General features: G+C 36.0%; 1 protein-coding gene across 4 annotated transcripts; it reads right to left on the bottom strand.

Annotated features, from left to right (window-relative positions):
* Positions 1-26,451: 26,451 nt before the first annotated feature.
* Positions 26,452-100,786, bottom strand: LOC149805846 (forkhead box protein K2-like). 4 transcript variants are annotated; one of them, XR_016419803.1, is made up of 10 exons: positions 100,366-100,784; positions 93,383-93,580; positions 87,980-88,301; positions 81,325-81,518; positions 72,614-72,843; positions 69,970-70,032; positions 58,892-59,107; positions 50,217-50,617; positions 29,286-42,309; positions 26,452-29,207 (listed from the first exon to the last, which is right to left on the bottom strand). XR_016419803.1 is itself a non-coding variant. In XM_089950566.1 (9 exons), the coding sequence occupies exons 1-9, from the start codon at positions 100,719-100,721 to the stop codon at positions 42,175-42,177; spliced, it is 2,115 nt and encodes a 704-aa protein (XP_089806692.1). In that variant the 5' UTR covers positions 100,722-100,784; the 3' UTR covers positions 26,452-42,174. The 4 variants fall into 4 exon arrangements, 3 of the variants coding, with proteins under 3 accessions (XP_089806692.1, XP_089806694.1, XP_089806695.1); XM_089950566.1 differs by having other exon boundaries at positions 26,452-42,309; XM_089950569.1 differs by lacking the exons at positions 26,452-29,207; positions 29,286-42,309 and adding an exon at positions 46,400-47,450 and having other exon boundaries at positions 100,366-100,786.
* Between the last annotated feature and the right edge of the window lie 302 nt (positions 100,787-101,088).

The raw sequence follows: 101,088 nt of genomic DNA, 5'->3' as shown, positions 1-101,088 counted from the left end.
TCTGCTAGTAGTTGTCTGCAAATGAGGACAGGCGTATGTGTGCAGTTATATATGCTATTACTCATGAGCATTTTCTAAATAGGCGACTGGTGAGGTCAGGCGGATTTATCCTCTTGCTACAGCACGGTTCTAATACGACCGTAGGTTGCCTTGCGCATAGGATGCGATTTCGACATAGTTTTGATCTCTTTATACTGTCAGCTTGACGGCCTGGTGGCCATCTCCATATCTGTTACATATGCGATAGACAGCAAGAGTGCTTGCTCTCCACTTTCAGCAGGTCAGGAGTCAGATCCTCTCTCTGTGTCTCTAAGCATTAACAACACAACAGGAAGTTGCACGGCCTAAGGGCATAAAAGCTCGTACCTTTGCTTCTTTGTGGCCCATGATTTTAGATGGTATATTAAAGTAGCCTGCATCTTTAGTTAGTTTGTGTTGTTCATCAATTATTGCATGATGTGACTGTTCATTGTAATCCTTCCTTGCGGCTATTGCGTCCACTAAAACCATTACTCCAATGAAACATTTCGGTCCAGTATAAGTAAAGTATTCCATATCTTTGGGAATACACCCTACAACAACTATTGATGTGGATTATGATGATATTTATCCCATTCATACTATAAAGCAGCAACTATCGGCACTGGTCGTCCGGCAACAAGCAATAATAGAACTTGATTAATATTCCACCAATACTCGCCTAATACCATTACGGTTTCCCGGAGACACCTCGCGTCTCTAATTGCAGGAAGCAAAGTCATAGGAGATGTCAGTCGACTTGGGTATTTTCTGACGTCGTTCAGACATCCCTGTCACGACGTTGTGATCTGGTCAGCAGCTGAAAAGGAAATAATCCTTGTGGACCTTACTGTGCCGTGGGAAGAGGGGATAGAAGCGTTTCATGAAAGAATGAAAACCAAGTACCAAGAGTTGATAGGGTCTTGCAGGGGCAGAGGATGGAAAACATGGTTGTCTGCTGTGGAAGTTGACTTTAGAGATTTTTCGGCTCAGGCAGTCTTGGGGATGCTCAGTGTATTGGGAATTAATGGAAGGGCGCGAACTCAACATAGATGCACAATCACTGGGAAGAGCCGCAGAGAGAGAGAGAGAGAGAGAGAGAGAGAGAGAGCATCTAATTGGCCCTGGCTCAGACGTGAAGACAAAATATGGCAGCCATCACTACCTGATCACTACTCCTGCCCGCAATCTGGTGGGCGTTTCGAGATAAGGGGCGAAACATCCGTGGAAAGATGGGCAATAGGAAGATGACGTTTGTGAAAAGCAGTTAAACCAATCTGCACTCTTTTATTTGGAATTATCAGTGACTTCCAGGAAAGGAAGGATGACAACCACTGAAAACTGGTGACTCCTGGAGAGTCTGGTGACTCCTAGGATAGAATAGTATCTGGTGATAGATGTGGTGACTTATCGTCGTACAGTCTTTGGAAAAGGATAACTAAAGCATGCTACAAGTGATAACAGACGGAAATACCCCTAGGGATTTTCGAGAGGACGGATACAACGACGACGAAACGATTAGTCCAAACGACATTGAGTGGTTTTACGGACGAAACAAATTGCTATTGCGGAAAAGTATGTAAGAATGATAGAGTGGTGAGAACCCATCAGTCCAAGACAGGATTAAAACTACGTGGCAGGCAGCAGCAACGCACAGATTTATTTATTGTTTTGGTGGCATCCAGTCAGGTTTCCATCCACAGTGCTGGGAGCCTCTTAGCTTCTGCTTCATCAGTGACAGCCAGCACAGATGTGATTGTAGAAAATCACACTGAAGATGTGTTCTTGGAAAGTAAGAATGGTGGCGTCAACATTTTTCCCCAGATGATCGACGATCAGCCTCTATTACGCAAGACATAAACATACAAGAATTTCCGACCAACCAGGATGGAGTCAACAAGCTCTGATGATATTTTGACATTCCCAGAAGCACGGGCGACCCAGGAGGACCTTTCAGAACAAGGTTTGGAAAGAGAGGCCTAAGTTCTGATTGAAGAACCCTAACAAGCATCTATTAGCGAGAGAAAGATGAAAACAGAATGGCCGAATACGACAGAAAGCACTTGTTAGCAATTTGACCACGATCTGGACCAAAATCTTGGAACAACTATACAGGATAGTATTGAAGGAAAACATTTGTTTATGCAGTTGGAAAAGGAAGATTTGGGCTCGAGAGACAGAAAAACAGAAATGAGTGCGCCAAGCCAAACCAAAGGCAGCGAGAGATTACAAGTATACAAAGGGAGCTAGATCTGCCTTGGAAACAGTTCACAAGAGCAAATGAAACGGAAAAGGAGGTTTCGATGCAGCAGAGATGGTCTTAGATCAAGACTGAAGACATTCAGGGTAGAGAAAAGTATCAAGAGGAAGAGGAAAGAAAAGAAAGAAGAGAAGAAAAAAAACAAGAAACGAACAGCCATTATCTTCAATCCGTACAGATTTAGTCCAACCTTCCTAAGGGGGAAATGTCTGGTGAGAACAGCAGAAGAGAGTTAGAAGAGTTTTTGAAAGCTAATCACTCTGATAATCAGCGAGAAGAACCTTTTGGCTGAAAAAGAGAGTCCCTAAGAAGACAGGTAATCTGTTTAACAAGTTTATTCAAGCGGGACAACATCAAAAGACCGCAGCGGTGGAAAATGCAAGACTGTTTTAGGAACAAAAGTCATGGGAGATGTCAGTCGACTTGGACAGTAAACTGCTATTTTCCGACGTCGCTCAGACATCCTTGCGCCCTGACGTTGTCATCTGGTCACCAGCTGCAAAGAAAATGATCCGGATGAAACTAACTGTACCATGGGAAGAGAGGATAGAAGAGATTCACGAGAGAAAGAGAACCAAGTACAAAGAGTTGGTAGAGTCTTGCAGGGGAAGAGGATGGAAAATATGGTTGTTACATGTTGAAGTTGGTTGTTGAGGGTTTTCCGGCCCAGGCAGTCTTGAGGATGCTCAGTGCATTGGGAATAAAAGGGAAGGACGCGCGAGACAAATGCGCATGCACTGGGCCGGGTCGCAAAGAGAGCGTCTTGTTGGCTCTGGCTCAGACGTGAAGACAAAATATGGTATCCATCACAAACGGGCAATGCCTGATCACTACTCCCGCTCAGCCATCTGAAGGGCATTCCGAGATAAGGGGTGAAACATCCATAGAGATGGGCACTCGGCTGATGACGGCTGTGGAAAGCAGTTAAACTAACTTTATCTACACTGGTGTGTTGGTTATTATCACCCACCCGATGCTATGCTACCATGACCGCCAAGGCCTGCCTGGACCCACCCTCTAACTACTCCCGGGATGTACGAAAAACGTTGCTGCTAGGTGACTTTTTAACACAATCCAGTATCTGGGGACTCAAATCTGCTCATTATTAATACTGCCTGAGTACATGCATTGATGACAAGTTAGAGGCAGTCATGTGCGCTATTCATGCTAGTATAACCCAATTTGCAACTAGTTCAAGAAATGCTGCGTGCAGGTTCAAAACCAGACACTCTGCCATATGTAATAGTCGCGTGTGTCAGGTAAGGCGCAAAGACACGTTATAATTTCACTTTTTATTTCAAGAAACACACAAATTGATTTCAAATATGTATGGAACAAAAGCTTTATTGTTTCAAAGTGTTAACTCGGCTTTAGATAAATGTAACTTAACAATTTCAGATTTGTTTGTCGTAAAATATTTTTTTTATAGTGAAAGAAAGACGCTCGAGTTATGTTAAAAACAGATTAAAAATGTGGAAGGAGGAACACTAATAATATGCTTAGTTCTTTAATGTATATGTCTATATGTTGTACAATAAAATGCACAAACTCTTCAGGAACTCATCTTAGCAGAAATTAGTGTTCGAAAAATACGATTTTCTTTTAGATTTATTTGTTACTTTTTTCGGAGTGCGAAACCAAGAGATCAGTATCCTGTGATATTCATTCATTATACTCATAAAATTGTCTTCGTGTTCTGAGATGAAGACAAAGAAAGCACCGTTATCAGCATAATGAGAGGGGGACGGAGAGGGGTGGTTTTAGACATGAATCCAATATTTATTTATTTTTTTTTTTTTACAGAGATGGAGAAATATGAGCCGAATGTTGCTTTCGGAAGCGAAATTCCTGCAAACAATTTTGGATAATGTCAACAATACAGAAAAAGAAAGAATGAACGACGAAATATAGACAATCGAAGAAAGCTGGAAAGATAAATTGTTATACATAGATGGGCAAAGAGGTAAGGATATAGACGAAGGGATAAAATAATTTTTAAGCCAGTTATTTAACCGAATTTCTCAGGAATTTAAGTAGTTTAAATGCTAATGGTAAATAAATAGGAAGTATTTCATGAGAAAACTATATCGGTTGTTTTTGCTATTGTTTCGATTTTGAAGCAGTAAATATTAGTTTTAAAAACATTTTTGTTACATGTCACTGAATATAAGAAATGCAATAAAATAACGAACTCACAGGTGATACTATTAAAACAAATCTTTAAAAAGACAATGTCATTTTAAGGTTTTAAATTGCGTTGGTTAATTTGTGTTCAGCAATAATTTATTGGTGTGCATTATAAACAGACATTTTGAACTGGTTATATATATATATATATATATATATATATATATATATATATATATATATATATATATATATATATATATATATATATATATATATATATATATATATATAGGACACAAAAGGCACCATTACGGTCAATTTGGAATATGTTTTTGAATAGCTATTTGGAGTAATTAATTCTATGAGGTTCTTCTGTTTGTATATTTTCTAAATCTCAAGTTTTATTGTGTTTCAGGATTCCGGGACATATACACACCTCCCTTCAGGTTTTTCGTCAAATACATATAACACCGCTCCGGTGGCTACAGCATCCGTCTCAGGTGTGGGGTCGCGGGTTCGAACCTGTGCAGAGTCATACCAAAGACTTATAAAAATGGTACTAACTACTACCTCGTTGGGCGCTCAGCATTAATAAGTTAATGATAGGACTGGTCGGCCTGGTCTCAGGATAATGTGACTGGGTGGGACATGATGCTACATGGCGGCTTGATGCCTCAGTGCTAGTCATCACTAGAAACTGCCACTGCAGACATCGAAGCAAGATGATTAAAGTTGTTGAAGCTAAGTTAAATTTCTAAAACACAAACACACACACACACACACAGCTCTGATCACTGTTAGGGGAAAAAATGTAGTCGAAGAAAACATGAAAATTACTGCTTCTCTGTACTGGGGAAATGTGCCTGAAATAGCACCAACTTTAATTTCACATGTTCTTCAAATACAGAAATGATCTTTCACAAGCTATGCATTACTAATTTGTGAAAAAGCAATTAGGAAACTGTGTAAAATGCAAAACAAGAGTCTGTAGAACTAATTCTCTACTGCAGTGCTGTCCAACCTTATTGACACCATGGGCCACCGAAAAATGTTTTTCTTGAAACCGAGGGCCGCAGCAGAAAATTGAAAAGCAACGACTACATAGCTGCTCGTACTCTGGCGGGCCATTTAAAACTAACCGGCGGGCCGCGGGTTGGACAGCACTGCTCTACTGGCTAGAAAGAATTTCCAGGAATTTAAGATTTTATATTGTTTTCTTTTAACTGCAGAGTGTTTAAACCATCTCTGATATTCCTCAGTGATAAGATTTTAAAATTACCCACCGTGTCAGCCATACTGGATGTAAGATTGGTACCAATTTCATGTAGGAGAAACTAGGCACCATTGGAATACTTTTTGATGAAACTCTAATGTTGATATGATCATCAATTAAGGGGAATTAATGAAAACAATTTCAGTATGTTCCATGTGGAAGTCATAATCAAGGTCTTATCGTCAACATTTTCATTCAGGGCCAAACATATATCATAATTAGTCTTCTGGTGAAAACCCCACGTAAAAAAAGTCTTTCCATTTTGGTTATCAGCATTTACAAGATTTTCAAGATGGCTGCCACTGTGACCACACTGGATGTCACATCAGTACCGATGTTATTCTGTACCAATTAGACATAAAAAAGTCATTTAGTGAAAACCTAATGTTGGATATGGCTTTCCATCTAAGCAGCGACAAGATTTTCAAAATGGTCAATGTGGTGGTCATACTGGATATCAGAGCTGCAAAATACATATCTAAACCCAACTAGACACTGTAATAAATACTCATCTGGTCAAAACCCCATGCTGATATGATTTTGGTTGAGGCGGCATAGCAATGACATTTTCATGATGGCTGCTACGGTGGCCATACTGGATATTAGATCCGCAGAGTTTTCATTTAAAACCAATTAGACAGCAATATTAAGTCCTTTAGTGAAAACCCCTTGTCATTAAGACTTTCTGTTCAGGGCGAGTAATATTAAGTAGTCTGAGTGTACTTTCATCACACTATCATTATATTCTATTTATAGCGGCGGACTACCTCAAGCGGGTAGCAGATGTTTCCCGATTCCAAAATTGCAGAAAAATATATATGTGCAAGAACAAAATCATTTAATACAGAAAGAACCATGCATTCATTTTATGCACAAGATTCTGTCAAACCAGTTGTCAGATTTGCTAATAAGGAGCAGCAGAGAGGGTGAACAGACCATAGAATTCCGACAAAACAAATAAAACAAACAAATAAAATCATCTCGTAGAAAGGTCAAGATTTTTACAAATAAACTTTTCCTTGAGATGTTTTATTTCTGCAATGACCGATTGTACTAATAAAACCTCAGTTCGAAATAGTAGCTGAAAAAATAAAGTACTCTACGTGTTTATTTATTTCTTGTTTATTTTTTTGACGACCAACGTTGGTAGGTACCCTCTCTGCTGCTCCTCTTCTGCTGATATTAATTAAATTATTATGTTATAATAAAATGATACATCCAGAATCTCATACTGCAAGAACAGATCGAGAACGATTAGAAGCAATTAAAAAATTTCTTCCTGTCAAAGACTCATTTAGAAAAAATCTGCAAGCGTAGCAAGAAGCAAAAGTTGAGTATGAAGAAGAAACTAAAAAACTATTTAAACCCGTCACTGCAGCTACTGAGAAAGTTACAACTGTCATCAAAGAAGATCTTCTTCCGGTATCAGAAAAAATAGCAAGAAGAACTAAACAGGCAAAGAAGATTTTACGAGACCTTCCAACTGACATAGCTGCAGCTCAACCTCCACCTGTTGGTGAGGAAATACTTGAAGGTATTGGAGAACTTCGTACTGAAGTCGCCGATGTGAGAGAAAAACTTGCATCTAAATCCAAATCAGGAGGAGAGAGCTTAAAATTAATTGCAAGATTTAACGAAGGAGTTGTTGAGGAAATTAGAAAAACTGAAAGAGAGAAATTACCTAAAATGATATTAGATAATATATCTAATAAATCTAATTTTTTAAAACCCTTTTATGGAAAAACAAATGATGATGATTTCATTAAATGGATATATCGCGTATATTACAATAAAAAACAGGCTAGAGGTCAAGAATTTAAAAGATTTAATGAAGATGTAAATAGACTTAGAGGGAGACGGGAACAACTAGGACAAGGAGAGTCCTCCCAGTATCAGCTTCCTCCACCTCTGCAACAAATAGAACAACAGCAATCTTCTTCGCCGCAGCAAAGGTTGAAGTCGGAAATTAAAAGGACTAAAGAGTCACTTAAATCACCCTCCTTGAAGAAAATTTCTTCACCTTTACGTAAAATTTCTGCACCGGATATAACATTTACACCGATAGATTCACCACATGGATTTCGAGAAGGTGACTCACCCCCGGCCACCACTGAAGTACTTACTCCGGTAATGCAACCACCAGTATTTAAAACACCTCAAGATGAACCTAAAACAGGATCTGGTTTATGTCCTGATAATATCATCAATGACGTGTCACGGTTAGAAGTTCTCATAGGAGGAAAACGTGCCGGAAATAATTCACCAGAAATAACCAATGAAGCAGCTGATATTTGTCGGCGACTATTTCAAGGTGGTATCATGGATATTGGCGTTTACCGAGAACTTATTGATGAGCTCGTTGATGATTAGTCACCGCGATTAGATAAATGGTAAATAAAATAAGATGATTGTGCATGATAATCATCGTAAACCCACACAGGTTAGAGCGGTAAACTCACGATTACCAATCTATAGTGTTATTTACGGAAATGGACTTGGTGATGTCATTCAGGGATTATTTACAAGGATAGCTCCAAAAGTAGCACCTGTTGCAAAACAATTATCGATGAAGGCTATTGATATTGTTCGTGATAAAGCTCCTGGTGCAATTGTCAATGTTGCTGGTAAGGCGTTCTCGGCGATCAAGGAAAGACTAGCACGATTATTGCGACGAAAACAACAACCACCGGTGAAACTGGCAAGTACTGAGGTGATGCCCGCAGACGTAAGTAAAATAATAAATCAAGCTGCAAATCAAAAACTAGCGGCGTTAGCAGATCAAGGACTCGGTGAATCTGGAAATAATATCTCAAGTTTGATATCCGGAAGTGGAACTTTCCGAGGTGGAATTTCCCGAAAGCAGTAATCAACGTGTTAGACGAAAAATAATTATAATAAAATGTTCAAGCGTGTATCCGACTCAGCATTTGACATGGAAGCACCCGTCCTTAAGGATGAATCGGTACGTGATTATCAATTTTATTCCTATGACGCAAAACAACCAGATCAACGTGGAAGAATTGAACTACAAGTTCATGACACAAGTAGATACTTTTTACCCGCTGATGCCTTTCTTGAGGTAGAAGGTACAATTATAAAAACGGATGATACTAATTACTTAGATCCAGTAAAAATTGGTTTTGTCAACAACGGGATCATAGCATTATTTAGTGGCGCCACATATATGATTGATGGAAAAAATATTGAATCAATTCAGAATGATGTCGACGTTGCTACAACAATAATAGGATTAGCAAGATATTCTGATGATTATACAAGATCAGCAGGTCCCACAATGATGTTTGTGAAAGATAACTCCAATAACCCTGAAAGCGATCTGTATAATATAAGACGACCAAGAAATTTTGCCGATAACAATGATGCTGATGTGTGGCCGGTGGTTCATGGTTCTAGCGAAGATTTCAACTTGGGATTTGCAGCACGTAGAAATATGTTGCTAGGAGGCAATAGAGGTTTTTCATGTACAATTCCACTATCGCATATTTTTGGATTTTGCAGGAATGTTAAAAAGGTTATTTTTGGAGCTAGACACACGGTTGTTCTTGTAAGAAAGAACGATGATAATGATGCTCTGTGGAGACCCGCTGGTGATGCTGGTAAAGTAATATTATCGAAACTTTCACTGTGGATGCCGGTAATGACTCCAATGATCGCAGAAGAACAAAAACTGATTTCTTTCATGGATGCAGGTGGTAAATCCTTGTTGTCATGGTTAACAACAAGCACGGATAGCATGCAAACTAACGTTAACGGTCAGTTTACATGGCATATAGCATCACAACAGGGTGTTTCTGCACCACGACATATTTTTATTGCTTTTCAGAGAACTAATCGTTTAAACTCACAAACTCACTCTCATATGATATTTGACCAACTACGTCTCACAGATATTTCTTTACGGATAAACGGACAACAGGAGCCAACAGAAAATGTACAACTAAATTATGCACAAAATCATATAGGACGTGCATATCATCGTTTGATGTCATTTATGGGACGTGATCAAAATGTTGATACTGGGTTGCAAATATCACAACTAGATTTTAAAAACTTGTACCCGATTTATTATTTTTCATTAGAACATCTTGATCTATCAAAACAATCTGTCGTTGATATACATCTCAAAGCAACATTAAATACCGGTGGTGTTGATTACAGAGCGATCGCGGTCATACTTAGCGACAAAGCCATGTTACTTGAAGGTGGTAGTGGTCGAATGAGAGTTGTTGATGCACCGGTGGAAAATATTTAATTGTGTTATTTAGAAAAATATATTTTATATAAAAATGTCGTATAGTCATGTTAATGTTATTCTGACCCCGGGTCAGGTAAAAAAGCTTCAATCAAAAACCGCCAACAAATGCGGAACTAAAATATCACTAAAACGATATCAGATTAGTGGTGGTCCAAACAAATTATCGTTGACAAATAATCAGATTAAACATTTCAATAAAGCTCTGGAATCAAAAACTGGAGTTCAATTCCATCTCTCCCCGAGCTCCATCAAAGACATGGTTAAAACCGGTGGTATATTCCCACTTCTCGCGGCCATTCCGGCATTAATAGCTGCAGCTGCTCAAGCCGTAGCAAAAGCGGCCGCGTTAGGTGCTGCTGGAGCGGCGGGTAAAAAATTTTTTGATAAAATTACTGGTGGACGATATAGCAAAAAAAAGGGACGCGGGTTAAGATTGCCAGGATCTCGTTGGGGGAGAGGCCTAAGGCTTCCAGGGTCACTTCGTTAGACGTTCCAGCATCAAATTTTGATTTACTTAATGCTGCTAAACGATTAAAAATAAAAAACTTCAGAGGTGTTTTTATGCGAGATCAGTTACCGAAACAACCAAACAAACTAGAAACAGGTATTATTAATCTTGACGAACGTTCCGGACCCGGTACTCATTGGGTATCATACGCGGTTGATCCACGTGGAATTGTTTATTTTGATTCGTACGGGTTAGCTCCACCTGTTGAATTTATCAAGTATGTCGCACCACTCCACGCAACAACCAGAGGTTCCAAAGTTTGGTATTCAACGCTACCCACACAAACAATGACAGATCCGCCAATATGCGGCCGTGAAGTAATTAATGTACTCGACGCTATATCAAAATCATCCAGGCCGCCACATAAAGTCGTGCACGATTATACAAGCAACCGATTTGTTGCGCGTAAGGCGTTTTAAACAACGGATCTTATTAAAATGGTTGATATTTACGGAAGATCTTCTACTAGTAAGAAAATAAAATCCGACGTTGATCTGTCAAAGTATGCGACCAAGGATGACCTTGCTGATATCATGAACCTGGCTGGAGTTGACCCAGATGAAGTTGTTATTTTTCAAGATCGATATGGTAAACTAAAAACCAGCAATATCAAATGGAATGATATAGTCCGGCGAGTACTCGGTGCAGTTACAGATAATATTCCTGTGTTTACTGACGGTGGTAGAATCAGAGATTCAAGTATATCACTTAAAACCATCAGAGATGAAATTGCAAAAAGTGTTGCTAATCGCGTGAGAAACACCAGTGACACAATGACAGGTGAACTTAGCATGAACGGGAACAAAATAGTAGCTGTAACAGCTCCAAAATCTGACAACGACGTCGCAAACAAACTATACGTCGACGACGTGGATGGAAAACTATCCACGCTGCGGGCCGAGTATGACGTTCACACGGGCGCGTTTACAAGGCTTCGAAGAAATTTTTAGAAAACCGATGATGCCATAAATAAGTTCTTTGGAACTCCTTCCGTCATCGATATAAAACTTTCTGATATCAAAAGTAACCTAGACACGATCAAACGAACACAGCTAGACATCGTAGCGGGAATTCCTGAGATTATCAATAAAACCAGTCTGATTAAAATTTCAGCTGAAATAACTCCCGGGCATATCACAAACATCGTATGCACGGTATCATCGGGATTTGCAACATGGTCAAAACAAAATAATACTATCAAATATACCGCAACAGTCACTGGCGTGTACAGGCTGTCTGTGTTTAGTGCTGCAAAATTTGAAATATTTACAACGTTTCCATGGCGTCATTCCGCCGACAGGTTTTCCGGGGTTGTATCTGTTATATTAAATATCGGAACCGAAGAAATATTTATTCTGGAAGCAGCTGATAAGACATTAACCGCAACATCTTACTGGTGGTGTTTGGAATTTGTAGCTGAAGCACATCAATTGGTTACTGCATAAAAATATATATGGACGGTGCACAATACAGGTACAATCAAGCGCGTGAATGGCAGGCGGCGCTAAAAGATCAAGTTGATCAATATACAGTAAAAGTAAAAAAATATCGACGACGATTGGTTATCGTTGATGTGATTGTTTATTCAGTATCCGCTGTTGTTGCTGGAACCGGTGTCATATTATCAGCGTTGACAACGATGGCACCAGTAGCTGTAACTATTTGTATTTTAGCAGCAACAACTATTGCAGGTGTGCTTAATATCATCACAAAAAAAATATGCACTTGCACGAACGAAAAATTATCTGATTACAAAATAAAATTACATACAGCGACGGTAGCATACTCGAAATTATCCTCGTTGTTATCAGCAAGTCTCAGTGATGGAATTATATCTGATTTCGAATTTTCAATGATAACCAAAATATACGACGAAGGTATCGGTATTAAAGATACAGGTATCAATAATGACAGAATTACTCCAGCAGATCGTGACCAACACAACTCCGCCAAAGATAACGATGATCTCGGTAAGTTCAATTAATCCTGAATTTAGTGTTAATTTTCCCACTGCAATTCCAGTAAAAGAAATAGCACTAGCACAATTACGAGTATATTACAGCTGGCCAAATATCAGATCAAAATCATTTAATGGTACACCAGCAAATAATTCGCTCGTATTTGCTAACAAGAACAAACCCGATGTAACACCTGACTGGGTTGTTGTTGGAATACCAACTGGCAGTTATGAGATTGAAGAGATCAGTGAGGAATTTGCGCGTAGAATAAAATCAATAACGGGAAAAGAAGCAAAAATATCAATTAATGTTCATGAACCCACCCTGTCCTCGACGATTGAAATAAACTCGCCTGATTATGCCGTTGATATTTATAAATCTTCAATCAGATCCGTGCTAGGATGGCCTGAAATTCCCCCGGTGTATGAAGGACCACCAGAACCAACGAGGGGTGATTTTACGTCAAAGACCAGTCTTCGTCATGATATTAAAATGAATTCAGAATGGTTAGATTACATAGAAGTAAAACCAGGATGGAGGGGGAGGGCACCTGTATATGATACTAGAGCTCTTTTTTATAATCTTAATGAACGTGTTATTGCTTTGAATATTGATTCTATATTTGCTTCAATAAACTTAGACCATGAAATACAAGTAAATAATTTACGTGATAGTTTTCAAGAGTATTTATTTGATTCAACATCTGCGCGCGATAATATTATTAGGTACATAGAAGTTTTAAATTATATAGTTAATTCTTCTGAAGTTATCTATAATAGAATTAGAGATATGGTTCTTAAGTCATCAGGCGATTATAAAAAATCCTTCGCAGCCAAGTACAAAATACCCGAAGCTGACATTGTAACGTTTAAGTTTCCTGATTATAATCCGGATAAATTAAGAAAATCTGTCAATGATGTCATTGATGAGTTTTTTCCTAAAATACATGATGCATGGAGAAAACTAGCACCATATCCAACCGTTCTCAGATATGATAATGATCCACATGGCGGCGGAAGACACGTATCTCCGGGAATCGTTAATATAACACCGACGGTCGCGGTCAATCTGGTTTGTGACGTAATCGATGGCAGCTATCAAATAGATCTCGGAAGATCAAATCAAGCTCAACAAGGATACATCCTGTACACGTTCACACCACAAGTTCCCCCTGGAAGTTTAATCGTGCAAGAACCAACTAATCCTGTGTATTTACGGTGTCACAATAATATGTTAACACGAATCAATTTTAAACTCACAGACCACCTTAATCGCTTAATTGACATACGTGAAGAAGAACTTGTAATAAATCTGTATGTAAAGTCGTAAGACTTTTATCGTAGATCTTTATGTAATGGAGGGTTTTTTACACACGAGGATTTCTTATTAACACAAGAACAGTTAGATGAACTCCGGCGCACTCCTGCATCAAAGTCGAATAAATATATCTGATGAGGTAATTCATCTTTTTAAAATGTTTTATTTTTTTCTGAAAATTTGATCATTTTCACATAAATAAGAATCTTCGATTCTAAGTACCAACTCACCCATCAAAACTGCAAATTGCATAAATAAGAATCTTCGATTCTAAGTACCAACTCACCCATCAGAGTTATAAATTGCATAAAAAAGAATCTTCGATTCTAAGTACCAACTCACCCATCAGAGTTATAAATAAATAATAATTCAGAAATAAAATAATAATTCAGAAATAAATAATTTGTAAAATTAAGAAATTTGTACAATTTTATGTTTTTGATGGGGTAAATGGTAGTAAAAATTAAGAAATTTGTACAATTTTGTAAATTTGATGGGGTAAATGGTACTCAAATTAAGAAATTTGTACAATTTTATGTTTTTGATGGGGTAAATGGTAGTCAAAATTAAGAAATTTGTACAATTTTGTTAAATTTCAGTAAAAAAAAAACAAATTAATTCAGTAAATAAATAAATTAATTCAGAAATAAATAATAAATAAGAATCTTCGATTCTAAGTACCAAGTAGCCCATCAAAATTGCAAATTGCATGAATCTAAGTACCAACTAACCCATCAAATTCAGAATAATATTTCTGATCAAAGATCTCAGTCATCTTCAAAATTACTACTTTGGACGGGGTTACTTTCTGACATAATTTTTCTTAATTGTCTTATACGAGTACTAATCGTTTTCTTTGCCTCATACTCGTGGGATAATAACGATTTAATTCTTTCTACGGCGGCAGAGAGAGGAACGAACTCCTTCACATGATCATCTTCTACGGTAGCTAGCGACTGAAACATTGCCGCCTGAATCCGTTTCATGAGCTTGTATTCAGATGATAGTGTGTGTGTTCCCTGGGTTTTACGTTCTTGTAAAATCTCAAAGTCAGAAACTATTTTTTCAGGATTAAGTTCATCAGATATATTAATTCCATCTTTTTTCAATTTTTTAATAGCAACAATTACATCATTGATATTTTCATGGTTCATTATATAATATATAAATCTTTAAAATAAAAAAAAATATCCCTAGAACCCCTATCGAGTGTTTAGCGAGTTCGTCGGGATGTTTCAAGGACAGCACAACATATACAATGAATGAAGAGCCCCTATCGAGTGTATTAGCGAGCTCAGATTATGAATGAAGAGCCCCTATCGAGTGTATTAGCGAGCTCAGATTATGCATTGGACGGCACAAACATATAACTTAACTAAGGAAATGGATATATACAATGAAATGGTTATATACAATGAATGAAGAGCCCCTATCGAGTGTATTAGCGAGCTCAGATTATGCATTGGACGGCACAAACATATAACTTAACTAAGGAAATGGATATATACAATGAAATGGATATATACAATGAAATGGTTATATACAATGAATGAAGAGCCCCTATCGAGTGTATTAGCGAGCTCAGATTATGAATGAAGAGCCCCTATCGAGTGTATTAGCGAGCTCAGATTATGCATTGGACGGCACAAACATATAACTTAACTAAGGACAGTACAAACATATACGCTCAGCAAAATCCCACCCACAATAATTAATCCAGTGGGTGATACGAAAATATGTATCAACCACAAGTCAATATTGTGGTTGAATTTTGCTGAGCGGGGGGGTTTTGCGGTTCCCCCACTATTATAAAAATCGCAATTATGCGCGCACCACCGACAAATTGTCAGCCATGGGGGTTCGATCCTGGACCGCGAGCGTCACAGTCCAATACCATACTGATTGAGCTATCAAACCTTGTTACGAACATATGTTTCGGAAGTTAATATATAGTTAAGCTATATAGCTAAGGAACCAATATTTACACTAAAACAGCGGTTTCTGAATAATAACAGTTTCTGAATAATAACAGTTTCTGAATAATAACAGTTTCTGAATATAAAACAGCGGTTTCTGAATAATAACAGTTTCTGAAGATAAAACAGCGTTTTTCCTAAGCAGACTGTGAATCAATAATAACAGTGGCATGAACACACCTGCAGATCGATTACCATGACAACGGTTTCTGTTCTGTACCTACACAGCTTCCTTGCGGATCAATAACATTATCATGATTTCTCGTAATGTTGTATGATGGGAAATATTTAAAAACCATAAATAATACTTCTACGAGTAATTAATTACGATGTAATTAGTTAAACTGACTAATTACGATCATAAAAAATCAAAAATCTACGAAGAAAACTATATATTACAAAGTAATCTCCCCCTTATATAATCAAAAATTCAGTAGTGTATGGAGGACATACTGTGACATAAATTAAAAAAATTAATTCAATGTGGTGATGATAGTTATTGATACTGAAAGGTAATTTTCTGTTTATATTTTTTCGAGAAAGCGGTTTTATATATATTTTCTGCCACTTTTTGCACTGAAGACGGATTAATATCAAAATATTTAGCAGCTGAATACATTGAACGCAATATTATTTCTTCACCAGTTTCTATGTTTGTGGAAATTACCGCCCTCTTTCCGATTGTCTTACATCTTCCTGTATTACCACATGCAGAGTTCACGCTTTGTGTGACAACACGAAGGTTGGATAAATTATTGTTTTGAGGATCCCCGTCAATATGATCGACCACTAGACCGTCATTGATCATCCCATTATGACACTCATGCACAAATCTATGACAGAAATAATGTTTTTTCCCAACTGTAAATCTAAGATAACCATGATTATTAATATGACCAACTGATCTCTTCAACTTGCAGTGTCTGATGATACCATTAATATTTGATTCATAGTTTGTTATGACAGGATGTGGGACAAATATATTTTGCTCCATTATAATAATATTATTTGTTTAAATCATTGTTTGTCTGAAATCTTGATATATAATCCCCCACGGATTTTATAGCGTTTTCACCGCTATTATTTTTTTTGTCATAATATCTTTTAAGTTCTCTGAACCGTTTTCCGCCGCACTTTCCACATAATTCTGTTTTTCTTCGCACTCCAATACCACACCGCAGACATGGTATTGGTCCTAGACTTCCTCGTCGTATGTTTTGTGAGTGTATCCAACAAAATTCCTTTCTGCAGGATTTGTTGCATCGATTTACTGAGCCGATCATCAACCATCTGCATTGAGACATTGTATATATATATATATATATATATATATATATATATATATATATATATATATATATATATATATATATATATATATATATATATATATATATATATATATATATATATATATATAATATTTTTTATTTTAAATATTTGTTTTAATTATATGAACGAGTTTGAGAGATTATCCCAAACTAGGCCTGTTAAATATAAATTCAACCTTGACAGATTATCTTCTGACTTGCCAGTGCGAGATTTGGTTGATCCGAAAAATAAAAGTTTGATCTCGAAAATTCACGACGCCAAGAAAGAATTTTACACGGATGGTGCATCTCATACATGGTCAACGTTCAAGATCATACGCCTTCACAAAGTCAGTGTCGACAAAGTCACGGACGCCACAATGAACGACAAGCGAGCGGCAACTATCATCAACTACATCGCTGAATACGAGGGCAATCAAAAATATTTCTTCAGAGTAAAATTTATTGTATTAACAGAAACAGGTAGTTGGATTATCCGTGACAAATATGATCCTGTCCTTGGCAATAATAAAACTGTCATATTAAGTAAAAATTCCAGACCGGGTCTACTGACAAACCGTATTATGAGCGAGCATATCCTGTAACAGCGGTTATTTATGGAATCTATGAGATAAATAAAAAACCCAACGTTGATAAACTAGCGCCGATGAAATTTTCAAGGTTAAATTGTGTAGCCGAACGAGTAATAGAACACTTTACAAACGCGATGCGTGGAAATGGATTAACTGATTTAAGGCGTGAAAAAATAAACTCGTGGGCTGATTCAGTTAAGGATACCGGTGCTACAATAAAAGATGTTGCTGAGTTAGGAAAAATATTAAAATTTCCAATAACTGTGGCGACAATAACGGGAGAAGTACTGTACCAATCGAAATATAAATCGAAGGGAGCTCCAATAAATATTATCGATCATAACGCGCACGCATGGACTAACGCAGTAACAATATTTCCACGTGATCGAACTGTTAGATTTTACCCCACAGATATGTTTGATTTTATTAAAGAAATAAGTAAAAACGATCCTGTATCGGTATGGTTATTTAAAAGTAATGAAGAAGGTGAATTTGATCAGTTTGTCAAACCAAACGGTGAAATATATCGAACAGAATCCCTCCATGACGAGATGAAAAATCTTGCGACGTTTTTACAGTGCAAGCACGCGGAAAATACAGACAAATTACTAACTAATTGTTTTACCGTTCCATCTGTTGCGGCTCATTTCGCCAGAGAACGAAATTCATGGAAACCAACACGATTTGATTTACTCGAGGACGTACGCGCAAGTTGCGTCGAATATGGACATGGCGGATTATGGAATACCAAATATAATTACAACGGTGTTATTTCGGTTGATATGGTTGCATGTTATCCAGGAAGTTTTCTAGGATACGGAGATTGTTCTGTGTACTTTGAAAGATTTGGTCACCCAACAAACGAGATGACGCGAGTGGCAATTAATGGACCATTACCTGATTTTGATCTGACTGGATTCGCCTGTATTGAATCATTCGAGCTTAACGAAAATCTTCACAAGATTTGTTATGTTTGGTTTGGTAGACATTTTTGTGAAAAACGTTGGGCACCTATAGTTTTGTTACGATATATGCTAGATTGTATGATACTGACATCGTTGGTGGTCAGTGAGGCAATTATATCATATCATGCACAGACCAAAGTTTGGTTGCCCATGTCAGATTCTGAAGTTATCAGCGAGTTTAAGGATGTTTCCGAAGATGATATTCCTAATAAACTCAAAACCGCAAAAGATCTCGGTAGAAAAATTATAGGTAAATTTACTCAAGGTGGTGCATATGATTATAAAAGGCATCACGCACGATTAATTTTAGATGATGCCGAGTACGATTTTATAATCGCTGACACAACAGCGAAAAATATATTTGTAAATCGAGAAAGTGTTTATTTATCCGACGGAACAAAATTAGGTACGATCGTTAGTTACATAAATGACGTCTCCCCGCAATATACTCATCTAAGATCTTCCATGTTGGCTTATGTTTCTATAAATTTATTATCGATGATTAATAGATTTCCTGAGACCGCAGTCAGAGTCGCAACCGATTCGTTTTATATTTCGAGTAAATATTTAGAACCTGTTATGAAATTTACAAGTAATGATGAACGATGGGGTTCGTGGAGAATAAAAAAGGAACTATTACACAATTACACAGAATCAGCAGATGTTACAATGAGAGATTTTTATCGTAGGGGTAATAAAATATCAGAAATGTCGAAAGCACCATCGTTGAGTGATCCAATAACCAGATATAAGACAGTATATCTCAATGGACCTGGTGGATGCGGCAAAACAACTCGAACGATTAATGTTTTTAGAAATTCAGATATAATCGTGCTGACACCCACACATAGACTTGCACGTGAGATGAAGCAGCGGCAAGTACAATCGTGTACGTATCATAGTTTCTTTCGGTGGCGCGGAGATACATGGACTCCTGAACGGATGGGAGAAAAATATATACCTAAAATAATTATTTGGGATGAGATATGCACGGTCTCATTGGATACATTAAAAAAGTTTCTTGATTGGTTGTTGACGAAAAATACCGCTATAATAATGTGTGGCGATCATGGTCAACCGCCGCCTTTTGTTGGACCATCTCCACATGATTGGTTAAAAAATTTCGTTGATTATTACGAAGAAATAGATGATGATCATAGAGCTCTTGATGTAAATTTGAGGGAGTTTAAAAAATTAATCAGATTACAATCAAACAAAATTCAGTGTGAAATAATACGTGGAGTGATCTCAGAGACATCAATGAGTGATTTTTTGAAATTATGGAGACCCACCGATTTGATCGTAGCAAGTAGAAAAATAATCAGAGACGCTTTACAACAACAGTTATTTCAACTACATAAAGAAAAATATTCAGAATTACCCGTACCGTTGTGTTATAGACCATCAGATACACGAAAACAGAATATTAATGTTGATATTCCAGGACAGACTGAGAATCAAAATCTCGTATTAAATGATATTGTCGCCGTTGATATCAGTGTGCTCGAAGATGCAATACACGCTGACAAATCTCCATGGGTGTTGGGATACGCTATGACAATCCACTCGTCTCAGGGATTAACTATTTCTGATACACGAGTTTGGATTGTAGACGATCGCATCGAGTGGTCAAATTTAGTTTATTTAGCGGTATCGAGGGTCAGAAATATATCTCAATTACGTAGAATCATAATTCCTGAAATCGTTGATAAATTTAACATCATCGATGATGATATAATAAGAAAAAAATTAATCGGATACAAACAATCTGATAAAAAAAATAAACACGACTTTGATCTTGATGTTGAATTTATTATTGAGTTAAAACAGCAGCAGAATAATCATTGCACCAGTTGTAATTGTATAATGTTATGGCGATATTCGAGTAATGATTCAAGACAATTTACCGTAGATAGAAAAGATAATAGTCGCGGTCATACACGAGAAAATACCATGTTAACCTGTCTTGAGTGTAATCGACGTAGAGGCGCTAGCGCCTTGAGTGCAGGCACCCTTGGCGCTAGTGCTAGTTAAGTGATCGAAATCACTGAAGTGATCGCGGTGGTAGTTGTGTATCCGCGGAAATTATTTGTAGTTGTTCACGTGTAAATCCACGTTGAGGAGCGGCCGAATCTAATCTGTAGATTGCAGGTCTGGAAACGCCTGCGTCTCTCCCAGTGGATCTTGTCACGGTAGATATTTTGTGTGTGGTAACACTCCAAATAGGATCAGTCGCTCTCGCTTTACCACCTTCAAGTTCACCAGGCTCATATAAATATCTGACTGTGACATCACCTAATATTTTTTGTTTTCCAACATCTTTTCGTTGTGTTGGTATATTTATTTTTGTAATTGCATTAATGGGTTTCATGTTGGTTGTTCGTGTAATCTCATTATTTAATGCAGCTATCACGCCTGGTAATCTTGCCACCCATTCGCGAGATCTTTTATCCTGAATAAATTCCCTCGCGTATTGATATCCAAATAACCGCTCAGCAAGTGTTCGATTAAATCGCTCAACAATTGCTTGATCACGGTGAATTGCAGTATGACCTCGTCGTATTTTGGTATTATGTCGTTTCATCAGCGATGATACTGGACCAAGAAATTCCTTACCAGGGTCAACCTGTAGCAGCTGTGGCCATCGCAGACCACCTCGTTGATAAATTCGTTCAAACGCATCGGCTACTTCAGATGATGTTTTCGCTGATAGCGGCTCTGCTTCTTTATATCTACTTGCAACATCAACTACGGTTAACGCGTACTTGTACGTTTTTCCACGCACAGTATCATGCGGTAAAAACAGAATATCAGCTTGATGAACTTCATTAGGAACACTGACATCGAAATACGCGTACTGAATTTGTTTAGGACGTGGTAGATAAATTTGCCATATTTCCTGTTTAGATAACCACGCTTTAGCAGTAGAATGTTTAACCGCTGCTGCATCAGCGAGTTTACCAATTGCTGCTTTGCCTCTCCAGTATCCTCTTGGTGAATAATAAATTAATTCCATTATTAATTACCAGCTCCAAGCGCTAATTTACCTTTCATCGAGGATCTTACTAACCAATTAGCTAATGATTCTCTAATATTTTTATTTTTTATAGAATTTAATGAATGAATTAATTTTACATCTGCAATATGCCTATCTTGTAGATTTTTACTCTTATAAGCTACATCATGAACATGACAAGCTCGATCAATAGCATTTATTGGTTCCTCGCCTGGTTTTGGTTGATCCTGATTATCGAGCCTGATATCGAGTCGAGTACCAGGACCGCAATAATTATATCCTCGTAGATGTTTTTCTCCACTGTATTTAGCCCATGGAGCACCTGGAAACTTTGACATCAAATTAGCAATATCACCACCGCGCATATTAGGTAAAAACGAAAATTTCTTTCTACCGCATATAGAACATTTTCCACCGTACGCTGTTTTTTTATTTTTTGTTATAACCGTAGCTAAATCAGTAGTTGGAGTTTTAACTTTACAGCGTAAACAATATAGATTCATGTTATAACATATATGGATATAATTGATTTCTCAGCAACAAGAAAACGAGAGCCAGTTAAACACCATCCTGCGCTACCGAACTCCATCAGAATGATTATCATAGGACCATCTGGATCGGGTAAGACGCAATTATTACTTAATCTGATAATGAGATGGTTGAAATGGGATAAATTATATTTAGTAGCACCATCCGTTGATGATCAGCGATGTTATGATGTACTTAAAGATTTCAATGAAAACGCGCGATTACTGGATGAGGATAATGATGTTATAGAGTTTATAACCGATATTGATGAAGCACCATTCGTAGATTCCATAGACGGATTTATTAATAATTTAGTTGTATACGACGATGTGATGCTAGATAAACAATCAAATCCAGCCAGAATATTTTCCCGAGGTAGACATAAAAATACAGACGTGATCTATGTTACTCAACGATATACACAAATTCCGAAGGTGATCAGAGACAACTGCAACATTTTAGTTGTGTTTAATGGCGTAGACACACACACGTTGCGAAATATTCATCAAACTTGGTGTGGTGGTGACATGGATATAATTAAATTCAAAAATTTCTTCTCACGAGCGCAAGCTACCCCACATGGATTTATAACAATAAATTTACATGATCCAAGAACAAGATATCGTGTGGGTCTTGATAAAATATTTGGGTAGCAGGGGTGATGATAAAATTAAATTTAATTAAACAGATATCATTAATATAATGAACAACTGTGCGTGGCTGCGTCAAGGAACCACTAACAAATGTAATAAAAAATGCCGTGGAGAATATTGCAAGAAACATAATTATCTTATAAAGAAAAACCTTCATGCTGGTCCACGAAGTTGTGTTGGATGTAACAACGGTGTTAGAGGATTATATCAGATTTGCAAAAATTGCGGTGGAGATCGATATCGAAGTTTGATGAACTATTACAGAAAAAGAAAGAACATAAATCCAAAAATAGAAAAACCACCATCAGAACTTGAATATTACTTGAAACATAGAACAAATTCCGAAGATTCAGATGAAGATGAAACAGATGAGGAAAAACGACAGCGAGAACGCGTTGAAAAATATTCATCAAACTTGGTATGGTGGTAAATTAATAGCAGCAGAGAGGGTACCTACCAACGTTGGTCGTCAACAAAATAAACAAGAATAAATAAACACGTAGAGTACTTTATTTTTTCAGCTACTATTTCGAACTGAGGTTTTATTAGTACAATCGGTCATTGCAGAAATAAAACATCTCAAGGAAAAGTTTATTTGTAAAAATCTTGACCTTTCTACGAGATGATTTTATTTGTTTTGTCGGAATTCTATGGTCTGTTCACCCTCTCTGCTGCTTAAGGTTTAAAAAGCCAGAAATCGTTACATCAACCAAGCTTTTAACTGATGTAGACTTTCACGACAGAGTAAACCAAAATGATAAAGATCTTGCTACTGGTGCAGAAGCAAGAGAATTCAAAGAACATAATTCTGCTCTTGCTGTGATGATAAGAATTCAAAGAACATAATTCTGCTCTTGCTGTGATGATAATGTTAGAGATTATTATGCTCCTGCCTGTAATTACATGCTCCAGAAATTCCCCATTGGAGATGAAGTGCTTTTAAATGCTTCAGTTGCTGATGTTAATAAGAGACGGCCAAAAAGCTTTAAAAGTATAAGATTCTTTGTCAAGAGATATTCATTTCTATTGCCACTCTTGTCTACCTTGGATCATCAGGAAGGAGAATTCCTGAAGTATCAATTTGGCATTCTACCTGACAGTGTACTTAATGCAGACAGAGTTGATGTGCAATGGCACCATATTTCCCAGCTAACAGACCCAATCACTGGAGGATATAAATTTCCTCGTCTTTGTCAGGTTATGAAAAATATTGGTTCTTTACCATTCTAATGTTGACTGTGATAGACTGTTCAGTGTTGTTAATAAAACAAAAAATAAAACTGAATTCAGATCGAGGTTCAGTAACCCAGCACTTAGAGCTCTACTGGTGTGCAAAACATTCATGGTTTCAGCTGGTACAAAGGTTTTTAACATGCACCACATTATGTTGCTTTCTAAAGCTAAAAGTGCTATATATGAATACCTGAAGCAGCAAATGACGTTAAAAGCCCAGCAGGGTAAATGAATCATTTTGTACACATGTTCATTGAATCTTTAGCATCTTATATGTGGAGTCCTCTTTTTCTGTTCGGATTACTCTTTTGTCCACTTGGATTACACTTTTTCCTCACCATGGGTTGGCATGTACGAGATGTTAAGATGGATGCCTTAGTGGCCATACTGACTGGCAGATCAGCGTCATTTTCATTTAGAACCAACATAAAAAGTCGTAGTGAAATCCCCATGTTGATATGGTCATTCAGGTGGATTAGTAATAACCAACGTTCAAAAATAGTCATTGCTGCATTCATACTTGATATCCAAATGGAACCGTTTCCATTGAGAAACTGACAGGACATCATAAAAGTGTCCTGGTGAAAACCCAATGCTGATGACTTTCCGTTACAGAGGAACAGCAATAACAATATTTTCCAGATGCCTGGTGTTGTGGTCATACTGGTTACAAGTCTTCTGGTAAAAATCGAGTAACAAGATGGTTGCCATATTGGATATCAGATGAACTAATATCACAAGTCTTCTTTCAGTGAAACCTTCATGCTGATGTGACCATCCATTCAAGTAGAATAACGATAATAAGATTTTCAAAATTGCCACTACAGCAGCCATTTTTGATGTCTGAGCATGACCAGTTTCAAGTCTTGTGGCAACTATCCAAGAAGTTTAGGAGTAGCATAAACAATCTTGTGCTAATTGATGGACAAACTATGGACAACTGTCCTTCCAATTAGCTCTTCTGTTCTATGACCAGTAGAACTAATAATCAAGTCTGATAATGAACATCCATTCAGAGGTCACTTGTGTTAGGAGGCCAGTTTGGGCTTTTCCCCCACACATGGCTCCTTAAAACAAATTTTAGATATACATTTTCCACCCAGGGGTTAAATTTGAACAGGTCTTACAAATTTTCCTACAAAGTCTGATCAAAATCAGTTTTTTTTATATAATTGTTCAACCCCTTTAATGCAGCATCCATATTTAATGGTGGATCAGCATCATTCCATTCAGTAATTTTGTCAATCCTGTTTTGTTTTTTTCCTCCCAAAATAACGTTTTTATATTGGTGGCCATTATTACTAGAGAATTAGCATAATTTATGAAACCCACAAGCCCTTCATGGTTTAGCGTTGCTTTTCAAAATTGGTTATACTCTCTACAGAAGTTTTGAGAAATCATTTGGAGATTTTTGTTTTTTTTTAAAGTAAGCAGCCTTACTTCATTGGGGATTGGCATCACTGGTATACATTTTAAAGAGGTATGCCAGGATGCTGTCAAATTTGGTTAAATTCAGCTGAGAAATTTTAAAATAATTTGGCAGTTTTTATATCCTTAGAAATGGCAGTTAAATATAATTGCAAATCTATATAATTTGTAAAAATCTGAAAGATCTTTATGTCAATATGCTTTCTGTAAAATTTAGTCAAAATGTATGGAGTAGTTGCAAAGTCATTTAAAAGTTGTTCTATTTCGAGTAATAGCAGCCATATATCATGTGAAACCGACACTATTTAAACAAACATGAAAAATCTTTAGACATGTTTTCGGTTACATTTGGTCGAATTCTGTTGAGTGACTATCACAATAAACTGTATGAAGGTTTTTCTTTTTCTCAGTAATGGTGGCCACATCTGATGGTGGATTGACATCATTTGTAAAGTCTTCATGCTAGGATGCTCTTTGGCAAGTTTGGTTAAGTGGGTTTTGGGATGAAATTGAAATTAGCAATTTACAAACACGTGATGGATGACACATCATATATGTTGGGCCAAGCTTTAAGCTCACTTTGCTCTAAGGACATGTGAGTAACTATATATATTCAAAAAGCAAAGATGTTGTTGTGTGTTTAATGCCATTTTCAACAAAAGATAGGCGGCTATAAAGGGTGGCCAGTATATCTGGTGAAGGAAGAACCAGGGAAAATCCAGACCCATGGAAAGCTACAGACACGCTTTCTCACATATCCACCAAGTCGAGCCTGAGACTCGAACTCATCTGGACACTGGTGATGTGTCATCGATCTGTGAAGTTGAGTGCCTTAGACCACTCGGCCACTCTGAACACCAAAAAAAGCAAACAAAATGAGGAGCTTAGTTGCATATTTTATATACCTGATGTGCTGATACACTGATCACCAAAAGAAATGAATATTTTACCTTTTTAAAGGAATATTACCTTTTTACTATGTGTACAAAACAAAAGACATGATAATGTATTCGGGACAGGACAAATTTTATTTGTAGGCATTTCTTTATGTGGTCATCAGAACATGGAAAAGTCTCCTACGAATGGAGATAATTTAACTTTTCCATTTAAAAAAAATCATTACATACTTCAAATTTCTATACACTGTACAAAAGATCTCAATGGTCTTTATATGGATGATGCAAATGCTACAATTATAAGCAATTCTGGTTGATATTCCATTGTTACAGCAAAGTATATGACATTAAGCTAGAGGCCCCAAATGGTCCTCAAATCATGTACCTAGCCAAGACATCTCCCTAATAGCCAACAAAATGAACAGTCTCGCAAAGAAATGTGTGGACGTAGGAAGGCTTCTGTACAAATTTTTTTCTAATGCTGTTGATTGCATATGTTAATAAAAACAATTTTTTCAAGGTTTCTTAATTTTGTGCATTTTCATCAGTATTTCAAGGCACATCAGCATTACTTGCCCAAAACTGAAAGGCCGATAACAGGATTCTGTCAAATCTGGTAAAATTCTTTTGAACAGTTTTTGATGAAAGTAGTTCAAGTTTTTTCTTTCTTCTAGTTTTAGTGTAAGCAACCATATGTGATGGCAGATCAGCATCTGCATAAATCTAAATGGACTTCATGCAATGATGCTTTATTTCAAACTTGGTTAAATTTGGTTAAGTTGTTTTTGACAAGTCAATGAAAGGTTTTGCAAATTTTAGAAATGATGGTCATACCTAATTGCAAATTGTCAATTTTTCCCCACAAATTTTGAATGCCATTCTTAACAGAATGGCATATGTTAAATTTTATCTGATTCTGTTCAGCAGTTGACAGCAGATTAACATAAATTGTACACAATTTAAAGTCCCTCATACAAAAATGCTTTCTGTCTAACCTGGTCAAAATAATCGGAAGTGGTCTTGAGGTGATGTCAATTGTACGTAAATTAAAGCTCCTTATACAAAAATGCTTTCTGTCTAACCTGGTCAAAATAATCTGAAAGGGTCTTGAGGTGATGTCAATTGTACATAATTTAAAGCCCCTCATACAAAAATGCTTTCTGTCTAACCTGGTCAAAATAATCTGAAGTGGTCTTGAGGTGATGTCAATTGTACATAATTTAAAGCTCCTCATACAAAAATGCTTTCTGTCAAATCTGGTCAAATTAATCTTAAGTGGTCTCGAGGTGATGTCAATTGTACATAATTTAAAGCCCCTCATACTGATGCTTTCTGTCAAATCTGGTCAAAATAATCTGAAGTGGTCTTGAGGTGATGTAAAGGTTTTTCTATTTTTAGTAATAGTGGCCAATTTCAATGAAAGATCAACATTATTTGTATTTTTAAAAAAAATGAAAACCCTTCATGTCAGGATGCTTTCTGTCAAATTTGGTTAAATTATACTGAGTGGTTTTTGAGAAGTCACTTCAAGGTTTTCCTATTTTCAGCAATTCTGGCCATATTTGATAACAAATCCAAATTAACAAAAATCTGAAAGCCCATCAATGCTATCTGTGAAATTTGACCAGATTCTGTTCAGTAGTTATTGACAGATCAGCTGGATTGGCACACATTTAAAAGCACCTAATACCAGGAAACTTTGTGTCATGTTAGTAAAAATAATGTTGTGATTGATTTCTAGAGAAGTTATCTTTAAAGGTTTTCTATCTGTAGTAATGGTGGCCATATTTGATGGCAGAATAGCATTATCTGTAACAAAACTGCAAATCCCTCCTGCCAGAATGCTCTTTGCCAGATGTGATTAAATTCTGTTGCGCAGTAATGTTAGCCACATTTGATAGTGGATCGGCTGAAAGCACTTTATGCCAAAATACTTTGTCAATTCTTTTAAGCAGTTTTTGAGAATTCAGGTTTTTCAAATTTTAGTAATGGCCATTTCTGATGTTTGGCATAATTTGCTGTTGTGGGTTTAATACCATTTTCAAGCACATGATCACATGATAGCCTATACATAGTGGCCAGGGTAACTGGTGCCTGAAGAACCTGCAAAAATCCCAGTAAGAACTACCAACCCATGGTAAAGCTATTGACAAGCTATACTAACAGTGAGCTAGAGATGGCAGTGATCACTAAAGGTGAGCTCTTGAAACCACACAGACACAGAGGGCCATGGCATAATTTGTATAAATTTTAAAGCGGCCATAAAACTTTGTGTCAAATTGGTCCAAATCTGTTTAGTAGTTTCAGAAAGGTTTATACATTATTTTTTTTAGTAACAATGGCCACAACTGATTGTGGACTGGCATCATTTGTAAAAACTGAAATTAATTCCAAAATGCTGTGTTAAAATTAGTCTAATTCTATTTACTGGCTTTTTTAAAATTATAGTTTTCGTTTCTATTTTTAGTCATGGCAGTCATTTTCCATGTCAGATTGTCATCATTTGTAAATAAAACTGAAAACACGTCTTGAAAAGATGCTTTAATTTTTGTTAAACTCAGATGAGCAGTAAAGAATTTAATATTTTTAGTGAGAGTGGACATTTCTGAGGTGGATAAGCATCATTTGTATAGATTTTGAGTATCCTTCATGCCAGGATGTTTTCTGCTAAATTTGGTTGAAATCTGTCCAGTAGTTTTTCAGAAGTTTAAGCAAGAAAATACTGAGGCATGACAGTTGCTGCACAACATACATTAACTGGATGCAAGGCCATACCATAAGTTCACTTGGCCGTAAGTATGCATCATTCATAACAATTAGATCAACTGACCGTAAGTCTGCATCTTAGAGAACCTTGAGCTCACTTGACCTTAAGTCTGCATCACAGAGAACAATAAGCTCACTTGGCCTTAAGTCTGCATCATTCATAACAATAAGATCAATTGACCTTAAGTCTGCATCATAGAGATCCTTGAGCTCACTTGACCTTAAGTCTGCATCGAGAGAGATGACTACAACTATCGGTATAAAAGTAAAATAACCTAAATTCAAACTTTTTAATATCAAACAAATATTTTATGTCCATTGTGAGGTTAAGTAATGTGTGATTAACTGAAACAATCTTTGTTAGATTCTAGTAATAGAAAAACAGTCTGAATCTTTCAACTTTCTTCTTAACCAAACCCTTTGCTACTGGCTCCATTTAAAACCTTGGATTCAAGAAGCCAATTTCCATTACCATTTAGATCTGGTCTTAATTGAGTTAACAAGCTTAAACCGTATATACTTGCTTATATGTCATATCCAACAACAAAAGAGACTCAGATCTGCCTTCACATGATGCACCAGCAAACCAGGGTCTATGTTGTTTTTTCCAGTTATTAGTCCTACCAAACTGTTAGCATGATGCAATGACAAACCTTGGCATATTCCCACTGCAGTTGGATCCGACTTATAAAAAAGTGCAAACAGTATCTTATTTATGTTTGTGTAATATGGATCTAAATGTTAATAGAATGGACCTTGATCTACCCTTGCATGATGTGCCATAAGATCTGGATGTATCCTGTTTATTCTATATATGATTTCAAGCAAACAGTGTAAACCAAGCATTATATGCAAGAAATATGGTACTAATGAGTGTGAAGCACATTTTGCCTCATTACTTCAACTATAAGCCTTCCTAATTCAATTGTAGCTTTTTTTAAGTAGTTTGTATGTGCTTTTTATTTATAATGTAAAACACTTCCAAATACAATTTTCTGACGTTGAATGTAAAAATTCTGGGCAATAAATACCACAATATACTGATGAAAACTGTGATGCCATTGTGATTTCATGACCACCACCCCCACATACAGCCAAAGAGAAGTAGGCAGTGGGGGCAGAGCACTGTTTTTGGACAAAATGTAAATGTGCTAGAATGGAAATAACAGTCTTGTGTTTGAGGGTATTACAGGTGGTTTTACTATCTCAAATGTTTCAGTAGCTCTGCTTATGCATCACTGCTAGGCCTCAATTCACAACAGTAAAACCACAATCAACATCCTCAAATATAAGGCTGTTATCCTCTACTTTAAAGAAAAAGATGTCATTTCACCTTGCCATTTCTTTCATGCATTTATATTTTAAATTGAATACCACAAATACAAAGACAAAGATACTGTACAATAATAGATAATTTACAGTAAAATGATTAGCACAAATTTCCAGTACACATTTGGTTGAATCCAATCTTCATCACAGGAAGCAATCTAAAATTGAAAACAATTAAACACAATTGTTGTGTTCCTACATGTATACCAAATCTAAAACAAAACAGGATTTACATATGAATAATCAAGAGAATAACACCATTCTCTCATAACCTTAATCACTGACACGCTGATCATATATCTCTGCAGATCTGTATATCCCCAAATGAACTTATCAACAATGTTTGATCTTCACTGTCAAATTGGGAAAAGCTGCTTTCCTGAAGTTTTCATCTCAAGTTTTCACTCTTCTAGTAATAATGGCTCAACTACATGGCAGATCAGCATCATATATGTATCGATCAGCATCATTCATGCATATGAAGAACCTTGATGTAATGATGCTTCCCATGAAATTGTGTCAAAATTGGTATATTGAGAACATAAAACATGCTATGTCTCACATGTACGTTTAACATGAAGGAAAACTTTTTGAATATCAATGTGCATGAGCAGCTGACATACATGGTATGCAAAAAGACAATGTTGGCAACACTGCACAATCATTAAGCTCAGAAACTGCTGCCATTCCATAGTCATGTGACTTAAATCACATGATTCTGAAATGAATTATACAATTTTAGAAAATGACACATGTATGGAGGACCTCAAAGGCAAACAGAATAGGCCAATGTCTCAGTTTCAATAAATTTCTGTTATCTTGGATTATGATACTTAAGGTGATTACTGGGATTCTTCTCAGAGGTAAAGGAATTAGAGGGATGAAAAATAATTTGCTCTTTTAAAATTGTACCTTCTAAAATCATTATACTCATAAAAAAGTGGAGTTGAGGAATTTTTCACAAACATAAGGAAATGCACAATTTTTCCTCATCGACAAAACAAGTCTTCTTTTGAGTGAAGTCAAGATATCATGAATGCTCTTTATCTTTGATGATTGGTATATGTTTTATCAAAAATTCTTAATTACTGAACAGACAATAAGAAAGATATTCAAAAATCTCTTTTGGAAGAATATTCATGTTATTCAATGAAACTGGGGACAGATATGCTGCCTGAGAACAGATACAGGTCTATGCTGCTTGCCTGAAATCATAAAAATAGAACAAACCATTAACCCTGATCTACTAGCACATTAAATAACTGCAGATCTGCCAAGTCTATGATGTTCACAGTATGCTTAATACTCTAGCAAAAAAAAAACAACACACAAATGAAAATAAGCACTAAACAATAAAGATTCTGACACTGGGTCCAGAGATCATAAAACTCTCAGACCAAGTTTCCACTATTAGCCAATCAGAAACAACCTTACAAAAGTAATGTCATTTATGATTGGTTCATACAAAATCTCCAGATCAAACTTGAGCTCAAGTTTTTAATTTCTAGGCTGGGTGTAGAACATCAAGATTAAGATCGACTATCAACTAATGAAAAGGGGTTTCAGATTCAATGCAAAAGGCAAACAAGTCCCCTTTACAAGTTTTAAATACAAAAATATATATTTGTTTTAAATGCCTATTCCAAACTGCACCGGTTTTTACTCCTTTTAATCAATCTCAAATTTAAAAAAAAAACACAAACAAACAAACAAAACAAAAATCTGGAACTAGATTTCTGTTTGTAAAACATGTATAAAATCAATTGTGTGGTAATTAAAGTTGAAAAAGTTCAATTTAGAAAAATCTGAAATACTGTTTTAATGGCATGACAGTCTAATCAGATCATCATCTATATGCATGCAAAGATCTATAATCATTTGTCTACCTCTTATGGTTTTTTACTTAAATGTGCAACCAAGGCTTTTGTGAAAGTCCAATAAGCTTAGAACATGTAACAAAAGCCAAAAAACTTAAGCACTGTTCTAATGGCCTGAAATTAAGTCAGGTCCTTGACGTATGCATACAAATATGCTAACATTACTTTGCCCATGCTGAGTGGTTTTTGCACAATCGTACCAACAAGATTCTTGGGCATACATATATAGAGATGCTCGGATGAATAGGACTGAATCAATAGAACCCCACTTCAATTAGGACGAATATCACAAAAAATCTTTTGGTGAAAACAAAATATTGATATGATCATCCATCTACGAGTAGTAGCAATAACAAAATTTTCAAGATTTTCATGATGGAAAGCAGATAAACAACATTTTCCTTTTTTTTTTAATCAACTAGATATCATAAGTCTTTCTGTGAAAATCCCATGTCAATAAGACTTTCTGTTCAGGAGAGGTAGTAATTAACAAGGTGTTTGACATGGCTGCTATGGTGATCATACTGGATGTAAAATCAGTACCATTATCATTTAGAGCCAACTAGACATCATAGGAAGTATTCTGGTGGTAAATCAATGTCAATATGACTTTCTGTTCATGAATAATAGCAATTACAAGATGTTTAAAATGTTTGCCATGGCACTCATATTGGACATCATATCAGCCCAATTTTCATTTAGTACTATCCAGACATCATAGGAAATCTTCTGGTGAAAACCCATGTCAATATGACTTACTCCTCAGGTGTAGTGATAACAAGATTATCATGATCGCTGGCACAGTGGTCATATTGCCTGATTAACATACTAAAGACCGAGCAGACACCACAAGAAGTCTTTTCATAAAACCCTTGCTGAAATGACCATTTACAAGATTTTCCAGACAGGTACTGTGGTGGTCATATTGGATTTTGAGTAGTGCTATTCTGATTTACGATCAATCAGACCAGTGATTCCCAACCCCCCAGGTTGCAACATAATCAGGGTCATAAGGACATTCTGGAGGGTCACCAGGACTTTTTTTTTTAGGAGGGTGGCAAAACTTATAAAAATGCATAAATGGTGTCATGAGGCTCAGAAAAATGTTTTTAGGATAGAAACACTGAACTAGACCATGGCATACTGTGTATGTAAAGTGTCATGGCAATCCTCCAAGTAAGAGTATTGATAACAAATGTGTGCTATAGATGGATGGACAACAGTTAGACAATGGTCAACAGGCCATTTCTTAAGCTCTTCTGATCATATGACTAGTGAAAGCTAAAAACTGGACACTACCATAATGTAATGATGTGCATCTGCATCAGCATGTACTGCTTAATGACTATATCGGAAAATAATATTTTTAATTCCTGGGAAAGAATTAGTTCTATATAATAAGATTTATCACAAATCACACGACATGTCAGCAGCTGAAAAAGGCATCTGTTACAGGTATCATGTAATAAATTGTCTTGCCTTGCCTTGCCACAAAAAACATTGACATTCTACACTCTTGACACTCATCTTGAACAACCACATCTCATCAGACGCCAACTCTCATCTCCAGCAAGCTTCCGATTCCCCTCCCAGCTTAAATTCGCAGCATATTGTACTCCTTTAACAGTTAACTTCATGGTTTAATTTCTTAGCTAGCTGGCTGCAAGTTTACATTGTCGAGTATATACTGTGCAAACATGAGAGTGGATTAGGAAGAATAGGTAGACAAGTTTCCATTTATCTAGACTTGCATGATTTTTTGATATACCAGTAAATCTGTGTATAATTGATGCATTCACTTTACATAACTTCAGTTGCTCGATGCAAGAAATGTTTTAATGTCCAAAAAGCAGACATATGTACTAGGACAGAGTTTAATTAAACATGGATCACTGGGGAATAAGAAAGATGTTTAGATTTGTTTAAAAATCTCTTCATATCCACTATTTAGTTTTTATTAGTACTGAAGAAGCTGACTTAAGCACTTGTTCATTTCAAAACAGAACGAAAGCTAACTTCTGCTAGAAGTATGATCTTCCCATGAAAAAAGTCAGTTACATTCTTGTAATAACAGCCTATTCATTAAATAGAATCAATGAACATTTGCTTGAGCAGGCAAGTGAGTGCAAAATTCTCTTGACAGCCTTAAACTTTTCACTTGCCATTTCAAGTTGACAAGTGAATTTTCAAACCCCAACTTTGGAATCTGCATAGTCAAAAATTCATCTGTATTTATTTTAAATATTTTGGGATGTGATATTTTAGTTTTATGAACAGTAAATCTGGACAATAAAGGCTCCACTGCATTTGGAAATAAAAGTAGCATAAAAAGATGAAACCAAGCAGAATGTAGACCCAAGTAAAACAAATGATAAAATAACATATCTGAATAACTAAATACATGTGATTGTCAACAAGCATGTCTATTCTGAAAAGATAATATGATGTGAACAGTATTATATTACTGTAAACAGATGATATTACTATCATCAAGGATGAGTGGCATGTTGTTTAACAGGTGGTGACTATGCACACCTGATGGTACACAGTGTACCTGCTGAATGTGGACCTATAAATCAAAACACATTTCACAATATTTCTTGCCAATTGGATATGTATAATGATTTGTATCAGCATGTTAGTCATTGTTTCTTAACATCATAAGTTTGCCCATAATGATTGCCAAGCTGCAACAGTAGTGTTATAAATACAATTGTATAGAACATGCTCTTTGCATCTGTTATCAGTAATGTTAGCAAGTGGATCAATGAGAAAATGTGTCTGCCTTCACATTAAATTATTGTATTCTGATATGCAAGATGCTCTTTTTATATCTATTTTTTTTTAACGAGGAAATGTCCATTTTATGGAAAAACAAAACATACAATATTTTGTTATCAAGGTGGATCTGACAAGCGGATAATGCCAATAAAACTGCCCATTACACAAAATACATCTTTGTGAAATACTGAATTTACCGCATTGCATCTCCACTGTTTCTAGAATTGTGCAAGAAAAAGCACTTACAAATTCTGATGGCCTTGTCCTTGGATTGCTCATGGTAATTAATTTCACACTGCTGTGTAGTGTTTGTCCTGTGACTCAACCAGAAATACATATGATAGACTGGTAACTACCCTGTCATGAATTCTTCAAGTTATGGTAGCAGATACATATTGTGAAATTTAAACAATAAAAGATCACGTAGTAATGTTGCAATTTATTTACTTTACATGTTTCTTTGTTTTAATTCTTATCTTAAATCACAGTATCGGTTATTTCTTTGTGACCAGAGTGATCAACACTTCATCAAGCCTGCATAGTTTTTCAAGGAATTAATGCCAGCAATAGCTTTGATGTGTTAGGCGCATGAACAAACTATCTAAAATTTAAAATTTATTTACTTTTGTGGGAAAATAAGTTTTTTTTTTTGGGGGGGGTTATTTCTCATCTTTAATCACAGTACCACATACTTCTTGTTGACTATACAGTAGCCAATGCTTTACGGTTTGTTGTGGTAATCAGTGCTGGCTAAGTAATGATTTGCTGAGCACAAGATCAATGCATGGTCTAGATAAATTTCCAAATTATTTACTTTTGTTTGAAAAATCAACTGAATTCTTTTTTCTTAAAAAAATAAACTTTTTTTCTTTGTTTGTTTTTTTCTCAACTTTAATTGCAAATACTGATCTCCGAAGTCTCCTATCCCATCTCACTCAAACAGAAACAGCGTTAAGGTCAAGTAAAAAAGTAGTCAAGGCACAGAATAAAAAATTTTGCAGTAATTTACCAACTTGACAAGAAATCTAAAGAGAAAAAAAACCCGAAAAATTGATCTGCAGTGTAAATAGAAAGATATCACGCAATCATATTATCACATTTCTATGATACATGCGTAACTAATTAGGTAAAGCAAGTTGTATTTAAGATGGTGTTAAAGTAAAATAAAACCAATCTTTTTGTTCATCTTGGAAACTAAATAACAGACCATCCCTGTTTGGAAGATCTATCTTGGATCTTGGGAACAAGATACTGACAATCCCCTTTTGGAAACATATTATCATTTCACCAATCAGTCTCATAAAAATCTGAGCTGAAAACTTTACAATACACACCGAAGTCTAAGTTTTAAACTTATTCAAATAAAGATTATAGTATTGATTGATTCAGACTGCAATGTCATGACTTATGTTCTAGCTTTAATTAAATTTTGTTTAGTGGATATGGCATCAAAACTATCCCTGAAACCTTAGAAATAGGGAAAGTGACAATGCATAAATGATGTCAAAAGCATTTAATATTGTGCACATACATATTACAGAAGAATGTGAGAACTGATTAAAAGTTAAATTAAACAATAAATGCCTAAATACAGATATGCCCTATTACTCAGTCTCTTGATTTACTGTATACAGATGGATACTGTTAATTGATATATAGATTGTAAATATGGATATTTATCAATTTAGTCATGCTTACTGTGCAAGGGAAAAATAATACCAAGTGTGTGATTGTTACAATAATTGACATGTCATAAACAACACTTCTCAAAAAGTACCAAAGAATTATATTAGGTTAGAACATTAGAACAAAAGATTTCCTGCAAGAAAAATATTATTCTTAGTTTAAATGTACACACCAAAATGTATTGCCAAAAGAATACCCACAACAAGTTACATTAATATTTGCCAATTATACTCCAAACAAGCTGTTTAAATGATACGCATTCACCACTCCTTACGCTTGCAACAAAAACCATCTATAATTTTACCTTATGCTCCATTTCCAGTATGTAAAAAGCAGGAAATTCCTAAATAAGTTATTTCTGATTCACACAAAATTATGAAAATCTGGGAAAAAATGTTTGCATGCTTTTCACAACAATTTACCCCGAAGACCACCAAAACTTTTTTCCCAAAATTTCCACACAGGTTCATAATTATTTTGATCAGTGAAATTAGTGGCGACTGGGTGTACCGATTTATGACTGGTTAGTTCACTGGATCACATTAATGATAAAATTATGGACTGCCTTTAAAAAGTCACTTGCCAGACGATGATGACCTATACATGTGTTCAAAAGACATGGCAAATATAATCTAAATTTGACTCTTTGCAGAAAAATGCAGTCCTATTCATAAGTGTTATGATCAATGCATATACCATTTCATTACAGTCAAATTTTAAGGTATTTAAGAACCTGTAACATTTGTAAGGAACATGTCAATGTAACATATTTAGTGGGGCTTTTTTTGTTTTTTTTTTACAAATCACTAATTCTTGATATGTTGTTTTGCAATTAAATCAAATAAAACGATCACCCAATGCAGAGTCATAAATTGTTTGAAATTAAAAGTATGTCTCTTAAGAATTACAACACAAAAATAAAAAATCCCATAAAGTAACTTGATGGTTTACTGGCTGAAATGAATTTTCAGGAATTCAAGACAAGACCATTTCTTCCTTTAAAATGCCAAGTGTTGAAACCATCTCAGATAATCTTCAGTGATAACAAGATTTTCAAATAAGCTGTTGTGGTGGACATACAGATGTGTAAATTGGAATGTTTTTCATTCAGGACAAAGCAAACATCATTTGAAGTCTTTAGTGAAAACCCCATAATTATAATCAATTCTGTGGGAGTAGTGACAAGGTTTTCAAGACGGCCATTACTGCAGCCATATTCTATGTACGACTGGAACCATTTTCATTAAGGACCAACTTATTTATCATAAGGTGTAAAGCCCATGCTGATACAGCTATCCATCTGAGATAAGCACGGACAACAACATTTTCAAGATAGCCACCATTGTCATGGTGGCAATATTCAGGGTTAGTCATTTAATTTACAAACACCATAAACATTCTTCTGATGAAAACCACATTATCAAATTGACTTTCCATTTATGAGGAGCTGAGAAAACCAACCAGACATCACACAAAGTCTTTTGGTGAAGACCTCATGTCAATATAACTGTTTGTTCAGAAGAAGAAATGACAACAATACTTTCAAGACAGCTGTTGTTGTTATTTTGGGCATCAGATTAGTACCATTTTCATTTAGCACCAACTAGGCATAACAAGTCTTTTGGTGAAAACCTATCGCTGATAAGACCATCCATTCAGCAGAAGTAGCAATAACATCAAGTTTTTCAAGATGGCTGATGAGGTGGCCATATTGGATGTCAGACTGGCACCATTTTCATTTAAGACCAACTGGAGGAGCTGAGATAAGATTTTCAAGATGGCTGCCATATTGGACTTCAGATCTGTGCCATTTTTATTTATGACCAACTAGACATCATAAGAAGTCTTTTAGTGAAAACCATATAAGATCATACATTGTGAAGCAGCAATAACAAGATTTTCAAGATGGTCTCTGTGGTGGCCAAACTGGATGTTCGAACCTGCATTTTTATTTAGGACCAACTAGACCATAGGATGAATGTGTGTGGAAAGTTTCAAGTCAATACGCCAAATAATTCCTGAGAAAATAACATGAATAATGCCATTTTTCTTCATATATTAATACCTAACTATTTCTTACTAAATGAAAATTCTTTTTATTAGTAATTGTGTTCACATGATGCTATATGTTGTTGTTGTTGTAGTTGTAGGTTTTAACGCCATTTTTCAGCACACGATATGTATACATGATGGCCAGTATTGATGGTGGAGGAAGAACCCGGGAAATCCCCAGAAAGAACCACCGACCCTTGAGAAGCTACTGGCAAGCTTTCTCACATACCCACATTGGCCGAATCCGAGACTCGAACCTATGCAGACAGGTGAGATGGCAGTGATCCGTAATGGAGAGCACTTTAGACCACTTGGGGCCCCGATGTTATATGTAAAACTGGTACAAAGTATGAAATACATAATAACTGCCAAGTGAGCTGAGAATATTGGGATGTCTTAAAACCATATTTCCATAACCATGTTTTGGATTTGAATTAACTGGGTCAGCTGGTCATCAACAAGAAGAATTCTTGAGATGGTTTTGCACCGGTTATCAATCCAGTCACTTGCAAAGAAAAATGGCATTGTTTTTGTTTTTAATCCATCAACTTAAGATTGATAAAACTGCAAAATCAGCAAAGGGCTTATAACACCAAGTGTACCTTTTTTGTAATACAAATGATGTTAAGAAAAAGAGCTTTAAGATGTGGAACATTCTTCTCTTGATCTTATCACAAAATCACAAATTGCTTGTACCTTATTCCTGGAACCTATTCAAATGAAGGTATCTGGTCAACATATTGATAAAAGTTAACCCAGATTAAGTTCAAGTGTGTCAATAAGTAGCCTTCAAGGCACGTCTTTTATAACTCAAACCAATTTCCAATAATAACATAAAGAAGATGAACAACAGGCTGTCCATTATTTACATGGGTAGATCATAAAATACAATATTATCTTGCTGCTTGTGACCTTTGCTGAAGTGGGATTATTTTGTCTTTATTTCTATTAGCAGAACATGATCTCTCACTCTCAAACACACACATACACTGGACTTATTGGGCCATTTCTCTCCTTCTAATCGACAGATTTTTCTAAAATAATCTGGCTGTGACCGGGAATATTAATTAAATACATTATGTGTTCATAATGTATTCTAGCCAGTTTTTTTCCTTTAAATTATTTGCTGGAAACATGCTTAGATATTCAAAAAGGTTTTTTGAACATGTAAAGTTCCGATGCTGCCATTTATCATAAATTTCATAATTCTTCCAATACAATGTAAGTTTGGAAGGAAGGAAATGATCTGATAAAGATGCTCCAATTCAATTCAGTCAATGAAGTTGTTCTTAATTCCAATCTTTTTCCAGAGTGCCCTAAAAGTTGTGATGTGATTCATTCAACAAAATTCCATTAGTGACTAATCTAATAACAATTTTCGCTTGTGACACACACACTGAGTTGTGAGCGAATATAAACATGCCCGCCCTTTTTAAGTAGATCTAAGAAGAAAACCTGTGCATCTGATAAAAATAAGACTCAGGTGAATATTGGTGATCAGCTCAGTTGCTGGGATATACGCTGTAGTGTGAACTTTGGCTGAAAACAATCCAACATAGCATGGTGTTGGCTTATTTTTACAAAGGTGACATAGTCAAAACTTGTGTCGCAGCTTTTGACTGAAATCAGTTCACCTATGGATGCTGACGGCATTGAGGCTTTAACAAATGCAGAATATAGGACAGTGACAGTATTTATGCTACATTACCAAACAAAATCTTACCTTAATGCCAGATTTCAAGTTATTTTCGCTGTTGCAAAGTCATCAATTAGTTAGCTATCTGATTTACGTTTAAGCATAAACCTTTTAGCTATTTCACCATAATATGTAACAATGAAAATATAAATGACGATTTTTTTTGTTAGCAACATTTTGTGTTGAAAACGAAGCACTCCCATTTCTGACAAATACATCCTTCCGGTAAGAAAAACACTGTTCCCATTTATATAGTTGGCTCACATTCAGGCAAATAGCTTTTGTGTACAAAAATAAAGTTTGTTTTCATAATGTTAAACTTTGAAAACCAAGGGCAAATACATATGGAATTTAGTTGTGGCCTTGACAAAATTAGTCATTTCCTCCAATTACCCTGCACTCTGTGATTCCTGTGGACAAACAAATAAAAAGTGTGATTTCATAACCTTTCCAACTGAACAAAACCGTGTTCATACAGACACAATATTTTTAGGTCAGAAAATGTCAAAAACCACAGCATATATAACTTTAAACACTTCAACATTCATTTCAATATACGCAGAGACTGATTTTTTGTAAGCATATTAAACAAGTGATGTAAAAGTAAAATTATCAAATGATTGATTTCCTTCAGTCATCCTCTATCCCCATGCACACTAAAAAACTGTGAAGATGATCTGCTATATTTGATACTGTAAATCTCAATTCTTTAGCAGGATTAAACTCTCATAAAGGCATCTATGTTACATCATTTTTTTTGCAAACAAGTGATAGATAATACAATAGTACGTAAATTTTGAGTGCAAAATTTTTTCACAATTGTTTTATCAACGAATTTAATAAAATTCTGAACTTGTTAAAATGTTCCAATTTACAGGACTTTACTGAATACTGAGGTACTTAATTTAAATGTTACAAACCATGATAAAAAGATTTACTTTTTGGACATAATCAAAAGGGAAAGGTTAATTAGCTGTAATTATGTATCATGATTTTGTGCTAACCAAGTAAAGCAAGCTGAGCTTGTCAACAAAAAGATAAATCCTACGATTACAAGTACATAAATGTATGTATATGCACACATACAATATATACTCACTAATGTCAGATCCAACTGCAAACTTTAGACTCAGATCTGACACTGCATAATGTGCCAACAGATCTGGGTCTATGCAGTTTGTCAGGAGTAATCAGTAGAAGAAAAAACATGGATCCTGATCTGCTGGCACATTAAGCGATGGCACATCAGGCTCTACATTCTTTGCAACTGGACCAGACTTGTGTGCGAGTACTGAAAGGCATACAACAGATAGAAAATCCTGTGAAAATACTATCTAGTGACTTGAACTGGAACAGCCATGTCTGTCTTCCATGGTAAAACACAAAAAACATCAAGTACCATCTTCCTTCCTCTGCAACAGTATCACAAGTTCAAAAAAATTTAAAATAACAGTCCTCAATATACATTAAGAATATCTTATGTCAGTTCAGAAGTCTGCGACACCTCTACTCCAATGAGAATCATACTGCTAAATATATTTTTCCAATTCTCCTCCTTGACCAGTTTTGTTTGCCCGTCTTATGTGCAAATTCTTGAGCCTCCAATTCATGAATTGTATTAAATATTTCCTAGCTTTTTGCTTCTCTGTTCATTCCACTTTTTCCTCTTTAACTTCCATTTTCACTTGTTTCATTGGCAACTCCTGATTGGTGTTAGAGTGTTCCACATCTTCCCGTACCCGTTTGGTTGCCACTGATACAGGGATGTTAGATACGGTTGTCAACTGCAAAATATAACAAAATAGTTAATTAATCTTCACTCTTATGAATCCTTGATAGTTTACCTTAAACAGCAATTAGCAATTAAACTGACTGATCACTATAACAAAGATAACAAGTCTAATTATTAGCACAGCATTTCTCTTTAAAAAAAATACTTCCTATTCAAGTTTTACATTCTTAGCAGAAAAAACAATTTTTAAGAGACGCTTCTCAGTAACACTTGCCAGCTACCTTGGAAGTGTGACTACTATTCTGCAAATCCGAATCTCCTAAGCTTAATTTTCACAATTAGAAGAAAGCTAAAAGTTCTCTACTCACATTGAAGTGAATAATACAACAGTGATCTCCCCTTAGAGGGCCTGGAATTGAACCCTGTCCACATTTCTCTTTCTAATGGAGTTGAAATGCATCCTGTCAGTTAAAGATTAACTTTGGTGAGGCTTGGATGGTATGAACATATTATGATTACACCAGTGGTGGAGGGAGTTGCCAGCCCCTTAACCTGGAGAGGGTCCCATCTTGGAGCCCTTAAGGCATATGACGCAGCTTCAGATCTTATGAAATATATGGTCATATACTCAGATGCAGTTAATAATGATCCCTCCAATCCACTCAACTAATCCAAAGTAGAGTTGTGAAGCCACCAAATGACCCAAGTTAGGCGGTTGTGCCGCAACTATGGGTCCAACCAGGTCAAACTGAGCCCTTTGGGATTAAAAGATCTACAAGGTAAATGCTTGAGAAAGCTGTCGTTAGCAACCAAGACAAAGCTTGAATAATGACAGTTTGGGAACAGTTGCCTATCTGATCATCTGAAATATCATAGTATACTAAACATATTGCCCATGATACAAAGGCTTCAGTGGTGATATTTTCTTCATCAGAAGAAAGTGGTGCTGTCAGGCACCACAATACTATCCACTGCAAGCTGTGTTTGTGGGTACAGATTGGGTCCTAAATCACTGTCTCTCTACATGTATGCATGGTGGAGAGGATGGAAGACCACTTTTCATTTACTTGCTGATGGTTTCACATGAACTTGTAGGTGGCATGCAGGTCATTCTTAGCCACCACATGAAACGGTTGGCCATATTCACCACCACAATGTTCTTATCCAAGGACGGTAGCTTGGTGCTTAACATCCAAAAGCGAGAAAAACACTAGCATGATTGCAGACAAATATAAGCACACAGAATATAGTACAATGATAAATTAAAAGAATAGCGCAGTTTTTCATATATGCTTCCTATCTAGCTACTTTAGAAGAAAGGAAATGATTCTGAAAAATAGAAATATCTAATATTAATGGTTCTCTGAAATAATCTGATAGGTTTAAAAGCCGTTCAAAAGATCAGTTTAGAATTCACTCATTGAAGTCACTAGTTATTTGTTATTTTTTGGACTGCTAGAAAATCAGCAACATCATATGTACAACTGATTCCAGCAATTACTAACATAAAAACACAATGGTGAAAAGGAGATCAGGAGGATGGAAGTGAGGCCTGCTTTTGTAAGCAGGTGAGCAATGATGGACAAGAGGCCTGCTTTTGAAAGAAGAAAACAGGCACAAAGAAAAACATGCACTAAACATAAGACTCGTATGAATACTGGTGATCTGTTGGGGCATTCAACCACTCTGAATGGTAAATATGGTCTGAAGACAAACACATATATTGCCGAGTTTCTTGTTAGCATACGACAAAGATTTATTGCAAAAAAAATAATTTGTGTTATGATTTAAAAACAAAATTAATACCAATAAATGCAAGGCATAATAATGCATACTATCAATTTAAAAATGAGAATAAAAGTGATGCCCTTATAATATGATACGCTTGTTATCTAAAATGTGTCGTTGTTGTGGGGTTTAATGCCCTTTTTCAGCACACGATAGACTATCCATGGCAGCCAGTATTAATGGTGGAGGAAGAACCCGGGAAAACACTGGAAAGAACCATGATCCATGAGAAGCTACTGGCAAGCTTTCTCACGTGCCCACATAGGCCAAACCCGAGACTCAAACCCACGCAGACAGAGGTGAGATGGCAGTGATCCGTAATGGTGAGTGCTTTAGACCACTTGGCCACTCAGGGCCCCTCTAAAATTTGTGAAGTTAAGCCTAATTTCCAGAATGCATGTCATACGCCAGTCTGCTCACACAATGTAAGCCACAATGGCTGGTGTTTCAGCTGTAGAATTCCATAAAGTATCAGGAGATTGAAATGTGAAACCCTTCAGCACTGCCAGTAACAGCACTGCTCCAAAGACCGTTTATAAATTTTTTTTATGAAACTAGCTAAAAATATGTATCTACTTGTCATATACAATATATCTATTGGAAAATAATGTCCTTTTTGTCTTTACTTTGTAACTGAAAAGAGAAATTCTGTGATAATTCTATTTAAAGCAAATGGATAATTATGATAATAATAATAATAATAATAATACCCATTTTAAAAAGGCATTCTGGGATATTGTTTGATTGCCCATTGCTACATATTTTGTGTTGCAAGAGCTGTACACAGAGTCACTAAACTTGGTAGTTATCTTCACAAGGTATAAACTATCCATTAATGGGTATAGGTTTTTTTAACTCATTCGGCCCCAGAGGTTTTTGTCATTTTTGTCTGAAATGTGCGTAGGAACGAGATTTGGGGTGCTATTTCTGAACACATCGTAATACAGCGGTTTTCAACAGATTATCCATGAGAATAATGCCTAGTTGTATTAGAAACATCAATTTCCATTGGTTATTTTGCTTGCGCATGAGCAGAAGGGTAAAAGTTGGAGTTCTTTTTTTTTTTTTTTTTTTTTTTTTTTTTGCTTAATAGACCCATCATTTTCGTATGGAGACCGCAATTTATTCCAAATGCCCACCTTATCCTAGTTTTTGCAAAGGTTCACCTGTCTGTGTTCAGTTAAGACCGGTATGCCTTAGATCTGAGGCCAAAAGGTCTAAAATCCGGACACAAAATCACATTCCGATCTCGAGCGAATTTTGGGTGAAAAAAAACCGGGTCCAAAAAATGAGCTTTTTCTCTCTGTATTTTGTAGTGCAACTAGAACTTCCAGATTATTTGATACCATTTTAGAGCTATATCTGTCTGCTTTTTTTTAATACCACCCACGTTGGTCTATCTTAAATGGCCTCGATGCTGCAGGGCTTTGAAGTAGGGTACAGCCTCATCACGCCTACAGACGGGATCGGGGCTGAATCGGTTAATCCCCTGTTGGCTGTATACAGGGTCAAAGCTTTTTAAAAAAACTGTTGAAATTTTAAGTATTCTTTTTTAAAAATAATACTTTGTATGTATAGTGAGTGCTGGAAGATACAAAATGGAATTGGGTTCTGACCCTAGTTTTATGATCTGGGGGTCCAGCAGGATGGGTGATGGGACAGAGCATAGCACCACATTAAATATTATGATCTCATCATGGGATGCAACTGTCACAGCTAGTGACTGGTATATGATATTTACATTTTTAAAACATGTAAAGAGATGGTTTAAATGGATATAGAGAACACTTCATAAAAAAATAAACAAAACACATGAAGAAAAAAAGTAATAAATAAGTTCCAATGATTGTGAAAAATTTAGTAGGATGCAAAAGTTGTTTCTGAACTGTGAAGTACATGATTACATAATAATAAATCTTTTGTGACATATAAAACATTAAAAATTCCTCTTGCCCAACCTTTTCTCATTTAAAATTTACACTATAAGGTCACCAAGTACAAATACATTAAGATTCTTTATTGTGTTACTTTTTATATCCACTACATATAGAAATACTTGTGACTCAAAAAGAGAATTTTCATTCCTATTTGATGCAGAAGCAATGAAGAGCTGGAGACATTCAAGCAACACATATTGATGTATACTAACAAATGCTTTGCGCACTCACAGGCAAAGAATTTCATGGCAGCCCTCGACCATAATATCCCTGTCGACATGCCACTGCTTTTGAACAAGCAGGGTGAATTTATGTGTATTATGGTGATCAGAAAACATCAGATATGTATAGAACCTAACCAACAATGATCAATTAATTTTGTTCAAGCATAAAGGAATGAACAAGAACCACAAACAATTATAAACAAATAGAATAACTTTATTTCTCATGAAAAATGTCCCAAAACAAGTATCATGCCCCAAAATGTCCCATAACAATTCTGATACTTGCCCAGCAATATCAACAAAAACTTGGTTGAAAGAACATGATGGATTCATGCACACATATCTAGGTCTGCCCAGTATGCAAAATCAAGTTTATTTTGAAAATCTTGGTTAAGTTCTGGGTCGAAATGTTACTTGATGCTCTTGAATTGAAACAATTTAATGGAAAGAAAATTTTTTGACATAAATTTAGGATCAGTAAGCACTGCCCTTTAATATTCACATCCCTCTGCAAACCCTCCACTCTGCATGCAAAGTCACTGTCATTCCAAAATGTAGTTGTAACAATATCAGGATGGGGAGTAAGGAAGAGATCATGTCTTAGACTCTCAGATTTAATCATTCTACCAAGATTTTAGTCTTAAACACTACAAATGAAAAAATTAAAAACTTCTGCAAAATCTTGGAAAACTCCGAGTTAAAAACTTAGTATGATGGAATAACAAAGCTGTTTTCATTTCAATTATCTTTTTCTTTTCTTCATTAGGTACCATACATCTTACAAGAGAAGTGGACGATGGACTGTAAACCTAGAAAAGGGGAGGACATATCTCTCCCACATTCTCCAACATTATTGGTGAAGACGGCAAATGGATCCTGTAGGAATGAATAAGAGAAGTCAGTGTGCTCGATGTAAAAATGGAAAAACATCTGGATCCAATTCTTCATCCACTTTGAGCCATTAAGTAAAGGAGCTTGTCTTTTGAAGAATAGCCAGTGTATTGGCTTAAGACATCATGGTACATGTCTTGGATTGACCACATATGCGTCTTTGACCATTCACACAAAGCAGCTGGGGATAACCACTCATACTTTCCCTATCATGCTGTCACAACTCATTCTTTCAACATGCCACAGGATGATTTTGCTTTCCTCATATAATCTTCGGACAGGACAAGCACAAATCAAGTCTACACTCAGGCCAGGGCACGAACTTCCTCATCAAGCACCAAAACTTGCATGTTCTGCCAGAAAAAAAAAAGCATTAGAATAGACTTGCATACCTGTTCAGTTATCAATGAAGAAATCAGGGTAGAGACCTGTATTTAAATAATCTTGCTGGTACAAAATTATTATTAATTCCTTACAAGGCTCTTGGTCTTCTAAGAATTACGAACCTTTTTTTTATCAACCAATAATTTTTATTTGAATTATTGGCTGTATGTCAGTGAGAGAAAGAGAGAACACTTGTTAGACACATTGGAAAATATTGTACTTATCCAAAATATCTTATTGTTCTAAAAACAAAAATACTTGTGTACAATTATATTCAAAGTGAACATCCACTGTAACAGAAATATTTTGATGCCACTATAGGAACAATTCCTAAAGAATCAATTTCAAAAATACACTCAGATTACACTCAAGTTATGCAAGCTGATGAATTTGTTAAGTATTAATGAGGTGCACCTTCTCTCATCAAATTCAAATTGCAGGAGGAAATTCTTTGAGGGAAAGAGGTGTGAACTGACAAGTTTGTTTGCTGCTACAGGTTCACCACAGATTCTATCAAAAATTTATTACAAACATGGACAAAAGTTCAGGGTAACAATGTCAGAAAGTTTTTTTAATCAAAATTGTACAGCATGCCAGGCTTCTGCTCATTTATTGACTTTTTAGCAATATGGTTCTGTGATGTAAGAAAAAAATGCCACTGCCTACAAGGGACTGTTGAACCAGGGGTCAGTCTCATTTTCAATTGTCATTTAAGCTCTTTTTCATTGGATTTTGAAGAAGAAAAATAAGAAAAAGATGATAGATACAAAAGCAATGCTCGAGTTACTGGCTTATGGCTTAATAATTTGTAATTTTGAGTCAATTTTTGCAATTCTGTGAACAATGAGGTAAAAACAAGAGCAGGCATTTCTGGAAGAAAGTGGCAGATTTCAAATGCTAATGGTAGAGACATTTTGAGTACCACTTTGGAAATAGCTGGGGCTATCAAAAGACTGATGATGTAATGAACTGTTTACAAGTGAAATAAAGCAGTGGGATGTATGACCACACTTAATAACAGAAGAGATTGTCTTTGGGAAATTAAAGTTGAAATGTACAAGGCTAACAAATTAAGGTTGGAAGGTACAAGGCTAACAAATCTGTCCAGAGCATACGAATGGATGTTACAAGTTACTGATACTGTACACAGATTAAAGTCATTAGCAGATTCATATTATAAAGGAGTCATGACACATTTTAGTTGCATTATTATACTTTAAGATTACAATGAGATTTCACCAAAAAAAGGCCACAAGTTCAATTAAAAGGTCCATTATAAACTAAACATTTGCATATACTGGCTCCTTTCCCAATGATATAACAAGGAGAGAATATTAGTCAATGAAGTTATGTTTCTCTGTAGGAAATATGTACCACATCTCTGATCCTCATGGGACCTTTCTAAACATTACTAAAATATCGGGCTAAAAAAAAAGAACATGGTCATCAAGACTTTCCAATTTTGCATGCAGCATCTGATAGAAAAAAAAATCTTAAATTGTAAAAGAGAACCCATGGAGACTGCACAGTAGTATGACATGCATGCTGTACTTGTATGCATTCAGTTATGACACTCTTCCTGAGCAATTCATACCATATTCAACTGCAGTATAATTTAAGCAAAGACTTAAGCTATGTGATGTACATGTTTTCTTTGTGACATTGTGTAATGTTATATTGTGACTTGAGATTACTAGAATGCTTGTTGCATGGGATCTCATTTACTGAAAAGTGGCAGTGCACTGTACCAATAACTTTCAAGATGACTTTTAGCACAGTGTTTATGAGCCATGAACCTTTCTATAAAGGGAGAATATTTACTAACAAGCCCATGCATGGAAAAAGGATTATGCTATGAAATTATTTATGGTAGCACAAAATTTGTATGACTCATTTTTTTATGAATTCTAGCTGCTGGTGTCATTATTTATATAAATATCTATAAACTTTCACCTCACCTCAGGAAAATTTAATTTTGTAGTTTAACTAAAGTCCAAGTAAGAACCATTATCACTTGTCTGAAAAATGCTGTCCAGGCTTGGAGAGCTACTTCTTAAGGTTCAAGATGTAACTCATTATTTCCCAGGTTAGAAACATTAAAAGTTTGTTTGTTTTGCATCTGCATATATGGAAATAAACTGTGAATCTTGGAGAAATATACTAAGCCACAAATATGCGATGAAGAAATGAAGATAAAATGTCCAAGTTTGGAATTAAGCAAATCTGTATAGAAATCATAATCAATATGCTTCGTCTTTTCCTTCAAAGTCATTTTATATATTTAATATTACTTCCAAGAAAATAAGTAAACAAATCATGCAAGATGACCTACCGTATCCGACCAAGTGGTGTTGGCTTCTTGTGTTTACAATGCTGATGTCGTCAAATCGTGTGTTCCACCCTTCAGCTGAAACTGGTTGACCCGTAGATGTCACCAAACAAAATCAGATTCATTCGTAAGCAAGTGAAAAATGGTCACGTTTCTCGATTTGAGGGAGAAATTAGATGGCTCTAAACGTGATGAAACATTGATATTTATTTGGTTTCAAGGGCATCCAACGATATTAAGGATGAATATCTTTCAAGATTCAGTTTTATTCAGACGATTTGCCTTCTATGACTTTACATGTAATTGTACTATTGGGCCTTTTAGAGGCAGTTTGGAAAGAATATTGTGCAAATAGCTGATTTTAAATGAACTCAGCAAAGACATGAATTAAATAAAAATTTTTTACCAGAACAGGTTGTTGGTTTGACTGGTTTGCTGTCAAGTGTGCTGCAGCCTGTTGCTGTAACTGCTGAAATGTAAAAGACTGTGAACCAGTCAGACTAGCTGAGGATAACATCCCTGCTTGTGTCATCGCCTGCTGCACAAACTGTACTGCTGGCTGGGAGATAAGAGTGATAGGTTGCGATGATGGTACAGATGTCAAACCAGACTGAGAGGTCAGAAGAGCTGCAGATTTGGATGAATTGGACTGCTGGGCCGACAAAGCAGCCACTAGTTGCTGTTGTGTTGTTGTTTGGCTTGTTGTGGTCTGAAGCTGAGCTGATGACAAGTTTCTCATGAAGGCAACAGGTCGCATCATTTGCCCTCCAGTCACTGGTATGACTGTCTGCAACTTTTCTGCTAATGCTGAAAATAAATAAAAAAATTTATTTAAAAAAATTACATGTACAAGAACAAATTTGATTTCTTAATTCTTAATCTTTTGACCAATCAGAATGCTCTTTTACAATGTGCATCTATTAAATACCATATGGAATAAATACTGTTATAAGGATTGTTTATATACAGTTAAATTATTGCAGAATGGGGCAGGACAGGCTGTTATCTAAAAACCAGATTGGAGATAACAGAAAGAAAAGAAAAACAGTCCACATAGAGGAAAATTGGAATCAGGCCAAGAGAAAAGTGGAACTCCACTTTAAAACAAACAAAGTCACCACTGAGATTTGGCTGATGGGAGGCAGAGGAATGGAAACAGCAGAGAGAAGCTACTCCAGCCTATTCCATGTCAAAATCATTAGAATCCTTAGGGCCAACAGGGCATCTTCATTTTGCTCTAACTCTTGTGAGGCAGGATTCTCTTGCCCTGTATCTCTCCACTGTCAAGGTGACTTGGGGATAAAAGGTAACTCATCCCGTAACTCCTCATGTGGAGCGAGGAGACCGTCTCCTGTGGTACACTGGGCAGGATATTTATAACAAGAGTGACTCTCAACTTTTCCAAGTGTTCTGGAAAGGAAGGCCTGCTTATCATCGCTCTTTTAGTCTCCACTACGTGAGAGGGCCATGTCAGGCCATGGACATCATGCACCAATGCCCTGATGGCTGCATAAAAGAGAAGTACCAATCACTTCCCTGCATAGGATAACCCAACATCCTGTAGAGAATGTGTGGAATAAAAGGAATGGGAAGGGGTGGGGTGGGATGCCAATCCGATAACCTAGTCTGTTATCTGTACACCAACTCCCAGTCCCTTGCAGGAATAAAATGACCAATCCCAATCGCATACCAAGGGGCTCCAATGTTCTGTAACCATATTCAGACCTGTGTCTGGTGGCTTTGGGAAAATCACTTTATGGAAGGATGAATTTTCATCATATGAACAATGGTATTTTCCATCATGGCATGGGAAAATTACACAATATTAACAGGTAATGAATTGCTGGTATTAAATATAACTTTCCAAGGAATAATTATTTCAAATCCCAATGTGTTTGTGGAGCATAAAAGCCCTGCCAACAACAGCTATTTCTTATAGTGACTAAATATCATTTATGTTTGTCCCTGTGCTGAAGTGACCAAACCTGGACTGTCATAAAATTTGGCTGTAACCCTTGTGACAGAGCTGTTGAGATACCAGGTAGACATGAAAGGAACCAGATTTCAGGTCTCTATCTCAAGGGGAATGTGAGAAAATAGGAAGAAATTGATTAGTTGGTTACATACAGATCAGCAGAACTGAAATTCAATGACTTTTCCATCACCAGTTTTCAATTACCACTCATGTATCAAGTGTTCTACTCCAGTTACTAATTTAAATACAAGAAACAAACACAAAAACAATACAGATATAAACTGAATGAAACATGAAAGGGAAATAATATTTATTAAAAAGTCATTGTAACTGGCCCCAGATGTTAACCAATGCTCTTTAGCTCATATAATTTCTCCACTCCAGTGTTTTCACTTCAGAGATGATGCCAGGATTTTATATAAGGGGTGTGATGGGGGAAGACAGACGAAAAAAAGGAGTGGGATGAGGAAACAGACATAGTTCAGTATTTACATGACACTTCAATATCCATCTACCTTTCTTCCAGCTCCACTCTGTGAGAGTCCTATTGAAATCAGAATCTCTAAAAGATGTCAACTGTAGTTGTATAAGCACTAATCTGATTTTTTCTGAGCTTAAGCTGCTCCATACCAATGTATGAATTTCGTTCTGTGCTGAGCCATCTGCCCTGAAGGGACATGTACATAGGTACTTAACCTGCTGGAACTATTTTTGTGGCATACTTCTTTATAAATTTTCCAAAGTGTATAGGTATTGACTTTTGGATACTTCTGATTTTGGATACTTCCAAAATAAGATTTTTCACCAACATAAGCTCTGTTCAAGTTTCACTTTCTTGAATCAGTGCTTTACTGACTACTATGCCAGAATTACAATATGTTCCACAATGCTGTATTAGGATTTTAAGTCCACCAATACCACAGTCTGCTTATCTTTATCTCCTAACCTCATTTATAGATTTTTTAAAAATTTATCTGAACCCTTATAGGGCCATATGTAGCTATGCTGAAGAAATTTTGAAATATGCATTTTTAAGGAGAAAAATGAATTTTTTTGGAATTACTGAGGTCTCATTATTGCATATTTATGCTTTTTTCAGTGATAAACCCTATGTTATTATGCCAGGAGCTGATTAAATATTGAAACCTAAAACTGGAATGTAGTCAAAATTCACAGATTTGGAGATAAAGTTTTCTTATCAACACAACAGAATTTACAAACATGTCAAAATTGTAAACACTATCTGGGATCATACTGGGCTTTGCCAATGTCCCAAATTGCGCTTTTCCCCCTTATTGGCTAAAAAATATTCCATCTGGTGATTTTTTTTGTGACAACATTTTTGCTGTTAAAACTTCAATATACAATCTTGGGTTTGGAGTGGAGAAAAACAAAGGCACCATAAAATGCAGCCGCAAACTTGGATATAAATTGCACTGGAATCTATTGCTAAACGGACAGATCTTTTGTTCATATTGACAACTCATCTTAACAGTGCTTTGTTATATCAGAATCTGCTTACGCTAATCACTAGCCATAGTACTGTATGCTGTGACAGATCTCCAATAGTCATGCTACTGGACTACTACAATCAACCACCTCTGAAGGTGGTAACAGGAATGACTACAATCGACCAAACGATGGTTCATTTTTTAAAGTGAAAAATGCACCAGAATTTTTTCTGGGGGATAAAACTTCAAAAGAAAACTGATTACATTTGAAACACTGATTGTTCTGTAAAAATACTAAGCAAATGTAATGTTTTTTGTCCCAATGAATGTTTACAATTATTTGATGTTGCCACTGCAATAACAAATGGACATTTGTTTAGTTCTCCAAAGATGGCCATCAAGTAAACTAAATGGGGTACATCTTGCAAAAATGTTTGTTAAACTTTTTAATTTGTTCACATGTTCATTTCCCTATGAATAACCACATCCCCTTGGTAGTCTCTGCAAGATGATAGCTGCCTTTGGCTAACCGAAATCCAAGCTAATTTAAGTACATGTACATGTAGCACGTAAACAACTATACAGCCACATACTACTGGAGACAATGAATATCAGAGTGAATTGTTTTGTTGACAATAGGATACAGATACTACCATTTTTTATATGTTTTATTTGTGTTTCTAATGGAATGTGATCGAAGTTTCTAACATATGATCTAATAACTGAATTAATGGATTTTTCATATACACACACAATAACGTAACACATTGTGAAATGTACTACAAAAATATAAATTGCCAATATACAAGTATATTTCAGACCAGATCACCTCATAAAAATAAAACTTGAATTCAAAATTTTAAATTTTTTTTAGCCCTCTTCCCAACACTTAAGAAAACGTCTGCTTATGTCGACAATGTTACCTTGGTCCCAATGATGTCAAAATAAATAGGTGGTACTGTGTTATGAAAATTAAAACATTTTTGGAAAATTGGTGAGAAAATATTGAGGTTGGCGATAACTTTTTCTAAAGCTAGCGCCAACCCTGACTATATGTACTAATTTCAGTCATTTTGGCAATTTCAGGCAAGGTGCATCAGCTAAAATTCTCACTTTCAATACTTTTCCAGTCCAAAAATGATATACTTTACAGCTTTAAAAATAAACTGCAATTATCACTATCATCAGCTAGTATTTGCCAAACAAAGCAAAACTGAACTGCACTGGGATTCAGTCATTTCTGAATTTTGGACATAACCTGAAGTTTACACATGCATTTGTAAAACTTCCTTGATGCATCATTTAAACTATGATAGAATGCTTTATCCAGGACCGAATGTCCCAATTAAAGTGAAAGAGTATACATGCATTAATGACATCATGTGAAAGATGTGATATGTACGATATCCAAATACTTCTGTGGATTATGATAAAGGTGGAATTGCTAGCATATGATGGAAAATCAACAGTATTTCCAATCATCACACAATGTAAACTAAATGATTCAAAAATAAAATTTCGATCATATTTTAAGAAAAATCTCTAAAATTCAATGACTTTCAATGACCTTGGTGAAAAATCCTTGACTTTCAAGGCCTTGAATTTTAAGTGTTCATTTTTCAATGACCATTAATAATTGTGTGGACCCTGATTAGTGACCTTTACTTTGACGATAAAACTTTGTGATACATGAGAAACCATCAAAAAATGAAACATAAGTGTACCATGCTTCATTCCTGAACCTCAAACAGTTTTCAAGAGATAAGGCAGAAGCAAAATTAGTAATGAAGTAACAATAAATGCACTTGGCAGCTATATTAGAAATCCGATTGGCATAATTTTACTTTAGGCACACACAGACATCATAAGAAGTCTTCTGGCGAAAACCTAAAGTCAACATGACTTTCCATTCATGAAGTGTAGTGATAACAAGATTTCAAGATGGCTGCAACTGCAACCATATTGGCTTTCATATCTGCTCCATTTTGATTTAGGACCAACAAGACATCGTAAGAGGTCTTTAGCAAAAACTCCAATTTGACATGGCCATCCATTCGGAAGAAATATTGATCCTTGACAATGGAGACAAAACTTCAATTTGTGGAATGCAACACATCTTCTAGTGACAATATACAAATGTACAAAAATTTCATTAAAGTTTCTTAAGCTCAAGTTATGGAGTATGTAATGACAAGAACCCCTTGAAGGAACTGATGCTAATCTGGTCAAACAAATTTTCAGGAATTTAAGAACATTTCTTTTCTTCAACTGCGGAGTATTTAAACTAGTTCTGATATTCTTGAGGAACTTCAGCATACCAAATTTGGTAACAAAGCTATGTTTGAGTTACCATGTTCACAAGATACCTGTACATGAAGCACATGGCCCATGACCTGGACCACAGATAGAAGATAGCCCAACTAATGTCATGATATGTCACAAGCTACGTTTTGTTAAGTCTAAAGATATTTTCTGGAGATAGAGAAAATGAAGCTAATGAACTGTTATCTTTCAAGGTATGCCTCTGATATATCCACAAATTGGTTAAACGTTACAAATCCACTCACATTTGTCTTTGTTAACATGCTAACAAGCCAGTACAGCTAAATACCTATCTCAAGACCTTAAACCTTAAAATCATGTCAGCATGCCAGCTATCAACTTGTTTATTTGAATGAAACTAAATACAAAACTGAGTCAGCATTCGCCTTGTATATGTATCAATGTGTTCATAGGCTCAGTGAAGAACAAAGAAATGCAAGTACTTACCTTTGACCTGACCCCAATTACAATCATGTCTGGTTTTAAAAACTTCTCGAAATGCACAAATGGTGGTGACCAAATATGAACAACTTTCATTCAGAACCAATTAAATATTGCAAGAAGTATTTTAGTGTGCACTCCATGTCAATGCCACAAACATTTTGAGTTGGGTATTGTGCTATGCTGGTGGTCAGATGAGCATAATGCTCATCAGAACTAGTTACGTATTGATAATGTGTTTTAATGAAACCAATGTTTCTATGACCATCAGAAGTAGCCACAGCAATATTTTCAAGATGGCCTTCATGGCTGCCATTTTGAAGATTGCATCAGCATCATTGCAATTATATGAACAATTTTACACTGCAAGAAACAATAAAAAGGCATGTCTGTAAAGCTACATGCTCTAGACAATTTTGGGAGGTCACATTGGCATCATTTTCATTTGGGACCAAGTACCTATGGTGTAAAGTATTTTAGTGAACCATATTAAAATGACCATCCCTTAAAATTGACTGGTGATAACAAGACTGTCAGGATCAATGACACTGCAACCATATCTGACGTCTGATTAGAAGATTTTTCATTAAGAACCAACTAAACTTCAGATAAAGTTTTTTAGTGAAAACCCCATGAAGATACGACCATCTTTTCTGAAAGAGTATTTATAACAAGATTTTTTTAAGATGCCATAGTAACCAGATTGGAAGTCCAAGGGGCATCAGTTTCATTTTGGACCAACATATAGTCATATAGTCTTATACTGTAGATATGAATATATGTTCAGAAGTAGCAATAACAGCATTTTCAAGATGGTCACTAAGGCAGCCATACTGAATATCTGATGGGCACAAGTTTATTAGGACCAATAAGACATCGTAAGAAGTCCTTTGGTGAAGACCCCAGATTGACAAGAACATGTTTCAGGGAATAGCGCTAACAAGATTTACAGAACAGTGGCCATATTGGATGTCAGGTTGGCACCATTATCATTTAGACCAAACCCAGTGTCAAATCCTTCAGTGAAAACGCCATCCATTCTGGAGTAGTTTTGATACGTAGATTTTTGATGATGGTTGCCATGGTGGCCATTTATGTTTTAGGGACACCATAATCATTCAGGATTAACTAACCCTTGGGATGAACGTGTTCATGTTTTGTTGCAATCCTCCCAACCAGTTTCAGAGTAGTAGCAATAACAAATTAGTGTGAACAGATTACAGATACTGGACACTGGATAAAAGATGAAAGGCCATCAATCAGTACAACTGGACTATGACCCTTCAAGCTTAAAAGTGTATTCACAAAATTCTCCCATACAATGATGGAAGCAGATATACTTGTGAACATAAAGATTACAAGATGACCAAAACTTGCACCAGTAATCCATAAAAAATTCAAGACAAGCGCACTCTCAAGGTTCTGTCACACAATGCATACAGCTGCAGCACATGAAGAGCAATAACTCTAACAAAAAATGTGACAGCAAAGTGATTGATATTGCATCTCCAAATGATGACCACAACATGTACAAAATTTCTGGTCATCCACTGAAAACTGAGACTAGTTGTATTCACAAATTTCTGTCATACACTACACAAGGCACAAATACTGCAACATCTCTACTTAAGGTTTATTTATATTTGTAAATCTTGGTAACATCTGAAAGGTACCATATGTACACACCCACTAAATGTCTGATATTTTTAAAACTGTTCAGAAAAATATTAACAAGCTCATGCAATTATTGTGCTCTCAAAACTGTAGAAGATGTAAAAAAATACAACCTCATTTTGACAGAATTCTTATTGTTCTTTTCAAAACTTTTAATCATCAATGTCATCATTGCTATTATCAGCCAGAATTTGCTGAAAGGAATCATGAGATGAAGATGTTGTGAGAAAGTAATTTTGGTTTTCTATTCAGTGCATATTTTAAAGAAGCATTTGTACAATTTACATGATGAATATAAGTTCATGGAAAGGTTAAAACTACGACAGAGTGCTTGATTCAAGGCCAAATGTACCAATCAAATTTACCTTAACAACCATTCATGTCAAGCCCAATTACCCAGATGTGTGAACAGTTGCCCGTCTGAAAAATGACATGTACTGCGACCAGTGCTACGAGACTTCCACTGATGGAAAGACAAAACATGACAAGCCTTTTAAGGTTGAAAAAAGGTGCTGATTTTCAAGACCTTTAAAGGTTTTGATTTTACCATTTTGAAACTGAAGTACTTTAAAAAATCTGTATAACTCTGTCTATGCATGTAACATGTTCCTCCTCATCTGGAGACATTTTCCAATCTGTATTACCAATTTTTACATTTATCACAGACTGAGGCTACTTAATGTTATTGGCTGGTTTATAACAGCACTTTTAACACATTTATTGGCTATCAGTGCCAAAGAAATGGGAATCAAGTGCCTTTTCCATGGATATACTGAGGCAGCTTAGCAGGGCTTAGGGGTACTTAGGGTTGTACCAATAAAACATACATGGGACCCAGGGAAGGCACTTTTAAAGTGGGGTACTCACCAATAGATGCAATTTAGAATTTTCTTATTATTTAAATATGAACTCCATGAAACCAAAGTACCCTGGCATACATTTTTCAAAAGCTACCTTCCCTCTGGGTACCATGTATGTTTAAATGGAACAGCCCTTAAGCATATTCCTTAATTATGAAATACAAATTTACTGACATATGGTTTTTCTAACCTCCCAATATAGACAGTAGGTTCCATGCAGTCTAGAATATTTAGAACATCAGTGACAGCAAGCAAATGATTGATCACAGTGTTTAGGACTGGAACCCAAAATGTTTTGATTGCGACTTTACCATGCAAACTTCTAGACCAATCTGGTCTGTAAATGAACATACTTTACCTGTATTTTGAAATCCAGGCTCTTTTTTCACTTCTATGTGTGCCCCATTTGACAACGCATTGGCCGCAATACTGGTAGGTCCATTGAGAACTACTTGTGTTCCGTTGGACATTATTACTTTTGGTTTAGTAATTACTGAAGGGAGCTGATGTACTGCTGCTGAAGTCAAACCAGTTATTGTGGATGTTACTACCGCTGTTGAAACAAGCCCAGTCCCTGCAACAAGATTTACAATTATATATAAACAGGATCAACAGTGAAACTTGACTTAATGGATAATTTCAGATTAAGGACACCTATTCATAAAAGAACATTCTTATAAACCCCTTTAAACAATAATTTCACGTACAAATTTGATCTCCATCACTTACAAATTAAACCTAAAGGATACCTGTCCATAAAGGATACAAAACTAGTAATAACCACTGTATGAACTGGAATTGCACACATGTACAAAACTTGAGGTAACACATTCCCAAGGTACGTAACTTACATGAAGACACCTACCAAAAGTAACCTATGATCATGCACTCTCCAATGTTACGGTGTAGTGGTTATGCTAGTGCTCTATAGTACAGTATTCAATTTATACACAACTTATGAAACACCTTGTTTACATGGCAACATAAAAAGTACTGAATGCAGAAAATTCTTGGTATTAAAAGGCACCCTTATGCATCCTGCTTGACATGTATACCAAATTTGGCTAAAATATCTTTATCTGTTAGAGTTATACTCTGTAAACAGAAATACTGATAGACTAACATAGTGAAAGTCATCCTTTTATTATTACATAATGGAGAAGAGATAGCAGAATAATAACAGGCTTAAGTGGACCTATTATTGCTCACCTAGCTTACATAACAGTTAACAGTTCACTAAACAGGTTTATGTAATAATCTAAGAAAACATCCTTTGTAAATTAGCTCAGAATAATTTGTATCCTGTTCCTAATTTTTATAACTTGATAACATTTCTTTCTAAATGTAAAGGTGTAATTAATGTGAACAATCTTTTGCTGATAATTAAAGTCTTTCACAGTCATGATGATGATAAACCCAACAAATAAAAAAATATATCTTCAAGAATGGTAACAAGCTCAGGCAATCAAATGCATGTTCACCTCATTAATTTGCATGGGCCCAACTTTTGAAATTGCCCAAGATTTTTATGATATATGCCTATATTCCAACTCTGATAAAAATGACATCAGAATTATGGCTTTCAAAGTAGCAATAAAGTCAGCCGATTATATACAACACCAACTCATAAATATATGTGCATTTTGAAATTTATCAAACTTGTAAAAGTATATGTTCCAAATTTTATCAAAATCAAAAATGTGGCTTCCACAGTGCCCCAATCAATTCAATAATGTGTGTAATTCGTTCTGTACTGAATTTGTAAAAGATCTTGATGATATAAACCTGTACTCCAAGTTTGAGTCAATGGCCAAGGTTCTGATGTGTTAACCCTATGTACACCTTGGCAGATTAATAAAAAGATATTTCAGTGCTATGGGTCTGTGAATTTCACAGGATTGTGTTGGCAAGCCACCATATCCAATCAAGATCAATTTGTTCAAAGTTTAACAATGTTCCTGCATGATCGAGACAAGCTGAGCACACAACTGGAATGGACTAATAAAGATGCAACTTTTCACTGCCAGTCTGTGTTTGTACAAATACATCTTTGGCCTCAAATACACACCTGTAACTGCTTCTTTATGGTATGTAGTCATACTAAAACAAACAAAAGAATCTTTTTCAAGTCAATTGCCTTCATCATTTTCGGCCATTGTACAATGCATCACTGTTACACGCTATCGGTTAGTTGGCGTTACATAATAAGGAAGACAACTCATGAAAACCAATCGATGTTGTTAGGACTAAGCACTGAAATATCTGATCGATCTGCCAAGGTGTAGATACCATGAACACATTTGGAACCTTGACTAGTGAAGATGGATCAAAATCAGACCAGAAATATACAGATGCAAGATTATCTCATTAAGATGCATGAATCTTGATCAACACTGTCAAAAACTTGTCGGAGATTTTGAAGATATAACTATATACTAACATTTAGAGACGTCAAAAGTTTCAGAAATTTCTACCGGGTACCCATCAATCATAACCATCGTTAACTGGGTACCCGATAAAAGGGAAATTGTATTAAATGTGAACCTAAACTGCTCTGTTGTAGGTTCAGACATGCCAACCCTCGACCTAGGTATAAGTTTAATTTATTACTAACAGAAGTGGCAAGAAAGCATAATCTAGGCATAAAAAGAGTGATTTAAATATTACATGCCATAATTACAGAAAACTATGAAAAACGTACATATTTGTGTACTGAACATACAGTGCATCCCCCAGGGGTGTAAAACTGAGGGTACAAAAAACCCCTAGGTGTCAAAACTGGGGGTCAAATAAAAAATGTGGGGGTCAAAAATGTACTGACAAATTTTCATACGACTCGTACTTTTTCAGCTTGAAATAGGATATTGCAACTTGCACAACATACTCTCTCTCTCTCTCTTTCTCTGAACATACAAATACACCAACATGCACAATTAACAAACAAATACATTGTCCATTCAAAGAATAATTTTATTAGTTCATTTTTCTTTTAAAGTCATACTTTTAACAGTCTCCTCAACAATATTATAGCCCAACACATTACATATAAGCCAATACAAAAAGCCAAATAAATCTTTTTAACCAAATGGGAGTTAATTTACTGCCTTTCATCAAATGTGTACTATCATAGGTTTCATTGTACTTCGTCCGAGAACACATTTATCCAAATATCAAGGAGGATACTGATTCATCTTCTTTCTAATAAGTTACACTTGAACTTTAAGATCTTTTCTTTTATTGCAGTAAAAGTTAAAAACCAACAAAATCTGCTATGACCCGCTGACTTTGTAATCCAAATAACGCATTTGTCTCTGCAAGTTTACTGATTTCTATGTTATGAAATAATGTCTTCGGTTATAATAAGTTCTCCAGATATCTTATGGCGAACGAGGGCCTATTTTTAAAAATTCTAAAATCCAGTCACGAAAGGATTATTCACTTTTGCAGTCTTTGCAATCATGCAATCAGAAGTCACACCGGTAATCATAATGAATATTCCAGTCAAGGGACTAATTTTCTCCATTTTTCATTAAAGTTAGATCCACAGTTACTCTTTTGTGTTCTGCTTCTTTCACTTTCTTTGCCAATGTTTATAGTGCATGACGTTTTAATCTGGCGATCACTTTCTAGTGCAACGAGACTTGATGTTATATATCTAGAACAGCTTGCTGAACTCGATGGAAATCGCGAGAAGTTCCCGAGATTAGGGGAAGCTACTCCGTCATAACACTGCCTTTGCTAGTCTGGTTCACTGTTTTATATGTTCCCTGCGTTGCACTTTGCTATACGAATAGAGGAGCGCAAGGCAGGGAGCAAACAAAGCGGGGGAGCCAGTCGATGCCTATACGCGAAGTATATACGATGCCATCCATCATCCAATGCACTGGGTATTAAATAAATCATGATCATATTATGAAAATCCTTTGCATCAAAAAAACGCACTGTAACAAAATGTGTGCGTCAATTTTTTCCAGTGTGCATCCCTGATGCACAAATGTGCATAAAGGGAAACAATGACATACATTTATTTTTGCTACTTACCTGGATCTGCAGTTAAATTTTTTGTCACAGATTAGCTAAATCCATGTGGATTAGTACTTAATAAAAGTCCACAAATGACTGTAGTAGTATCCTCGACCTGCCATGGTATGTCATTTAATGACGGTATGGTGCAACTTTTTTAAGTTTAACAAAATCCCTCTCCTCTACCATTTTTCAGCCACATAACATCCAACCGTCATATCAATACAGCCCGTTTTTTTTATGATATCTGGCACCATTTATTTTCAATTTAGACTGGTCCACTATATATGTAGTATCAAATTAGAATGAATCTATGACAAGCGGTTTCACAATCAAGAATACCATCCATATTCTTGGAACTGTTTCAAGAAAAAATTATGCAAAACTTACCATATTTACACAGGGTAAATTTTAATTAGACCTTTTTTCAGTGTTATTAAATAACAGATTTCCCTTATATTTAAATATTTCAGTGAAAACTTTCATTCTGTATATTTTTGTCCATTCATTTATTGTTTCCTAACATGGCAAAAGAAGTGCATGGTACGGTAACCAAGTTTTTGTGTATGCTTTGCCAATACAAAAATATCAGCTCTTGGTTTCCAAGTTTTATCAAAATTTGATCAGAAATGTGGCCTCCAAATTGCTAGCAAGCTCTGCCATTCAGATGCAAGGTCACCAAATTAAAATGTGCAGGTCTCACTCATTACCACCTCGTCCAAGATATGAGCAATGAAAATATACATTTCAATTTTGATCAAAATCGGATCAGAAATATGATCTCCGAGTGGTAACAAGATTAACTAATCATATGCAAGAGCACCTCATTAATATGCATGGCTAACTCTCATTATCAAACTTGTTAGAGATTTAAAAGATATAAACCAATATTCAAAGGTTGATTGACTATTTATATTAGTGTTTAACTGCAAATTAGCTCTATAGTCACAAATAAAAGTAAAGTTCTAAAAATATAAAGTTGAAGAAACACACAAAACTTAAGGAAGTTAACCCCTTCAAGATTATTGTTGTCTCTGTCGGCTTAATATCACTTTTCAGCACACATCAGGCTAAACATGATGGCAAATAGAAGAGAAACTGTATAAGGCAAAGATGTTAGAATTCTATAAAGCTATATAAAAATAATACAGGTAAAGCACATATGCATGGTCACAAGTTTTATTATAAACTGCATTCTGTCAACAAAATGTTTTCAGGCGGTACATCATTATAAAGTTTCTTCACTTCCGTCTTACAGGGTGAAGTCAGCACATTCAACAAAATGTGTTCCACACTGGCAAAATCCAGAGTGGTGACAAGCAATTATAGATAGACATCACGTGATGCAAGATGGATACAGAACATCATAAGCTCACTTAGCTTTGTGCAAAGGTGAATGAAAAACCAAGAAGAGGGAGTCTAAATTTATAACCATGCCAGAGTGTACTTTGAGTTTAATCAAAGAGTTAACAATATAAGTATATACTTTGAGTTTAACCAAAGAGTTAACAATATAAGTATATACTTTGAGTTTAATCAAAGAGTTAACAATATAAGTATATACTCTGAGCTTAACCAAAGAGTTAATGATGTAAGTATACACTTTGAGTTTAATCAAAGAGTTAACAATATAAATATATACTTTTAGTTTAATCAAAGAGTTAACAATATAAGTATATACTTTTTAAGTTTAATCAAAGCGTTAACAATATAAGTATATAGTTTGAGTTTAACCAAAGAGTTAACAATATAAGTATATACTTTTTGAGTTTAATCAAAGAGTTAACAATATAAGTATATACTTTAAGCTTAATCAAAGAGTTAACAATATAAGTATATCCTTTGAGCTTAATCAAAGAGTTAACAATATAAGTATATACTTTGAGTTTAATCAAAGAGTTAACAATATAAGTATATACTCTGAGTTTAATCAAAGAGTTAACAATATAAGTATACACTTTGAGTTTAATCAAAGTCAGATAAAAAATGTGGCTTCCATAGTAATAACAAGGTTATCTAATCAATACAAGATCACCTCTACAGAATATATATATATGTGTATATGTGTGTGTGTTTGTGTATGTGTTTCTAATAGTTAATGGAATTTAGCATTTTAATAGTAAACATGTTACAATAAACAGTAATTATTGCTATCTTCATATAACGTTATACTCTCCAAGAGGGCTTCAAGGAAGAATAGCCCTTGACTATTGAGTCACCCTCTATAAATAAAGCATTATTATCCTTATTCTTATATGTATGTATGTATGTGTGTGTGTGTGTGTGTATTTTGCTCGTTGTTCTAGACTTTAATGACTTCAGAAATAAACCTACATTTCACTTTTTTAAATTGAAAATGAATTTAAAAAATATGGACTCCAAAGCAGAAACCAGCAAATGCTGATAGACTGATGATGAATGATGCACAATGGTCACAAGGTCAGGTGAGCTCAAAATACAGTCAGGTTTTCTTTTTGCTCTTTTCAGCAGTAAATGTGCAAATAATTTTGCTGTCCACAGTACATTATATAACTAACATGTCATTTTATTTTCCAGGAATCATTTTTCTTAAACATACCCCCAGTGACCCAGACTTTTTACAGACCTGCCTATCCTGACGAGTTTGTCTCAGCAAGGCAGTGGATTTTTTCCCTGTAAATTTGACCAGTTTTCAGTAAGGTTTAACAAAATAGCATAAACTGCTACTGTAAAGCTGGAAAACGTTATTAAAAGTTTGGTATTCGAAACATGCAGCAACGATAAACATTATGTTCAACTGAAACGTTTGTAAAATACATGTAGGCATTATTTACCACTAGTACAGCTGCACAAACTTTAGTTCCAAACCCTATGCAGCTCAATGGCTTGTTGCAGTCTCTCAACCTGACGTTAATTCTTGGAAATTCTTTTTTCATTTCACATGACGACGGTAACCATATCTCCCGCCACGAGTCATACTCAAACTGGCACATGATGTCCAATAAACGTAATTGTGTCCGTTCTGGATTTTATCACAAGAATCTGATTATTTTATTTTTCTATGTTGATTATTACCATTTTCAAGAGGCTTTTTTTCCCCTTCAACTTAAAATATACATTGCTTGTTGGATGCCATTTTTAAAAAAATTCTATAATCAACAGTTTGATCATGCAGACACTTCACGTTATTCAAATAGGTGCAGTTTAAAGCATCAGAGGAACTGCTGTAAAGTTAGTCTGGTTCCCTGACTAATTTCACTAAATCTAATATGAAACCCAGATCCAAATCAAACATGGATGAAAAAATTTTGACGATTTTTCCAGCAATGATTGGTTTTCCGTAGATTTTGCTTTTGTGTCGTAAGTCTGTATTTTAAGGGTAATTTTAGTAAGACTCACAGCAAAATACTAAGGGTTGGCAGGTCTGCTTTTTACCTACTGACCCTGTGGTCATGGTTTGTGGCATAAGACTAGTTATTTTGTGAAAACTAGTTTCAATCTTTGAGTCCCCCTCACCTTGACCTTTTAACCCCATAATCAAAAGGTGTCTTCTTTATCTGAAGTGCAAGCCATCTACCAATTTTAGCAAAGGCATGTGGTACTGAAATTTAGCAATGGAACAGTTGTACTTGGATACTATATTAGCAGCCACTACTCTAATTAACAGATATCTAATAATAATTCAACTGGTCTTGGGTTATATCTGCAGGCTAATAGATACAAATTCAGAATGACAGAACATAAGCAGAATATCATCTCTTCTTTCTTAAAGTGGCAAGAACAAGTAAGATCTCTCTCTTCTGACTACCACTAACAGGTTCTGGTGTCACCTCAGAAGGGTTAAAAAAAAGACAATGGTCTTAAGACAAAAAATTAATTTCCCACAAGTCTCCTGTTCAAATTTTGCACGATGAAAGTATGTGCTTCCAATAAAGAAAATGAATGGTTTTCACAGAACTGCAGAGTTTGGCTTCACCAATAAGGCATAAATCTCACAAATTCTGCTTGCTGTGATTAAGCTTTCTTGTACAGATTGAAGTTGGTTAAGTTCTAGACAGTGGTACAAAGGATGCCTTCTTTAACCATGTCAGAATCCAAGACAGGTTCCATTTCAGACAATGGACCAAGGCCTTTGGTTGTGTTAAGTGGGAATCGGCTAGAAGGTCAGAAAGATCTCTGTTCTGGCCTATATCCTACATTCCATAATGTGTCTGATATTGCAAAAGACAGGTAGTTGATGTTTTGGTTTTTCCAGTCAGTAGTGCTGGCATATCTGCAGATTGTGATTTCCGGTGGTTGTGATCCTGCAGCAAGACAAAAGTTTGAAAACGTCAGAAACTTTCAGGAAAACATAAATGCGAATATATAGGTATGGATCTTGAAGGTCTAAGCTGACTACAAAATCTATTTTTTAAACAGTGTTTAGAAACAATCTTGGCATCTCCATTCTGAGCTTGGGTGCCCAAATGTGCTGATTGAGAAAGCCAGTATCTTGAGATTATTTGGAGCATGCCATTACCCTTGGGCACTTGGAAATGTCTGTAGAAAAATGCAGGTGTTTGTTTTGGTTTGTGAACAATCTCTGTTGTCCTTCTCATAGAAAGATTTTCTACTGCACAATGTTAGCTCTGTCTGGGTCTCTGGGGATGTCTGTATCAGTGGTAGAGGTAGAGATTTTCTAACCAGATCTAGAGGCACTTCGAGATGATCTGTAAAACCTATAGATCAATGAACCAGAGTCTCTACCATTCTGTGGTGAAGTTTTGGAGTCTTTTTCCCACCAGGATGTTGGAAATAGCAGCACTAGTACAGCACCATTTCTGCTGAAAACTTCAGAGAGAGAAAATCATTTGGAACCAGTCCTTTTATCAGAGGTGGCTCAAAGAAACTAGGCCCTCACTGAGGAAAAGGTTGAAAGCGGGTTTCCCTGCAAGAATGCCCTGGGAATAATGATGGGTTCCTTCTACTTCTCTTCTGGTCTGTTAGGACAAAAGGATTGGGCTCTAGGATGCTGGACCAACATGAAGTTTGACTCTGAGTCTGTTTCCTAACCTCTATATGACCATCTAATAGGCAGTTGGAAGATAGCAGTTTTGATTTGAGTGTAGCTGTGTGATGGTCTTTTAACATCACAGAGATAGGAATGCACTTGTTTACGAAGATAGAGGTAAACAAAAATAGCTTGCGGAGTGGCACTTTTAAGTACATGTACCAACTCCCTGACATGTCTGTCTGCTGGGTTATGAGTGGAGGGATGTAGGCTATGCCCAGACTGCTAAAAGCAGCCATGACCAAACCAAGCAGGGAGCCAACTACTTACAAGGATGCAAACCTGCTGCCATGTGTTGAAACAGGATTTCTGATCCACAAGCACAGGGTACGGTTTCAATATACACTGGCCAGTGACAGTGGCAACTTTTTGAAAATAGAGGGTCCAGTTTGTTTGAGGCCACTGATGGAGCAGGAGGAAGTGAAAAGAATGATGGGGGCAGAAACTGGAAGACATCTTCAAAGGTTGCATGGAAAATAAGTCTTCACTGGGCACTGTTGGATCAAGACTGAAAAATGGTACTTGTAAGCAAGTCACCTATCTTGGAAGAATAGTGTGTCAGAGAAGCCCCTTGCAAAGCTAGTGATGGATAAGCTGGCAAAGCAGGTGAACTGGACAATGCTGGGACATGGTGATCTCCTGTAGTCTGTTCAGTTCTGACATGTTCTAGTTGTGGCAATGTGAGTAACAGCAGGGCTATAACTGTGTGCAAGGCCCATGATGAGTAATGTCCTATCTTTTTGGAACAGGCTGTCTTTCCACCTAGTGTAACTTAATTATGTGGAAGTTGGCAACCAAGGCAGCATCAGCAGCAATAATGATGGCACCTTGTTCCTTGTCTGTGCATTTCTTAGCGCTCTCATTAGCCCATGCCAGGTGCATGGCTATACTGGTCACTCATTTTACAATACAGCAGTGACAGCAAACATCACAAATATGGCTTGAATGACACCTGATACAACTTAAACAGTGATTATATTCTGCCAGCTTTAATCTTGTACATACCCCACATTTACTCTTGCCCACTGTTGTAATTAGGGGCAGAAAAACAATGGCTTATACAAGTGAAAAGAGTTAAGTGTTGCCAAGAGCTTATAGTGAAGTGGATGCAATAAATACAGAAATGCCAGAGAAAATTATGAAAATAATCTTACTGCCAGGAATTGTATCAGTTAGTTTATCATGCATCAAAGTTACACAAATCATGAACAAAACACTTATCTATAATAATGAAAGTGTGAAATTTTTATATAAAAAAATTGTATACTTTCATGGTGTGAGAAACATCCAAGAGATCACTCGAAACTGAAAAAGGCATAAAATGGATAGTATTTACAAGACCTCTTGTGAGAGTATGCTGATCAAGAACCAAGCCATCTATCCCAGGAAGATCACTCTCATCCAATTTCCATCTTGTTAAATATACACTTCTGCTGCTAAAACAAGTCAAAGATGTGGAAAACATCTTTCTTAACTTGGGAGAGCTGGATTAGTGTGGTATAGCAAGTACTCCTAATGTATTTTGATTAGAAACATACCTGATTCGTTCATGTTAGTTTAAGGACAATTTTAACACATTATTGGCTACATCATCCAGAGGAAATGGAAGCTACATACTATTTTCCAGGGACATGTCAAGGCAGCTGACCTGAGCGAGTATTTAACATACAACCCTTGGAGTATGAGTTTGATACTCTACCAACTGAGCTACCATGACTCACCAAACATCTGAAGAAGGATAGTATTGTGATTGATGAACCAAAAAAATGAAAATGTTCAAAATACCTAAACTGAAGATGTGGGAAATGCAAATGGCATCTGGAATACTACTCTAATGTGTACCTAGTTTTATATAAATATCTGAATGGTTCGAGTTTTGGCATAAAAACAAAAACATGAATAATGGATGATGGATAACAGACATATGGTTAGGTTGCACACATTGGTACTGTACAGCACTGCAATGACTTATATCATGCAGAGGTGACAAAAACCTTAAAAATATTGAATCTGAAAAATTGTGAATTGCAAAAATACAATCTGGTTAATTTGTTTGTAAAAGAAAAAATGTTTACAGACTGACAACTGAAAAGACATAGCAACAGCTATATCCCTCCATATTATACACCAGTAGAACTACAAGTATCTAAAGGCACATAAACACCAGTAGACCCATTTCCAAATGTGTCCAGTAAAATCTGATTTCAGCAACCATCTGCCATTTGTGACCAGAATCATCATGCACAGATCGATTTTATTATATAAATGCACTGTCATGAGTGACGTCCTGCTGAACATAACTGCAGCTCCAATTATTTGGCAAAATGTTTTTCAAAACCGCTACGAAAGACCACATCGCAAAACCGGATATAAACACTACTGACCTTTATTTAATCCTTTGTAAGCACGATCGTTGAGGAAGGTCTGCAGCCGGAGTGCAGATTGTTCTGAACATAGATGAAAAAAATATAAACAAGCATATTCAGTGAAATTTTTGTCCTTGCCTACCATCCTGTGGTCACAAAAGTTCACAAATATAAAATTGGACTATGGCCTTTAGGACAGAGCTGCAAAGATACAGATCAAACATGGAAAGTAACCAAGTTTCATTGCCCTACCTCAAACAACATGAGAGGAAAATGCAGAAAGGGTTGGGATTTATAATTTTAGAAAAGCGCTGTGACCTTGACCTTGAAAAAACCCACCTTGGCTGTGCTACATAATTCATGAAATGCATCAAACTGAGAAATGTAGTATGGTACATCCCTGTACTGCAGAAATTTAATTTTATAAAGCAAAAACTGTGTGCTAGTGTGAAACTTGGATTTTTAATGCAGCTTTACATATTTTTTAGTTGTAATGCTATTTCTGTAGTGCAACAGTTTATAGTTATGTCTAGCACTGGGGCATCATGCCACAGTCAAGAAGCATCATATCCCACCCAGTCACATTATCCTGACACCAGGCCGACCAGCCCTAACACTATCGTCTTAATGTTGAGCACCTAGTGGGCAGCTACTAGTACCATTTTTATAAGCCTTTGGTATGACTCGGCCAGAGTAGAACCCACAAACTTCTGCATCCAAGGTGTATGCTCTAACCACTTAGGCCACCAGAGTGGTTATAAAGTAAAACAAAAGAAAGCTTGAAGTATTAACCTTTGACCTCAAACATGTAATGTAACAAATCTAACAGCGACAATATACAATTATACCTAATTTCATCTACTGATCTTAAACAGCAATTAAGTTAGGAAGCACAAAGCCAAATGCGACTATAACATAATATACTGACCCAAGACCTTAACCTTGAAGATAGGACCCAATTGTGGTGTGTGACACACCTAGTAACAACATAAATCAAATTTCATATCTTAATCTCAAATGGCTTCAAGTTAAAGAGTGGAAATGAAAGTGTTATGAATGGAGAGACTGACAGAAGCACAGACACTTTGTCCCCCACTTTTCCTTCAAAAGAACAGGGTTAAAAAATGAGCTGAGTCAGGCTAGTTGTTTCCTTAAAACCTACAGGTACCATATGCTACTGAATGCAAACCAGATAAGGTACATATCACTAAATGCCACTGCAGTGTCAAGGTCTTATAAATCCCCAAACTGATTAATAATTCAACCTTGAAACAGTCCTGAATGTAAATGTTCTGAGATTCATATTATTTTCTTATCTGTTATGAGAAACCTGCTCAATGATGATGATGTCATAATGAGAGATCTTCTCACCTGGTTTTGATGAGGTCTGCATTTTTTAATAAGATTCGAGCATTTTCTGTACAAGTTGCTTCTATAATCAACAAAAAGTTTTCTATTATTTGTTGCTTTATTGCTGCTGTTACAGTTATTAAAACTCACACATCAAACAAGACGCAATATTATCATAGAGCTCTACATATCTTCTCCACGTTACATTGTTAACATGCTTTGTTTATTGGTTTAGTCCATTGATTTCAGTAGTGAGGTTAGCCTTTGGATTTGGTCTCTGAACAAACTTATCCTAATTCTGTATGATTTAACTATCTTCTGATTTAACTGTTAAAAATATATTCCATATTTAACCAAGTCTTTATCAGAGTCATTATTACAAAAATGATGGAAGAAACCATGGTCTCCGCTTATCAGTTCCATGCAAGTCTACTAAAAGAACCATATATTCATTTAAAAATATCAACAATCAGAGACGGCTTCATAAAAATCTCTCATTGATTTATAATAAAGATCTTGGAACACTGATTTCATGATAAAGAACAAGAACTGCATTCAAGCTTGGAAAGAGGTCCTGTAACCATACTGCTGCTTGTAAACTGTACTATTACATCCAAGCACACTATAAGGAAATCAAACCTAAAATTTAAAAAAATTGTGTTGAAATTTGTTTCATTAATAATAATAAAATAAAAAAATATCAGCAGCAAATGTTTTTTGCATAATTCAACCTTCAAAACAGGTTTTAAATAAAGTAAAGATGAAGATTTGCCCTCCCCCCCTTTAAAAAATGCTTTTCTATCTATTATCCTATGACTATAATTCCATTACATACAGAAATTAGTCTCAATATATTCAAACAAATATGAACTATTCTAGGTTACTTCATGTAATAACTCTAATCCATGTGAATAAGCATTTCCCAATCAAATCTAAACAACTTTCATGATTGCCATTTCCTATAAAACTCCATTAACGAAAGCTATTTTATCATTATTATATGACAAGGTTATATCATGCAATAATACTACAACATCGTACAACTGCAATGTAACCTTAATGATACTAATTAATTTTTCGGTGGTATACTGAATGTATAAATAGAATCATACATTCATATATTTATTCCATGTCCAATGTACCTCAATGCATAATTTCAATATTTTGCATACAAGGTTCACAAAACATTGAAACTATTCTACACACCTCTTTGAAACTATTCAGTACACCTCTTTGAAAATATTCTACACACCTCTCTGAAACTATTCTACACACCTCTACTATAAGATAATTTATATACAATTCAACTGACCTGCAGTTGAAGGTGACCCTGGGGCAGACTGACTTATTCTAAGTTCAGCAGCTGAAGGTGGTAAGAATGACTGATGTTGTGATACAGGAAAGGAGTGAATGACTGCAGTGTTACTGCCCTGAGAAGCCGCACCCTCTTCATTCATCCCTTCTGGAATAGGGCTGCCTTCCCGTGACAAGCTATCTGGTGTGCAAGTATCAGACATATGGCTAGGTGATGCTGGTGCTGACCTGTAATAAATGCATTGGCTATTAGTTTTTGGCAGACATGAGTAGGGGCCATTTCAGGGAAGAAACACTAACAGTCTATATATTCAAAGGCTTGGTCTAATACACTGACAGAGAAGTAAAGATGAAATGGCATGTAAGTAATGCTTCATAACAATGTAATAAAAAAAATGCAGAACAAACAACAAAACAGACATAATATGATACCCTTTATACATGCCGCCCTCATAGTGTCATCATTTCAACTTCTACACTGCACATAAAACAGATTATTGTAAAAATGACACACAATATATTTGACAACATAAATGTTGTTATGGAGGGAACCAATTTCCTTTGTTTATGTTGCATGGTGTTCCAGATAATAAGGTCTTGGATTTTTAAGCAAATGCAGTTTAAATGCAAATTCAGACTTTGTATTTGAAGGATTTTACCCTTTCTTGTCTTGAGCTTTGCCTCTTATTGACATGTAAACTTGCTTTACACTATATATATATATATATATATATATAAAATCGAGAGTGCTATCACTGGATTCTACAGAAGAATTCTTGATAATGCTCGGCAGAACTAATACTGTGTCTGCTATGCATATATCACCAACTATGTAGCATCAGTTCTTTGTGACATGTGCTTAGTCATGATAGTATATGGACTGATATGTGCAGGCATGGTGATAGGTGCCATTTTCCCAATGACCTAGGGTTCGACTCTCCATATAGTACGAATTAAAAATTCTCTAACCTGTACGATGGTGTGTGTATGTGTGTGTGTGTGTGTGTGTATATATATATATATATATATATATATATATATATATATATATATATATATATATATATATATATATATAATGTTTCAGAGGGGACTCGGATTTCAGAATGTTATAACTGAGAAATGTTATTTCCAAATTTATTTAATTTTTTTAAATGTTTATACACTTGTTTATCTCAGCCAGCACACTGATGGCATCTCCACTGTGGAGCAGCTGATTGGCATTTAAATAGCCAATATATAAAGACCACCCATGACCGGTAAGTCATGAGTGATTATCAATCAAATACCATTTCACCAATCAGTGATTTTTATTTCAATCATGTATAAGGACAAGAGAAATTAATTTGAAAAGTCTTGAAAATTTTGTACATGAAGAAAACTTGCATGCTGACTTGTCAAGAGGCCCAAATTGTTAAGCTTCTCTTGAATAGTGTGTGTGTGATTTGGATTTTTAACGTAGCTTTAACAATTATTCAGTCATATTGTTACAATGTCTGCAGTATGGCAGTTTATAGTGATATCTTGCACTGGAGCATCATGCCGCAGACATTTAGCATCATGTCCCACCCAGTCACATTATAGTACAGCCTGGTCTCCTGGGTAAACTCGAACTGGCCCGTGAATTATCAAGTCTTTATTTACCGTTATTTAATTTCGTGTTGGAGAAATCAGAAAATATGCACATGCAAAATAAAAATAAAAAACAATCATAGTAGTTTAAAACAGTTTAGTAAGTGTTGGGACACAGAGAATGTATATTTTTACATGCATATACATCTTAGGACAGATTTTTTTTTTTTCGTGTCCCAAGATTTACAGCCATTATGGTAGTCAACCATAAAGTTTCAGCTTAGATCTTGGTCCACAGATAAGTTGCCCTTCCTTTTCCAGGAATTTATTTTTTCCTAAATTATTCGGCTTGTAGACAAGTATATATGGTATATTCAACCGCGTGACTGGGTCATTATGTGTTTCCTAAATTCAGAATTTGCTCATTTTTAAAGTGGTCTTTTTCAAAACAAAAGTGGCTGTCAACTGTAATTTTCTAAACATCAGAGGATTATTTTTCATATATAGTATGATAAATTTACATTGTTCAAGAGAAGATCAGTGTGCCTCTTGTCAAGTTGGTGCATAAGTTTGTTCAGATTTCTTTGAATAAAGTAAAAGTGTAAACACAGTTAAAAATGCCTGTACTCCCAATTAGACCAGGATATTAATCCCTACCCACTGCAGAGTATGTAACTGGTATTTCCAATAAAGTTCTCTATCATTCCTAAAAAATAGTGTTACTGGAGAGCATGGGATCAGATTTAATAATTTATATTATTGGATATTTAGTACAGTCTGTGGTCAGATAAATTAAAATGCTTAGGCACCGGGGAATCTTTATGAATATGGATATACCTCAAGTTCTCATTTGGAATTCCCTTTAGTCTCAGATACATATTGTTTCCCACATTTCATGCAGGTGAATAAATAGATGAAGTCCTGTTAAGTGTGTGAGTGAATATCAGGCTGGTTTGTTTCTTAGAGGCTTCTCAGAGGATGGTGTTCCAAGCACAGACAAAATCGGGAGACTTAGTGAAATGAAAAAGGTACAGTAGTATTAGTGCAGTTTTCAAGGCATTATGACTATGTTAAATGTTAATATTATCTAAAATTTGATCTATCTATTATATAGTCTTCATTAGAACTAGAAAATGTGTATAATAATCTGATAAACGATGAAGATCAACTCTCTTGTTATCTCAAGACCGCTCCGGTGGCCTAGTGGTTAGAGTGTCCACCTCGGATGCAGGATGGCAGGGGTCTGATCCCCGGCCGAGTCATATCAAAGATTTACAAAAATGGTACTAACAGCTGCCTCACTTGGAGCTCAGCATTAAGAGGTTAGTGTTAGGACTGGTCGGCCTGGTGTCAGGATAATGTGACTGGGTGGGATATCATGCTACATGTTTGTGGCATGATGCCCCAGTGCTAGACATCACTATAAACTGTCACGCTGCAGACATCGTAGCAATATGACTGAAAAATTGTTAAAGCTACATTTTAAAAAAAATCAGAATCAAATGTTCCCTCAAACTCTAAAGAACAGGGGTCATACACAGTATGCCATGCCCATTTGATATAGACCATGTCCACTCCACTGTTTCATCCTCAATAACTCCGCGAGAAAGCATGGTGTGCAGAAAAATTATCCATAAGCCACCATGTCAATCCATCAGGATGCATGGAGAAATGGTGGAGGTTTTTTTCCTAATCCTCTCCACCACCACCACGATGCATGGGGTTCCAAAAATACTTATAAGTCAACCTTTTATCTTACTGAAAATCTGATGCAGAATAGAAGTCATCTTATAAGCATGTTATAAAAAACAACAAAACAAGTGATAATCTACTGGTAATGTTTAAAACTTGAGATGTTTGCAGTACACAAAAACACTATGAACTCAAATATTTTTACATTTGTATGCCATACTCGCATTCAGAAATGTGTATATGGTATGTAGTCTGTTTATCAATTTCATGATGGCATTCATTACACATTACTTTTATCTACTGTTATTTAAATTTTAAAACAATAATGGAAAATTAAATACTACTAGCCACAAAGTGAAGTGTTCCTCAATCTTGTTTACCTGGGGTATTGCTATTGTATATTGCTTCCATTTTCATGCAAGCCCTAACAACCATTTATTAATTAATATTTGTTTTGCTGCATGAACAGTATTTGATGCAATAAAGGTTTTGATTTAAGTTGTATTTTCCTTGTCCGTAAGTTAGGTTTTTAATTCCCCAGTGATATTTTCCACATTATGTCAGTGCACATGACCTGATAAGCCCAAGGCTAGTAAAAACTGCACTCGTTTGTTTTCAAGTTGACAATCCCTTTGATCAAGCTGCAAATTTAGTACATTGTACTTGTTTAGTGCAAAGTATAGTGAATGTATGACTTAAATTCTTTTATTCTATTAAAGGCAGCAGACTCTTCATTTTCCTATGTGACAACCCTTGTCATCGAGCTACAAGTTTGCCAAGTAACTGAGGGTGGTTAATTTAACTTCCTTAGATCTTGCCACATGTAGTTACAACCTACAGTAGATTTCATAGACTGTATAATCAAAGTGTAACTTACAGAGCTCAAACTTAGTCTATACATAAGCACTCACATATGACAGTAAAGACAAGAAAATGGAGTCAAATGATATTTACGATGACTAAGCCACATCACATTACAAGATGACAATGAGATGATTTCATAGCTTTATCAGATAACAAGGATGAATTCCTGGACATTGAATCAGATGTTAGATAGTTACATTTACGGGATACTGAGAAATTTTTTAAAGAAGGATTTAACTTTCATTGTTTATTTGTATGATGATTGGAATTATCATGTTATGGGATACTGTGAACTGGATTATTCTGACCCATTTTTATAACATCATGTGAACTATAATTGAATTCATGGAGTTATATAAATGGTTATAAAATGTCAAGCATTATGGGCTTTAATAGGTTAATTAGGACAAAATCTTAAATTGTCAATTTATCTGTGACATGTTCCACTCAATAATATAATAGTATTTTACAATGGCTGAATTTTTCTGAATTGGTGCTTTGCTGATTATGCCAGATTTCTTACCGGTTTCATAATGCTGTATTTGGGTTTTAAGTCCACCAATGTCATATTTGGCTTATTCAGATTGAGTTTTTGATAAATAATATTCTTAACTTCTTTTTTTTTATTTCAGGTTCTTATTTATCCAATTGATCTTAACATAATGTGGCTATATAGTTTTAGAGCACAAGATCCCACAGGTCTAAATTGTTTGAAAAAAATTACTTTTAATTTGCCTGAATTTAGTTAGACATGACATTCTGCCTTTCTAACATTTAAGTTCAAAATACTGCTAAAGTGGGTTAATTGGCATGGTGTCTGTTTTTGTCCATCCAGCTGTACATCAGACTTGTATTCAACATCAATTTAGGGTTATAAATCACTCAATGGTTTTTATATTAACATATTCCCCAGTTTCACTAACTGTCATCATTACTATCATCAGCTTGTTGTTGTAGTTGTTGTAGGGTTTATTGCCATTTTTCAGCACAAGACAGGCTATACATGGTGGCCAGTATAATTGGTGGAGGAAGATCCCTGGAAAACCCTGGGAAGAACCACTGACCCACGAGAAACAACATTAACTGAGCCTGAGACTCGAACTTATGCAGACAGAGGTGAGATGGCAGTGCTCTGTAACAGTGAGCACTTTAGACCACTCGGGCACTCGTCATCAGCTTGTATTTGTCAAAAGAAACTGTCATCTAAAGATGAACCATTTTAGGAATCATTCATTTCAGGTTTCCCTTGATTTGTGGGGAAATTTATCAGTGAGGCCAGAACATGGGGATGTGAAGGTACGACTCCTGCAGTTCTATAGAGACTGCCCAGTCATAGGGCCTCATGACATTCCTGACCAAGGCAGTAGTCTCCATTTTGAAGTGTTTTTCCCCAAAGAAAATTGTTTAAGGCACAAAAATCAACAAAAAGTTTTCCTGTTTCCAACACTACAAAGATACAAGAATAGAAACCTAGAGCTAAGTGATTTTGCACCCTCTCAACAGTTCCCTTCAGCAGAAGGGTGTGTACCTCTTCCTTCAGACGAACCAGTTTGGACAGGTGTTAAGAAAATGGGGATGTAAAAGAAACTGTTCCTGGAAATGAAGCCAGTATCCTTCTTTAGGGCAGAACTGACCCATAAACATCTCTGATGCCCAACCAAACCTCAGAAAAGAAGGCCAGTGAGGAATCTACAGGAATACTGGGAAGAGGAATATGTTGCAGGAAAGAGTGTGACTCCCTGAGTATGACTATATCCATTCAAAGACTTCTTCCCTCCCCCTCTTCAACCACCTCATTTAGTTAAAGACAGGAAGTAGGGCATTCTAAACATGTGAATGGGTTTTGTCCGTTGAGGCTGACCGTCTTTGAAAACCTTTCTTGGGGACCCTGTGGTCAGTGAGAACTAGTGTTGTAGTCCCTCAAATCCTGTGATACTACAGCTGGGATGAAACCCCTAAGGATGGTGCAGCCCTCAAAATATTCTTGTCATAGTTTAGTGTTTCAAGCAAGGGGACACAGCACCTCTTTGGCTTCCTGGCAGACTTCTGGCATTGGGAAAACGTCTGTGCATCTTCCTAACTCTAGCTGATTGCAAGAACAGTAGACAATCTTAACAATAGTGTACCCCAGAAAGCTTCTCCTCACAAAAACCAATTCAAGTGTCCTCAGTCCCAGATAGTCTGCAGGAATGAGGTAGTAAAGTTTACCATCTTATCATATTCCCAGATTTCCTCTTCCAACAACACCTGAAATTATAGGTAGGAAGGAGCAGGGGACTCAAACTGAAGGGAAGGACCTGTCTCAACTGGCTATTGTGGAAAACTCAATCGAGTCTAAGGCTCTTCTGTAAACTTGTTAAGATTCAAAGCACATCCAAGTCTTTAACCCACTACCAAGGTAAGACACAACTGGCTTCCTCTCCAGAGGGAGGCATAACAGTAGGGTTTTTGTCATCACATAACCACTCACAGTGGGGTAATAGGACTAACCCTTCTAGCCTTCCGCCTATGTGAAAAAAAAAAAAAAGGATCATGATCCCTTCTCAGCCATCATGGATGAGTGGCAGTTTGCCTATTTTTTGATGGGCAAGGCTGGAGGTGACAAAGCAGGTCCCCAGCCAATCAATCCACCAAACCTTGAAACCAAGGCAGGGCCATGCATTATGTCAAGGGTAGGCAAAAAAATTAATCATAAATTAGGGGATGGAAATATAACGAAGGCGTGACAATCTGATCCACTTCCACAGGTAAGTGATCAAAACCCATCTCCCTATCCACATAAGGATGGGTGGTGACATGAGTGACAGGTGGGGGAGAAGTTGTTTTGGGGTTTAATACCACTGTTCAGCACACGATATGCTATGGTAGTTAGGAAAACCCAGGAAAGAACCACCAACTTAAAGGAAGTTATGGGTAAGCTTTCTCACATGCACAAATCAGCCAAGCCTGAGACTTGAATCCACACAGACAGAGGTGAGATGGTAGTGATCTGTAACAGTGAATGCCTTAGAACACTCATCCACATGGGGGGGGGGGGGGGAGAGACATACTGACTTGATTAAAACCTGGTGTTTGGTTACATGAATGGTAACTGAACAGGCCCAGTGTCTTGTGTCAAGTCTGGTGATTAAGATATGACATGTGAGCACACACCAACAAGGCCTTCTTGTACCTGCACTTACCCTCACTGTCATATTTATCTCTAACCCAGATAAAAATAACCATGAAACAAAGAGGGTAGTTAATATTATCCAAACACCAGTTATTAAAACGGGGAACAATGAACAGAAAGCACCATTCCAAAAACTCTCTAAATTTGCAAAAGGAAAACAAAAAGTGTGCAAGGCAAGGACTGGCAAATAAAAAAGAATCAACACAAAAAGGTATATGATTGTCCAAAAAAGACATTTAACTGTTGAGTGTTCAGACCATCTCTGATATTCTTAAGCAATAACAGGATTCTGAAATTCTTCTATCATACACGTGTTGGATGTCAGCTTGGCACCATTCAAGTGGACATCATTATAAGTCTTTTTGAGAAAACCACATTTCATAATCATCATCCATTCAAAAGGAGTAGGAACAAAATTTTATGACAGCCATGGCAGCCACACTGGACATAACTGGCACCATTTTCATTTAAGACCAACTAAGTTATCGTAAGAAGAATACTGCTGAAAACCCCATGCTGATATATCCATTCATTTGGAAAGAAGTTGAGACAATACTTTCAAGATGGCTAGTAGTGGTGATACTGTATACCATATCAGCACCATTTTCATTAAAGACCACTGGATATCATCCAAAGTCTTCTCATGAAAACCACATATCAATATGACCTCCTGTTTAAGCAGTGCTGTGATAACAAGATTTTTAAGATGCCACAATGGACATATTGCATGTCTGATTAGCATCATTTTTATTCCTGACCTGCTTGACATCACAAGAAGTCTTTCAGTGAAAACACTTATCTGACATGACCATTCAGAAGCAGCAGCAATACTATTTTTCAAAATGGCTACTGTGGCAGCCATACTGGACAATTAATTGGCAGTATTTTCATTTAGCACCAACTAGACATCACAACAAGTCTTTCATTTAAAACTCGATGTTGGTATAACCATCCGTTCAAGGACAGAAGACAGACAGTCTGTCCAATAAGCTCTTCTCGTCTATGACCAGCAGAACCAAAAACAACAAAGGTTAAGTTTGATAAGCAACTTGGCATGCATATACACTCATCAAAGTCCAGGGAAAAAGAGGAAGACATTTTGTATGTTGTCAATGATTAAGTAATCAATCTTGGATGTTTTGGTTTTTTTCTCAATTCTGAGCCTCCAATGACTCAATGGAGGGACTATTTAGTTTCGACTAGGGACTCGGCATCCCAGAAAAGGTGAACAGTGCAAATGTAGCAGGCAGTCTACTACTTCTATTAAGTAGCTTTATCAATAGAATCAATTTTTGGTACAGACCTCCAAACTTACCTATAAAGTTATAAAATCTGGCTGAATCAAGTCTACTAAAAGATGCATCTAACAGTATTATCTTATGATACACTGTGCAACATGAAGTACATACCTAGTCGACAAGCCCCCGAATGGTGCTCTAAAACAGGGAACTCCTCTTTGTCTTCTCCTCCTGAAAGCCTGAGCTGTCAGTTTGGCTTCTGATGTAGGGTCAATCCTCCAGAAAGACCCTTTTCCTGGCTCCTCCTGTGACCGAGGCACTTTCACAAAGTATCTATTTAGTGACAAATTATGACGAATGGAGTTCTGAAAACAAAAGATATGAGTAAGTGACTTACAATCCACAAGAATTTAAATTTAACATACAGTTTCCAGTGATCCACTAGGATTTAAACAAGTCACTTGAAGAGACAGACACTTATTACCTAAAAAGAATATCCTGAAATTAAAGGCAAAAACTGTTCTTCCTTTCAAATGCAGAGTGTCAAACATATCTGATATTCTGCAGTGATAACAATATTTTAAAATTAGCTGCAGTGGTCACCATATTTGATGTCAGATTGGCACCATTTTCATTTCATACCAAGTAAACCATTTAACAATCCTTTGGTGAAAATTACAAGCCAATATAACAATTTCTTAAAGATAAACATTTATGCAAAGTGAATAAGCAAAAAAATAAATCTGCAGCAAAAACATGTATACAATACATACCCTAGCATTGGAACAAAGGGAAAACAATTTAATGACTGCTACGGTGGCCTAGTGGTTCGAGTGTCTGCCTCAAAAGCAGGAGGCCATGGGTTTGAACCCCAGATGAGTCTTAGCAAAGACTTACAAAAATAGTTACTAGCAGCTGCCTCGCTTGGCGCTCAGCATTAAGAGGTTAGTGTTAGGACTGGTTGGCCTGGCGTCAGAATAATGTGACTGGGTGGGACATCATGCTATGTGTCGGCGGCATGATGCCACAGTGCTAGACATCACTATAAATTGTCACACTGCAGACATCGTAGCGATAAGACTAAAAAATTGTTAAAAGCTACGTTAAAAATCCTAATCACACACACAATTTAATGAGTACCACTTGTCAAGCAGCCCCCAAAAAGCCCGAAAAGTTTACACACACAACTAAAGCAAATATTAGGGAGAAAAAACAATTGATACGAGGTACGTGATATGCCAAAAGATTTATAAAACAGATCAAATCAGAGAGACAAATTTCAATGAGTGATATAGCACACATGAAATGCATACATCATCCAAGGAAGAAAAAAAACGGTATTCCAATACAGTGGCTGTGTCTGTGGAGTCAAACTGGGATTGTGTTCTTCAAATTCAAAAAGAAAAGGACCTGAGTCCATGGTGAAACCCCTAGAGCACTTGAAAGTATAAAAAACAGCCGCCATATTGCCATCAAGCAGAAACAGAACATTCAAAAAGGAAGATAAAAAGTCTGCAGCTGCAATTAATTGGAGGCAGCTAGGATTAATGTTTTTCCTACAGCACTAATTATAAAACATTCTCAACTTTATATCAAAAACCCAAGAAGAGGACTGTATGGACAATGAAGCTGTCAACCTTGATAGAAAACTGGTCGTGGTGACCAATCATTTGAGATCAGCGAAGTGCGAAGGTGCAGAATCTGTGACCTGTTGTGTGCCATACCAGGTCTCTCATCTTTGGTAACCTCCTGGGCTTATCTCCCAACAGGATGAACAGGTCACTGAACCATGACCATTAGGGCCACAGAAGGCTATCAATAAAGATAGGAAGGTTTACCCACAACTGACTGAAAGTGTGTACCAATCAGGACCTCTAATTGAGCACTGAAGAGACATAAAAGATGAAAAGTGAGCTTGTTGTTCAGTCTCATGACAAACAAGTTCACTAATTGTCTCCCCCACAGCTGATAAAGTGTCTCTGCTATTGGTGTACAGACATTCCCATGAGGACTACATGGCCCTATCTGGAAGGATATCCTCCACAATATTCCTGATCATGGCAAACTCTGAGAGAGACCTCTCAGGAGACTGCCTACTGGAAGAGATCCAGGACTTCTACGCAAAGAAGCACATGTATCAGAGACCTGCCAACCCTAACAAGACCTTCTCAGTAAGGCAAGCAGTTTGAGCAGTTTTCAGTAAGGTGTAAGAAAATATGTACCACTATTGTCAAGCTGGAAAAGTTCATTTAAAAGACCAGAAGTGATTCAAGAATATGTGCAGTTTAAAGCATCTGAGATGCCCCCCTATAAAGTTAGTCTGATTCCATTGAATCTAATGAAACCTAGATTCGAATCACACACACACACACGCACCGCAATCATGTTTCTCTAATTTGTGCTTTTATTCTCTAAGTCCATATTTTTAGGGTAATTTCCATAAGACTAATGGCAAAATCATAAGGGTTAACTGGTCTGATGTACCTCTGTCATGTTTGAGGTAATCATAACACAATGACACCTTAAGAGATCAATACAGCCCTGTTGGGCTAGGAACACTGTCTGCATTTCAAGGTTGTTTATATGGAGGATTGTTTCTTTCCAAAGACCCAAGACCCTAAACTATCCCATCTGGTTCTAGGTAAGCAACCCATGATAAACAGATGGGTGAGAATCTGTGAACATAATGAAGTAGAATTTGGGGCTATGCATTGAGACTGTTGTTGTTGTTGTGGGGTTTAACGCCATTTTTCAGCACACGATAGGCATACATGGCTGCCAGTATTAATGGTGGAGTTAGAACCCAAGAAAACCACGGGAAGAACCACCGACCCACAAGAAGCTACTGGCAAGCTTTCTCACATACCCACATTGGCTGGCTGAATCCGAGACTTGAACCCACACAGACAGAGGTGAGTTGGCAGTGATCCATAACGGTGTGCACTTTAGACCACTCGGCCACTCAAGGCCCCTCATCGAGACTGTAGTCAGAAACCAATTACAATCTAGACACCAATTCAGGTGGTGAAGAAGATCAAATCCCTGAGGAAGATCAGCTTAGAGTCATCTGGTTCCCAGTTTGCTAGAAACAGGAAATGGAGATTATCCAGGTGAAATCTCTCTAGTGGAACTAGAAATGCAGCAACATTCAGAGTTCCTATCTAAGAACTGACCACAAAGTTTGGCTATAACCAGGAATGAGCTCAGGTTCCAGTATTCCCACTCGAGATACACCATAGTCTGGGTGGTGTGAGAAGGGAGGTTTAAAGAGTCTAGCACATGAATGCACATTGACAGCTGGAGGCTGACACAGCAGATGAAGCAGATTGGGTAGCAAACCACCCCATATGGCCCTGTGCAAACTTGTGCACAAACTCAATAAACAAAGCAGAGTGTGGGAGCAGCAGAAGATTCAGAGAAGAAAGAGCCCCAGAAGGCTCTGAGCAAAGGCCTGCTTTATCAAACATCATCCACCGACACCTGACCTAACAGGTGGGAAGAAGCAGAGGCTCAAACAGATGGGTGGGACCTACTGCAACCAGCAATTCTGAGAATTAATATCAGTCTACAAGAATGGAAAGGACATCACCTGAATGTGATTCTAAGGCAATATAGGAGTCTTCTCTGGCATTCCGCCCTGGAAATTTAGGTGTTCAAGTTGGATTTTAAGTTTGTTCAAGAAATAAATGTTTTTGTGTTGTTTAAAGATACAACGAAAAAAAGGTTAATGAAATATAGACATTTGTTTCTATTTCCAGTATTGCAATGAAGTGGAATTAAGTTAATCATATTCATATAGCAAAGAAAATGTAACATTCCTTGATTCATTCTAGCTGCATACAAAATTAAAGACTGCCCATGTCAAGGCAAAGAGAACTGTTATAGCTATACAATCATACACAATAACAATTATCTTGATTATCCACTGTATTATTCTTTTATTTATTTATTATAAGACTAAATAAGAAAAATATGTACGGTTCTGTTGACAGGGAGCAAAATAAATTTGGGCAGGGAAGTAGGCAAGCAATTTTTTTGTTTTTCCAGACTGATTTGAATGAAGCACTGACCAGAAAATGCCATTCATGTCCTGAATTAAACTTTGATTGTAATTACAACACTTTGAATTTTGAATTTCTTTTGGGGGTTTCTTGTCCAAAATAATTTTTTTTTAAAAATAAATATAAACATGGCGGAAACAAAAAGGGTTTGTCAAGCATCCAAAACCACACATATTTTGCTTTTGGCCTAATTGTCAAATAATTCACAATGAGTGAGCACTGGCAATCAGATGACAATGAATTACTGCATGATAAAAATAAATTTAAAAAAAACCAGTGTCATTACTGGGATAGCAACTTTTTCCAAGGAAGTCATCCCAGGCTGCAACTTTCAAAATCCTATGGAGAACCTTGCATCTAGTGAAAACTCAAGTCAATAAGACCATTAATTTAAGAGTAGTGCAAACACTTTCATGAAAACTATCACTGCAGACATAGCGGATGTTAGTATGGCACCACTAAAAGTCAGTTGAAATACGAATATTTTCAAAATGGTCCAAGTGATAGATTTTATACTGGATGTCAAATCTGCACTTTTTTCATTTAAAAACCAACTATGCATAAGAAATCTAAGTCTTTTCATGAAAAACCCATATATATAAGGGATTTAACATGAACCAATGACAAGATTTGAAAGATTGCTGGATGGTGGATATTTTGGATGTTAGGTCAGCACCAACACCATTAAGGACCAAACAGACATCATAATTTTGATGAAATCCCCATGGTGATGCATGACCATCAGGTGGAGAAGCCATAATAATGATCAGACATCAGCTCAATTTCAATCAGGACTAACCAGAATTTATAAAAAGTTTCTTAGTGAAAACCTCATGTCAATAATATTTTCCATTAGCAACGAGTTAAAATATTTTCAAGACTCAGTGAAAGACACTAGATGTCAGATCAGCCCCTTTCTCATTTAAAGATCAATCTGAAATCATATGAAGTCTTTTCTTGAAAACCCCATGTCAACATGACCATCCCTTAAGAAAACCTAGTATTAAGATGGTTGTATGAGAATAAGAATTCTTTTGTTGAAAACCATCAGGAGGCATAGCAATAATCAGATTTTCAGATTGGTCACCATGAAGGCCATATAGGATATTAGAATAGGACTTCATTTTATTTAGGCCTAACCAGACATCATAAAAAGTCTTCTGGTGATAACTCAATGTCACTGTGACAATCAATTAAGGTGTAACAACATCAAGGTGTGTAAGACAGTGATGCCAGTTCAGAACCATTTTCATTAATAACCAACTAGGCATCATAAGAAGACATTCTGTAAAAACTCCATGTCACTATGACTTCTATTCAGGAGTAGTACACATAACAAGATTTTCAAAAAGAGCACCATGATGGCCATATAGATTAGCGAAGAGTTTTGAGAAAACAAAAGTTAAAATCAATATAACATGATTTTCTTAAAATCTCACATATTCGGTCTCTGGTTGGGAAATTATGTTTTAGGCAAGCTCATATTTCCGAAGGGCATAACTTTACACTTCTGCCTCTACAACTTGTGCAAAATGGGTCCAAAAACATAAAATGCATTGTAATTGTGGAAGCAAGTTACTCATGGACCTAAAATAAATTAATGGGATGTCAACTCAGCTGGACATTAAGAAAACCCAGGTCTGCTTTTAATAGAGTGTGATAATACAACAAATACTTCCCTTGGTTGGACATCAAAATATAGTCAGCGCTTAAGTTCTCAGAGAAACATTTGCAGACATAGTTGTGATGGTATTTGGATACAAGAGGGCATATTGCATTTATAGGTTCATGTGTGATCCAGGTACTTTATAGGGCAGGGGTCGGCAACCTATTTTACATAGTGAACCACTCTTTTTCTGCATTAATTACAAAATGAACGAGTGTGTGCCACCAGCAAGAGAGTAACACTGTTAAAATCAAGATTTTTACCCCCCCTCCTTTGCATGCTACACAAAACCTCTTGAAGTGCTGCCTTGTGGCCGTGTGACGTTGGTTGCCGACCCCTGTTTTAGGGAGTGGAGTATATACATTTTACACCAAAATGCGACATGATTCGGAACAAAATCACATAAACATATTCACCTCAAGCCAACAATTTCTGCCAAACTTTACGGCAATTCATCAAAATTTGTAAGACTATCAGTGCGCACAAGAATTGTTATATAATGTACACATTCTGCACTATCACCATAAGGTAAAGACCCTCTGCTTTATGCCAATCCACTAAACAATGTTGTCATCTATTCATAAATTGTATGTTAAGAGTCCAACACAACAGTTCCACACACTTGACCCATTTTACTTTGCTGTTATGACTTTATATAAAGTCAACCATGGTATTGTAAAATTCTTATTAAAAATGTGTTTTTTTGTAAAATGTAAAAATGCCCAGGCTCAATAAGCATTTCCATTCCCAAGGTCTCCAATTCTGGAAGTAAGTAGGTCTTTCATATAGTCTGCATTTGTATAGTACCTTAATGGAAATGATCAGTTTTGAAATACACTGAAACCTTTGAAGCAAGACCTAACAAGGACAACAACTCTGGAAAAACACATTAAAGCAAGACAATAAAACACCATGCAAAGGATCACCTCATGTCAGTAAGGACAGCCAAGTATTATACATTCAACAGAAAGATGCATAACATACAAGGCAAAGAAGCCTAATATTATATGCCCCAAATATATTCATGGAAAGGACATAAAAAGAAACATAACGCTTTTCTTATTAAAACAATGTAGCCATCATGTCTTGTGGTTCTTACCTGCCAACCTTTGTCGGCATTCCTATAGTAGGGATAGTTCTTAGTGATGTAGGCATAGATGCCACTTAAGGTAAGCTGTTTATCTGACGCTGATGTGATGGCCTGAACGATCAACTGAGCATAGGAGTATGGTGGTTTTGATTCATCTCTTGCTACTGTAACTTCACTAGTAGGGGTAGGGGTGCTATCTTTTTCTTCTTGCTTGTATTGCTGGTGATTAGCTGCTGCAGCTGCTGTAAGAGCTGCTATCTGAAGATCTGTTACCCCAAGGAACCGTGGATTTGTACCCCCACGAGGACTTGTTGGACAAGAATTGGCAGCACTGCAAGAATTAAACTGACAATTAAAGACCCATAAAAATTCAACATGTCAAGTTACAAATATTAAATCAGGCTGGAAAAAATAAATGAAAATAAATGATATAATACAACAAGGGGTCAAACAGGTAACTAGAAATCTGTAACCTTTGTTTGCCTGGAGGCTCTCAAGGGCTTCACTATTGTGTTTTATGTCATCACTGGTGAATATTGCTGATGTCTGCTCAAAATACGAAATTAATGTTGCTATGCTGTCCTTGGCTTGGTTGATGGTAACGTCGGCAGGTATGGACCATTTATCCTTGTTTTTTTATGATGTCCACAACTGTTGACTTACCAATGTCTAAGGTTGAGTAAGTTATGATATGATGGCGTATATCTTGAATAGTAGCTTTTGGGTGATCTTGTTTGTGCTGGCAAATCTTTTTTATGCTGGCCAGTATCTCTTCTCGTGTACGCTTGCTTGATGGTGTCACCATAATATATGTATAAAGCACAAAGAATACAAACTGATATCTCACAGTTAAATGGGTTTATGGTAAACTAATAAAATGCAGTCATTTTTGTAAGTTGTATTTTACAACTGTTATAGCTGCTAATAAGCTGATAATTGATGTCCGCATTTTTTTCGGAAATAGAGCTATATACTGTCCACAGCTTAAATCAATCAACTGTATTTGTACAGCCATTAATGAACTGTGATTGTTACATACAATTGGTAAACAACAAAGGGGCTTAATGACACACTTAGTTATTTACCATATGTTATATCATAAAGCGTGGATGATTTGATCCCAGTGTGTTTAACTATTAACACCCCCGTCAGCGACTATCTAACACAGACATTGTTTATACAATTGCTAGTTACATTATGGTCACACTACTTAGTTTTTCCACACAAATTATCACTGTCACATGATCAATTGATAACTTTAACATACCACTAGAATTGACCAATCAGAGATTGATACACCTCCAAATCTGCATAGGTGAATCTGTATTATCTTACTGACTGTATTTTCATTTATGATTTTTCAAATTTTCTTATTTTTGGACAGATTATTTCTGGATTATCAATACAAGTTTTAAAGTAATTTTACACTTTGGTCCCCGATTTTAATTGCTGGATCAAGAATGTGGATTTCTTGATTAACGGAGCAAATTAACGTTTAGGAATTCCATTCCCGTTGAATTATGTCCGGAGAGTGAGGTTTCCAGATAAACACCATCTGGATTAACGAGGCTCCACTGTATAAATATTACATTCCTAGTCTATTAAAATAGAAAACACTCGGGATAGAGTCCCTACCCACCCCATTTTAAACTTACTGAAACATAGTATTAGATTTTAGGTGCAGCTTAACAAGTGAGGGAGGTTAGAGGCCAGTTTAATCAAGTGTAGTTGCTGTCAAAACCATCAAAGAGATAAGCCAAATCTCCTTCTGTTGCTTCTGCGTGACTCAACAATACAAACTGAAGCACCCATCTTTCTGCTTCACTGATGTTAATCCAAGCTTGGTTTCTTCGTTTTCAAAACAAATAACCACCTGTTTCTTAGCTTAGAGTTCAGTATGGGTTGGGTTTTGCTGCTTTGTATTTATAGATGACCATAAGTCATGTGATCTTGTGCTCAAACCCAGCCATGCGAACATTTTATTTGGTGCATGTAAACTTATTAACTATTTATTTTATAACTGAACTCTGAACCAATGTTGTTAATTGTGTGTGGAGTAAGTTTATCACTGACAATGACAATATTGGAATTGGTTAACACTTCTATCATGGTGTTGACTGGTCAAATTTTGACATCCATTATCAATGTACCTCCAGTAAAGGTCAGAAGCTTGTTCATTTTCTTCCACTTAAGCATTGTTTAAAACACAATTTTCCCTACTTTAAGCAAATGGTAAACAATGAACTGATGAGACTGGTTGATTAACATCTGTACTGGTAAAATTTGGCCTTGTAATACTTTTTCCATACGGTAGCTTTAGTTACATTTGCATTGAATTACAGTTCTTTTCTCAAAGTTGTTGTTGTTCTCGGGTTTAACGCCATTTTTCAGCACAAGATAGGCTATACATGGCGGCCAGTATAACTGGTGGAGGAAGAACCCTGGAAAACCCAGGGAAGAACCACCGACCCACGAGAAGCTACTGGCAGGTTTTTTCCATGTACCAACGCTAGCCAAGCCTTGGACTCAAACCCACGCAGACAGAGGTGAGATGGCAGTGATCCGGAACGGTAAGCGCTTTAGACCACTCGACCACTAGGGGCATCCTTTTCTCAAAGATTTTAATCATTTTGCAACAGTCCTATCAATAAAACTTCACTGCTTATTATACCTGCATTCCCCACCCCCTTTCAGTATAAACAGAAAGGCAAAGTCACATTCCAGGACTACATATCTGCCAAGAAACCCTTCAGCAAACCAAAATACTGAATACTATATTCCCTAAAAGAAAGAAATGCATGAAATAGAATGTCATCCAAAAAAAAACAACGTGGTTCAGTTCATTAGAAACAAAGTTGTAAAAAAAATAATTTTCATTAAAAACTGGACCAAATGACTCCAAATATTTTTTCAAAGACAAATCATATACTCTTCTTTTTATCAGTCAGAACCAGTTCTGTCATTTATCCTAATAGCTACTTACAAAAATGTTTCTAATTAAGATAAGAATACATACTATTGCTACTACAGTAAAGCTGTCAGCACTTCAACAATGCATTTATTCTGAAAAATCTGATTACTATTGACTCCATTTTACAGTTATTAAGTACTTCTGAAATTGGTACTGGTATAAAGTGAAGTTATGTGAATTTGCAACAAGTACAATGGATATGTTGACATGCCTCTGTGCCATTTTCATGTACTGTGACTGAAATTTCTTTATATGTGATATTAAAATTACTTTAAAAATAGCTAATATAAAAATTTGTCTTCTTAAACAATTTGGATAAGTGAGGAAAGCATTTCTTTCTCTTTAAAAATCAAACTCTATGCAAACTTAAAGCAGCAGAGCAGAACCAATAAGCAATATCCAACTTTTTAAGATCAGTATTACTTCAGGTAAATAGAACAAGGTAAATTTATGGTCATGATATGGTAACATGTTTTAGATATGAATTAAACAAATGTACAAGTACTATCAGACACTAAATTTAGACCGGAATATATATTTTAAAATAAAAACAGTGGGGCCGCCAAAGGAAATTATGGAATCTGGCTGCCTCACTTAATATAACAGAATCATCACTGAGACAATTTCTTCTTTTTACAAGCTGAGAGCTGAAACCATCTTCGACAATTGAGCAATTACGAGTTTAAAATTAGACATATTGGATGCAAGACTGGTATCATTTTAATTTAGGACAAACTGGACATCATTTAGACATATTGGATGCAAGACTGGTATCATTTTAATTAAGGACAAACTGGACATCATTTAGATGTCTTCTGAAGAAAAAAAACAACAACATGAATTTGACCATTGAGAACGAGTTGCAGCAGGGATAGCGCTGGCTTATACAAAGTTGTTACCAAAAAGAAAATCGCCAACCTCAATATTTTCTTGCCAATTTCCACCATTTTTATAATACAGTACTATCCATTTATTTCAACATCCTGGGGACCAAGGTAATAGTGTCGACATAAGCGAATGTTTAGTTTGGGGGGTGGGGTGGTGCTGAATATAAATTGAAATTTCACATGCAAGTGAAATTTCTAAGAGATGACCGGTTGTCAGTGACTGGGATTTAAGCAGAGAAAACAAAAATGGAAATTTTGAATAAATGAAGACAACTAGTATGAAATACTTGTATATTGACGACTTATATTTGTGTGGTATACTCCACAATGTGTTAAATAATATACAGTCATGTGAAAAATCCATGAATTCAAGTATTAGATCATATGTAAAAAAATTCATATATCAGTCAAATCCTGTTAGAAAACAACAAAAGCGTACATATATAAAAAACAGTAGTTCTCGTTTTATTTATATCCCATTGTCAACAAACACGTTTCCCGAAACAGTTCACACTGATATTCATTATCAAAGCATAGTTGTTTATATGCTACATGTACTTAACTTTGCCTTGCTTTTGGTCAGCCAGAGACAGCTACCATGATGGCTATATTGGTTGTTAGAATGGCACAAATTTCATTTAGGTCTAACTAGATAGCAAAAAAACTTTTGGGACAAAACCCCATGTAGATTTGACTATCCAATGAAGTAGTGACAAGATTTTCAAGATGGCCACTACACCAACCATTCTGTCAAACAAATTAGCATCATTTTCACTGGTGATCAACACCGACAAGGTGTAAATTTGTGTATGCGACACTTGCACTGGAAAGTTTGCCCATCTCTGATCTAGACCATGCATTGAATAGCTGCGTAAAATTTCAGGACAATCCTCTCAGTAGTTTTAAGTAGCGATAACAAACTGTGCTAATGGAAGGATGGACAATGAACAGCAGGCCATCCCATATGCTTTTTGGTATGTGACCAGCATTGCCAAAAATGAAAATTAACCAACTTTTTCCTTTTCCTTATAAAAAAACCCTGATCAGATCTCTCAAAAGAAATTTTACTTATTAATACACACTTTTTAATGTTTCAATTCTGCAGCTGTCAGAAAACTGATTTTTGACAAATAATTTGCTGGTAAAAACGGCTGGGCTTACTGGTACCACAAGTTATAAAAAATTCATTGTACCGATTAGAGCATTATAGGCTCCAGTGGAAAATTTCATTCCCCAGCCACACTGTGCAAGTAGACAACATTGCTAAAAGCCAGTGAAATATTGAGTATTTCATTACAAACATGAAGGAAACAATGTAGACTTTTGCCATTCTTTAAAACTTCCTGGCAGCCAGTAAATATAAAAACTATTCCATCCCCAACTGGCAGAACATCTAAAGAGTGGCACTGTTTTTCCTGAACAAAAGCTCCTTTAATTAGATGATGCAAGATCCTTCTAGAGTAAAACAATTTAGTTTTGCATATTTTTCAGAGGGGAGGTTGGGTGTAATATTAGTATAGATTTACTGTTGCATGAACTTAGTAGATTACATACCTGATAGTTCCAGTTGGTGAGGGACATGGACTATTTACAACAGCATCTTCTTCGGGAATATTGATCTTCAGTGGAGGTAAGATTTTTTTCTTCGGAGGGCTTACTGGCAGAGGGGGTGGCACATTTGGAACAGTCTCCTCTTCAACCATGGATTGAAAAACTATCTTGATGTTTGTACTGGGAAATCGCAGAACACATCTGAAATTGGGAACAAGTAAAACTGACTATTACATGTGCCAATTCAATTTATTGGTAAATTTCTCACCATTATTTCAAATTAATTTTATTTGGTGAACTACTCAAAATAATCACTAGTGAAGTATCAGTCAAATGACTTCAAAAGCTAGGTATGTTCTTTCATCACCTATGACTAGTCTCCAATAACAAGTATAAGCTTCATAACAAAACCATCCCCAAAGAAAACACCAGTGCTCATTACAGAAATGTAAGTGGGTCCCTACTGCCACTTACAGTCAAAAAGTGGGATGATTTAGAAGAGACGAGAACGAGTGTTAAATACATTTCTTGACCTTCGTTTATTCCAGAAATACAAACACATATCAGTCACTGGCACTTGTCTCATGGATTTATTAATTTCAGTCATTGCAGAAAATGCTAATGCATGTTTTTCTACACTTTGTCTACTAAAATAACAATGTCAACTGTTAAGGTCATGGTTATTTTAATTCACAAAGAGATTGTAGTAAAATGTGCCTAGTTTTACCCAACAATGATCAATTCAAATTATACAATACAGGAAAAGTGAATATTTATTTCCAAGGGTAATCAATCCATAACCCAAGCATCTGTGATCATTATCACCCTTCTGCAAACCTTGAATACCAGGATTTTAATTCCTCATGCTTCTGTCACCCTGAAGAATAAAGTGTTGCCTACCTGCAAAAATGACGTTACCACAAGTACTACTAAACTTCTACTACCAGCATAACTTATGTCACAAATAGCATTTTAAAGGTTAATGAACATCCAATACAGAACTCCACAGGAAAGCTCACTTCTTCTAAGGTCTGTGATAAATTTTCACAAAACTTTGCAGTTCTTCTTCTTGTATATTCTAGTACATGTAAATTATCTCATGTCCAATTGTGAGCTGTTCAAGTGTCACTTACTTAGAATATTAAGAAATATATCCCCATCTATTTTTGTGTGCTGAAGCATGGAGTTCATATATTGCATTTTGTCTCCCTCTCTCGATTCTTTGGTCTTGCCCATGGGTATGTGTCTTGCAAACTTGAGCTTGGCCAAACTGAATTTGAGCTTCTCCTGGGAGACAGGCAAGTGAATTTGTAAATACCTGATGATGTACAACAAAAGACCATATGAGATTCTGCTAGGGATGCACCACTAGCTGTACATTTTACCTGCAACAATGGAAAAAGTCCGTACAAGACCAAACTGTACCGGCACAAATGCTAATCAGCTAATGTCATCCATTCATAGTTTATCATTTGCTGAGTGGAAAAAATTATGTTGTAAACAATACTTGGTAAAAAAATGAATTTAATGAGTTTCTGACCATTACAGGAGCTGAGTTCATAATAGCGCTGCAAGTCAACACAGTGACATCACAAATTGTATCCCATTGTTAACTCAGTAAATTATCCAGTCAGCATCATTAAATGGAGGTAAATTCATTTCACATGAAGTACTTAACAGTATTTACAGCTTTAAATGCATCTTGCGATGCAAGTGCTTCATAATAAGGCACACAATGAATATTTAATGAGTGTCTTCACAGAAACATACCCCAACACCTGTATGCCTACCAGACATGACACTTCCTTCATCTAACAAAAGTCCAATAACCTTTTCCAGTGGAATGTCTGTCTGCCAATGAAGTTTTTAATTGTTTCAGCTTTTCCACTGAATACCGTAAACAGACATGATTTTGGTCTTTCATAATAAAAAGCTGAAGAAAACTTTCTAAGGAGGATTTGGGGGTCCTCCCCAAAAGGGGCCTCAAAACAAATGTTCCCGGTGCAACTTATGATCATAAAATAAACCAAAATAATCATTTGAAAAACTAATAAACTTAACAAAAATGTTCAACTTGATTTCAACAATTTCACAATATTTATTGTCACATGAATTTGTTCTCCAATACACAAATAAACAGTTTCATCAGTGCTGCCATTTGCTTAGTAGAGCCTGGATGTACGAGTAACCTTTCCAGGCTCTGTATAAAATGCCAGTAAACAAGAAATTAACTTGTGATCTTGTAGTACTTTAAAAAAATACAAAAATATCTTCATGCTGAATAAAAGTAATTTTTAATTCAGTTTTAAATACTAGTATTTAAAAAAAGCTATTTCGACACAAATTAGTATTTAAAAAATGGCTTCTGAAATAAAATATTGTTTTTGACTGAAAAAGGCTATGATGTGTGTTTCATATTTTACTGATTTTAAAATTAGGTTAGGCAGGTTTTTCCCCATTTTTTTTAATACACATTATCTATAAATCAAATAATATTTCCAGCACTTCAAAGTACTGGGCAAAACTGGCTCAATTACGGTCTGATTATACCAACCCATTTGTTTGTAAAGACCGTTAAGCATGAAAGGTGCAGGGGATGCCAGTATTAGTGCCATTCTGGTCACAGTCAGGTTAGAAATTATAAATCAATGATTCAGTTGACTTAGTTCTGTGCACTTTTTATCACATTAAACATTTTCTTTATTGAAATCAATGTTGTTGTTTTTTTACAAACAAACAGGGATTTATAGTCAGACCATAGATACACAATTTTTTTATTAAAAAAAAACAAATTTTATACCATTGGGGAAAAAGTCGAGGGTTGGTAATGAGAAACAGGTACATTCCACCAACTAGAAACACATTTTTTATTTGCCTAATCAAATATGACTTGACTTCCTCCAGTTAAAGCTTCACAGTACATGTTAATGCCATTTTCTACTTGCAATTAAGGAGCAACAACTCCTGCATAACTCTACACTGTAAGCATGCGCACTTTGAAATTGTTTATCTGTGTATACTGTTGATGTTGAAGTTATTTCATGTGCATGTTAATGTTGTGATTTCTTTAGCCTTCCTTTTTGTCACCACCAACTTTTTTTGCTTCAATGTGCAATTGTTTCTCTTCCTTCTCAATGAAAGTTTTTTCCTTTCAAGTTGGTTCTTGTATTGGTGACATGCAGTGCACATATTCTGACAGAGGGCTACATCTGTTCTCTCATGCAAGAAATCTTTCTTCTTACAGGAATTGCACTTTTTCCAGAAGCCTTCTGAGCTTCAATTTTCCGTATGTAGCATCTATTGTAGGTGCTGTTCCAAACTCTTCCAACCACAATTACTGATCCTTCTTGCATAGGTCACAAAATGCCAGTCCTCCAGCGTTCAGTTTTCTTATAAACTGACCAACTATATTTCTGTCAACTTTTTGCTCCAGTCATTCCCATTTCCATGTTTTTAAAACCTTTATGTAAACTTTTCATGGCATGGTCTCTCTCAACAACTCGGCACGCCATATTTTGCAAGCATGCATTCTTCGTTCCATTGCCATCAGTTTCCATTACATGAAGATTCACTGGATAAATGTAAACTTTTGACCAATCAGAATACTCTTTACAAGAGTCATGTGCTAATATACGGAACGAATATCAAGTCAAAAGTGGAATTCCGCTTTAAAATGGAGAAAAATCATGTCTGTGTAAAATGTAGATAGAGTTTCTTTTGTCTATGGTCACATTCACCAACTCAATGATTATACCTACGTAGGGATTTTCCTATATTAGCTTGACAATTTCTTCTGTGGCAACTCTGGCGAGGGCAATTTACATTTTTACTACTGCATCTTGGTGGGAATCTGTCTTTATATTTTCAAGAGATGGGCATCCACAATCGTTAAATAGTTCCACCAAGCTTGGAAACTTTGTAGCAGCATCTTCTCGAGGTAAGCAAAGTACAGTTTTCATTTGTGTTTCTAAACACTTAATGTCTTGCTCTGAATATTTTCCACAATAGTGAGTATTATTGTAAGCTGTTTAAGGATGCTGTTTGAACTATTCTGATGGTCAGCCAGTGCCGATTGTTGACAACGTTTAGATCTGTTTGTAAATCCTTTGACGTACTTTCCTTTTTCACACTGTACAAAATAATTCTGTTTTTCCTAACATACTCTTCTTTTCTGTGCCATGGCAAGTCTATACCCAAGCTTCATTGTACTCCCTGGTTCTTAATTTCTTTGCATTAGTTCTATATTTCTCCATGCTTGAATCTGAACTCTGTGCAATAGAGGTCAACAACACATCTGACAAGTAATACTTTGAATTGGAACATTGTTTCTCTTCATCTGCAGCAGCTGTACTGGAAACTGGCATGGATTTATCATTAGTACTGTTTGTATACAGAAAAATGATTGTTTCAATTGCTGTGTCAGGATTAGATTCTTCAGTGCAAACAGAATAATGCATAAAGTGACTGCTTGAATCAACATCTTCTAAACAGAACAAGGAGTGCTTGAATTTGTATTGTTTCACCTCAAATGAAATGTCAAACCCTTGCAACCCATCAAAGCAATAAGCTGACTCACCTTCTCCTGCTATGCGGTAACTGACAATCAGTAATCCAATTAGCAGGGATAATGGACTAAAACTGCATAAAAGGAATAGGTCACTTTATTATAATTTGATGTTGAGACACTTAACTTTCAAGACTTAAAACACAGTTTACATTCTGCCCGTACATAAATACAGACAGCTTCATCTTTCTCCACTACAGAGGCATATTTTATTGCTAAAACTGGCTTATACCTGTATAAAAGAACCTCTGATATAAATGTTTAAAGTTTGAACACTTGTATACAATTGGGAACATAATTTATGGCAATCAGGCAACTAACAGTTTTTGTCAAACCAATGTCAAAGTGGTGTCATGCATCTTAAAATTTTATTACTTTCTTTTTCCTTTTTATACCTATACTACTGGGGTTCAAAATTAGAATCATGTTGCCATTATCCCACAGGATCATCCAAATGAAATTCTTTAAAGCTTTTATCCGAATTTTACTGATCCTACTAAATCTTAACAGAAACCAGTTGTTTCTAATTCCATATTTATTAATATAAATTCAAACAATTAGTTATATTTCACCAACAAGACCCTTAAATGAAGTACCTGGTGTACTTTCAGTTATTTTCCAAATATTCAGTGCAGAACATTATGGCTTCCCTTAAGACATACTTCATTCATTTTTGTTTATTTTTCCAGCATTTCTGATACTTTTTATTTTCAATTGCACTTACTCTTTTCATTATAAAATATCTGCAGTTTCTGGGCACCTTGCAAATACTTCCACTTGTTTATAATTGTCAGCACACAATGTAATTAATGTTAATAAACAATTTTTAAATATTAAAACACACTGTTCTGTATAATTCTTGATTATTTGTAGAGTCAGCAAATGTGATTCTTTCCAACTGGTCAATACTAGATAGAGACCCTACATCTATTGTTATCATCATAATGAAATCAATGCTTGGGGGCAATACAACAGGTCAGTTATGAAAACCTTTTTTGAAAATAGTCACACTAATTTACTGGATCAATGGTTTAACACCTGTCCAGTTGTACTTGGAGTAAATTGTTGTACCTCATAAAGTGCAAGATATAGGTACACAATAAACAGATCAATTAACTAATTAAAGTTAATACGGTCTCATGACTACATCTTAACTTTTATGATAACCACCAGTAGCAATTAAAACTGCAACAATGGATTAGTGACAACTGGGTTTTATTGATTCAACTGCAAATCACTAACTGGGGGAAATTGGATAAGATTTTCTAGCATTGCACAATACAATATTTACAGAACACTGTAAACAGAGCTTGTGTTTTATGTTTTAAGGCCTTGCATTGACTTTAAATAAAGATTACACTACTTGGGAAAAGGAAGTGTAGAAAAACAATATTCCAACAACACCATTATCTCTCACTAATCTTTTGATAGTATTTGCACACTCTCACATTTGTTTATACCCCACTACCAATTTTAAAAACAAAAAGAATCACAGATATAAAAAACTGCACAAAACTTATTCAATGATTTATACTTTCTAACTGGACTGTTGCCAAGAGGTCCCTAATGCTGTTGACTTATTGGAATTTCAAATCAAATGGAAGTTCTCGATGTAAGCAAGAGACAGCTTACAGTCCATTCCATTAAAAAATGTCTGTATCTAATATTTGCAATGTCTAGTTGTAATATTTCTAAAACAAGGCAAACGAAGAACTCTTGAATAAATGTGTTCAAAGAGATGTAGCAACAAAATTTATAGAATTATTTAGATCATAAAAGAAAGTTAACTATATTATATCTGATGCTTGAAAACACTGACTTGCCCATACAAATATGGTAACCATGTTACTCAAGAAACTTCTTTTGAATTGTCAACATTGAACAAGCTGACAGTGTTCAACCCCCACCCCACCCCGGCGACAATGAAGATATAACTTATATATCAATATATAAAATGACCGAGTATTGTGAATTTTGTATATCCTTGATGCCTTTTTTTATAAATCGGGGGGGGGGGCATTACAACTCAATGGGAGGGTGTGCGAACACTACTGGTAAAATTAACTAATTGTTTCTAAACCAAAGTTACACAAGTCTAATAATTTCCACTTTACAATGCATATGATTATGAGCGAGTGGACATTAATCATACTAAGGTAACCTCTGGTCCACAGACATTTTGTTTACATAGCCGCCATATTGAATAGACCACATGGTAACCCTAACTTCCTCTGAAACAGAAACCAAGCTTTCTTCTTGTGTAGCATTAATACTATCTGACCGATCCGTGGCATTTACTGATACGTGTGTCATCATTCTGAATTCATCAGGTATATTATAAAGCAAAGCGGCATGCGAAACAATTGAGGGTCAACAGTAAATATGAGGGGCGAAGGCATGGGGAATTTGATCTCAAACTTACGTTCGTGGAAGTTGGAGTGGGGGTGCTCCTTTCCGTTGAAAGATTCCATCAATGAAGACTCCGTTTTTTCCTGTACATTTCATAAAAAAATTCGGGTATTCAAAGTTGATCTCGAGGTGTACCCTAGAAATGAAACTAGAATGACCCATATTTACATCAACGTCCCCCTTGCTGCTGTTACGACCGATTGTTATGCGGTTCTTTCTCATTTCATAGTTAAAGTCTCTGCCTTCAAGGCGCGCAATTGGCGTTCCACTTTGATGGGGGGCCCAATTGGACCTTGAAGGGCTGGCAGGCGCAGACTTAAGGGCTAACAAGGCCCAGACATCGTTTTCTGAAGGCTGCTGTGCAGACATCACGAGGTCGATCGCACACCAAAATGGCAGCTCGTCCTAAGAGAATAACACAACCCCGTACTTTGCTGTTTACATCAAGTTTATACCCACAATTCCATGCGAATAAATCTATAGCCAGTTTTAAACTTTTTCCCTTTGTCTAGTGAGTACTTTCAACTCTTTATTAGAACAGAAATAAAAGGTATATATTTCGTAATGTGTTTACAACTGAACCATCTATATATTTGACTGTTTGGATACATCTGACACAATTCAATGAGATTTGTAAAATGAACCCCTTCAATGTTATCAGGAAAATCAATTGGATATGGACTATAGCTCCAGGGCACCGACACAATGTTTTGTCTGGCAATTCAGTAATATTTAC

Source organism: Sinohyriopsis cumingii, chromosome 2 (assembly GCF_028554795.1).
Source record: "Sinohyriopsis cumingii isolate HCF-2022 chromosome 2, ASM2855479v2, whole genome shotgun sequence".
NCBI classification, from domain to species: domain Eukaryota; kingdom Metazoa; phylum Mollusca; class Bivalvia; order Unionida; family Unionidae; genus Sinohyriopsis; species Sinohyriopsis cumingii.
The sequence above is the reverse complement of the archived record's forward strand: the minus strand, read 5'-3'. Positions and strand labels throughout refer to the sequence as shown.

Excerpts from the sequence above, each read along its gene's own strand:
- LOC149805846 (XM_089950566.1), bottom strand. The coding sequence starts at position 100,721 with ATGTCTGCACAGCAGCCTTCAGAAAACGATGTCTGGGCCTTGTTAGCC. Across the intron at positions 81,519-87,979 it reads ATGCCGACAAAGGTTGGCAG|AACTCCATTCGTCATAATTT; the intron begins GTAAGAACCACA and ends TTTTGTTTTCAG. Across the intron at positions 72,844-81,324 it reads TTCGGGGGCTTGTCGACTAG|GTCAGCACCAGCATCACCTA; the intron begins GTATGTACTTCA and ends CATTTATTACAG.